Source organism: Trifolium pratense, linkage group LG2, assembly GCF_020283565.1.
Source record: "Trifolium pratense cultivar HEN17-A07 linkage group LG2, ARS_RC_1.1, whole genome shotgun sequence".
Lineage (NCBI taxonomy): Eukaryota > Viridiplantae > Streptophyta > Magnoliopsida > Fabales > Fabaceae > Trifolium > Trifolium pratense.
Genome location: NC_060060.1, coordinates 59,469,099 through 59,613,277, shown reverse-complemented (window position 1 = coordinate 59,613,277; position 144,179 = coordinate 59,469,099). Strand labels below are relative to the sequence as shown.

At 35.3% G+C, this 144,179-nt stretch overlaps 12 protein-coding genes, 1 long non-coding RNA gene and 2 pseudogenes across 19 annotated transcripts in view; 4 read left to right on the top strand and 11 right to left on the bottom strand.

Moving 5' to 3' along the window:
* Positions 1–1,974, bottom strand: part of LOC123909220 (malignant T-cell-amplified sequence 1 homolog) — a 3,452-nt gene extending 1,478 nt beyond the window's left edge. The window contains exons 1-4 of the mRNA XM_045960015.1: positions 1,867–1,974; positions 1,442–1,523; positions 1,115–1,182; positions 913–1,010 (exon numbers count right to left, since the gene is read on the bottom strand). Of these exons, the coding sequence (XP_045815971.1) occupies positions 913–1,010; positions 1,115–1,182; positions 1,442–1,523; positions 1,867–1,877 (259 nt within the window). The 5' untranslated portion in view covers positions 1,878–1,974. The remainder of the gene's footprint in view (positions 1–912; positions 1,011–1,114; positions 1,183–1,441; positions 1,524–1,866) is intronic.
* A 2,365-nt stretch (positions 1,975–4,339) lies between these two features.
* Positions 4,340–7,098, top strand: LOC123905129. The gene is made up of 2 exons (XM_045954766.1): positions 4,340–5,582; positions 7,070–7,098. Exons 1-2 carry the CDS (start codon positions 4,340–4,342, stop codon positions 7,096–7,098), a joined length of 1,272 nt encoding a protein of 423 aa, XP_045810722.1.
* A 3,121-nt stretch (positions 7,099–10,219) lies between these two features.
* On the bottom strand, positions 10,220–13,506 carry LOC123909219. Its single transcript, XM_045960014.1, has 2 exons — positions 13,410–13,506; positions 10,220–11,447 (listed from the first exon to the last, which is right to left on the bottom strand). The coding sequence occupies exon 2, from the start codon at positions 11,440–11,442 to the stop codon at positions 10,405–10,407; it is 1,038 nt and encodes a 345-aa protein (XP_045815970.1). The 5' UTR covers positions 11,443–11,447; positions 13,410–13,506; the 3' UTR covers positions 10,220–10,404.
* Positions 13,507–19,654: 6,148 nt separating this feature from the next.
* LOC123909218 lies at positions 19,655–20,374 on the bottom strand. Its single transcript, XR_006809853.1, has 2 exons — positions 19,970–20,374; positions 19,655–19,878 (listed from the first exon to the last, which is right to left on the bottom strand). It is a non-coding gene; the product is annotated as an uncharacterized LOC123909218 (long non-coding RNA).
* A 9,677-nt stretch (positions 20,375–30,051) lies between these two features.
* Positions 30,052–43,530, top strand: LOC123909217 (MAG2-interacting protein 2). The gene is made up of 12 exons (XM_045960013.1): positions 30,052–30,432; positions 30,510–30,558; positions 30,660–30,833; positions 30,938–31,139; positions 31,346–31,521; positions 32,859–33,861; positions 35,627–36,591; positions 37,642–37,730; positions 37,965–38,324; positions 38,550–39,774; positions 39,992–40,257; positions 40,623–43,530. Exons 1-12 carry the CDS (start codon positions 30,352–30,354, stop codon positions 43,206–43,208), a joined length of 7,176 nt encoding a protein of 2,391 aa, XP_045815969.1. The 5' UTR covers positions 30,052–30,351; the 3' UTR covers positions 43,209–43,530.
* A 6,099-nt stretch (positions 43,531–49,629) lies between these two features.
* Positions 49,630–50,814, bottom strand: LOC123905128 (F-box protein SKIP23-like). Its single transcript, XM_045954765.1, has one exon. The coding sequence runs from the start codon at positions 50,812–50,814 to the stop codon at positions 49,630–49,632; it is 1,185 nt and encodes a 394-aa protein (XP_045810721.1).
* Positions 50,815–52,291: 1,477 nt separating this feature from the next.
* LOC123909216 lies at positions 52,292–56,918 on the bottom strand (annotated as a pseudogene).
* Positions 56,919–57,717: 799 nt separating this feature from the next.
* Positions 57,718–59,301, top strand: LOC123905127 (annotated as a pseudogene).
* A 495-nt stretch (positions 59,302–59,796) lies between these two features.
* On the bottom strand, positions 59,797–64,586 carry LOC123909215 (molybdate-anion transporter). The gene is made up of 8 exons (XM_045960011.1): positions 64,243–64,586; positions 63,390–63,534; positions 63,131–63,299; positions 62,054–62,324; positions 61,506–61,771; positions 61,189–61,404; positions 60,742–60,844; positions 59,797–60,269 (listed from the first exon to the last, which is right to left on the bottom strand). Exons 1-8 carry the CDS (start codon positions 64,391–64,393, stop codon positions 60,211–60,213), a joined length of 1,380 nt encoding a protein of 459 aa, XP_045815967.1. The 5' UTR covers positions 64,394–64,586; the 3' UTR covers positions 59,797–60,210.
* Positions 64,587–80,855: 16,269 nt separating this feature from the next.
* Positions 80,856–86,265, bottom strand: LOC123909213 (MYG1 exonuclease-like). 3 transcript variants are annotated; one of them, XM_045960007.1, is made up of 7 exons: positions 85,782–86,265; positions 85,566–85,664; positions 84,838–85,029; positions 84,571–84,690; positions 84,302–84,373; positions 83,805–84,035; positions 80,856–83,591 (listed from the first exon to the last, which is right to left on the bottom strand). In XM_045960007.1, exons 1-6 carry the CDS (start codon positions 86,130–86,132, stop codon positions 83,811–83,813), a joined length of 1,059 nt encoding a protein of 352 aa, XP_045815963.1. In that variant the 5' UTR covers positions 86,133–86,265; the 3' UTR covers positions 80,856–83,591; positions 83,805–83,810. The 3 variants fall into 3 exon arrangements, with proteins under 3 accessions (XP_045815963.1, XP_045815964.1, XP_045815965.1); XM_045960008.1 differs by having other exon boundaries at positions 80,856–81,582; XM_045960009.1 differs by lacking the exon at positions 84,302–84,373 and having other exon boundaries at positions 83,465–83,591; positions 85,782–86,210.
* Positions 81,199–83,561, top strand: LOC123909214 (rhodanese-like domain-containing protein 14, chloroplastic). The gene is made up of 6 exons (XM_045960010.1): positions 81,199–81,403; positions 81,503–81,549; positions 81,926–82,018; positions 82,147–82,285; positions 82,370–82,472; positions 83,276–83,561. The coding sequence occupies exons 1-6, from the start codon at positions 81,199–81,201 to the stop codon at positions 83,394–83,396; spliced, it is 708 nt and encodes a 235-aa protein (XP_045815966.1). The 3' UTR covers positions 83,397–83,561.
* A 1,917-nt stretch (positions 86,266–88,182) lies between the features above and the next one.
* Positions 88,183–92,773, bottom strand: LOC123909212 (cleavage and polyadenylation specificity factor subunit 3-I-like). Of its 4 annotated transcripts, none has more exons than XR_006809851.1 (4): positions 92,249–92,748; positions 91,263–91,779; positions 89,269–90,976; positions 88,183–88,519 (listed from the first exon to the last, which is right to left on the bottom strand). XR_006809851.1 is itself a non-coding variant. In XM_045960006.1 (4 exons), the coding sequence occupies exons 2-3, from the start codon at positions 91,695–91,697 to the stop codon at positions 89,342–89,344; spliced, it is 2,070 nt and encodes a 689-aa protein (XP_045815962.1). In that variant the 5' UTR covers positions 91,698–91,774; positions 92,249–92,773; the 3' UTR covers positions 88,183–88,519; positions 89,304–89,341. The 4 variants fall into 4 exon arrangements, 2 of the variants coding, with proteins under 2 accessions (XP_045815962.1, XP_045815960.1); XR_006809852.1 differs by having other exon boundaries at positions 91,263–91,774; XM_045960006.1 differs by having other exon boundaries at positions 89,304–90,976; positions 91,263–91,774; positions 92,249–92,773.
* Positions 92,774–93,878: 1,105 nt separating this feature from the next.
* On the bottom strand, positions 93,879–95,702 carry LOC123905126 (PKS-NRPS hybrid synthetase cheA-like). Its single transcript, XM_045954763.1, has 2 exons — positions 94,465–95,702; positions 93,879–94,359 (listed from the first exon to the last, which is right to left on the bottom strand). Exons 1-2 carry the CDS (start codon positions 95,700–95,702, stop codon positions 93,879–93,881), a joined length of 1,719 nt encoding a protein of 572 aa, XP_045810719.1.
* An 8,297-nt stretch (positions 95,703–103,999) lies between these two features.
* LOC123909211 (AAA-ATPase At2g46620-like) lies at positions 104,000–106,030 on the bottom strand. The gene has a single exon (XM_045960003.1). It carries the CDS (start codon positions 105,669–105,671, stop codon positions 104,205–104,207), a length of 1,467 nt encoding a protein of 488 aa, XP_045815959.1. The 5' UTR covers positions 105,672–106,030; the 3' UTR covers positions 104,000–104,204.
* Positions 106,031–115,803: 9,773 nt separating this feature from the next.
* On the bottom strand, positions 115,804–140,188 carry LOC123909209 (outer mitochondrial transmembrane helix translocase-like). Of its 2 annotated transcripts, XM_045960001.1 has the most exons (6): positions 139,933–140,173; positions 139,165–139,465; positions 116,914–117,072; positions 116,486–116,781; positions 116,000–116,159; positions 115,804–115,967 (listed from the first exon to the last, which is right to left on the bottom strand). In XM_045960001.1, exons 1-6 carry the CDS (start codon positions 140,101–140,103, stop codon positions 115,957–115,959), a joined length of 1,098 nt encoding a protein of 365 aa, XP_045815957.1. In that variant the 5' UTR covers positions 140,104–140,173; the 3' UTR covers positions 115,804–115,956. The 2 variants fall into 2 exon arrangements, with proteins under 2 accessions (XP_045815957.1, XP_045815958.1); XM_045960002.1 differs by having other exon boundaries at positions 115,804–116,159; positions 139,933–140,188.
* Positions 140,189–144,179: the final 3,991 nt, after the last annotated feature.

Sequence of the window (144,179 nt, the reverse complement as noted above, 5' to 3'; positions counted from 1 at the left end):
TAAGAATGAGGATCAGTGTGAATTGTAATTACCAAAGTGAAAAAAAGGAACCACTAAGACAATAACTACTGGTTCAAAAAAAAAAAAAGACAATAACTACAGTCTGTTCCCCACTTCCCCTTCCCTCCACGTCTTTCTCTATATATCAATGTTTTCTATACTGTGGGGTAAAAAATAATGCCAGCATAACACATGTAATATCTTGATTAAAAGGTTTGAGGAGTGCAAATAGGGGCAAGTAAATATCAGATTGTCAATAGATAAAGAATCATATGATCTTCATGTTCTCTATTGTTCATGATAACTAGCAAAACTATTAAATACAATTCCAAACATTCTATGAATCCTACCACTCACTCAATAAGAAAACAGAAATAGTTTAATATTTCATCATAAGTTGAAGACATGATCTGGATCTTAAACACTTCAACATATGGATAAAATGAGTCAATAAAAAATCACAGCAATGAAGATATTCCTAGCTTCTCACTGTAATAGAACATATCTTCCGTCACTATGCTAGCTTAGCTCAATTCAGTATATGTCATGACAATCATACCAATCAGAACTTTGCTGCTCCTTAACCTCACAGGTCACAGACATTTGCTATGAACGGTACAGTCAAAGAATTAGGATCCAACTAATTAACATTTTTATTTATGATCTACACAGTTTCTACACAAGTTCCTCACTCACCAAGCAACCATTGTTTTTCCCTATAATGTATTTCAACATCTTATTCAGAACTCACCATATGTGTTGAACACAGGTCAGCTGTATCCTATAAGTGGTTCATTTCCACATATGCATTACTCAAAAAAAGCGAAATATCCCTTATTCTTAAATTGTTCGCCCCCCCAGATGAAAGAATATTAAGAACAAGTTAAAAGTCACAAGAAAGATGAACTTTACATTGATGGAGAAGTCGCAAAGTTGGCATATACGGGCCATCACGAACATTAAAAAACAATGGCACATTGTTCACCACAACCAGATTGAGATGGTTCTGACTACAAGAACAAACGAAAAATCAAACAGTTAGCAGCCATAAATGTTACGATGCAGCAAAAAAAACCTCAAAGCAAGCAAACAAAATCACAATTCACAAACAAACCATTTAGCAACTATAAGAGGGGACTTCTTTGGAAGTATATCATCCAACACCGGTTCAAGTCCAGGGTACTGCAGTGGAATGAATTAGGTTAATAGTCACATAGATAATACAAATTCACGTGGATTAAAAACATATGCATATGATGCATTAGTAATAAATTTGTTTTGTATTAACCCTATGGTCCTGGGGAAGGGGGCCCAATAATCCAGAGTTGGCCGCCAGGTAAGTAAAGTCTGGGCAAAAATTGTTGCCACAAGGAATCGAACTTGGGGCCAATTAGTAATATTTAAGAACAACAAAAAGCCAACCACAAAAAAATGACATCACCTCTTCTGCAATACTTTGGCGTATTCTTCGTTGAACAGAAGCCTTCACTTGATTCTGTGCAGATACCTCTTCAGTTGAAAATCTGAAAAAAGGAAAAAACAAAAAAAAAAATTTACATGTGAATCTAAACATACGCATTGAAAAACATTAATTAAATAAACAATTATAGAATGAAGCAACAAGATCATAAAATAAAGCATAAAGCATACATAATATTTGAGCATATAATTATTGAGCAATTTGGGGCAAAAAAAGGTGTCATAAAAAATTGGGCATTGAATTAGGGTTTATGTTCCATTACCACCGGCAATGGTGCAATTGCTGATTGAAACTCCGAAAAAATAATAGGAAAATAATAAATAAATAAAATAAAAAATGATATAGAAGCAATGACATGAGAATCTGTGTTGAATGAGAGAGTGTACTTTTTGAACATCTTATGGTGCGTTGAGTTTGAAGAATGAAGGGGAAGAAGATTTTGGAGTGAAAGTGAATCTGTATTGTAGAGAGATGCAAAACGCAACAGTGCAACACTCGAGGGTGTTTCTGTATTTGAACCATTATGGGCTGGGCCTTAGCTTATTTCGATTTCTGGCCCAGGCCTATTATCATTGTCAATACATTAAGCATGGGTGAAATTCTCCCCTTACCCCCTTCTCGATACTTGCCCCCCTTTTTTTTGTGACAATTGTATCCTTTTGGATTCTATAATTTGGACATTTTTTTGGATTATAGAAGCCGAACAGAACACAACACACCGTCCCCGTGAGTTTAACTCAGTTTGTAAAGACATTGCATTTCTTAAGAGTGAAATTCTAACTACTAGGTTACTTAAAAAAAAACAAAAAAAAGTTTCAATATATCATACATGTGATTCGAACCCCTCGTCTTCTTTCTCACTTCTTGGTTTTTATTTTCAAGATCTCTCAAAAACTTCAGAATCCAAAACCTCGAACACTCAACTTACAATTCTCCATTTTTCACAAAACAACCTCTAATTCCCCTCATTTGTCAATTTCCAAACGAGAGGTGCTATATATCTCAATGGATATTCCTCGCGAATTTCACGAACCGCTCAATATGTGTTATTGGATTTTTATTTCTAAAACAATTTTGTTAAAATATTACTCCATCCATTCATAATAATTATTAGGTGAGAGTTATAAGGCTGAATTAGTGGCTGGAGATGGATATGATAGGGAGTGAATCTGGTTGAACATTTTAACTAGATAAAAAAATGTATACAAATAAAATAGAGAATAATATTTCTATTAAATTTTCTTGATCAAATATACATGTATGCATTATTATCATAAAGATGTCAAGTAATACATATACTTTGAAAGTGATGAAAATAATATTAATTAGAGAGCGCTATTGAAAAAAAAATATTATATTAGTCAAAAGTTGAAAGAATAATTTATTTTAAACAAAATAGTTTTACAAATTAGTCACTTATTATCAGATGGATGAAAAAAAAAATTAATTTTTTATTAAAAAAAGTAAATTGACTAATTATTTCATTTTGGCTTGTTAAAAGAAAAACCGTTTGGCGCCCCACTTCCCACAAAACCTACAAACCCAAAGAAGATACTGTTCTGGACTGGGCCAAGAGCTGGCCCAATCACTTATGCCCGACATTTGGGGCACAGCCCACTAAGGGGAGACTTCCCCGACACGTCAGCCAATGACGTGCCCTGCTCGACATAATGGGTAAGCAGCACGTTTAGCACGTGCTCATATACCCGCGCATGTTGATCCGTTCACCGTAGCTTAACAGCTAAGCAGCACGTTTAGCACGTGCTCCCTTATCCAGCCACAGCTGTCACGGAGCCTATCCCTTACCCGCGAATAGCGGAACGGCTCCAACCAAGATAGAGGCAAATAACGGCCTTCCCCTACGATACGGGGACTATCTTGGCAGTTGAATCTATTGGGCCGGTTATCCCGGCCCAATAGACCAACCTTTGGCCCAGCGCTGGGGGCACTATATAAGCTCTCCTATACAGGAGAGCCAGGTATTCAAAACCATTCTACACTTTCTTTCTCTCTCTTCTTTTGTATCTCTCTGTTCACTTTGCTGACTTAGGCATCGGAGCACCTGCAGGTACAAACCCCCCCTTCGGTGTGGACGCTCGCTCAACGGACCGGCCATCAATCTATTCTGATCACCAGGTACGATCAGTGGCGCCGTCTGTGGGAACTGAGTTCTCCCCCATTCTTTAAACCTTTCCTCAAAGAAACAAAGATAAAAAACCAAACCTCTCAAAAAACTTCATCATGGCCAGTTCTTCGCAGCCACTCAACACCGATACCGGCGACGATAACGTGCTCAACGTTCCATCCTCTCCGCCGCCGCAGCATAACACCGTGCTATCCCCGGTGCGTGACAATACCACCGCGTCTCACGGTCCAGAAACCGACTCCCGCGACGGACGGGAAACCTCACTCTCTTCCGATGAAGAAGACGTCGAGATCCTAACCGATCGTCAGATGGGCAAACGCCCGCAATTGAAACAAGAAACTCCGGCAAACAACGCCGAACAGCCCGCCGTCTTGGCCAACTCTGAAGTCGCAGCCTTGATCGCTGCCCTCAAACAAACAACGGAGGCCATGCAGGCTCAAAATCGTCGACTGGACGAGCAGAGCGAAAGAATCGCCGCGCTGGAGAAGAGCCGGCGTCGCAGAAAGACCAACTCTCCCCCGCGGAGACACCAGGCTACTCCTTCCCCTCCCCGTCCGGCGGCCGTCAAACATCGACGCCCCGACTTAGAGAGGGTCGAAGTTACTCCTCGGAAGAGGGATCGTACTCCTCCACATCGCGAGGGTAGGCTCTCCCCGGGCAAGAAAGGGAAGCACGAAGCCCCGCGCCGCCATTCACCTCAAGGGTTGACGAACATGACCAAGCATGGCGCGTCGGGCAGCTATCGTCCTCGCAAATCTCGCAGTCAAACGCCCATGCCCGGCGATAATTCTCCCCGGTCTTCCGAGGACCATTCTCCCAATGGGAGTGACGAGGGTGATCCCCGATGCCCCCTGTCCGCAGACATTCTGAGGAAGCGTGTTCCAAAGGGCTTCGAGAGACCTCCTACGCTCCCCGCGTACGATGGCTTGACCGACCCCGACGATCACATAGCCAATGTGAACGCTAACCTGGATTTCAGGAACATTAGCGGTGCCATTAGGTGCAGACTGTTCCCAACCACGCTGAGGAAGGGAGCAATGGCATGGTACCAAAGCCTGCCCCCTCAATCCATCCATTCATGGAGGGATCTGACTGAACAGTTTTCCAGACACTTCACTGCTTCCCGCAAACATCCAAAGACTGTGCACGCCTTGGAGGCCATATACCAAGCCGAGGATGAAACTCTCCGCAATTTCGTCGAGAGGTTCAATAAAGAGGCTGTGCAAGTCGAAACAACCGACGATATGAAAAAATACTTGCTGCAGAGGGGCCTTCGCCCGGGCAGCGATTTTGCTAAAGCTGTGGGCATAGAAAAACCACCCACCTGGGACGACCTCCTCCTAAAAGCTCAAAAGTACATCGACTACGAGGAGGTCCAGGCAGCTGATGTCGCTCGCCTTGCCCGACCTGGAAGCAGCCACCCTGCCCGCGAGTCCACCCACAGGAACGATGACAGGGGAAGCGACCGGGGACATGATAGAGGCGGCGATCGGGGCGGCGAGAGGGGCAGAGACAGAAGGAGGGGTGAAAGACGAGAGCCTCGTGGTCCTCCAAGCACATTCGCCACCTACACCCAACTCGTCAAATCACGGGGAGAGATATTCGCTGAGGTTCACATCTCTGAGTTCGACAGAGCAAATGTGAAACAACCAAAGCCAACCCCCCTAAAACCCGGCCAAGACAAAAATAGGTATTGCAGATACCACAAGAGTTATGGTCACAGGACCGACGACTGCATCCAACTGAAGGATGCTATTGAAATCATGATCAGAAACGGACAACTAAGACAGTTCGTGAAAAGAAACAATGACCCTCGACCCGAAACCGCGGAGACTCGCGCGGTCGAGGAGGTCCCTCCACAGCCAGCCGGGCAGAAAAACGCCAAGCAGATAGCTATGAGCGTATCCCGGCCAGAAGATTTGGCTATCCCCAGCGATTTTGAGGACACCTATACTGGTCCTACGCTTAGCACGGGGGACTACTTCACAGACTCACTCGTCATATCCGGCGGTCACATGGACAAGCACACCGTCGGATCAATAAAAAGAAAATTCGAGGATCTCATCAACACGTCCTCGAATATGAACGCAACGCTGGACAAGGCGAAGGGGCGATCAATGCCTTTAGCCTTCTATCGAGAAGAGCTGCCCGGTGGGACAGCCAATTACCAAATCCCCCTCCTCGTCCGGGCAGACATGGCCAACATGGACGTTCGTCGAGTCCTCATCGATCCGGGGAGCTCCTGCGACATCATGTACGCCAGTTTGTTCAGGACCTTACAGCTGGACGAGACACATCTCACCCCGTACTTGGGCTCAGACCTCACAGGATTCAATGGAGCAACTACTAAGCCTTGGGGTTATGTCGACCTGATCGTCACTTTTGGCTCCGAAGAGACTGCCAAGTCGATCAGGGTGAAATTCTTGGTCGTGGACTGCCCTTGCCTCTACCAGTGCATCATCGGCAGGACGGCCATAGCAGACCTGGTTGCTGTCCCTTCTACTGCCCACCTGAAGATGAAGTACTATACTCATAAGGGGCAGGTTGCTACTTTACACGGGGACATTGAAGCTGCAAGAAGATGCTTTGACGCAGCATCCAAAGGCAACAACTTCATTGGCAAAGCTCCTGAAGCAAAGAAGCCAAAGCCATCCCCGGAAGCACCACCAAAGCCATCCCCGGAAGCACCACCAAGTCTGCCCGGTCCAAGTGTGAGCTCTGTTGATCTTGACAGCCGCACCTCCAAGAAAGAGTATAAGGAGGAGAAAAAGCTGAGGAAGGAGGAGAAGGAGGACGACGAGGCGAGCAAAGAGCATTATCGCCCCATTCCAGATGGAGACTTCGAGATAGTCCAGTTTGGCGAAGATCCAGAAAAAGGAGTCAAGATTGGTACGGGGCTCCCCGAGTTGGCGAGGAAGCAGCTGAAAGCCTGCCTTAGAGAAAATGCTGACTTGTTCGCATGGCACGCTGCCGACATGCCCGGGCTGGATCCAAACATCGCTTGTCATCAACTTACTGTCGACCCACTTGCTAGTGCTGTAGTGCAACGTAGGCGTAGGCAGTCTCCCGAAAAAGCGGAGGCTGCTGAAAAAGCTGTAAAAGACCTCCTAGAGGCAAATTTTATTTCTGAAGCCAGATACACTACCTGGTTGTCAAACGTTGTACTAGTTAAAAAATCTAATGGAAAATGGCGCATGTGTGTTGACTATACCGATCTCAATAGGGCTTGCCCTAAAGATTCCTATCCTTTACCTTGCATTGATAAATTAGTCGATAATTCTTCTGGCTTTAAATTATTGTCTTTTATGGATGCATATTCAGGATACAACCAAATCCCAATGGCTGTGGCCGACAGGGGAAAAACAGCTTTCATGACCGAGTCGGGCAACTATTACTACAACGTAATGCCCTTCGGTCTAAAAAACGCTGGTGCTACATACCAGCGGATGATGAACAAAGTGTTCCGGGGTGAAATAGGCGACATGCTCGAAGTCTACATGGACGACATGATCGTAAAATCCCACGAGGAAATCGACCATACCGCCCACCTACGTAAGGTCTTCGAGCAGGCCAGAAAACACAACATGCGATTCAACCCAGAAAAATGCACCTTCGGGGTACGAGCAGGAAAGTTCCTCGGATTCTACCTAACAGAACGAGGAATCGAAGCCAACCCCGACAAGTGTCGTGCCTTTACGGAGCTCCCAACTCCGAGCAACAAAAAATCCATACAAACCCTGAACGGAATGCTGACCTCATTGTCTCGCTTCGTAGCAAAATCTGCTCAACACGCATTACCACTTTTCAAATTACTAAGGAAAGAAGCTGTGTTCGAATGGACGGACGAGTGCGAGCAGGCCCTCCAACATCTTAAAAAGGCCCTGTCCGAACCCCCAGTCCTCTCGCGCCCGGATGTCGAGGAAGTGCTATACATCTACCTCTCCGTCGCATCTGAGGCCGTCAGCGCAGCCCTTGTCCGCGAAACAACGGAAGGACAAAAACCAGTGTACTTCACGAGCAAGGCTCTACAGGGGCCCGAACTCAGATATACACAAATCGAAAAGGTGGCCCTCGCCTTGATCAACGCAGCAAGAAGACTACGTCACTACTTCCTAGCGCACACAATCATAGTACGAACCAACCAACCCATCAAATCATTGCTTGGTCGACCAGACATGGCGGGCAGGATGCTCAAATGGTCCCTCGAGCTTTCCGAATTCGACATTCGTTACGAAAGCAGGAAAGCACTAAAATCACAAGTCCTAGCAGACTTTGTGGCCGAAATGACGAGTCCAACCTCCTCGACAAGCGAGGCAGACAAATGGACAATATTCGTCGACGGAGCGTCAAGCTCCACGGGAGCAGGAGCAGGAATTATCCTGGAAAACGAAAATGGGATCATCATTGAAGTATCCCTAGCACTATCCTTCCCGACATCAAATAACCAAGCAGAATACGAAGCCTTCCTAGCAGGGCTACGGTTGGCCGAGGACATGGAGGCAAAAGAAATTAAAATCTTCACAGATTCACAACTTGTTGCCTCACAAGTATTAGGAGAATATCAAGCCAAAAATGATAACCTCTCCGAGTATTTAGCATTAGTGAAGGAAAGAATCACCAAGTTCCAGTCCGTGGAAGTGCAACACGTTCCACGCGAGCACAACAAACGGGCAGACATCCTGTCCAAACTGGCGAGCACAAAAAAGAAAGGCGGAAACAAATCCGTCATTCAGGAAGTACTCCCCCGACCAAGCATCGAGAAGGCGAGCAACGTCCTCGACATAAATGTCATTGGCGACCAAAACTGCTGGATGACCCCCGTATACAATTTCCTCGCGAATGGAACCCTCCCTGACGATCAGAAAGAGGCAGCAATAATTAGACGTCGAGCATGCGCTTATGTCGTCCTCGACGGAAAGTTATATAGAAGAGGATTCTCAATCCCACTCCTTAAATGTGTCGACGAGGAAACAGTCGACTACATCCTGCGCGAGGTACACGAGGGGATCAACGCCCAGCACCTGGGAGGAAGATCGCTGGCCAGAAAAGCCCTCCGAGCAGGATACTACTGGCCCACCATGCAGCAAGACGCAAAGGACCATGTGAAGAAATGCGACAAATGTCAACGACATGGGGACATGCACCTGGCTCCTCCCCACGAACTCAAATCTTTGTCGTCACCATGGCCCTTCGCTTGGTGGGGCATGGACATACTTGGCCCCTTCACAAAGGGACTTCACCAAAATAAATTTCTAATAGTCGCCGTGGACTACTTCACCAAATGGGTAGAGGCTGAACCTCTCTCCGACATAACGTCATTCAGGATACTCCGTTTCTTCAAACGCGACGTACTCTGCCGGTTTGGGATACCACAAGCCATCGTCACGGACAACGGGACACAATTCACGGACAAAGGATTCCAAGACTTCCTCGCTGCCCTGGGGACCAAGCAACATTTCACTTCCGTGGAACATCCCCAAACTAACGGGCAAGCCGAGGCCGCCAACAGAGTAATCCTGCGCGGCCTAAGACGAAGATTGGACCAGAACAAAAAGAAATGGGTCGAGGAGCTCGAAAGCGTCCTTTGGGCCTATCGAACAACACCACACTCCACAACCGGGGAGACTCCATTTAGAATGGTATATGGAACAGAAGCAGTCATCCCCGTGGAGGTGGGCGAGCCGTCTCGCCGAACCGAGCAACCGCTCGAAGAAGAAATGAACGACGAAGCTCTCCGTGAAGAGCTTGATCTCGTCGAAGAGATCCGCACGGGGGCATCCCTTCGGGAAGCCACCCTTAAACAAAAAATAGCTGCCCGACATGACGTCAAAGTCATCAAAAGAGAATTCGAAGTGGGCAGCCTCGTCTTAAGACGAAACGCTAAGGACTCCCAGGATGGTAAATTGGCGGCCAACTGGGAAGGACCATATCGCGTCATTGACAAAACAGAAAATGGCGCGTATTATCTCGAGGATCTTCGAGGAAAGAAACTTCCTCGACCTTGGAACGCCCAAAAACTAAAACAATATTACAGCTAAGTTATTGCCGAACTAAAATACATACTCTCAAAAGAGGCTGCTCGGATCCTCAAGCAACGAGCCCGACAGAAAGACAACGGAGAGCACGCGGGCACACGTGCTCGATCCAATTATTGAAAAGGAGATACTTTGGCTCAGGAAGGGCATAGCATCTCCCCGACAAGGATGACCTTTAAGACAAGCTCCTCGTCTTTCGTGCCAAGGCTTAACGCCCAGCTCGCGATGGGAAGTTCAAGCCGCGGGGACGGGCACAACAACGTGTCGGTCTCCGTATTAGCCTCAGAAAACAACTCTAGGCGCTTAGTTAGTTCCCTAAACTTTCTAAGTTAAATCCGAGGACGACCTCCTCGACGAAACGCGCTCGCAACAAAAAACTTGCAAATAAAGAAAAAGGTTTTGTCGCGCAGGCATTTAACAATGTCGAGCAAATACACAAACACCAAAACCAAAAATTTGTTAAGTTAAAAACGAGCAAGCATAAAGACATGCATATTACAAACAGGCATAACTTAGCAAAAACAAAGAGCAATAACATAAACATACACACGAGGAGAATAAAATTGACGAGCAGGATTAAAGAACGAGCATCAATGTTATAAATTACCGGGCATTAAAAACCCATTTGTCAAATATTACATAGTCGGGCACGCAGGCCCCCAAAAATAAATTGTCATGAAGCAAAAAAGACGAATAAAGTACAAGTCATTGGCGCGCAGGCCCAAATAAAACACCGGGGAGGATCAGGAGCTTTCATCATGACCCTCTGGGTTGCCCTCCGGTGCCCTCTCCTCCCCGACAACTTCCTCTTCGACTTCCTCATCCTCCTCGTCCTCATCATCAACCGCCTCTTCATCCAACTTTTCCTCCTCGAGCTCCATTTGTTTATACTCTTCAGGAATAACAATCTGCCCGTTCTCAACCCGTTTGAGCTTGTGAATGCCATCAGTAATCAAGCCATGCTCGGCATTCACAACCCTGAGTTGGGCGATCGCATTCTTCCACCCGTGCACCATACTCGCCAACATCAAGCCCCCTTGCCTTTTGATTTCCTTCACCAAGTCTCCTCGAGTTACAAACTTGAGAGTTTCCTCCTTCTCATCCTCAAGAGGGGCACACTTGGCTTGCAACATAGCCACTTCTTCCATCAGCTTACCCCTCTGCTCGGCACTGCTGACTTTCAGGTCCTCGAGCACCTTATTCGTCTTCTCCAGCTGCTCAGCGGTAAGTCGGGCCTCCTCCATATTCTTGAAATAATTTTCCTGCTTGCTCCTAAGGTCGAGCAGATCATTTTCCAACAGAGCAATCTCAGCCTCCAGCTTCCTGTTTTTAGCGGCCAGCTTCTCAGCCTCGAGAGTTGGTCCCCCTTCATTGAGCACCAAGGCTGTCTCCGCCAGACGGATGACAGCAGCAACATCCTCATTAAGCTGCTTCTGTCGGGCAGATGCAGAAGCGGCCAGTATAAAAGCCTTCTCTGAAGCGGGCACCTGGAGGGGATTCTTATCGAAGTATTTCTGGTCGCTCAAACATGCGGGGAGAACGAAGCCACCGTCCCCCTCTGACAAGTCGACGATAGGCGTCATCTGCTCCTCCCGCTGCCTCTTCGAACGACCACCCGGGGTCCCAGCTGAACTGCCTACCGGGGAAGATTGGGAGACGCTCCCCGAAGCACCCTGATCGCCCATCAAAATGGTTGGCTTGGCCCTCCTCGCCTTTTTCTTTGATTTCTCCCCCTTTTGCTCAGCAGCTATCCTCATCAGCTCGGAGGCAAGATCAGCCATTCTACCTGCAAAGTTAGAAACGTGGTCAGAAATACGGGGAGAAATTCAAAACATCAAAAGTGCTGAACAATAAAAAAGTAAAAAACGGGCAGGAATCAAAGTAGATACCCAGCAAAGTGTTCTCAGCTGCAACAGTCTTGCACGACAATAATAATCTGGTATTAACGAAACGAGGTTCGATCCTCGGTCTACCGTGCTTATCCAAAGCAACCTCCCCCAAACTAGTCACGACCTTACACGGCTTAAAGCCGTCCACATAGGCCTTAAGCTTCTCAAAGCCTGCCATTTCGGCCGAGGTAAGATCCTCGGCAGCAGTCAGATACTCGTCGGTCCGCAAATCGAAGTGCTCCGACGACCACGACAATGGGAATCGGAGAACCCACTCCATCACTTGTTCCCCTTCCTCGTCCAACCGAGGAGTCCCATCCTCGAGAAATACAGGCCTCTCCACGTGCAGAGAGTCCATAGCAAACTCTGTCGTTGGCTTCACCACATAATACCTCTCCTTGAAACCCCGAGCAGACTCGACAAACATCTTAAAAATTTTGCTCGACTGGTGCTTCAAGGAAATCCAACCCTGCCGGTCCCCGACTTTCTGCCGTTGGATTTGGAAGATGTAGAAAAATAAGGCAACAGTAGCTTCCACCTCCAGATACCGACAAAGGATCTCATACGCCCGGATGAACGCCAACGAGTTCGGATGAAGCTGGGAAGGAGCCACTTTTAGCCGGCCAAAAATCCCGGCTTCAAGATCGTTGAAGGGCAGCCGAAATCCCAGCTCCTTAAACGCCATCTCGTACATAGTGAAGCTACATCCAGTGTACGACGAACAAATCCGCTCCCCTTCCGCGGGTGCGTGAACCTCCCAGTTGACCGCACCAGCCTCCTCGACGATAGTAAAAAGCCGGGGATCCTGGGCAGTGATCGTTGAAGCAATGCCCCGAGGCTCGGGCGCAACCCAGGCCAGCACTGGATCCGTTATGGTATCGACCAGCTTATGTTTTGACGTTGCTTGGCTCCCCGTCATTTCCTCTGTATCTGACATTTTGAAAACCTGAAAAGCAGCGAAAAGACAGTGAATTCGACAATAATCAAATCCACCCTTTCACCGCAGATCAAGTGAAAGGGCGTAGGATAGGGCGAGGACGCTGTCCCCGACCATAAGCCCTTATCAAAATGGCAAACTAAAGCAAAACAGAGGAAGCGGGGAGAACTATTTAACAAAGCCTAAAAACGGGGAGAGGCTCCCCGACAAAGAGTTTTTTACAAACTCATGTATCTACCAAATTTCCCAGCGAAATAACGGGGAGAAGGTCCCCTAAAAACGGGGAGAGGCTCCCCGACAAAGAGTTTTCTTCAAATAGATATTCTCAACGACATAACGGGGAGAAGGTCCCCGACATTCATACAATTCGCAAAGACACTTAAATATTCGCGAAGGCAAAAACGGGGAGAAGCTCCCCGACATAAGGGTCAACTAACCTAGCTTTTTGCTACAATAAACGGGGAGAGGAAACAACATTCCCCTCCCCGACAAAAAACATAGAATTCCAGAAATCTATGAAATCTATGAATGTTGTTCATCATCTTCATGGTGTTCATCACCATTTTCCAGAAATTCATCACTATCTACCCCTGTTTCCCAGAAAACCCATCGCGGTTCATCAATACTCATCATTTTTCCAGAAAAACTTCATCACAACGAAGAAACGGAAAAGGGGAAAGCCTAAATCATGATACAAAATCATCGTTTAACAGTAATCCTACCACACAACTAAACACTAAATCACACTAAACTAAAAGGTTTAGAACCACCAAACATAGTGAAAAATGGGTCACAAAAAACCCAAAACAGAACATAAACCCAAAATAACCCAAAGATTGGCTCTAAATCTGAATGCACTCAAAGCAAAAACACAAATCAAAAGGCATAAATTTGGAAATCAAAACAGAGTAGAACACATTACCTGTTTGAAGGAAGACTTGAAGCACAAAAAAGTAGAAGCTTTGGTAAACTCTGAACCTTCGAAAAGCAAAAAGCAAGCAGCAACAAGTGCAGAGGAAACAAAGAGGCGAAGAAGGGAAAAGTTGCAAATGACCTTTCTTCCCCCTATTTATAGACTCTCCAAACCCTGCACCTGCATCACAAAAAGATACGCCCTTTCCATCCTCCACCGTTGATAAAATCCAACGGTCACGATCAAAAGCCATTAAGCGGCCCTGATTGAATCTCATGAGAAAACCAAAGGACGAATCGATCCAACGATCCACAAGCCTCCTCGTAAAACGAAGCAACAATCACATTTCCCCAAGTCATAATTGCACTTTTTAATAAAGGTGACACATGGCAGCAGCAGACGAAACGTCTGTCTTTTCATTTCCCATCAAACAGACGATACGATTCCCGAGGGACTTATCGTTATCCCCAGCGCAAATGTCTCCTCGACTCCGCGAGCAGGCGAAAATCACGGGCAGTTAAGGTAAACTTCATAAGCAAACGTGCCCGTAAAAACAGGCAGCATCAACAAGATGCAATTAACACAACACTTCCTCGACAAACCGTCGAGGAACGTAAAAGCAAATGACTTTCAAAGGCAAAATCCCTTTCCCGTAATTTCCTCCACGAACATCCTGGCACGCGTCACGAGCAAAGGGAAGCTTCCCCCTTTTTGATAACTCTCCTCGTCGTGCCAAGGAGGAATTTACGAGCAACATACAGTTGCGCTCCTCGCGCAAACAAGCAACAAGCATAATCAATGTATTATAAACTCCTCCTAGGATTGCCGGGGAAAACATCTCCTCGACATGCGGGCCTGAATCTTAAGTCATTACTCCTACGCCTAGGAGCAACGACTTGGGGGGCTCCTGTTCTGGACTGGGCCAAGAGCTGGCCCAATCACTTATGCCCGACATTTGGGGCACAGCCCACTAAGGGGAGACTTCCCCGACACGTCAGCCAATGACGTGCCCTGCTCGACATAATGGGTAAGCAGCACGTTTAGCACGTGCTCATATACCCGCGCATGTTGATCCGTTCACCGTAGCTTAACAGCTAAGCAGCACGTTTAGCACGTGCTCCCTTATCCAGCCACAGCTGTCACGGAGCCTATCCCTTACCCGCGAATAGCGGAACGGCTCCAACCAAGATAGAGGCAAATAACGGCCTTCCCCTACGATACGGGGACTATCTTGGCAGTTGAATCTATTGGGCCGGTTATCCCGGCCCAATAGACCAACCTTTGGCCCAGCGCTGGGGGCACTATATAAGCTCTCCTATACAGGAGAGCCAGGTATTCAAAACCATTCTACACTTTCTTTCTCTCTCTTCTTTTGTATCTCTCTGTTCACTTTGCTGACTTAGGCATCGGAGCACCTGCAGGTACAAACCCCCCCTTCGGTGTGGACGCTCGCTCAACGGACCGGCCATCAATCTATTCTGATCACCAGGTACGATCAGATACATTGGTGCCAAGTCTCGTTCACAATCTTGTCGTGATGATCCATTTCTCCAAATTAAGCATTACTCTTTCCAAACATTAAAGAAGAGATTAGTACACATTTCTTCTAATATTTCATTTTTATTGTTGCATTTTTTTATTTTGTCATGCACTAGTTTCGTTTGGATAAAGTACATTTTCGGGTTCCGTAATGCAAACACATTTGAAGTTATGGAGTTTCACATAATAAAAAGTTGGTGAAAAATAGAATTATCAAGTTCAGATTCTATGGTTTAGAACACAGTAACAGCTTTTATGGTCTACAATTCACTGAAACTTGTATAAGTTGATATTTTTTTTAGTATACTGTGATTCACTTTAGAAAAGAAATACAATTGTAATTTCAAAAATCTTAATTATTATTAGGCTTAAATGCAGTTTTACTTCCTATTTTAAAAAAATCGGAATTTTGCCCCCCTATTTTAAAATCCGGAATTTTACGCTCCCAATTTTATTTTTTTTGGATTTTGCCCCCCAAAATTCTACACAAAATCTGCTTGCGAGTTTCAACTTCAAAGCTTCGAACAGAACTCAATTTGGATCAATAATTCACCAAACTGATACCGAAATGACCGTAATCGAGTTAGATTTCCACATAATCAAACCCCACTAATTTTTCAGTTGCAGAGACAAATTAATTATCGTTTTAGTGAAGGTATGTCCCCCAAAATTCTGCACAAAATCTGCTTTCGAATCTCAACTTCAAAACTTCTCACATAACTCAATTTGGATCAATAATTCATCAAACGGATATCGAAATGACTGTAATCGAGTTAGTTTTCCACATAATCAAACCTCACTAAATTTGGAGTTATAGACAAAGATTAATTACCATTTTAGTGAAGGTATGCCCAATTACTAATTCTGCAGAAATCTAATTATGACCTTCAAATTCAACATCGTCTACCGAACGCATCGTAACTCCAAATTCGACGAAATTGAAATGCCAACAAGGTTAATTTCATTAGCTTTCCAGACATGTAAATACTATTCAAAAATGAGCTACAGAGTGAGAGACATGACGAAAATACCTGCAGTAGTTTCATACGATAATTAATTTGGACAGACCTTCATTAAAACGGTAATTAATCTCTCTCTGTAACTTCAAATTTAGTGGAGTTTGATTCTGTGAAAAACTAACTCGAATGCGGTCATTTAGGTACCAGTTTGGTGAATTATTGATTCAAATTGAGTTCTCTGCGAAGCTTTGAACTTGAGGCTCAGAAACAGATTTTGTGCAGAATTTTGATGGGGAAAAATCCAAAAAATTATAAAATAGGGGGGGTAAAATTCCGAATTTTAAAATGGGGAGGTAAAATTCCGGATTTTTTAAAACAGGGGGATAAAACTGTATTTAAGCCTTATTATTATAAAAAAAAATGTTGCTCACAAGAAATGAAGAAACCAAACTAGTTTTATTTCATTTCCATAAAAGTTTGGATCTTCCTGAATAGAAACTGTCCAAACAATACCAACAATGAAATGCTGTGAGATTTGGTTTCCCTTAGTCATAAAATCGATCTTACTTTAAAATATGAAGAAAAAAATTTAGAGGAAAGAATGACTGCAATGAAAATGTCGTATATATAACACGATAAAAAGAAAAAACACTTCACAAAATTAATTAAATCAAAATAAATTTCCAACCTAGTAAGCTATCGTTTTTGAAGAACTAAATTCACACCATTGTTATGTGACTTATGTGTACGATTACTAACCTAGTAATTTTAAATTGTTCAAGCTGTTGCTGAAACAGTGAATATTCAGCTGGAAAAATCATCCTTAAATTTGATGACATAAAGAATCAACATTTGGTGATTGACTGAATATAAAAAAATTGGACGTAAGTAACGTAGAAACATCACAGAATACTATAGGAACTCATCTCAAGTTATTTTATCCAATTAAAACATGCATGTAAATCACAAAGATATGACTTTTTAGATTTTTTATAACAATCATAGCGGTGATACTATAGCTGACTATAGATTGATTTGTTTGATGGGGACAAAGAGTACAATTCATGATCTAATTTGGTTTTAAACAAATTGAATTGAAAATAAAATAATGCTAGGGACATAGAAAATATTTACTACTAGATATGTGTCACAGCTAATAAATTTCTAACATGAGTATATACAGTGTTACAAAAGAAATTATGTTTTTAACATATGATATGAGTCAACATCAAAAGTTGTAATACGGCTAACTGAGTTAGTTTTCCTATTTAAATTATGTTTTGGAAGCGGGTGGCCCTGGTAATTTAGAATTCGGTCACGAGGTTAAAAAGGTCTTGCTAAAAATTGTTTTCACAAAAAATTGAACTCGAGTTCTTTCGAACAATTCGTCATAAGGAAACTCATAAATCACTTGAGTCAAATATCTCGATTCACATAATTTAAGATTTTAATATATATATATCATTTAAATAAAAGTATAATTGTGAAGCTTAGAAGTGGGATTTGCATGAATCACGGGATATAGAGCTAAAATGGATTGAGTAGGGAAAAGTGAAAACTACAGGTTTTAATTATATTGTATTAGGAAAAGATTGCAGGGGTCATAATTCATATCATTCTGTCAAACTTCGTACACTTGATATTAATTATCAAATAAACATTGCAACCATTCTAAATTTCTAAGAGTTGCCAACAACTTTTTGATTTGGAGTGTTAATTGGTACAATAGATATTAATAGGTAATGAAGACAACGTAAACTCGTCTAAAATAGTCTAAATTAAATGAAATCGAAAAAACAAAAACCCAAGTTGTTTGCAAGTAATCATTCTTGGATCAATGTAATGTGATAACTAAAGGTGGTTGACTTCTTGTGTGTAACAAAGTCTTCATACAATGATGGTTGAACGACATGTTCCATATAAAAAGTGTGAATATTAGAAGTCTCATTCAATGACAAAATAGACTTTGAGCAAATAATAATAAGTGAGAAAATCTATGAAAAGAGCAATTTAAAAAAAGAGCGGTATGTTATGTGGAACAGATTGTTGATGTGTTCGCGAAGAGATTCGAAGACCAGCTATTGATGAGGGCAGAAGCTATAGGAGTCTTGAAAGCATTCAAATGGATGCAAAATTCACATAATGCAGCAAGCCATATTGAAACAGACAGTTTGCATGTGGCGCAAGCTCTTTTTAACAATGTCAAAAATAATTTAGAGTTTGGTGCTGTCATTGAATTGCGTAGAAGTTTATTAAATTTAAATAAGAATTATAGAGTCAAATATGTTAGACGACAAGCTAATCGAGTGGCTCATGACTTAGCTCAGACAACTCGAAGGGTGGTTTTGGATATTTTTTTAGAATTCTGTGCGAAGTTTTGAAGTTGTGACTCGAAAGCAGATTTTGTGCAGAATATTTGGGGGACATACCTTCACTAAAACGGTAATTAATCTCTCTTTGTAACTCCAAATTTAGTGGGGTTTGATTCTGTGGAAAGATAACTCGATTACGGTCATTTCGATATCCGTTTGGTGAATTATTGATTCAAATTGAGTTGTGTGCGAAACTTTGAAATTGTGACTCGAAAGCAGAATTTTAGGGCGGCAAAATCCAAAATATTATAAAACAGGGGGGTAAAAGTCCGCGTTTTAAAACAGAGGGGGTAAAATTCCGATTTAATCAAAATAGGGGGCAAAATTGCATTTAAGCCTATTTTATTTTATTTTTGTGATTTTTCGCACCCCCTCTAAATTAGCAAACGGCCGTTGTTTATTTTATTTTTTATATCACCGCAACCCCCCCACCCCACCCCTCAAAAACACTGCTTATAATGCGAACTCAGTTTCCTACTAAGTGCGAACGCAGTTTGCTTTATAAATAGTGAACCTTATAAAAATTTGGTCATCGTCCAAGATCATATGCTATTGATTGGCCACTGGAGCGGTCGTGACATAGTAACTAATCTCTCTCTGACACACATACACACCGTATAATTCTATAAATTAAAACCTCTTTCTTTTTTTTTTCATTTTGTAATCACTCGATTCGCTTGTACAATATTTTATTCAAAATATTTTCTTAGGAGTGAAGAAAAGATTCACACTTTAACTTGCGAATACGAGAGGTAAGGGAAGGGTGAATGATGTTAGAATTAGAGATAAGGAAAAGAAAAAGACGGTTAGAGTTTCAATATAATATCATTGCATTACTTAACATACAAAAAGTTACCAGAGAATATATATAAAACCTAATGGACTCTAAACTAAAAGACCCAATAACACGGCCTATTATTTTATTATCTAACAAATGGAACAATTTTTTATTTTTTTTTATATTTTCCGGTTAGATAGTGAACAATCCTTTCCCAATTTTATTTATTTTACACACTCGCTACCTAACATGCAAAGAGGATAAAATTAGAAGTTGAGAATGCGCGAGAAACTCAAGGACGCTAGAAAAATTACTCAAAGTTAGTGTTATCTTTTATTGGAACTATGGAAAACCAACTTAACAGTCAAAGAGGAACCAACAAATACCAGTGACCTACGGTAGTACGGTGAGTTGATATCTCAAAGTATATCAACATTCAGAGAAATATTTATATGGCACAATTCTAAACAAAATATATTGTTAACACTTGCACAAATACAAATAATTCAAAGAAAAAAGAATTAAATGATGTTAAATTATGTGATTAAATTATTTTATATATCTTTTAGCTTTTTAATCTATGAGTATCTAAATATTAAGACATTCTGACAATGGAGGACACTCCTCTTGTATTATTATGATTAGGTATAACAATTAACAACAAGATTTTGAATTAAAAAGAGACACCACCACAAGGGGGACAAATTAATTAGTCTCTATATATACATTTTGATACAAAAAAGGAGAGACACTGATTAATCTTGTCACTGCTTGTCTATATATCCTAGCCTTCTCCAAATTCAATTTATGATGCTGCTTTCTCCTTGAATCTGAGGATAGCATACAAGCTACAGTTATAATAAGAGCAGCAAAATTAACAGATTAATTAAAGATGAATAGAGTAATATCAGAAAAATTTACCAATTAAGGGATGGTTGAACTTGTATATACTATATAGATCAAGAACAGAACATGTGTGTATACATATAATATACTCCTATATATGTGTGCAGTGAAGTGTACTCGAGTGATATTGATTCGGCTCGTCTTATAATTAAGCAAATGTGTTTCATTCATTAATTAATAAGATGAACAGAAACAATATCACTCATGTCTACTTCTGCAGAAATATTCATCCATAATATTGCTGATCATATACATAAAAAAACTAAAAGCACGCCAAAAAGGTATGCAATGAAGCAAACAAGAGTGACATTAATTCGGCTCATCTGAATTTAATTGAAGATAGATGAGCCGGATCAATATCACGCCATGTTCACTTTTGCAGAAGCCATTTATTATTTATTTTAGGCTAAGCATGCAAGCTTTTCTAGTTGGTTTTGTGGAATGAATGGTAATCGATCCCTCCTATAAATAGGACTCACCAAAGCACTGTTATAGTTTTTTTTTTTTTTTTGTTGACAAAAAACACTGTTATAGTTATATATCTATATTATTATATTTCAGGATATAAATATCAACGTATCTAGTTATGACCTACCCAATTAAGAATGTGATGTGAGATAACATAATGTTTAATTAGCATCTATCTAGAACATTTATCTTGATTAAGATTCACCAATTAAGTCCACTATTAATCCATTGATTCCGCATAATGGAGGAGGAGGGCTAATTCTTAATTTAGTTATAGCACGTGAAACTACTGTGGATGTCATGTCATCTACAAGTCAAAATATATATAATTATCAGAGGTGTGTTATATAAACACAAAAAAAATGGACAAAAATACAACACATCTTTTCTTCACTCACAACACGGATATCGAGGCGTGCAACAAATATTAAAAAAAGCAAAAAGTGTAATTTTGTTGTATTTTTGTTCAAAATTTGTGTTTAAATAACATTTTTCAAATTCCCACCTATGTCCTAGTTTGCTTAGATTTGCATAAGATATGATGAATATTCACAAAATAAATTAGATCTGTAATGTAATACTCCTTCTGTATTTATTATAAAAAGATTTTTGTTAAAATGTGTTTTCAGTACATATGTTAAAAATCTAAAAGTGGAAAACTTACATTGAAATAAGTAATATTTTCATTTGTAAAAAATTGAAATACGATTTTTAATATTGATATTTCCATATTAAACTCTTTAACATGTATTCTTAGCACATATTTTAGCTTTTTCGTTATAAGAAATAGCTGACTTTTAGATTTATTAAAATTATTGATATATCTGAACTATACCATAAATTAAATATACCAATCATTAAAAAATAAACCTTTTCTTCAATTCTTTTATAAGATGTGTTTCGTGGGGGTTAATTAGGGAAATCACACTATGATAAGTGGTGGTACACCATGGATTAGTATTTGAAAATCATTTAAAACTTCGAGAATGACTTATGTCATCTTTTGACTATAGACCTAATCACAAGTGATGTGTTTGGCTCATCAGATCGAAAATAATTTTGGCAATTTTGGTGTTGGCCGGACAAAAATAAGTAAAATAGCAAACAATTATTTAACCCCAAAATTGAAACTTAAGTGTCATTGAAATGCAATCTTAGATGAAATTTATTTACCACTTAAACTCAATTATTTAATTGATATAATTTATTTTTAAATGTTCAATTGAAATTACTTTTCATATAGTATATGGGTTGAAAGAAGAAGAGAATTTAGTCCATGAAAAAGAGAAGGAAATTTTAGAATGATTTCAACTTTTATAATGGTTGGAATCGATCTCAACACTTTAGAGTTGACTTTTATATCATAAGGTTCCAAACATTACTGTGCTCAAAATTGGGGCATAATGGTTGGTTGCAACTTGAAAGAAAATACTAGTACATCCAAACTTCAAATATTGTAAAGGCGCAAGTTTGGCTAAATGGAGGATACATTAAATGGAGGAAATTTGGACTTGGTGAACTGTACTTCGGTTCATTCTCCTTTCTCAATGATCGGAGTTTTTTTTTGTGCTTTTTGAGTTGGGTCTTCGCAACGATGCTTAAATTTTAGCCCTCATGGTAAAGTGTTTTACTTTTCAAGTGATCATACTTCGATTGGTATTGTATTGTAGACTGAGGTTCGAACTCTGACATTCTCACTTATTCAATTTAAAAAGTAAAATATTACTCATTAGACTACTTTAAAAAAAATTACACCGTCATAATTCACAATTTTTACTTAAAATTAGTTACAATTAATATTTTCAGTTGTCATATTTTTACTCTTTAAAATATACATATACAAGTGTACGAGGAGAGAGAAAATAATAAGTAGTAGGGGTGACGAATTGGGTCGGACCTGTCGAACCGACCCGTTAAACTCTTTTTTTTTTTTTCTCGAGTTGTACTAAGATTTTAGGCTCAGTGTCTTAAATTGTGTTCTGGACCGGGCATACGAGACCGTACTTCCAAACCTCGCGAGCAAACATAACCGAGAAGGCATTGATACGAGGACGCGTGACACTTGCTCGACATTCCAACGGTCACATTCCTACGCCTCTTGTAACGTACATTCTACTAGAATGATGAGCATTAACTGCTCATCAAGGCTTTCCAGACGTTTTTCGGCAGCCACTTGATGACCATTAATGCCATCAAGGGTCTTGGCCCAGCGTTGGGGGCAGTGGCGGAACCAGGAATTTTTTTCCGGGTGGGCCGTTAATTTTTTTTCCCGTAAGTTTAACTCAGTTGACAGAGACATCACATTATATATGTAGGAGTCAGAGTTCGAACTCCGGACACTCCACTTATTCACATTTAAGGTGAATATTTTAGCCATTAGGCTACTTGACAAAAAAAAATGAAAATAATTGTGTTTTATTTTTTTGGTAAAAATAAAAATTATGAATATGAAAAAAAACATTAATTTCAAAATTATGTCTTTGCATCAATGGTCTAAGACAATCATTTTACCATCAAGGTCTAAGACAATCATTTTACCATCAAGGATGTGTATTAAAAATGATTTTAGAAATATATAAAAAAAGAAAACAATCAAAAGGCATGGTTATAGAACCCATGACCTTCAGCTATTGAAGACAAACACGCCTCCTCATCTTCACAACCGCTGGGCTATCACTTCACTTTTGTAACTATTTGCCTTAGTAAATATATATATGATATGATTATAAATATGTAATTTTAAAATATACCAAGGGTATTTGAGTAATTTCCTAATTTTTGGGGGAGGGCCGCGGCCCACCTCAGCCCTTCCCTAGATCCGCCGCTGGTTGGGGGCCGTGATCCCTTCTCACTCACAATGTACGTATCATTTTAGCACAGAAAATCATACTCCACACTTAAACTGACTTGAGCATCGGAGAGCCTGTAGGTACACAACCACCCTCCGCTTCAACAGGGGTAATCGAGAACACAACGCCAATGAGATCGCACATTCTGGTCAAGACACAATCAAATTGGCACCGGGCGGGTCAGATTGTCCCTGAACATTTTGAAAATGGAGGAAAAGATTAAACTTGACGAATGAATCCAATCGGATTTTTTTCTCTTTACTTGTCTTACTTCTTTTTTCAATCTAATTTATTTTGAGACATATTTTGATGCTTGAATTTATTTTTTGAGACTTGTTTAATGTCTTTTTTTTTGCTGGGGTTAAATTGGCATGGGTCAGATTGGCTGTTGATATTTTAAAAATGGAGAAAAAGATAAAACTTTACGGATGAATCCAGTCAGTTTTTTTTTCTCTTTACTTGTCTTGCTTCTTTTTCCAATCTAATTTATTTTGAGACCTATTTGATGGTTGAATTTATTTTTTGAGACTTGTTTAATGTTGTTGAATTTTTATTTTGAGACTTCTTTTTGTTGTAGGACAACGTTGATATTACTATGAGATGTCGCGAATTGAAAGCACATTAACTAGTAATATGTTATGGAAAACAATTTGATTCCACGTTAAATTATTAATCATTATTTATTAGATGATTTGAATTTGTTAATTTTCTTAGTTATTTTATGCGTTGTTGAAAAATATTTCTTGTTTAAAATCGATTGTGAGATAACCAAAATATATGTGCATAAACTATAGACAATCATTACCTTACAACTCGATTTAGCAGGATTGAGTTAAGCCAACTTTTGATTTTAAAGACATAATTCCATAAAAACACATTATAATGCATAAGGGAATATTATATCAATATTATTTAAGAAAACGTGAACGTGGAAGGCATTAGTCTCTCACAATGACTCAAGGTAGAATTTAAATTTTTGTTGCGAAAATTGCTTAGACTTTGTGTGGACACCTCAAATAATAATATTACCTCATATATAGAGAGAATCTATAGAATATAGAAATTAAGGGGGAAAATAGCAACAATTTATAGATTAATCATATGTTCCTCAACACCACTTCCGACTAAAAAATACAATATCAAATTGAGCAGTTCAATTCTTTTCCTCCGGTCATTTTATTTTTAACTACTTTCTCATACATTGCATTATTGAAAAGATAGAGGAAGAGGGGAAGTGTCTATAAAAATTCTATGAGAATAACCTTATTTTATATATATATATATATATGATGTAAGTGTAACTAACATGGTTAATTGGGATAATTAATTATTTTTTGTCAAGAATCTAAATCCCTTTTTTTTTATAAGCAAAAATTGAATTATAAGGAGTATAAAGGGCACTCAACCCTTACAATTCAAACGAAAACCATTAGATGCTATCAATGCAAACTAACGGATCGTTACACCAATCAGAAAATACAAAAGAAGTATTAACTCTCAACCGACCTATAAACCAAAACCAAGAAATAAAGATAATTTGATCTATCAAAGCATCCAAATTAAACACATCTCCTCGAAACACAATATTATTCCGAGTACGCCATATGCTCCAAGTAGTTGCTAACCAAATGACATGACGAGTTTTAGCAAGTCTCTTACTCTTCACCAAATCACCAAAAGATATGAAGTGCTTCCACCCTTCCTCAAAGGGGATGAAATTCACAGCCATCCACTTATAAATTTCCTTCCAAACTTGAATTGAGACAGAGCAATTAAAAAATAAATGATCTATGTCTTCTTCTTCTCTAAAGCAAAACACGCAACAAAACTCACGTGGATTATTGATAATTCCTTTTCTTACCAAAGCCATACGGGTCGGAAGTCGTGCTAATAGCAATCTCCATCCAAATATGTTCACTTTAGACGGTACATCATTCATCCATAAATCTTGCCGCGCATCCGCCATATTACTATTAATAGTCAAAAATGAATCACGGTTTTGCAAGAAACTAAATCCCTTTGATACATATAATTTAATAAATGTTCATTAAGATTAAAAAAATCTTAGTTATTTATCTTTCTGGAGAAAAAATGGTGGTGGCTAAATTCCCACTGGTGGTTGGTTAAAAGAGGTTTTGTAATATTCTAAATGTTGTGGTTCATAATATATGTCTATTGTTTTCTCAAATCGTCCTAAGCTTGGACAGTTGATTAAAGGCACAACACCACAACAAGTAGAGAATGGAATTTTGACAAGTATGATAAGTTTTTTTTTTTTTGTTTTTTTTTATATTTTATAAGTGACAAATATGATAAGTGATAATAACCCTCTTTCAACCTTTTACCGTTTCTAGTATGTTTGGTATAGATTCCAATAAAAGCAAACATGAAATAAAATTATCCAATGCACTTTTTATCAAAGTAATGTGTTTGATTTGGTCGACATTTCTTTTGATATTCTTAAACAAAACAAGAAAGTATGTAATAAATTAACTTTTCCAAAAATCAACTAAGCGGATTTGAATGGTTAATGAGACTCGATTAAAAACGAATTATTTAGAAGATTTCGAGTTCTAATACTAACTAAAATAATATTAGTTAAATTTTATTTGCCGTCCAAGGTGAGGGAGCTGTTAAGTCCCTCACCGGTGGATCACTAATATTTTATCATTGGATATAATCAATGGCTTAGATCTATTAAAATTAAAAAAGAGAACATGAACTATTGTTCACACACAATCCAACCATAACCATAAATCATCATCTTCCAAAATTGATTCTTCAATCTATCTCCAGAGAACCCAATAAAACCGAGACATTCATCTTCAACCACAAACCCAATTTCTAGTGAACTAGAAAATTCCCAGAAATCCCAAAAATGGGTTATTATATATGTTAGTAAAAACTAAAAAGATGGTGATTTTTTGAACTTAACAGAAAAAAAATATAGGGTTTTCAAATAGAAATCGAAGACTAAAAAATAAGAGAAACAAGAAGGATTATGGGAGGTGTGAGAGAAGGACGAATGAATTTTGTTTTGTTTTCCTTAATTTATGGGAGATGCCGATGTCTGCGAGAGAGAAAACAATGAGAAAATTTTTAAAAAAGTAATTTGCTTAAACCATCACAATTTCAGAATGTTTTGTTGAGATGATTTATTAGAAAAGAAGTTTCTGGGTTCGTGGAATTGTTGTCGAATATATATGAGTTTGTGGTTGTTAGTTTTAAGATTAAATAAAATAACGAGTTTAATTGTATGTGAATAATTATACATGTTCTTTGATTAATATTAATAAATTTAAGTCATTGATTAAATCTAACGGTATAAGTTTACTGGTCCATCGGTGAGGGACTTAATAACTCCCTCACCTTAGACGTCACCCTTATAGATAAGTCAAAATTTAGATTACCAAAGTCTCTTTCTTAGATAACCGTAGACAAAACCAATTTATATATATATATATATATATATATATATATATATATATATATATATATATATATATTAAAAAATTGTAATGTTCGAGTGTTTGCCAATGAGATTATGGGCCTGTTTGTTTGAGATTTAAAAAAAATGATTTTTTTTGAAAAAAATTATTTTCAAAAAAATAGATTTTCTTGAAGAAAATCTAAAGTTATTTGTCGTTTGTTTACAATCATAAAAATCTATTTTTTTAAGATGCTGAAGGATGATGAATGATAAAAAAATGGATTTTGATAAAAGCTGTTGAAAATAGATTCACATTTTGATGAAAAAAATGATTTTTTTACTAAAATGATTTTTGAAAAAAATCTGAAACAAACACAAGTAAGATAATTTTTTTTTTTTGAAAAAATAGATTTTTTTTACTCGAGAATGGATTTAACTTGAAATGGTACTTAGGGTGCGTTTGATTGGTAAAACAACAAGAACTGGACAGAACAGTACAAGACAAAACAAGATAATACAGGACAAAACAAAATTGTACCAGAGAGATATAAGACGATAATATTTTTATATTCGAAAATATAATGGGTATTTTCATATTTTTTATAGTTGTATTGTGGACAAAAAGTTGTCCTGTGGTTCTGTGAGGGACAAAAAATCTTGTTTTTGTCCAGTCACTTGCTGCATAATTTGTCCAGTCCCATAACTAGTTTCAAATCAAACATGATACAATAAAAGCTGTCCTGTCAAGTCCCCTATTTTTTAGCGGATCAGAGTTTTTAGCTCAATGTAATTCTCAAATTTATCTTTCTACCTTTTCTTATATGGAAAATTTGTTCAAACATAAAAACTTCATGTTTGGTTCACTTTAACTAAAATTCATTATTTTATAAACTTTATTTATTCAAAATCAATTTTTTGTATATATACTAAATTGAGTCTAGGTATCCTTCATTGAGGATACTATCCATTTACTCCATTTAGCACATGGATGAACGACATGTGGCAAAAAATGATCTAAGGATTGAGATTAAATATTATTAAAAAATTATTTCACTGTCTCTTTCTTTTTTTCTCTTATTACCACGTGAGTATACAATAGTTTCCTCTTGCCTATGTTCTCATAGCTATCGTCGTCTCCCACCAGCGTCGGCCGTTGATGACAGTCAATTGTATGATGTTTTTAGTAGTAAATTAGTATAGTTTTTATAGTAAATAAAGACCAAAAACAAGGAAATATCAGGAAAAATGAAGACACAAGGACCAGAAGCAAGAAAAATGGAAAAAGCAACAAAAAAAAGGCAAAAATGGAATAAAGAAAGCGCACCATCGTACCCACGATGAACTTGGGCGTGTCGCGATGAGAAGAAGGATAAAATTGAAGAAAATCTGCTGAAAATCTTTACAATCGTGGCACGATGGCTTGTCATCGTGGCACGATGATGACTTGAAAAATAAGCAGAAAATCTCGAGTAAATCTTCCATCGTACCATGATAGGATCCATCGTGACCACGATGAGGCAAAAATACACGCCATCGTGGCCACGATAGGTGCGATGGAGGCGCAGAAAAAGTCAAAACCCAGCTGTAAAACTATAAATAGAGCCTTCCTCCTTCACAATTATTCATTCCAAAATATTCCAACATATTCAAGAGTTAGAAGAACTCTAAGAAGGAGACAAGGAGGCCAAGGAACTCCAAGGCCAATAAGGTTCTTTTTCTTTCTGTCTTTGTAATTTATTTTTCCTAGGTTAGGTGGAGTCCAAAAACTCGCTTACGAATGCTTGGTTGTAATATTTATAATATTTATGAATTTTAGTTATTTCCATTCAAACTATTTTTGTCTGGTTTTAGTTATTTTAATATTGATCATATTAGAATAAAATCCAAAGACCTAGTGGATATCGCATAGGAAACGAAGCTAGTAATCCCGAACGAAGGATAACATATTAAGGCCTACAGGAGACCATTAAATTCAGTATCTGCCGTGTTAGTATAGGATTGGAACGAGCGTTAATTTCTACCTTGTAGAGTTTGCCTGTAAGTAGGTCACTAGTTTTAGGAACACGTGACAACTTATAATTTAGGGGCCCCCAGGGCGATGAGACCAAAGTTTAAACGAGAAAGTGGAGTTTTGGACCATGGTGTCTAAATAAAGCATGGGTAGCCTTTAACTAGGCTCTGTAAAAGCTTGTAATAGAAATAGGAACAGATATTGCATCAAACCTATTTTCAAGAGTCTAAATCCTTAAAGAGTGAAATAATTAAGCCACCAAACAGGAGTAAGGGAGGGATCCAACCACACTTAACCACCATGTGTGGTCTCACACACACACCTTTTACTTTTCAGTCATTTAATTTCCGCATTTACTTTCCGCATTTACTAAAGTATCCGCAAAGATACCTTCTTAAATACACAAAGCGAAGGCAACTATCTATATTCCTAAGCGAAACTAGTAACCTTGGCACAATCCCTGTGGAGAACGATAAACTTACTACTTTATTACTTGGTAGCGATTCTGTGCACTTGCAGAACCACCGTTAGCCGCCCATCACTGACACTCTGTTCGTCCCTGAATCGACCCTCTTCCTCTCATAGCTGCCGTCACCCTCGCTGCCAAAAAATCAGAGTTGGGCGCTGGAAATACTTCATTGAACAAAAATTACTGTTTTGAAAAGTATTAATACCATGACCAAGAACAGTAGTGGCGGTGATGGGGTGGTTTGTGATGGTGGCTGCGTTGGTCTTTGTTTCTTGGGTAGTGACGGCGGCGGCGAGACAGAGAGGTTCTTTCATGACACTTTGAGAGAAGAGAGAAGAAGATTTGGGGCGCTGGATTCTGGACGGAGATGGACGGCGGTGGTGAATAGAGGAAAAGGAAAGAGTTACGACGCAAAGAAAAGAAAGAGGGATATGTATTTTAATTTTTATTAAATAAACTATACTTTGACTCGTGCGATGCACGGATTTTTTATTATGTCGTATATATAAAATTCAAATTAGTAAAAGTAAAATTTACAAACAAACATTTAACACAATCACTTAATATAATATGAAAAATAATATTATTTTCAATATATAAATAACATAGTGTTATTATAATATTTTTTCTCATACATACATTAATAATGTTTTATTTTTGAAAGGTCATACATTAATAATAATGTTGTTACCTAAAGAATGCAATAACTAAGTGTTCCAAACAAAGTATTCCTCTCACAAAAAAATAGTTATTTATATTTTTCAATTAAAAAAAGAAAAAGAAAATTATTTTTAAATAAAAATAACTTCCTCATATATCTGGCACAGTAAAAACTGTGTATATGAAACTGTACATAAGTTTGTTTGGTCCTTTCTTCTTTTCTTTTTCTTCGGAAATTCGTGCTTTTTTCTTCATCGAAATTTCGTGCAAAAGCCAGTGACTGGAGTCTGGAGGATATACGACCAGACACCGACCTTTTGTTGAACCCTTACGACTCACTTCCATCGGCATTGCCGTCGGCAACGGTGGTTGTGGTACGGTACGGAGAGGTTTCGATCTCCTTTCAGCCATTAGATTAATTCAAAGGCTGAGATTAGCGTAGAATAGACAGCAGGAAACAACACACAGGAGAGGTTGGAGAAGATACACACGCAGAGTAACGGTTCTCACATGGAGGTTCCGCTCTACGAAACGCGACGTCACGCTTCCAATTATCCTCCTCAACACCAATTTCAACAACAACAACACCAGGTCAGGTTTTCTTCAATTTCCTCTTTCAATTTTCATTCCCTCAATTCCCTTGTTCATCAATTCATCGTTGATTTCAGACAAATGAAGATTCCAAGGGAAGTTTGCTTTCTATGCTCTCAGTTCGAGGTAGGTTTTACAAATTCGGTTCTGGTATTTCACTCATTTCGATTAACCGTTTATTTGGATTTGGATTTGGATCCAATTCATCTATTGTTCATGCTGTGAAGGTGTGAGTCAACTCAAGGAGAAATGGACTCAATATAATGAACCAAAGAGACTCAGAAAATTAGTGTCGCTTTTTGTTTCACCTACGGCTAAATACGTTGCAGTTGCCGCTGGAAATCGAATTACGATTTTGAGTAAAGAGGATGATTATCAGCAATCATATGCAATTTTCAACAGTAAGTTCTTATTTCGAATGCTTACATTTGATTTGATACTGTATTTATTTAGAATTTAGAAAGTGAAAATAGACGCCATTTCTGAAGTTGAATTGGTTTGTTAGGTTCTGATTTGGGTACATTTAGTGTGGGAGCTTGGTCTGAAGATGATGAAATTCTTGGAGTTGCCGATGATTCTGATACTCTATATTTTATCAAATTCAACGGTGAAGTTGTGGCAGAAATTACAAAGAAGGATTTGAAAATATCTTCGCCAATTGTTGGTTTATACTCTGATAATGACTCTGATATGCACGAGTCTTACTCGTAAGTAATTTTCCTTTCTCTGCCTCTTATGTTTTTAGTATGCTATATCGAATATGTGAGACGTGATTAGTTTGTTAGTGATCTTGAAAATATGTCATTGCTGTCATAATTTGGTAAACTTACTTGCACATCTTAAAATATTGTTAGAAACTACTTAAACCGAAAGATAGTATACATTTGAAGTTTGACATTTGTTTGAGGTGTAGGTTCACTGTCATTACATCAGATGGTTCACTTCAACAAATTGAGATCAGTTATGGACAAGGTCTCGCCACCTTTCCTAAGTACATTTGTAATCACAGGAGTCATCTCCGCAACAATGTTTTCTGCTTTGACCACCACCATGAACTTAACCTTTTTGTGGCTGTTCACACGAAGTCTGGTATGTATGTTTTTGGGTTATTTTCTCAATTATTTGCTAAGTTATACAAGTGTTGGTTCTGAATTTAAGACGTACATAGTGTTTGCATGGCGCTTAACTAGCTCATTATTTTTATTTGAAATATACAAGACAATAGAATCCATAACTATAGTATTTGTATATATATTTGAATTCCATTCCTTAACTATATAGTTAATATAATAATGAATTCGATAAAAAAAGAAATTCGGAATTGTTAAGTAAATTAAGAGTTATATACAAAATTCAAAATGAGTGTTATTACTATTACTGATCACTAAAAATATCTACCAAAAATGAGAGGGAGTGAAAACATTTCATTTTATAATAAATCATTTATACCTGTTATTTCACAAAAAGAAAAAAGAAGAAAACCCCGGATCAGTTGAATTTCAAGTATTCAATTTCATTAGTAAGATACGAAGACTACTAGATTGGTGCTGAAAGGAATTCTCCTTTTCTAAATGATAAAAGGTTAGGAATTGTTTGACTTTTGAATATTGTTTCCATTGATGCCAGAAGCCAAGGGCTTGTTTACTTAGAGAAAACACTTCCTGTTTTCACTTGCAATTACAAAATTGTAACTTTATATTCAAATTGCTTTCTGTTTTCAAATATTTGTACTTGAACACTGAAAACAAAAAAAAAGTTGTTTTCGTTGTTTCCTTTACAAATATTTGAAAACAGGAAATCAATTGAAAATAAGGTTATAGTCTTGTACATAAAAGTGACAGCAGGAAATGTTTTCTCAGAGTAAACAGACCCTAACCTTTCACCTGATCAGTTTGACAGTTCAGTCAATAAATTTTAATAAGGGACAGAAAGGAAAAGAAAAAAGAAGGCATCATAATAAATATTGTAGAAAACAAAATAAAGTTCTTGTACCATCAGGAACCTTTAGGATGAATTGCTTTAAGCTGACTGCTGATCTCCATGCACTGTTTGAAGTTTCATTAACACTTTTATGATTATATAATTTCTTTTGGTGGACTTTTGTGTAAGCCATGATAGTGTTTCGATTGGTCATATTCACTGATTTCATGTCTTATATAAACGATGGAAATCTTTATTTTTATTTTGATCACTGACAAGGAGTAATTCATTACTGAACTAGTATTATGTGATCACAATTCAAATTTCAAATTCACCTTATCCTTTTCTTTTGTACCTCTTCTATTATTCTCTAATCGTTGTGCTTCTTTAATCAAATAACTTATTCTTAGAACATGAAGAATAGACTGTAGAGTTCACAAGACATTTATCTACTAAATATTGTTTGTCCAAGTTCTTTGCTAACCAGTTTTGTATAAATCTTCTAGGATCTTGCCATCTTTCTCTTTGGCATAAAAATTCAAGCACAGAACTGGAGCAGGTATTCTCTTTGCAGTTTGAGGGATTGTATTTAAAACCAAAAGGTTATAGAGGTCAGCTAATATATCCAAAGTTGCTAATCTCGCCACAAGCTACATTCATTGCTACTCTGGATTTGACAGGATGCTTGCATATTTTTAAGCTGGATAAAGAAGGCTTTACACTCTCACAGTTTGTATTGGGAGAGAGGGATGATTCATCAATGTCTGATAATTTATCGAGTGGGGGTAGTAAATCTTTTGTGGGTTTTATGGATTTTATTTGGTGGTGTGACAATATCATTGCCATTGTAGATAGGAATGGTGTGGTTATGTTGATAGACATTCTAAATGGTTCAAAGGTTCAGGAAGAGGATCCTGCGTATTTTTTCCCTGCTCTGGGAAGAGCACAGAAATGTAGGGGCTATCTTTTTCTTTTAGCAAGTTTATCATCCAAAGAAATATCCAGTACTTCTGATGTTGGATTGTCAGAGGAGTTACATCAGACAGAGTGGATTGTTGAAGATAAGCTTAAACAATTTCACCTTTCTAGGTTGCTCTGGTTCCTTGTTTCATTTTCTGAGAAATCTGTCCTTGAAATGTATAGTATACTGATTAGGAAGAGAAATTATCAAGCTGCTCTGGACTTTGCTGATAGTCATGGATTGGATAAGGATGAAGTTCTGAAGTCACAATGGTTGAATTCTAGTCAAGGAGTAAATGAAATTAATATATTTTTGGCAAATATTAAGGATACAAATTTTGTACTTTCTGAATGTGTTCACAGAGTTGGGCCAACAGAAGATGCCGTGAAAGCTTTGCTGGCTTATGGTCTACGCATCACGGACCATCATAGATTCTCAGAAGTAGATGATGATGATTCTAGTAAAGTATGGGATGTTCGCTTGGCCAGACTTCAAATTTTTCAATTTAGGGACAGGCTGGAAACATTTCTTGGAATAAACATGGGCAGGTATCCTGAGAATTCTAGATATCAATTTCGATAGCATAAACTACATGTTTTCTATGCTTTTGCTGTGATATTTAAATTTGTTATAATTGTTAGAAATAATATAAAACCATCGATGTAGCTCTATCCTAATAGCTTAAGCTTTTGGGATAATCGGTTATTTGACATGGTATCAGAGTCTCTATGACTAAGTGGTCTAGAGTTCGATCCCCACTCCCCTCACTTTCTAATTAAAAAAATGGAATTTAAGCATATGGTAGGTGGGCCTATGCATTATCCACGCTTCAAACCCAAGTGGGCTCTTGCGTGAGGGGGGGGCGTGTTAGAAATAATATAAAACCATCAATGTGGCTCTATCCTAATAGCTTAAGCTCTTAGGATAATCGGTTATTTGACAATAATATATTTTTCTTTTAAAAAGGATTCATCGGTACGTCAAAGAGAAGAAATTACAACGAGTTGGAGAATAAGAAATCCTTTTAGACAAAAATAAAAATACAAAACTACAATGAAAAATAAAGAGAACATCATTTAAGCAAAGTTTCCCAATACGCCAATATATTTGTTGGGAAACCCTTCTAAAAACTTCAGTACATAGATGGAAGCCATGAACTCAATCTTGTCCCAGTTCCTACACAGTAAAAACATACTTAAACATACTCCCTCCATCCCAAAATATAAGCAAAAATTGGTCAACAAAAGTGAATGTATTTGGTCTAAATTTTGAACCAAATACATCAAGTTTCTTTGACTCATTTTTGCTTATTATATTTTGGGACGGAGGGAGTACTCAATTGTCAAAAAAAAAAAAAAATACTATATGAGAGATATCATCCAACCATATGCATCATATTTTTTTTGAAGAAGCTAAATTAGCCCACCCAAATTGGCACCAGAGAGAATCCAACCTGAGCCATATGCATCATATTGTTGAGCATGGATTGCAAATCACTACTAAACTGTTCCCTCTTTACTTCTATCATAATCATCGAAGATAATCACAATTGGTCCAAGAACATGCAACACATTTAGCTTTGACCAAAAAATTGAAAGTAGAGTTCAAGTGAGACACAAAAGCTTCAATGTAAGACGAGATTAGGAACCAATTTAAAACTAGCACCACATAACTCCCAGATCAGGGTAAATAGCTCACATGGTACTTAAAGTAGGTTTTGTATCACTTCATTTTGACTTGATTCTTTTGGTTCCTCACTTTTCTGACTCTTATTGGTTTTAGTATCACGGTGACTTTTGTAATGATTTCATTATAATATGCATTATTGATTTTTGAAATCTCTCATGTTGTCACCAGCAAGATAAGTAGCATTTATTAGATAAGTTTATTTCAAGACCTCCGTCCATAATTTGAGTATTGAACAAGTGGTCAAGCAGGTCGAATACACCATCATCTATTCACTCATTCTGTTTTTACTACATGTAGAGACATACACAAGAAAATCTTCGGTCCTTTAACTGCATTAAATGTTGACATATTTTATGTATTTTTGAATCTTAATGATAAAATATTCTTGAAAGTTGATAGTTGTGATTGTAACGATTGAAATTGGCAATTTTGTCAAAAAATTTTTTTGGGTGTAGCATAGCTTTTGAGCAAGGCTTACAGGCATACACATATTCTCCTAAATGGCTACAAATGACATATTCTCCTAAATGGCTACAAATGATATGATTTTGAAAATTCACAATTGCTCAATAATTCTGATAGTTTTTTCACTGACTTAGAGTTCACTGACACAGTTTTCTGCAGGTTTTCTGTGCAGGAATACAGCAAATTCCGTATCATGCCTATTAATGAAGCTGCTGTAGCACTTGCAGAAAGTGGAAAAATTGGTGCATTGAACCTGCTTTTCAAGCGTCATCCATATTCTTTGTCTCCCTTTGTTTTGGAAGTTTTAGCCTCCATCCCAGAAACAGTTCCTGTCCAAATGTATGGGCAGCTTCTTCCTGGGAGATCTTTTCCTTCTGGTGTTTCTGTGAGGCAAGATGATTGGGTTGAATGCAAGAAGATGCTGAACTTTATCAATACATCAGTTAAAAACCATGACATTCAAATCCAAGTCAAAACTGAGCCTCTAGTTAAGCATTTTCTTGGACTTTTTTGGCCATCAATTGATGAGCTGTCAAAATGGTATATGGATAGAGCTAGAGCTATGGATGATTTTAGTGGGCAGCTGGATAACTGCCTTAGTCTACTTGAGTTTGCTCTTCGCAAAGGCATATCTGAGTTGCAGCAGTTCCAACAGGATGTCTTATACCTGCATCAAGTTATTTACTCTGATGACAATGATAGCGAAACAGGGTTCAATATGAGTCTTGTCATGTGGGGAGATTTACCAGACTATGAAAAATTTAAATTTATGCTTAAGGGAGTCAAGGAGGAAAATGTAACCGAAAGATTACACAACAGAGCCATTCCATTTATGCGCGAAAAGTTTCACAGGGTGTCCTTAGTTGGAGATGTCATCCATTCTACAAATCAAAATATAGAGGAATCATTTCTAGTGAGATGGTTAAAGGAAATGGCTTTGCAGAATAAATTGGACATGTGCTTGGTGGTAATTGAAGAAGGGTGCAGAAACTTCCAAAGCAATGTCTATTTTGAAACTGAGGTTGAAGCTGTTGATTGTGCTTTGCAATGCATATATTTGTGCACAGTTACAGATAGGTGGAGCATCATGGCAGCCATATTATCTAAGCTTCCTCAAATGCATGGTGAGTTTGGCTTCATGTTTATTCTAACATCTTAACAGCAACACGATGATGTAATTTCAGTCATTTCTTGTGGGTGGTTTATACTTTATTGCGCTTATTAACATTCCAGGGCTTCACTACATAGTTGAAAAAGAAACATCACAGGGGAAAAACTATAAGCTGAGGTTTGAGAAAACATTAAAATTTAAAAGGGCATCATCATTCATAACCTTGGAGGAATTTCAGGAACAAACAAAAAAAATTCTCAAGGTGGGAGGTCTGCGGGTGATTTCTCAAAGCTTAGTTCTACCCTGGAATTTTCTTCGATGAAGTGTAGTTTTGTCAACAGATGCATTCAGATCAGTGGCTGCATTTATATGTAGCTATTTGTCATATTTGGTTGGGGATATTGTCTACACAATATATTTGCATCAACAAACTTAGTTAGCAATGCGATTTGATCTATAAGTAATAGGAATTTGGAATCTTTAACACCCCCTGGTCTTATAAAGGATTAAAATTTAGGAGTTTGTGGTATAAAGTATTCCAGTTTTGAAGAATTCATCAGACAAGTGATTAATATATTCAATATATTGTAAACCCATTAAGCGAACATTGTTGACCACGTGTTTATAAAGATGTTTCTTAACTAGTACATCCTTTGTACTTGTTTGCAAACACCTTCATTTCAGATTCTCGTAGTTTTTTTACTCGTTATTATTCTTACATAACAACCTTGGTCAAAATGTTACTTCAGCTTATGGCCACTGGGAAAATTCTAATTGATCACTTCCTCACATCCAACCTTCCCATTCTACCCTTTTATATCAACTGAAAAAGTGTCTTCTAGTGAATCTAGCTTTCAATGCGAAACCTTCATATATACCTGTGTAACTGTGTTGTTGAGCTGGAGTGTGCGTAATTTGAATCCCAATTGCCAAAGCTTACCAAAGATCGATGCTGCTTGTTTATGTTGCATGCATTGTTGAGTAAATTCTTGAGGTTATTGTTGATTCAGTCGCGTTTTCTATCAATCTGTTTGAGTACACTAAAATATGTATTATTGGGCAGATGGTGCAGTTCAAGCTGAGAGCCTTGAGAGAAGACTTAGAGTTGCTGAAGGTCATATTGAAGCAGGGAGACTTTTGGAATTTTACCAGGTTGGTAGTTTCCTCTCCGTGACAATCAAACTTGTATGTCTTTTTCTGTTTCTAAAAACAATGGTGGAAATGAAAGTAACCGTACTTACAATGTGCGTCACCAACCATAGTGCCATTACTATTTTTGTTTTACATTGTTTTCGTCCTCTGCTATTTAGCAATATGTTTCTGAAATTTCTGTTATTGCTTTTTAGCCAGGCTATGTTTACTAAGTTAGCCTTTTGTTCTATATAGGTCCCAAAGCCATTAAACTTTTTCCTAGGGGCTCAATCAGATGAAAAGGGCGTGAAACAGATTATTCGCCTTATTCTTTCTAAATTTATTCGCCGTCAGCCTGGCCGATCAGATAGTGAATGGGCCAGCATGTGGCGTGATATGCAGTACTTAAGGGAAAAGACATTTCCTTTTCTGGACCTGGAATATATTTTGATTGAATTTTGCAGAGGACTGCTTAAAGCTGGGAAGTTTTCTCTCGCACGTAATTACTTGAAGGGCACAAGTTCTGTTTCTTTGGCATCAGAGAAGGCAGAAAACCTTGTCATTCAAGCAGCTAGGGAGTACTTTTTCTCAGCTTCAAGTCTTTCTTGTTCTGAGGTAAGATTGGGTGTATCAGCTTACTAAATACAGCATCTAATATTTGATTTTTTTTTTCCGTGGCAAATGCATCCTTCTTCATCTTAACAGACATTAATTCCCAATTTACCTCATACTGCCGTTTTCCAATTATATCGAAGTTGGGTTTAAGCTGCTCTGTTTATGCTAACCTTAACGAATCTCAACCACATGAATGATTAATTATGTTGCTATGTTTGGCTCCAGATCTGGAAAGCTAAAGAATGTCTTAATCTATATCCAAGTAGTGGAAATGTGAAGGCAGAGGCAGATATTATTGACGCACTTACAGTTAAGCTTCCAAACCTTGGGGTGAATGTTCTGCCAATGCAATTCAGGCAAATAAAAGATCCTATGGAAATCGTAAAAATGGCAATCACAAATCAAACTGGAGCATATTTTCATGTTGATGAACTTATTGAGGTTGCCAGACTTCTTGGTTTGAGGTCTGTTGATGACGTCTCAGCTGTTGAAGAAGCTATTGCTAGAGAAGCTGCAGTTTCTGGTGATTTACAATTGGCATTTGATCTTTGTCTTGTTTTGGCAAGAAAAGGACATGGTAACATATGGGATTTATGTGCTGCCATTGCAAGAGGTCCCGCCCTTGAAAATATGGACGTGGATTCTCGAAAGCAGCTATTAGGGTTTGCCTTGAGCCACTGTGATGAGGAATCCATTGGGGAGCTTCTCCATGCATGGAAAGACCTGGATATACAAGGCCAGTGTGAAACATTAATCGTGTCAACCGGGACAAATCCTTCAAATTTTTCAGTGCAGGGCTCAACTGTAGAATCACTTCAAAATCAAAATTTTCAAAACATACTAGATAGAAACATGCATTTTCAAGAGTTTGATGGCAACAACACTGACAATCAGGATGTTCATCTTGAGAAAATTAAAGAAATGCTTTCCGTTGTTGCTAAAACCTTGGCTGTGGGAAATCTAACTGACTGGGCATCAGGCTTGATTGAAAATGGTAAAGTTCTGTCTTTTGCTGCTTTACAACTCCCTTGGTTGATTGGATTGAGTAGGAAAAGACATCTTAATGAAAAGTTGAGTACTGGAAAGCAGTATTTAAATATCAGAGCACAGGCTGTTGTGACCATTTTGTCCTGGTTGGCTAGAAATGGATTTGCCCCAAGAGACAACCTGATCGCCTCTCTAGCAAGATCCGTGATGGAACCTCCAGTCACTGAAGAGGAAGATATAATGGGGTGCTCCTATCTTCTGAATCTTGTGGATGCTTTTAATGGGGTAGAAATTATAGAAGAACAGCTCAAAATAAGAAAAGACTACCAAGAAATTTGTAGTATTATGAATGTTGGGATGTCATACAGCTTGCTACACAACTCTGGAGCGGGTACTGACCCTGTTCAGCGAAAGGAGCTACTGAAGAGGAGGTTCAAGGAAAAACATACATCACCCAGCTCTGGTACTTTCTTCTTGTACATTTATTAAGCAATTGATTCCTAGGTTGCATATTTTTCCCTTGTGTATGCTGTGTCTATTTGAAATGTTATTTGTTTATCATGCTTGTATTGATTGTGGGTTTGATCATACCGACTAATACATTGTTATTTGTTTATTATGCTTGTATTGATTGTGGGTTTGATCATACCGACTAAGACATTGTTTGATTTTTTCCCCAGATGATTTAGATAAACTTGGCAAGGCACAGTCTTCATTTTGGAGAGAGTGGAAACTGAAGTTAGAAGAGCAAAAGAGACTCACGGAACATTCCAGAGCGCTACAGAAAATAATTCCTGGGGTTGAAACAGAGCGCTTTTTGTCCAGGGACTCCATCTACATTGAGAATGTTGTTATCTCTCTCGTTGAGTCTGTAAAGTTGGAAAAAAGACACATTTTGAAGGACATTTTACGATTGGCTGATACTTATGACTTGAAAAGTACCGAGGTATGAGCATTTGCATGAACTTGTTTGAAACATAAAGCAAAATGTTTTTATTTAGATGAAACCATTTATCTTTTAGTTCCTTGGCTCATTGACAATGTTATCAAAGTTCTGTACTTGGCCTTTCTAGTCTCTCACTTGAATTTTCAGTGTCATGTAGCATTATTTTTTGTATGAAATAATTATAGATATGTATTTTGTCAATGTTTCAATAAATGAGATTTCACATGAAGCGGTATTGAGTTGTAGTTGTACAAGTTATTTTCAGGTCCATGTTTAACTGCTTGTACCTTTAAGTCAACAAATTTATTCGGGTAAAATGCTTACATATTGATAAGACGTCATTACTTCTTTCTTTTTTTGTGCAGGTCCTATTGCATTTCCTAAGCGTTGTCCTTGTTTCTGATGTTTGGACGAATGATGATATTACAGCTGAAGTTGCAGGTTATAAAGGAGAAATTATTGGTAATGGTAAAACCATTGAAACCATCACAACAAAGGTTTATCCTGTAATCAATGGGTGCAATAAACTTCGCCTTGCATATGTGTATGGTCTGTTGTCAGAGTGCTACTTGCAGCTTGAAAATACCAAAGATTTATCACCAATAGCACAGCCTGATCATGCAAATGCCAATATAAGGTTTGCTCATTATTACAAAGTCGTTGAGCAAGAATGCAAAAATGTTTCCTTTATCAATAACCTGAACTTCAAAAATATAGCTGGGTTGCGTGGTTTGAACTTTGATTGCTTTAGTGATGAAGTCTACGCATGTATTGAGGAAAGTAGCTTGTCTGCATTGTCAAAAATGATACAGGCGTTTGTCAATATTTATGGCGATTCATTACCTGAGGGTTTCATGTCATGGCAGGATGTCTACAAGCATTTCATCCTGAGTTCGCTGAGTGCTTTGGAGACTAAAGCTACAACTGATTCTAGTAGTAGAACTCCTGAATACCTTCAAGGCTTTTTAAGTAAGCTAGAGCAGAGCTATGATTCATGCCGAAAGTATATTAGATTTTTGAGCCAGTCTGATGCTTTGGCGATCATGAAGCAGTACCTCACTGTAATTTTGCCTCTCCATAGTTCATATGGATTCATACCTGACAATTCAACTTGGCAAGAGTGCCTTATTGTTCTTTTGAACTTTTGGATGAGATTGACAGATGATATGAAGGAAATTTCATTGGAGGAAAATTCAGGAGAAACTATTAGCTTCAACCCACAATGTTTAATGAGTTGTCTAAAAGTATTTATGAAATTGGTGATGGAGGATATCATCTCCCCTAGTCAGGGATGGGACAGCATATATGGCTATGTCAACTGTGGCTTAAGTGGTGATTGCTCTGTAGAAATTTATAATTTCTCCAGAGCTATGGTTTTTTCTGGTTGTGGGTTTGGTTCCATCTCAGAGGTATTTTCTGTTGCTTCATTGGAAACTGGACTAGCTTCTGATTGTGGCACAGGTTCCCAGGATCTTCCTCATTTCTATTTAGATATTCTAGAAGCTGTTCTGCAAGAATTGGTCAATGGATCCCACGAGAGCCAGAACTTGTATCATATATTGTCATCTTTAAGCAAGCTAGAAGGTGACTTAAAAGTTTTGCAATGTGTTAGACATGCAATTTGGGGGAAAATGGTCCAGTTCTCTGACAATTTACAGTTGCCAAGTTCCATTAGAGTTTATGTGCTAGAGCTTATGCAATTTATCTCAGGCAAGAGTATTAAGGGTTTCTCTACAGAAATACTTGCCAATCTCCAACCATGGGAAGAATGGGATGAATTGCTTTATGCTAGTAGAAAGAGTGAGACTGGTGTTGACAAGCAGTCATCAGATCACAAAGATTCTTCTAGTAGGTTTACAAATACTTTGGTTGCCCTTAAATCTTCTCAGCTTGTGACATCAATCTCTCCTAGCATAGAAATTACCCCTGATGACCTATTGAATGTAGATACGGCTGTTTCTTGCTTTTTGAGGTTGTGTGGAGAAGCTATTGAAGAACACCACTTTGATGCGTTGGTTTCTATATTGGAAGAGTGGGAGGGACTTTTCACCATGGGGAAAGACAGAGAAATCACTACTGAAGCATCTGATGGAGGAAATGACTGGAACAATGATGATTGGGACGAAGGATGGGAAAGTCTGGAGGAAGTAGACAAGCCTGTGAAAGAAAAGATCGAGGACTCTCTTTCTGTTCACCCTTTACATGTGTGTTGGGCAGAGATTTTAAGAAAACTCATAAGCCTGTCGAGGTTTAGTGATGTGCTGAGACTGATTGATCAATCATCATCAAAACCTAATGGTATCTTACTTGATGAAGTTGATGCCAAGAGCTTAAATGAGATAGCATTGAGCATGGATTGCTTTCTGGCTTTGAAGATGGCACTCATGTTGCCGTACAAAACATTACAGTTGCAGTGCCTGGGGGCTTTTGACGATAGCGCAAGACAGGGTATCCCTCCAACAAGGAGCAAGGATTGCGAGTTATTAATTCTAATTTTATCTTCTGGGATTCTCACTTCTATCGCGTCCGATTCTACCTACGGTACTACTTTCTCTTATCTCTGCTATATTGTTGGAAACTTATCCAACCAATGTCAACAAGCTCTGATATCAGGTAGAGGAATTACCAATAATGAGGATCATGAGAATCAGTTTATCAGAAATATCCTTTTCCCTAACTTCATTTCGGAACTTGTGAAGGCTGATCAACATGTTCTAGCTGGATTTATTGTCACAAAATTTATGCACACTAGTGAGTCGCTCAGTCTCATTAACATCGCCGCTGCAAGTCTTAATAGGTATCTGGAAAGGAAGCTCCACTTGCTACAGGCCAATGAGTTTCATGTTGAGATGGAATGTAAAACACTGAGGAATACTGTTAGCAGGTTGAAAGGCAGATTGAGTAATTTGATTCAATCTACATTGCCATTGCTTTCGGCTAGTGTAAGTTAATAGAAATTTCAATAAGATCAGTTGCCCCTTTAGGTGAACCCTTATATTGTTTTAGGGTTGCATTTGTATCAAGTTAGGATGCAAGAGTTTTGTCAATTACTATTTGCATGGATACTTTAGTTTTCAAAAGAAAAGCTACTATATTCAGATTTTAATTCATACATGTATAGGTGTTAAAAAATGTATTTTACCATGTATTTCTGCATTTTTTTTCTTCCACATTTGCTTCCAAGTTGGCTTTACGGCCTGTGTGTACTACGAAGAACGGTAGAAAATTAAATTTATCTTTTATTTTTGAAATAAATTTTGGAAGCTATCGAAATGCATGTCCAACAAAACTAATTTAAATAAAAAAACTGTACATATCAATGCAATGACGAATTTTATAGGGTTTATTTTGTGGTCGGAATAAAAGAGACATAATAAAATAAATAAAGTATCATATTATTTCTCAATGAAGTGTATGATGAAATGAAATATGATAAGTTAATACGAGACATATTTTTCTTTATAACTAGTTTAATGAGTCGTACATTCGCACGGATCCATTAATTTTATTCGATATTTGAGTTTGTCATTATATTAATGTTGAAAATTTATTTAAAATTAAATATTTAAAAATTTGTTATATAATATTGTTAAAATACTAGTTAAAATACCTGTGCATTCGCACGTGTCTATTGACTTTTATTTGATATTTAAGTTTGTCATTACATTAAGGTAAAAACTTATTTAGAATAAAATATTTAAAAAATTCTTATATAATATTGTTAAAATATAAATGAAATTATTGTGTTGTGTTATTGTTGAGGCAAAATCCATTTTAGTGTTTTAATGACAACAAACCTTATGGAATAAATGTTAAGTTTTATGAATGGTGATCTACTGATGTTTGCACTCGAGTTTTTGTTGAAATATAGATATTATCAAGTGGACGAGCTAGAGGCTACTAACGTCAACGAGTGCATTTATATACTCAAACAATGAAAGAATTGGAGTATCATCAGATAATTACAACAGTAGTATCACAAGCTTCAAGAAGATTTTTAAAGACTGTTGTTTTGAATCATAAAAAGATTCATCGAAGGATCAAGCAAGAAAGTGAGTTTCATGGATAATTGTCTTCCTCATCACTCAAGGATCACAACAAGTATTGAATAAATCAAGGAAGAATTTGAGGATCATAGTTGAAGAATCAGGATGGAAAAACCTGCATCACAAGCTACTCAAAAATATATTGATTTTATGTGACAAGGGTTACAATGAGTTTTTGAGTTATATGCTTTGAGGATTTACTACTACAATTAATATTAATGGGAATGATGCATTCATTGAGGATCTTCATAACCTACTCAAAGTATCATTTTACCAAAGCTTCTCAAGATGACAACATTTGAGAATGATGGTCATGAGTTTTTCAAAGGAGCTTATGCACAAGGAATAAATGTTTTAATCATTCTCAATGATGAGTACTCCATGTCTCCACTAAAGAATCTTAAAGATCATCAATGAGCAAGCAACCATGTGTGCAAAACATCAAAGAGGAATTGAGGGAAGTTTTGCAGCAGCAAGATTTCAAGTTAATTGATCAAGATCGCGTGTCTCACTCCTTGAAGAAAATCTTGAATGCTGGTTCAAGAATGCTCTGAGAACATTCTACAGTTCATGCTTCATTTTCTCCAAGAACGAGCTTCATAGCAAAAGTACTTATTTCTTTAAGTCAACTATGTTCAAGACAAAGAAACACTTTTATCTTGGTTTTAAATCACAAGATCACAACAGTTTATGATCAATTAAGGCAAGGAATATTTGGGAGAAAAGTGACTTTCCCCTTTGGCCATAGTTAATGATCAAACATGTGCAACATGATAAATTCTCAAGGCAAGATCTCATCAGGTGTCTCAAGTGTGTTTAGACAAAGTTTACATAGACCAATGAGAATGGGACAACACATCTTCAACTCATAGTTGTCATGTACTTTCAATTTCATTATTAAATGAACATTCTCCAAAGAGATTAATTTTTAATCAAGAATGAAAGTACTTGGAAAGGACATCATGAACAGTTCCAAGAAGGACAATACAGCTGCTTCCTCTACATATTACAGCTGGTTTCTGTCATGCATCAAATCTACTTCAAAAGAACAAAGTCATATATTACTCAGTCTGGAGAACGATGCTGAGAATGATTGTCCTTTACATTTGAAGATGCAAACTCATCTACAGCTGGCCAAAACGTGTTTAAATGATTTGTAACGGCTATACTTGGTGGAAAAGCAATGGACAACTATCTACAACTCATTGCAAGCTGTCATTATGGCTCTTTTGTTTGAAAATATGAAGAACAGCAGAGAGAACGTTCTGAGAAAGAACAGGCAGAACTTATCTACTCAACAATTCAGCATGAGCTGTCTATTTTGAAGCAACTAGCCGTTGGAAAACTTCCTTTGGGACCAAGGAACTGAAGACTCAAGGTTCAACTATAAAAGGAAGGCTTTGGCAACATTGAAGAGTAAGAGTTGAAGCTACAAATCATCAATCACTTGTTTTTGTCTACAAGTCATGAAACTCTTCTTTTATCACTCACACTCAAGATCTACATTCTCATCATACTTCTGAGTTTAGAGTGTTTTTATTTGCTTCTCAAACTAACCTTTGAGTTTCTAAAAGCAAATAACTCAAGAGACCATTTTTCAACATAACCCATTTTTAAGTGGTTACATCTTTGACTCTTTATTTAAATCTCTCTCACTCCAAACATTGTAATCTCAATACTAGGATCAGTATATCATTTGAGTGAACTGAGAGTTTTTTCCATTGTAACAAGCTTCTCAATTGTTTGAGTTTTTGTAAAAGCTTGAAGATCCAAACCATCATCATTTGTAAAAGATTGGCTCAAGTCAATACGTAACTATTGATTGAGTGACACCTTATAAAGTCTGGAGGACTTAGGTAGATCAAGCGAGTGAAGCTTGGAAGATTATGATCTTGGACTAGATCAAGGAAGAAGTGTAATTTGAGATCGGTAGTATCTCATAGTGGATAATCTCACAGGAGCGTGAGGACTGGAGTAGCCCATACTATTAGGGGGTGAACCAGGATAATTGTTTGTGTGTTGTTTCTCTTCCTTATTCTCTTTTATTTACTGTAAACACACATCACACAAAGCACTTCATTATATTTGAATTCTTACGCAGTAGAGAACGTTCTCGGAACAATCTATTTTATAGTAAAGAACGTTCTCAGACCAAGCTGTTCTATAATTCACTAACATTTATCCAAGTATACATTTGAGATCAATTTTGTAGAATGCAGGATTAATTTTAAAAAAAGGGTCACAATTCAAACCCCCCCTTTCTTGTGACTATTTCTTCCACTTCAGTTATTTGGTTTAACACTTATTAAATGAATAAATTATCAACCACAAATAATGGTCCCATATATATTTCTTAATAAAAAAATTAGAAATTTGATTAGTAAATTTGATAGTAATTAACTTTATTATATTTTCTTATAATAACTTTATTATTATATTACTAAAAAAAATCTATATTATTATATGTTTTATAATATCTTTATTATAGTATTATTAAAAATTAGTAGTAGTAAATTTAGTGGTAATATTGTTTTTCTTATGAGAAATATTGTTTAAGTTTCTTTTTATTTTTTTTGGAAAAATATATTTTATGTTTCTATTTTTATCTTCCTATTTTTATGCATATTCATCTTAATTTTTCTATATTTTTTTATTCCTATTTTAAAGCATAAATATATTGTCTTATCTTGTTCCTATCTTTAATCTATTTTATTCCTATTTTTAAGCATTTTTTATTGTATTTATCTTATATTCTTTCTATATTTTTTTTTGTATTTATCTTATATTCTTTCAAAATATATTTTTTTAGTGAAATTACAATGAAGGATATAAAACTTGCAACGTGGTTAAAAGTAATAAGGATAAATTAGTAACTTTGGTAGTAATCGATTTTAATATATTAGTAATAATAATAGATAAGTGGAATTATCGTGTTAATTATTTATTGTAAACTTATTTATTCAATTTTGTTGTTTCGGTGACAAATAATAGTCCCGTGTATATTTTTAATCAAAAAATAAATTTTATTAGGAATATTTTGGATAATTTAGTAAGTTTGATACTAACTAACTTTATTATATTATTATTAATGGCTATTAGCAAACTTTGTAGGAATATTGTTTATGTTTCGTTTATAAAAAAAATTATGTTTTTTTTTTTATGAAAAATATTGTTTATATATTTTTTTCATATTTTTATATTTCTATATTCCTGTTTTTATGGGGTTTGTTTTTATTGTTCTGTTTTGTTCATATCTATAATCTTTTTGTACATATTTTTAAGCATATCATCTTTCTATATATTTTTTTAATTTATTTTTTGCCAAAAAAAATCTTTATATTTTTTAAATTTTTTTTAGTGAAATTACAATGAAGGATATAAAACTTGCAACGTGATTAAAAGTAATAAGGATAAATTAGTAACTTTGTTGGTAATCAATTTTAATATATCATATCATAATAGATAATACGAAATGTTTTTTAGTTATTAAAAGTATATTCCTAAATATAACCGAGTTAGTTAAAAATACGCAAGATAAAATAAAAAATAATCTCTTCACCAAAAAAAAAAATAAATAAATAAATAAATAATTTGCTTGCATGTTCTTGCGGCTGTGTAAGCTCAGTATATTCTAGCTTTTGAGAAAAGTTATGAATATTTTCTTTCGAATATTGGCATGAATTAGATGACTAGTTTTTAATATTTTTTTTTTAAGAAAAACATATTTTGTAATAAAGTTTCGTTTTAAGTTCATATACATGTACAAGTTCATATACAAAAATTGGCATAGAGGTAATACCCTATCACTATGTGTTTTTCTTACCGTGTTTTATTGATATATGTTTTAAATTAGGCCTTGTTTGTACAATTTGGAGGATACGCACAGTAACATATATCTATATAATTGAAAAAAGTGGAACACCAGTGTACACAGAGCAAGCAGCGGGTAACAATTTGGTACCAATACGTAAGGAAAAAAGTGACACACATATATAAATGAAAATAGTCAGAGAAAACATACGGGTACACAGAGCAAGCAGCGGCAATGGTGAGCAAGTAGCGGCAATGATAAGCAAACGGTGGCAGACAAGAAGTATAGGTATTACAGACAACAAAGACCTAATAATAAAAATTGTAATAAGGATAATATTGGAATTTTAAAATATATTGAGGATAATTTTGTCAGTTTAATAAACTTTGAAAAAACTTCTCTCTCCTCACCTCCAAATCCCCCCGATTTGGGGGGAAGCAAAAATTGAGTTTAGGAGGGATTCTGCTTACCTCCCCTCCCCTCCTATCCCCTCCTAAAAATTGAACCAAACACGAAAAAATTAAAATATTACCTCCCCTCCCATCCCCTCCCCTCCAAAACCCCCGAACCAAACAGACCCTAATGCTTGTAAACTGTAATGCATTGAATATTAACGTGTAACAACTATAGGTTGATCGAGTGTTGTTAATGATAATTGTCTTTTGAAAAATCTTTTGAGCAATGATATAATTGAGGTTAATCTTATTATATAATCAACCAAAGTTGACTCCAAATTCAAAACAAAAAATTGTAAAAATTCAGAGAGGAAGGAGAGAGAAGTAGAGAATTTGAAAAGGATGATGACTCTGACAACCTAGATGATTACATTGTTTTATTCTGAATTTGTTTGAGGCATATTATATTGTATCTTTCTTTTGAGTCTTGTTTACATTAGACTAGATTCATGTTTATTTTGAGATTCGTGGATTGATGATTATTTATGCCAAACTAGATTGCAGTTATATAAGAAAGATCAAATTTTGTTCTATTTTTTCTTTTGTTGATTTTATATTGGTGAATGTGATATTTATATAGCAACCAATCGTTAGTTGGTTCAGTCGTGATTGACGCTAAATTTGGTAGGAAAAATCACGTTTCAATCTTCCACAAGTGCGATCGGGAAAGGACTCGAACCACATGATGCTAGAACTGACCCCGAACCAGATTAGACAGTTCGGTAGACCGGATACCGGTGGTTAAAACAAAATATTTTACTTGAGTTTGACCAAAAAATCACACAAAATAAAAAGTGAGAATCAATAATCGGTTAAAATTTACTAACTAGCTAGATCAACTGTTTATATATAATGTATCAAACATGAACAATCCTAGGAATTGAAACAAAATACCAAGTCTTCTAGGAAATAAAATACTGTTGACAATCAGTCACTGAAATAAATTTGTAACATAAATAGTAAAAGGAAAGACATAAGTTTATTTAATCAACGAACGGAAACTAAGCACAAGAATGCAATATAAGTAAAAAAAAAAAACTTTTGAAAGCAAGTTAACATACTACATTTGATGATCCAGATCCAGTTTGGGGGTGGAACATAATTTGACGATCCAATCCGGAGGTGGCCAGAACAAGTTGATATAGTGTGGATAATCAGACAAAGGTGAAAGACGACCATTATCCAACTGAAAAACACACATTCCACAATGCATCTTGTCAAAAGAGAGGAAGGCTTCATCAATGAAGATGACACAATTCCCTCCTTTAGGGATAGAAGCAGAAAACGAACATCTATTCCCTAAGAACAACACTCTATCCCCTAAATTCGTCACCTTGACCCATCTCTTCTCCTTCTCATCCAGCCTAAACACATTAAGCCTTAAACCATCTTCTTCACCGGCCGCCGGGAAACCAAAACAATGTCGGTCATATATGTCCACTAGGAACAACTCATCACCCTCCTCACTCTCTACCAGGAATTTCATCTCCCCTCCTCCATCATCAATATACTCAGCCACCAACTGCTCACTATAGTCTGGTGGTGGTCCAAACGCAAATGTTCGACCAATTTTATTGACTGCACAAAACCTCTTTTTAAACACACACATGTCATGAAAGAACGTTGGCATACAAGGGATCTTTGTCCAAACCTCTTTGCGGCAATGGAATAGTACCGGATGGCCTTTATCGTTCAATATGCCGAGAGCAAGAGGTTTTTTCCCATGGCATGTTACAGCAACAACCGTTTGTCCAGAATCAAAAGGCATTATTCGACGTCCAAACATCATGCGTATATACTGTTTATATTGGGACGGAGCATCATCTCTGCTGGGAGTGTTAAAGAAGAAGTGGTTTCCCAAGTGGACAGTGGATAGTTTGTTGAAGTCAAGTACGTAAGGAAAACTATAAGAGTCTCTCGAGTCACGTGGTAGGAGTGGGTGGAAGAGTTGTGTTTCTCCATGTGAGTTTTTGGAAATTCTTATCAACCAAGGTTGGAGAGTTTCTTGGTCTTGTTTTTGTGGTGGTGGTGGTTTGATAAGGAGGATGATGTGTTTAGAGAGTGTACATGAGGGAGATTGTAATTGTAACTTATAAAAAGGTAATGAGATCGAGATGGAAGAGTTGCGCCAGTTGGAACAAACTGATCGAAAGCGAATGAGATCGAGATCGTTGTCGATTCGTTGTGATATCAGATTGACAAGTTCTGTAGGTAGTTCAGACCACTTTGCCTCCGCCATGGCCATGGATTGGATGCTGCTCTTCTTTTCTCTCGTTCTTTATTTGCGTATTGTAAAATAGCATAGCATGAAAGAAAGAACCCTAAAAAGAAAGTGCATTACGTATCCCATTTAAAAAGTATATCAATAAATAAGGAATGATTCGGATTCAAAACTACGATCATTAAAAATAGGAATATATTGTTGAGTTGTACAAACAAAAAAAAAAAATTAAAAATTTTCAAGTTTGGTATCTTACGTTACTTACGTTACTGATCTCAACATAAGTTTGTTATCTGCGTTAAATTTTGAGATAATTTTGTTTGACTTTTCGTTAAATTTTGAGTTAATTTCGTCTAAAATCTGTTAGCCCACGCGGACGATTTAAATAGAAATTTAAGTAAAAGGACTAACTTGAAATTTTTTAAATATAAGAGACTAAATTAAAACCTAAAATAAATTTAAGGCACCGTATGCAAATATTCTTAAAAAAAATATGCAATTAGAAAATAATGATCTTTTTTGTTGACAATTTTAGAAAATAATGATTAAAATTCCATGATTATAGAAAAAGATGTAGCTTCCGAAAATAGAGGTAACAAAGTTATATAATAGAGGTTCCTTCAAAGTTATATAATAGAGGTAACAAAATTTAATCATTATTATTGTAAAAAAAAAACTTTAATCATTATTTTAGTCCAAAAAAAAAAATCATTATGAGGTGGAGTGTGTAACTCAATGATTTGAGTTAAGGCGGTGACGGAAGTTAAAGAGTAAAGGTTCATGGTTTAAATTTTGAAGGTGAAAAATACTAACCCTAACAGCTAATTAATAACTTTGGCCATTTCAAAAAAAAAAAAATCATATTATTGTTAAACATTTACTATGAGAAGGAAGCTCTAAATTCATATTCATATTAATTAGCGAATATCTGTAAGCCTTCTTATTAGATAATTAACCTTTGGGGAGAAATTCAACTATTATCAATTTTGAAGAAGTCAATGATCTCTAAAATATATGCCAGTGTAACAATTTCGAATTTTCAAATAAGATAAAAATTAAAATTGTTTTAAAATCTCAAGAGGAGATAATCATTTAACACTTTGCAATATACTATCATGTATTCATGTCTTTTCCTATGAACAACAACTTCAGTAACAAAATTGAGCAAAAATAATCGATGGAAGCCTAAAATGGTGGTTAACTTAAGCCAAAAGTAACCATGACAGAGACAGACCAGTGGCAGATCATTTTTTTTTCTTTCAAAGCAAATACATATCCAAAATGGATTTGTGAAACTGTTTGAGAGAGCTTATGAAAAAAAGTTAATGACATGTCCACAGATTGTTTTTTGCTTATTTCAATAAGCTCTCCATGATAGCTTATGAAAAACAATTTAACTTTATTTCATCTTTTGTTAATAGCTTATACATAAGCAATTATATGATAAGTGGTTAATTAAGTTGTTTATCCAAACACAACCTTATAAGGAAAGGGCAAGAGAGATTACGAAGAGATTGCCTAGTTCAAAACAAAAATTGTTAACCTTTTAACTGTCTTCATTAGAGGCATATAACATTATCCAAGAGCAAAACTCAATTGCATAATCTAAGCATGTCTTTGATGCATTGGCTGGCAATGTTAAAGGGTTCATGAGAATATGGTATTAGTATTTTATCAAAATCAATGATCTCTACTTGATACTGAGTTTTGATTGACAATTGGGAATTGAGTTCACTTTTTGACTGCTATGACTATGAGAAAGCTTCAAATGAATGGATTTGTGATATAAATAACAAATCTATGGAAGCTATATAGTCATAAATACAAATTTAGAGAAGAAAATGTTTGTTTGCTTGTCTGCTGGAATGACAGACCACTATTTTCTGTATCAGCCCGGAGCTTTAGAAGATGAATGAATGTTCATATACTTGGAATATATGAAAGTAACCTTGCATTGTTACAAGTATACCGGTACAGAATAATAACAGCCACAAGAAATTTGTGTAATTCATGGTCCAAACTATGAATAGAAAAACACTAAATATCACTTTGAGAACAAAGTGGCATAACATTCAACTTTTTAAAATAATTTTGATCACTTCTTTCTAACAATAAAAAAGTAAAACTGAAAATCACAACTAAAAAGGTCATGATCCTAACCTTATAGACGGTCGGCGCAAGTTATTCTCCTATCTCTTTTCTATAGACTTATGTTTTGGGCTAGGCGCGGAATAAAATTAAAAAGGGATACAAACTCACAAGAGTAGTGGGGCCTACAATTGGACCATGCTTGAGCTTTGTGGCAGTGGAACAAACAGCCACATCTTTCTGGTTGTGAGTGAGAGCAGTGGTCGCGCCATTCATTTAGTATAAATGAGAATGGATGGCCACAAGAGCATGGTTTCAGGTCATATGCACCTGGCTACAATAACATCTCATCTCAGCATCCAATCAGGAAATTGTCACATAAGGAATGTGACTAATTGTATGCCAACGCTCCCCTCGCTCCTTTTGGTACTGCTGCATAATTAATGGACAATCATGAATGGACAAAGTAGAAAGAGAGCTGGGTAGACCCTCCTCTGGCAAACTCTCAAGATAAGGGCAGCCTTCAATATATAGAGATTCAAGTGAAGTGAGGCGGAGAAGACCCTTGTAGTTTATTATTCTTAGGTTGGAACAATTTGTCAACTCAAGAGAGTTAATAGTTGATGGCAGCAGACTCTCCTCTGGAAAGGACTCAAAGATTTCAAAATCATCACTAACCTTGAATTGTTTCAGAGAATTGATTTGGAACAAACCTCCTCTCTTGAAGCCATCAATTTGGGGCATCTTTCTATTCTGAGGTTGCGTAGATTGGAAGGCAACTTCCTCCCAAAAAACGATTCCAGCCATGGACAATCGTACAACACGAGAGAAACAAGATTGGTGAACAAGTGTAGTGCAAAAGGCAAGGAAGAAGAGTGCCAACCTATTATAGTTAGAGTGTGAAGAGAATTACAGCCATTGAAATCCAGAGAGGACAATTCTAGATTTGGACCAAAGAAGTCTTCAACTTCCAACTCTTCAAGAAAGGCACTATTATATAGAATTTTCTCTAGGGTGGATTCAATGACCCGAGTTCCACAAAGGATGACCCTTTTCAAGCGGGATGGCAATTCATTTATCAAAATGCCATCACATCTCTTTAGTTCTAGCTCACTGATATTAGTAACCTTAGGAACTGAAGCTTCTAACTCTTCGCAATCAATAATCTCCAATTTTTGCAAAGAAGGAAGGTTTTGAGGCAGGGCACTTTTCAACTTAGGACAATGTTTAATACAAAGCTCTTGGAGCAAAGGGAAACCTTCAAGACATAACCATTCCTTCCATTCAGACATGTGCTCAAATCGCAAAGTTTCAAGTGATCTAAATGGAACATTTGATGAATTATAGCCGTAAAACTCTGTACCAATGATCTCTATTCCATCACAGCCTGAAATGGAAAGCTTCTTGAGTGAGGTGAACTGCCCAAGTGGTGGCAACTGGGAACGGAGTTTACATCCCAATAATTCAAGAGATACTAAATTGGGTAAATGATGATCCCCGAGCCAATATGGAAAGCTACTACCTCTGTAGTCTTTGATGGTTAGCCTCCTGAGAAAAATATTTGGTTGAAGAGCCTCCAAGATAATTCTAGATTTTGAGCCATCCATTTCTTTCTGTTCATCGTATGACATACTTAATTCTTTTAAATTTTTCATATCTTTCAAATTTGCTGCCAATGCATCTGCTGGAACAATGACATTTTCCAACCCTGAAATTTGAAGCTTTCCTTTAAGTTTGTTGAGTTTCCCCAACTGCTTAATATCAGATCCACACTGCTCTCCCACAACAAAATTAGTCAGTATCTGAAGATTTTTTAACCCTCCTATCTTCATTGGCATCTTCTTTATACGAGTTCCTTCCAAAATAAGACGACGTAAATTGATGAGTTTGCAAAAATCTGAAGGGAGCTCAGTCAGTTTAAAACAATCTTGCAATAAGAGTGTCTGCAAATTATACAGCATACAAATGGAATTAGGTAAGCTTGCAATCTCAGTGTAAGAAAGGTCTAGATAGCGCAGAAGCTTTAAATTTCCTATCTCATCAGCTAGCTCTAAGAGATTGCAACTAGAGAAAGACAACGTGCGCAAATATTTTAGTCTTGAAAACAATTTTTGCTGCACATTGGTGCTTATCTTAAATCGTTGGTCACCATAGCCCTGTACTTCTACCATCAAACTATGTAGTCCCTTAATTTTACTAATCTGTTCTAGTTTTCTATCACCATCTTTCAAATCAAGGCAGCACCAACTGCGACATGCCGCTATAGGGATCTCTTGCCCATTATCACCCTCTATTCGTAACCAGGAATCTCCTGTTGCCCATTTGGCTAAATCATTGACAAGATCATGCATGGTGAAGTAGTGCTTACCAGTCCATAATGGCATAATTACTGATTGTTGGAAAAACAATATTGACACTAGATGATCGAAGAATTCATTACCCAACTCTTCTTCGCTTTGGTATCTTTCCCAACTCTGAAGCAAACCTTCTGACATCCAAAGCTTGATTAATTCACCCTTTTCAAACTCATAGCCCTTGGGAAATACAGAACAATAAGCAAAACAACGCTTCAGATTGGAAGGTAGGTTAAACTGTTAAAGTAACTCGATCTCAGTATGGAGTAAATGTGGTTGTCAACCTCAGGTAAATGCCACAAATCAGTGTACAATATCTTATCCCATTCAGGTTCAGATGATTTTGTTTGCAAGATACTCCCCAATGTTTTCAGAGCTAAAGGTAACCCCCCCACACATTTTTACTATTTTCTTGCCTATCAGTTCAAGGTTTGGATATTCAAACACATTCCTACCTCGAAAAGCATATTTCACAAATAAACTCCAACTGGCATTCTCCTCCAATTGCTTTAAATGAAGTAACCGTGTAGACCGCATCACTGATGCCACTTCCATATTGCGTGTTGTCACGATCATCTTACATCCTGAAGATCCACTAAAACGAAGTATGAAATTGTCCCATGTATGCCTATCTTTGTTCCAAACATCATCTAGAACAAGCAAATATCTCTTGCCGGCTAGCCTCTGTTGCAATTCACGTTGGAGTATATAGTTTTCACAATCTACTGCTGAAGAATCAATTGACTCCAGGATTGATCGGGTGAGACGAGTAAGATCAAAAGATTCTGAAACACGAACCCAAACTTTAAAATCAAATTGCTCCATAATCCTGTGGTCATTAAAAACAAGTTGAGCAAGGGTTGTCTTACCCATCCCCATCAGACCCACTATACTGATTATCGGTACCTTGTCGTCAAAGTAGCTGTTTGCAAGTAAAAAATTGATTATTTTCTCTTTCTCATGCTCTCTACCATATATGACAGGATTCATCTGCCAAAATTCCAGTTGTGAATTTGAATTCCCTCGACAATTGCTGACTGATTCTAATTTCATAACTATCTCCCAATCTATTCTCTTGCTCAGCTAGAACATTTAGCCTCTTGATCAATACTTTAATCCTAGATTCAAATCGATTAACAGTTGCTGAAATAAAGCGTCCTATCTTGCCTTTTCGTTGTGCCTCAATTGCAATTACATCCAATACCTGCTCTACTTTGTATGACACAAGTTTGAGATCACTAAGCCAATTCTTCACGTCTAAGTTTTGGTACTGCTTTGTCTCTGCATCATCTAGAACTTCATTGATAGAATTCAGTGTGACTTGAAGTTTGTTCACTAGCTCTTCATCGAAGTAGTCTATGAAAACTGTTGAAGCTAATCTTTGTTGAATCACTTGAAACACAGACCAAAGAGATGCTCCACCACCAACAAACTCTGTCATAATGTTAATTGAATTAAATACAAACAAGCAAAAGGATCTCAAATCTCAGCGGGTCACAACTTTGCAAGATCTTTGGTAGTTTGGTGAACTATGGCTAAATGAGTCAACGAGTCAATGAACAACCCTATTTTGGTTTTCTTTTTTTGAAAAATACAACAACCAATATCTCTTCATGAAGGCCTATGCTTAGCTAGAGAGTATGGTGTGAGACACTTGGAGGTTGAATTAGATTTTAAAGGAGTGGTGTGTAGTTTACAAAAGGAAAATTAAGCGGTGCCGCTAGTTGGAGTCTAATTAATAAGATCAAAGAAATGTTAAATTACTCGTGAAATGTTAAGATTATTCATGTATGTCGAGAAGCAAATCAGTGTGCCGGTATATTAGCAAATATAGGTTGTATGTCTCCTAAGGACTCGATAGTTTATGAACATTCTTCTCCGAAGTTGTTGATTCAGGTTCTTGCCGATGATTGTAGGGGTGTATGAGTATCTTTCTCCGTTTAATCACCCTCTAATTTTCTTTTAGTTGGGTTTAGGCCCCTTTTATTACAAAAAAAAAAATAACATAAACACTCCCTTTTTTTATAAGCAAATATTAGTTGTTTGTATTACAATCTTATGTTAGTTTAACCAGCTGAGCTACCCTCTAATTTTATATGGATCTTTCTAACTACTCCGTCAGGTCATACAAGAAGAAGTTTACTTTTGTATGTAGTTTTATCTGTTTTCACCATCAGTTTAATCTGATTTGGAGGTCAGTTCTGGCATCAAGTGATTTTAGCCTCTTTCGATCGCAGTCGTGGGAAATTGAACTGTGGTCCTTCCTACCAAATTCAGTGTCAATCACCACTAAACCAACTAACGATTGGTAGATGTTTCGATGTATCTAAAAAGTAAATTTCTTCTTGTATAAAGAAAAATAAAATAAAAGTTGTGCATTAAAAACACCAAAATTTAGACTTTTGTTGTATTGACTATTCTATTTCTAAGAAAAAAAATTCTAAATTTATTGCATTATTGTTTGCCACGTGTCAAGTTGTTATGAATGGAAATGAAGATTGCCAAAAGGATCCAAACTCATGAGAAACAGTTGTTTGCTGAATCAACCGAAAGTGTAAGATACAAGATAGATAGTGTTATAATAATAGAAACAGAACCATTGAACAGAATCCAGATGTATTTGGTCTATATTATAACCAGATACATCAATTATTTAATAAATCTAAAGAGCAACTTGTTTCCAATAAAAATGACCGGAGTGGGTAACTTTGGATTAGGCATCATGAGGAAAATATGTTGAGTAATGAGTTTTAATGTTTCTAGGAAAAAGGTTGTTTAGGTCTAACAATAATAATAGCAAGGTACCTAGTTGTACCAAGTTGAAAACATTTAGATAAAGATCCAAGTTGACAAATTGTTTTACAGTTTGTAAGAAGTGGAAGCTCATGGCCTCAGAAAATGCTCTATGGTCAAACCTTTTTAAGGAGAGATGGGGAGGAGACCATGCTGCTTTTTATGCTCCTATTGGTTCAAAATCATGGAAAGAAGTCTATGAGGCACAAGATCGTTGCGACCGTGTTGGATTGTAAGTTGTTTAATTTACTCTGCTGAGAGTATGGCATGCACATGCACACAAATAGTAACATTCATATTTCATCTTATATTAAATGCCATGATGACAGATGATTGAATGAGCTTTTTCTTTATCCTTTCCTATCCCTTGCATCTTTTGGAAATAGATTCCCTGCAGTAATCGCGTAACGTGGTTAGAGATCTCGACCATCTGATCTCAAATCAATACCTGAAATTGATTACTATAGGGAATAAGAGTTCGCGCTTTTTCTTGACTCTTGAGCTGACATAAACATAGTTGCTAATTACTGCACAGCTACATCATTGATGTTGGTTTCCTGTTACCTTGATCTTGATTTAGCTCTAGCATGAACCATAGTTATTCAACATAAATTATTGTCTCAAAACTGTGTTGACATTAGTAAATATAGTATAGAGTTCAATTTGCAGTCATACAATAAAAGATCTAGTTCGTGGCAACAATTATTGAACTTTGATACAAAGGGAATGACTTTTCTTTATTCCTCACAAAATAGGGGTTTGAAGATTATTAGGGAAGGAAGTGACTACTATCTTGTTCACCAAGGCGAGGTTCAAGAAAAAATACGCGACAAGTCCCTGTCCACAACAGTCGTAATTTTAGTTCAGAAAGGGACTTCACTGGAGAAAGTTCTGTAGCTGAAGAGAAATCGTCTCGAGGAATTTTGGACAAAATCCTTTTTTTCATTGGGGATTTAGAAGCTGCATCTGTTGATGCCAAACGCAGCCGTGTGATATAATGATCTCTACAATTCAATCCAATAATGAAGTTCACTGTGTAACTCCTTTGTATGTAAGCATTATTTTGTGTATATACTCATCTAATAAATATGTATTTGTAGTGTAAAATCTTTTTACACAAATGTTCAGTTAGATCTTACTACAATGTATAATAAAAACATGGTATTAGTGAATATCATGATTAATTTGTATAATCAGGTATCTTGCAGCAGTTTAAGTTGTATTTTCAGACGATGATCTCACAATTGACAAGTAGTGTTTATGCTGTCATAAATAAGTTATAAACCAATGTGCTCTGTAATCTAATTACTAGGGTGGACACTTCACTATGTAATCTAAAATCTAATTACATATCTCCCAGGTTAAAATATCTCATTGTGGCTTTCCACCAAAAAAAAATCCCGTTATATGCATTGTTTTTTACTCTATTATTATAATAATATGAAAATGAAGAAAAAAATAATAGTGCAACACTTTATGTGTATTCTGTAAAATAATGAAATCATTTTGAAGTTAAAATCCACTGCTGGGATTAAAGAGGTTAGGTTGTACTACGAGAGTTTTCTTGTCACCAATAAATTTGGAACACATGTTAAACATTTATTTTGATTGAAAACTTGTATAAAATCAGTTATCAAAGTTAAGCTTAAATAATAAATGTTTAAAAAGCATCCATTAAAGTCATTTATTATTTGTTTGTGGGGGAATAACCCCTTTCATTACCACTATTTGTTTACATTCATGGAAGGAGCTATCATGTTTGATATGAGGGTGAATAAATGAAGATTTAGAGGGTTCATTAATTAAATGTTGAGTGGTTTCATTACACAATTAAAGACAATGAAATTAGGGTACATATACTATTCCCTACGGGACAAACTTAGATCCCGCCCCAAAAAGAATGACAAAAGAACTACCAAAATGGAGATGGAGATTTCTCCTCAAGTAATAATAGCCAGTAGAAATCTAACATACTATAGTATTGATATTGATATTGATATTCAAAAACACTAAAAGAAATTGCTCCACTCATCCTTTTAGCTTGAACCCCTTTCCTTTGGTTGTTGGTGGTGGGCATCAGATTTACCTTCAAACTCAAATTGCGTAGTACACAGTTTAGACAGAAACTGTATTATGTAAGGCTGAAGCAGCAGCATTCAGTGCCTCCCCAAAACTTAATAACCAATTACAGATTCAATGGCTCTGACTCGGTGTCCCTTTCCTTCAATTGCCAATCTTCTGCTTCTGTTTTCAAACAAACAAACAAAATCTCAGCACCAAGAACTTTTTTTTTCATGAAAATTGGAAATATTGTTTGTAAAGAAAATTTCTTTGGTTTGAGTAACTAGTGATCATATCACTCATATTGCCATGTAATGATATGTCAGATAAGATAGACAGGACAGGCCTTAACAGCAAAGAAACAACCCTTGGACTTCAAGGCAAAACAAACATATGCCCAATTAACCAAACTGAGCAATCAGCTAGCTTGAAACATGTTTGTCCCTGAGAAATATCAGAGATCTACCAAAAAAAGCTTGAGGCAGGATACATAACAGGTAGGGCATGCACACAAGTAGCCAACGGTGTACCAGCAATTTCTCAGATAAAACAGTTATAACTTAAAACTGTATCTTCGTCGCAGTCTAAATAAGTTTTGATCCCATTGCGGTAAAATTTCAAACATAAGCAACAAATCAAAGTGTGAGGGTCTTACTTGGCTTATCTGCAATCACCAGCAGTCGCCTTTGTAAGATACTAGCCATGAAGAGGAAAATTGAGCACATACCAAACATAACAGTGATAGGGAATGCATCAACCTGCACATAGAAAATAAATAATTAGTCTAAACAATTACAGTGAGAGATAGAGAGAAGGAGGGGAAGATAAAGAGATCCTATAATATCTTTTGCTTTTGGGGTTGGGTGGAAAGGATTGACATATATTTCCAAGAAAGGGGTTGTAGGTGTAGAATTCAACAGGATAACTGGTCCAACCAGACATTGCATTTAGGAAAGGATTTATAAATCCAGGTTCAAATTAGTGCAATATAAAAGTGGGTTAAATTGTTGAACTTCAGCAAGATGTGGAATCTAAATAAACAAAAATGAAACATTTTTTAAGATCGAGCATTATATCTAAAACTGTAGATGGTGCAACATACATTGTACAGCACAACACACACAAAAATGTTCAGAGGAATGCGGAAAAAGTTCATGATGGTGCTCCTGGCTTCCTCAGGAATGTATTGGGATCTCATCTTCATAATGGATGGCCAGAATATGCCAACACAACCTTCAAAAGTACAGAAGCCAAGAAGCTGAATGCACCCAGCGAATGAGAGACCACCACCTGTTGCTTTGGTAGGAACTGCAAAAAACTGTTTCACGGTAACAAAGTCAAAATATTGCAGAATAGTGTGAGATGTAAATTACAGTACTAAGGGGTGTGGAGGGAGAGTATATTGGAAGAATAGCATACGGTGGTAATAATGGGAAGCATCAGAGAAGCAGAAGAAACTGCAAAAACAATCTGCATGTAGCTCTCTACACGGAATGATGAACGAGCCATCAACTTAGATGCGAGTGAGCTTCCCAACATTGAAGATAACATGAATGTTGCAAAAATAAAACCATGGGGAATCTCTTCATCATTTGGGCTCAATGCAGGAGTCCATAGGAACACAAAGGTATACATTGAACCTTCAAAGAGAGACTGTATGGCACCAAGCAATGCTATTTTTTCATCTGAAACAAAATGAATATAATATAATAAATTAATTAACATTGGAACTAGGAAATGAACAAAAATACAACACAAGATGAATAAAATAATGATAACAAAATAAGGAAAAGCAAAAATGAATGAGTCCATTTTACTATACATCACTCCCAGGATGGAATCGAACAATGACCAGCCCACTCCTTTTTCCGATTAATGTCACGCATTAAGAGTTTCAAATTTCAAATTCATTGTACTGAACCACTGTATAAACAATGAGAAAACACTATCTAAGATAAGAAATATACCAGAAGCAATGGCCACAGCAGCACCCCTGAATTGGGCTACCAAGCTCTTGTTTTCAGAAGCATCCCCGAAATTTTCTGTCCATGTAGATAATATGACGATCATACCAATAGTAAGAAAACCCGCAGCAGCATCAAAGGGAGCCACTGGTCCAAGAGCCAATGTATCAACAAGGACATTTCCAAACAGCCCAGAAAAAATGGCAACAAGACCATTTCCAAGAAATATAGCCTTCGAGAATGTTAATGATAGCCATTGCTGATCAAAGCCTCTCTGATAGATTCATGTGAAAAAAATTGAGATTCATAAATACAAAATGCAAAATTAAGGAATCAAAGACAAAGGAAAATAACATGGTATAACCCTTTATCACGGATTTTAAGGGTAAAATATGTATTTTGATGAGCAAAAATCACTTCACTGGCCACTTACACTAGGAGGATATTGTAAAATGCATGCTTATCTTGTTTAGAGGGACATGGTAAATTAATAAACCACCCCATAAATCAACATCTTTTGGAACAACCTAGTTTGCAGGAACAAGATGATTCAGAAAACATGAGTTCTAGAAGTATACAAGTAAGAATATAAAGCAGACCTAACAACTAGAGGACCCTATATTGGATATGAAAACCTAAAACAAGCAATGAAGATATCAAATTTCCGATGCCGTCAAACTGTATTGCTTCTACCTTAATTTCCAAAATTCGTAGTTGTAACTTGTAAGATCTATCAAGTAGCTAGCTCTGTTTAGAATGACATATTAAGTATTATATACAATATTAGCACAATTTGAAATTTTGTTCAATAACAATCAAGCTAATAGTATTATTTAGAGGATATATACAACCTAATCTTCTCCATGTGGCCCTTATAATAACTATTATCAAGACATTTACAGCCTCCATACACAGAAAAATCTTATTAGCATATTTACATGTCAGTTAACACCTGCAAATTATAAGGCACTTCTTCTTGTGCGTATAAAGTCAACATATCCAGTGGAAAATTTGAAACTAAATTTTGATAATAACTTAATAAACAGCAGACAACTTTAAAAACAAATAAACTTTCCTCACCTTGAAATGCTCAGCAACAAGCCACGATTCAAATGCTGAAAATAGAAGTGAAGTAGCAATGCCTCCCAAGATACGACCCAACATCAAAACTCTGTACTGAGGAGAATGTTTGGTGATGCAGCTCGCAATGTAGGTTATGCAGTAAGTCACACAAGCCCTCTTCCGGCCCCTGATTTCATAGTAAAAAGCATGAGACACTGAAAAATACTACGACATATGTATGGCAAGAAAACAATTAGAAACCAAAAAAGCATCTCACTGTTTGTCAGCAAGAGATCCGACAATTGTTCCGAATAACATGGACGACCCAAATCCAGCAATGAAGAGTTGTCCAATATCCCCTTTTCCATATCCATATGTAGTGTAAAGGTAGTACACATATGGACCTTGCAACCAATCACCAGCTATAACCATAGAAACATAAACGTATTAGATCGCCGAAAACTAGCATCTCTACTAACAATCAACAACAACAACAACAATGCCATCTAAAAACTTCAGATTAGAAGTTACCAAAAGTTACTAAAAGTAAAATCAGATAAATACTTCAGTTAGTGTAAAATTAAATCAAATCAACTCCTTTAAAAGGATAATAACTAAACCAAATAAAACTTTTAATTTAAGCGCGATCTCGGTCTCATTCATCCAACATTATTATAATCTGAAAGCAACACTTGAATTAAACCGACAATTGAATTAAAAAAAATGAAAAAAGTAAGCATAGTAAAAGATAAAGAATATTATGATAAATAAGCAAAGTGTAGTATACGCAACCATTTTGAAACCAAAAAGCAAAGAGTAAAAATCAGAATTTCCACATCACTGCTATCACAATCAACAAGAAACCAAAGCTAACAAGATGATAAAAGAAGAATCAATGTCGATTCAGATTTCGAAATTACGCTAAGATCCATTTGAATTACTTCATTTTCACACCAAATCCATTTCACAAACAAACGACACATGAGATATATAAATAAATAAATAAATAAAAACAAAAAATAGCTTTGTAATTTATTTATTTTAGAAACAATCATGATGAACAAATGAATGCATTGGAATTAAGAAATTTGAAAACAGATCGAGATCTAAAAGAGAAAAGACAGATCTACCCATCATGAGAGAATAAACGAGAATATAATTGTTCTTAAAGGAATTGAAAGCGGTAGAAGTGTTGATTCGATCTTTGTTATTCTTGCCAAGCTCAAGAACAGCAACAACAGCGGCTAATGCACCGAAAACGATGTAGAAGAATAACTCCATTATCGCGATCTAAGTTTTTGTTTAGAGAGAAAATGCAAATAGAAAAGAAAAGAAAAAATTTGAAGAGAGTGTGTAAGAGAATAGAGATACCACGACGAGTGAGTGGTGTGAGAGATGAGAGAGAGAGAACGGTGAAGAACAAGTTTATATAGTGGTTTTTGTAAATGGTGTTGTAATCACCTGTGACGAGTGTTGTGTAAAACTGGATTTTAACGGTTGTCCGTTGTTTAACTCTTGATTTTTTATCAGCTTAATTAATCTGCTTAATTATATTATTATTTGGAAAATGCGAAATGCCAAACATGGATAATCTTCTTTTGTGTGTGTATTTTGCAGTATTTTTTTTTTAATATTTTTTTTTATTTTTTTGGTAAGGGAATAATTTTATGTTTGTTGTACTGCAATATTTTTAGAAAAATTACTTTTTTTAAAAAGAAAATAATAATTATTATTATCTCTTTTCAGGAGTTTTTTTTTTTTTTTTTGGTATCAAAAGTTTCTTTTCAGGAGTTTTGATATTATGTTTTTTTATTGTCAAGTTTATATTATGTTTGTTATTCTTATGATCTTCAACAAATGTACCCATTACACGGTTGAAATAATTTTTTATTTTTTTAAGTTTGAATAGAATAGTTATCGATCATATTTTACTTATAATCGAATTTTAAATTACTAGATGATATTATTTTTAAAAATCATAAGGATAGGGCAACATTTTTTATTTTGTTGGTAAAAAGAATACTTTATATCACAATCATATTACATGGTGTTGTTGATCTAGTGGTATTGGTTTGGGACTTTAGAATGTATTTTTTCTTAAGGTCTCGGGTTTGATTCTCTCTGGTGTTAATTTGGATTGACTAATTTAATTTCTTAAAAAAAAATTACATGGTGTTGTTAAGATAATGATTAAGAATTTATTAGAGTAAAAAATTTATTGTGTTTTCTTTTTAATTATAAAAATTTAAGTATTGTTCATAAATGTCATACATTAATTAAGTATATAAGTTTTTTCCTATAGACAAATATAAAAGGTTTTTCTTATGTTTACCCAAAGAAATATAGAAGTTTTCTTTTTAAAATTTAAAGCAAAGAAAATATAGAAGTTTTATTTTTAAAGTAAAGAAAAATAGAAGTTATACAAGCTCTTCCTCGTCGTCAAATTACTTCTATCTTTCAGGTGCAAAGAGTCTTAAGCAGCAAACATGAGTGAACAATTCGTCTTCATTCTATAGCTACTTAGTACCTCTGATCCTTCTCCTTTGAGAACTACCACTCGAGACGACTCCGGCCGTTGCGGTCAAATTTTATTTGAAAGTGTTAGAGTAAGCCCTAAAAGTCAGTCTATTTTGATAGAATCTTCTTTTATATCATGACTTTGATTTATATATTTAATATATATAATAAGGCATTTCTTTATTATGTTTGTTTTAAACGAATAAAGTCCCTACAATAGCTAGTCTATTTAATGGAACATTAAGTGTGGCTTAATAGTGAGACTCCATTAAACATAAGGACACTATTCTTAAAGTATTCATAGTCAAGTTTTAATGTGAATTGCGATAATATTGAAACACATAGACTATTATGTATTAAGACTGATGAACACATCTCACGGGTCATGAATATAGAGATATTAAGTCTATACATAGGTATAAATATTAAGAGTAATATTTATACTGGATAGACCCACCATGAGAATACTACATATTATTTATGAAAAGTGTCATAAAATATTCTCAAAGTGATAATGGTGTATACCACCCTTAGACCTGAACCAACTGTGATCCCTAGATGTGGAGTCAAGTACTTTATTGTTATTCAAACGTTATCTGTAAAAGGATAATTATAAAGTTGGTTAATAGGTACTTCACGAATCATGCTGAGGGACATGAGTGACCTAGATGGGATTTGTCCCTCCTATATAATGAGAGTAATATCTATAGGCCTCTTGATGGAATATGACTGATAAAATGTGTGGCCACGCCGAACTAAGTCAATATGAGATATTGAGCTTATTCGTTGCTCAGTATGTCTCGGGATCAAGAAATAAGATATTGAATCATACAAGGGTGACACGATCTATGCCTTGTGTTCAATATAGATATAAAGGGCAAATGAGTAATTATACACGAGTTCGTTATCATAGAAAGGTTTCGTTAGATCACATGACATTCTCGTCACTTGGGTGACAACGGCGTATTGCTAGATGCTAATCGTTGTTTATAATATTAAATATATGATTTGATATTATTACCAATGTTACGAGAATCTACAGGGTCACACACATAGAACATATATATGAGAGAGAAATAGATAAGTTAAATTTATTTATAAGATAAATAAATAAGATTTGTTTATAAAATAATAAATGAAGATTTATTATTAATTAGATAACTACTAAATAATTATAAGGGATAATTACGAAGTAAATAAATATGATTTATTTACAATATGATAAGTGAGACTTATTAGTAGTTAGATAATAACAGAATAATTATAAAAGATAATTATGCACGTTTTAAGTGAGATGAAAATTAGGATAAGGACGAACAAGTATGACTTGTTGATCACACAAGAGACTCTATAAATAGAACTCTTGTGTAGAGGAAAAAGTAACCGAATTTAGAATTCATAATCCTAATTTTCTAAACCCTATCTCTTTCTCTAAAGCCTTCGGTTAAGTTTCAGCTAGCACCGAGATTGAAGGAACTATTTGTGTGGACTGAGTAGAGGCATCGCTAGGTTGCTTCACATAAACTTGTGTTGTTTGATTTGTGATTAATGATTTAATCAAGATTCGTTCATCGGGATTATTCCGCTAAGAGGATTAAAATTTTGAAAAACCCCTCTTAAATCCCAACAGAAAGTCGCTCAAGCAATTTCTTTAAAGAAAAGCAAGACAAGATAAGGCTCGAAAGCTACGAAAAAAGTCGAGCTGCTCTTCTGTGGTGAACCATAAAAAAGCCCTTGTGCTTTGTATTTGGAGAATCTTGTGAAATGTGGTATTATTAATGTATATAATGATATTCATCTACATTTGTTTTGCTGACAAGAAGTATTCATTCCATTTTTTTTCTTCATCGTTTACTAGTTTTTAAGGAAAACCGGCTTTGCTTAAATTTGATCGAGACACAAATAAAAATGTGATCAATAGGTTCACAAATCTTAGCTCAACTGTCAGAAATGTCGAAATTGTTGGTGTTGGATGTTAGGACCAGGGTTCGAACCCCGATCACTGTACTTTGTGTGTGAGTTTTCAATGGCTTTGCTATTTTGTCTATCAACAAAAAAAATGTGATCAATAGATGTTTTACTCATACTGTAAAATTATGTTTTTTTAAATGAAAAATTAGTTGAATTTTCTGTAGATAGACAAACTTTAACAAATGGTTATTAGCTAGGTCACTCTTTTGTCCACAGATAAAAATAAATAAAAAATGCTAATGAGTATTGTCTTTGAGCATTCCATTTAAAAAAATTACTATTCAAAAAGTTAAACATTTTAATTTTCAGTGCATTGACTTCATATATTTTCATTAAAAAATTATATAAACATATTATCTAATATGCTTAAAGAGTGTCTTGAGAATACTCGTCACTAAGACCCAAAAAGAATTAATTTAGGGTTTAAATTATGCCCTCAAACTCTTTGATGTTAACTTTAACCATATGTCAATGTTTGATTTAGTAGTCAGAGATTTGGGTAGTATGCACGCGGTCATAGGTTCGATCATCATTGTCAACATTATAAATAAAAAAAATCATAACCATATGTCCAACTTTATTAATTAAATCGTTTAAAAACATAATTAATAAAAGGATCATGCTAAAAATGTACTCCCTCCGTCCCATATTATAAGAAGAAAAAAAGTTTTTACACTTATTAAGAAAAGTTGAATATGATAATTTGAAATATAACTTTTTGTGTTTTTCTTGAAATAAGTTTCATTGGAAGATGTAAAAAAAAAATTTATTCGTTATTGATTATGAGGAAAAGAAGAGAGAGAGTAAATTAAATGCAATTTACATTAAATTTCATGAGAATAAGTAAAAGTAAATCTTGAAAATGATAAAAGTGAATTCTTTTTGCTTATAATTTGGGACCAAAAAAAGTGATTTTTTTTGCTTATAATATGGGATCGAGGGAGTACCTACGAGGCACTTGTTAAACATATTAAAAAAGAAATTTTATTTTGGAACTTGTACGTTCAATATTTTAAAAGTGTAATTTTTTTTTATATGCTTAATGTTCTTGTGAACATTCAAAGGGGGTTATATTATTAAATATATAAGAATAATGTTACATATGTTATCAGAGAATGGACTGATAAAAAATATATCGATCCCTTTACAATAAAAATGTGTAGCTATTTATAGGCTGCATATTTCTTCTCCTCCAAGTTTGATCTCCTAGAACTTCGGCCACCACCGTCTTCTCCGGCGAACCAGCGTAAGAATAGGGTTGATTATTCTTTCCTTCGTCCCTAAGCTATGGAGATTATGGGGGTGATGATTTCTTCCACGTGAAGTTAAGCAGTTGACCATTTGAGAGAAGAAAATATTTTGGGCATGATTCATCATTCAAAACTAGTTGGCGCCATGTTGCTTCATCTCGCCACGTCAAGTAGTTTTGCCATCTCGCCTACTGGGACTTCATGAATCATTTTGATTGGACTTTGTTACTTTTGGACTTATTGGGCCTAATTGATTTGTCCCTTAGCCCATTGCCCGGTCCACTTAACAAGTGCTTTGAGGGCACTGTTTAGCATGACCATATTTTTTTATTATTAATATACAATTAAATATATTAATAATTAAAGTTCTACATTGACAAATGTGAAATAATCGACTGTGTCATTTATTCTAGAACGGGTTGTAAATAACAAAGAGAAAAACACTTAAATAGTCATAAGTAATTTGGTCACATTCACATAAATATACATATTATTTGATTATTTAAAAAATACACATTATTTAATTATTGTCTTTCTATCTTTTTATTCACATAAATATACATATTATTTGATTATTTAAAAAATACACATTATTTAATTATTGTCTTTCTATCTTTTTATCAGACATGTGTGTCTAATCAAATAGTAGTATATACTTCCTCCATCCCAAAATATAAGCAAAAGTGAGTTAAAGAAGCTTGATGTATTTAGTTAAAAATTTCGATCAAATACATTCACTTTTGTTGACAAACTTTTACTTATATTTTGGAATGAAAGCAGTATTTCTTTATAAAAAAGAAGTGAGTACTCGTTTTAATCCCTCACAAATTTTTTTACGGATTAATTCAATCGTCGACAAAAATAAAACTCAAATTTCTTCACAGGAAAAAACTAATCTCCATTTATTATAATGAAATGACTAGTTTATCTCTAATATAAAAATCTCAAAAGACTAATTTGATCGAAGGTGCAATTAAAAAAGTGTTAGACGCGTGAATTAGTGAGGGGTGAGGGGTGACGTTGCTAATACGACGACGCGGTTTACTGTTGACATGATAATTATCGTCCCTTAACTGAGATTTGATTACACATGGCACCGTGCTAAACGTCCGATTAGTATTAGTATTGAATTGAAGAGGTGTAAGGTGTCGGTGGTAATTGGGTGTGGCGCGGCAGAAAAATGTCTCGGATCTAAGTAAATGGATAATGAGTTACTGTGAGGTAGACCCCTCCCTAGTCCCCACCTTCATTCACCCTTCCCAAAATTGAATTGGGATTCAATAAAGTCAAAACCTGTGTAAGTATATATTTAAATTAGATGGTTATTCTACCCCAAAAAAAAAAAAATTAGACGGTTAGGATTTTAATCTCTATTTTTATATTAAATAAAAAATTAAAAATATATTTTAAAATATAAACCGTTTGATTTTGATCAGATGGCTTAGAAATGATGACTGTAAGGTCGAAAGTTCAAAGATTGTGGCGATGGCGGCTCCGATCAACTAGACAAATTGAAAACCATCATCAAGATTAAAGAAACAAAGCCAATGTGGTGGAGTTTTTTAGAGAAGTACGGCCCGATCGAAGATGAAGAAGCAGGTTGTGAAGGTGGTAGAAGTGAAGTAGGGCAACAGACATTATGTACGGTATATTTTAATAAAGCTCATATTTAATTTTTTATGTGGAGATGACCTAATATTTTTGTAAGTTTTATTCTTTTAAAATAAAGACGATAGTCAATTTACCGAAATATTTATTATTGTTTTGGATTGGGCTTAAATCCCAACTCGATGTCGTGCTCAACTCAATTAAGCGTCGAGTTCGGCCTAATTATGAGTTGGTGCAAGACCAATGGACCACGTGTCCTTATTCAACGGTCATAGAAACATGCACTTATGTAACAACCGACATCATAATGTCAATCATAACTTTTTGTCCGTTATTCCGACAACCATCAACGTCGAGGCCACGAGTTTCGTCCTCATATTTGATGGTTTTGGCACAACGTTGGGAGTTATGTATATCTTCTCATACAAAAGGGACAAGTATCTCATTTCTTACCGTATTCAATTACTGATGGTGGCATAATGTCAAGGTGACATGTCTCACATCACATGATTGAGCAAAAGTATTTTCTTATTGGTGTTTTTTCTCAATGGTTGGAAAGAACAATGTCATAGTAGTTACAAATGCACTTCTTCCATGCATTCAATATCAAAAGTAAAAACTTTATCATGCTTTTCGTTGGATTTGCCCAATCCCACCATTTCTGTACCAAGGAAATACTAGTACATCCCCAAATGCTAAGGATCGTGTTTTGTACTACTACATATCGACTTCGTTAAGTGCTTTTTTTAATCGTAAAGTAGAAACACGAAAATTTTATTATAATCCTCCTCGCTTAAGTGAAGCACAATTCCACTATAGGTGGTTTTGACTTTTGAGTAGTCTTAAACTCTTGTGGAATATTTTCTGTACCAAGGAAGAAAGAAAAAAAAATTGTTCGACTGGTTCGTTAAATGCCAACTTAATTTCAAATTTTTCTAAATATCATGATTCCTGAATAGTACTACAATTAGGAGGAAATTAATGAAATTATTCTTTTGCGTTGAATGAAATTTATCGTTATAAAAAAAAGGGTTATGCTAACCGGTGCCCCCGGGGCACTGGTTAAGGAAACCAAAAAAAGAAATTTTTAAATTGAAAATAATACTTTTTAGACTTTCGAGGCGTTGACTGCACAAAGTTCAATGTCATATTACTATATTTGCTTCCTTAAACAGTGCCCCGGGGGCACTATTTAGCATTTTCCTAAAAAAAATAATATTATGCAAATATCTTTTCTAATTCAATATTAGCTTTTTTATATTAAGTATGCGTAGAAAAAAGGTTAAATAAAGCACGTGTATTAAATTCTCTCTAAGGTTCTAAGATTGGTATTTGGTCCCTTTTGGGGACAGCAATTTTTTAAGTTTGCTCCTCTTGGCTTGAAGATGGGCACTTCCCACCTAATATCATGGCTTAAATATGTTATTAGTCCATGCACTTGTATCATATTTTGGTATTGGTCCTTACACTTTATTTTGTTTGGTTTTGGTCCTTGCACTTTAAAAAAGATTTGCTTTAGGTCCCTATCGTTAGCCAACTTTTAAAAAAAAAACGTGAACAATAATCGAGTGCCATGTGGCCCAATCATTTCATGCCATGTGGCACTGTAAAAGGATTATTTTTTATATTCAATTAAATAAAATAATTAAATTGATTATGTTTATTACATTATATCGGGAAAGTACTTCATAGTATCGGAGAAGTATCAGAAATTAATATTATTATTATCTAATTTCTGTTACACTTCATAATATCGGAGTATCAGACGAGTATCGGTATCGAGTACGTATCGGACACGATACTTCACCATTTTTAGAGTATCGGGGCTTCACAGCATAAGACATATCTTTTTTTTTTACATAAAGCATGGCCCGCTAGTTATTATAATTATTATTTGAGAAAAAAAATATGCACTGACAGTGTAAAAATTTTACACTGTCAACCAATACTAATCATGTTTTTCGCCACATCACCCTACTAAACTCCACTTTCTTAATATGATGTGGAAGAATGATTCATTCTTATTGGTTGTCAGTGTAAAATTAATTTACACTGACAGTGCGTATTTTTTAAACTCTCATTTTTACATAAGTTTGCATAATAAACACAGACAGACGCAAAACACGCTCTAGTTGACCGTTAGTACTTAATAATAATAATATCTTATAAAAAAATAATAACAAGTGTAAGTGTAACAGTAAGATTAAAAAGGAAAGAAAAAAAAATTTGTTGTGTTTTATGTCTTTACTCTTCACCATCGCCCCTTTAATTATTTTATTTATTTGCATTTAAAAAATAACCCTTTTATTGTGCCACGTGGCATGAAATGATTTGGCCACATGGCACTCCATTACTTTTCACATTTTTTTAACAGTTGACTAACATTAGGGACCTAAAGCAAATCTTTTTTAAAGTGCAAGGACCAAAACCAAACAAAAAAAAATGCAGGGACTAATACTAAAATATGATACAAGTGCAGGGACTAATCACATATTTAAGCCTAATATCAATGATACAAATATTATTATCTTAGTGGTGAAAATTTACCGTCTCTTTGCAATGTCATCTACAAAGTTCTCTTAAAGGTTCTAGTTAACCGTCTCAAACGCATTCTTCCTACTTGTATTTCAGATTCACAAGCTGTTTTTGTACCGGAAAGAGATATTCTAAATAATGCATTAACGGTCTTTGAATTCCTTCATTATATGAAGTGTAAACGTCGTGGTAAAGAGGGACGACTTATTGCTTTAAAGCTAGATGTTAGTAAAGTTTCTTGGTCGTGTCAAATGGAGTTATTTACAAGCGATGATTCAAAAGATGGGATTTTCAGATACTTAGGTTAAGTGGATCATGCAATGTGTTACAACGGTCAGTGGTCAAACCATCAATTATCAAACATTCGTCATTGTTATTGTTTATAGTTGCAACAACGAAGAAAATTGTCAATCTCTTCTATTATATTGAAGGAAATGCAATGAGTTCATTTTACTTTAAAAAGTTTGAAGTTAGTATAATTTTATTTTAAAAAAAATGTTTACAATAGCTCTATATATCGTAGTGTTCTTGATTGGCCACAAGGCCTAGAAGTCACTTGAGATCCATCGCGCAAAGAACCAATATGTTATGGACTAGATTTTTAGGTTGGACCAAGCCCAACGTCACATGTAACAGCCCAATGCCTAATTTATTGGAAAATTGCTTTTTAGACCCCCTTATATTACTTCCAGGCCCCCCATGTTGACCATTTTGCCCTTATACTAATTTCGTCAATTGCAAACCGAACTTGCATAGCTTCGTATTCTACATACCGAAGGCATGTTACATAAGGCTAGCTTGTTAAACATGTTTCATGATTTCGGAACACAGCAGCAACCAATTGCAGCAGGTTGGAACAACAACAACCAATAGCAATGAGTTTCAGGAAGCAAATATATGAAGTTTCAATAAGAAAAATGAAATTTCAGGAAGCAATATGGAGTTTCAGGAAGCAAAATGAAGTAATAGTAATTTAATAACACATGAAAGTTTCATAAAGAAACAAAAATCAAGGGGTGTCAGTCACGATAGAAACTTCATGTCAAAGAAGATTAAAATGCAGGTTAATGAAAATCTTTTGCTGTGAAATTTCTGAACAAATTTGAAGAATTGAAGAAAGAAGAGTGATTTTCTTTGAAACCAAGATGGTGAAGAAATCATGAAAAACGATATGGAAAGCATCATAGATGAAATTATGCAAGATTGGAAAGTCCGAAATTATGCAATATACAGGGGAAAAGTGGGTTTCTGAATTTACGGTGCGAAATGTAACTTTCGAAGTCACTCTATGTCACACACAAACAATCAAGAAAAGAAAGAAGGAAGATTGTTACCAATTTTAGTTTGAAATGAAACGTTCACAGTGAACTGAACCACACAAACAAGAGTGTGTTTATGATGAAAATTAGAAACATAAACAAGATGAAAAACATACATTTAGATCTGACCATCGATGTCCCTTCTTCTTCCTGGTGTTTCGGTTCGTAATTACCGAATTAAAGCGATTTCGGTTTGTAATTACCAATATATTGTTGATCTCTGCAAGAACTGTGAGCTTCTTCAAGAGATTATTGTGATTGACTTGGTTTCATTGAGGAAGAGACAAAAACATCAGTTTGGACTTTGGAGTGCCTCAAGTAACATTTACTCTTTATATGAATTGCAGCAAGAACGCCTTCAATTAGAGTAAGGAGTCTGTTTACATATTTCTTGCAGCAACATAGCAGAAGCACATAACAGCAACAAAGTTCTCTTCTTCCCTTACTTGCAACTTTGTCGAACAATGAGTCAATAGCGATGGCAGCAACAACAATGACAACGATAATCCCAAAATGCCGCCAATAATCCCAAACCCCCAATCAATTTCTTTCGTATCATAATTACCGAACACCTTCATTTCGTTTCGTATTTACCGAATTCGTGTTGATTTGGGCAAAAATCAAGAAATGTTGTCGTTTCGGTAGTCACGAACCAAACTCTCTCTGTTTCGGTAATCACAAACCGAAATCGCTCTGATTCGATAATTGCGAACCGAAACACAAGGGACATCGATGGTCTTAGCATGGCAGAAAAATGAAACCAAAATTCAAGAAGAAGAAGAAGAAGAAGAAGAAGAAGAAGAAGAAGAAGAAGAAGAAGAAGAAGAAGAACAACAACAACAACAACAACAACAACAACAACAACAACAACAAGAAGATGAAGAACAACATACAGAAACAAAGACAATTTAACAGAACTTAAATTCCGAACCGAATCATATTTCACTTCTTCAATTCCCAATTCCAATTCATATTTCGAATTCATGGAAAACAAATCACAAATCAGGAACCGAATCAGAAAGATTGGTAGCTTCAGGAAACAAAATACTTGCAACTCTGTTTTTGTTTCGGGAAGTCAAAATGAAAGCGAGCAAAGCAAAATGAAAGGGAAAAGGTGGAGAAAAATTTATGCTATTTCGGTTCCTACGATACGAAAACTATTGAATTCGGTTTGTAGAATCCAAACTGAACTGGGACCTAAATGTAGGGGCATTTTTGGATTTTTGGGGGGTTTCGTAGCAAATAGGGGGGCCTAAAAAGCAATTTTCAATTTATTGGCCTATATATAGGAGTGTAAGCGGATTAGAAAAATCTAACTGAACCAACGATCTAAATCAATCCAAATCGAGAAAAAAAAATCAATTTTATGGTTCGGATTCAAAACCGAACAGAACCAATTAAAAACTGATGTGGTTTGGTTCGGTTCAGATTCAGTTTTTAAGAACCGATGAACCGAACAAATAGGTACATTATTAACCATATGTTTATTTATTTAGTTCAGCCCACTTCATGTTATTGTTTAAAAAAAAAAAAAGAGCCTCAACTTAGTTCAGCTCAAACCATGTTATTCTATCAAAGCCTAACTTAGAAATAGGGGTGGCAAAGTGGGCATGCCCGCCCCGTTTAAGCCCGCCCAAAAGTGGGCGGGGCGGGGCAACTTAGGTGTCCGGGTTCAACAACTCAAGCCCGCCCGTTTATTGGCGAATTGGCGGGTTGGCGGGCCGGCCCGCCAAATACTTTTTTTTTTTTTATAGTTTGAATTATAACTTCACAATTCTTACCTCCTAGTTGATGTTAAAAAAAATACTAGCAGATTGCGTTGAGAGAAGATTGTGAAGTTAAGCCGATTGAATTAGAACTTTACAATTCCTTAAAATTCTTACCTCTTATTTTTAAACTAACAGAAAATAAGGATAATTAAGAGTTGAGAGAAGATTGCAGCAGAGAATAGGGATAATTAAACTAACAAAAACATTAATTAAGTTAATAAGTAATTTCTTACAATTACCTTTAATTAAACTAACACTTACAATTACGCTTAATTAAACTAACAGAAACATCAACTAAGTTAATAAGTAATTCATTACAATATAAGATAAAATGATAAATACTAGCATAAAGGGAGCACGACGGCGGATGGAATGAATGAAACAAACAACCCTAATTTTGGAAGAAAAAGAAACGTGAAGTTTTATATGAGAGAAAAATATTACTGGATTGAGATTTGGGCTCCTCATTCCAAGCCCAATTTTTAGTAAAAGCAAAAAATATAAAAAATTTAAAAGCCGCGGGCTAACCCGCCCCGCCCCGCCCCGCCCCGCCCCGTTTTTTAAGCGGGTTAGGCGGGGGCGGGCCACTTTAAGGTAGCGAGCCGAAAACCTCAGCCCGGCCCGCCAAAAATGGCGGGTCAAACGGGTCGGCCCGACGGGCCCGGCCCGTTTTGCCACCCCTACTTAGAAACATATCAATATCACTCTGAGGCCTCAATCTCACATAGTCACGGCTGCAACACTCATATCTCATCGTTTGAAACATGTGTTTGGAAACCATTTTCTATTCTTTTATGTATGGTGTATGGTGATAATTGATTACATCAAATGTTATGCGTAACTGAAAAAAATTATAACATGGAATATATTAGATAAAAAAAGGCTAAATTGCAGTTTTGGCCCCCATGTTTCATAATTGTGCGATTTTGGCCCCCCACGTTTCACATGTGCGATTTTGGCCCCCCCACGTTTCATAATTGTGCGATTTTGGCCCCCCAGGTTTGCCCCCTTTTGCATTTCTTGGTCCCCGTTGACTATTTTGACCAAAAATTACTGACATGAAATATTTTTGACACGTGTCTTAATTGTATTGGCCAACCAAAATTTATTATTATTATTTTTAAAAATAATAAAAATTAAGAAAGGTCACATGACTTTTTTTTGGGGGGTTAATTATTATTTTTTTGGCAAAAAATGGAACCAAGATTTCATCTTCTTCTCCATCGGTAAAACAATCTCTTTGATCAATTTCTTCAGGTTATATCACAACTTTCCAAACAAAATTCGAAAAAGCTTTATGACTGCTCGCGAATTGCCTCATATCACTCATCGGCGGTGCGTTCTTCCGTTCACCGACAAACCCAGAATTACCATCCGATTTCCTTTCCATAAATTTGGGTTTGGATTGTGTGAAATACCCTCTGAAACTTTGATTTCTTGACCTCCGTTGTCAGCATATTTACGAGACAAGTGTTTGAAGCAGGAAAAGGAAAGTTGAAAGTTGTTGGTAGAGTTGGTATTGGGATTGATAATGTGTATCTACAAACTGTTACTGAATTTGAGAGACTCACTAGGAAACTGCTTCCTAATTCCTAATTGTATTAAATTATCATTGTGTATCTACCAATTATTCCTAATTTGGTGTTGGTAAAAATTACAAGTGTTAAAGACAATTAGGAAACGTGGAATGTTTATATATGCACTTTGTGCATTATTAGTATATGTAAATATTACATTTAGTATCAATGAAGAGACTCATTTAGTATCAAAACCAAATCTTGTATTCTTTAAACAATTAAGACACGTGTCAAAAATATTTCATGTTAGCAATTTTTGGTTAAAATAGTCAACGGGGACCAAGAAATGCAAAAAGGGGCAAACGTGGGGGCCAAAATCGCACATGTGAAACGTGGGGGGCCAAAATTGCACAATTATGAAACGTGGGGGGCCAAAATCGCACAATTATGAAATATGGGGGGGCCAAAATTGCAATTTAGCCTAAAAATAATAATAGAAGAGAATACATCAGAATAAAAAAGCGCTGCAAACCGATTAAAGTATCCGAACCAAACCGATTAGTTTGGTTCGTTTCATTTTTGAAAAACACCAAAAATCGAACCAATCGAGAGTTCATTGGTTCAGACATTTGATTCACCAAAACCAATCTAAAGCTTTCCACAATTACGCCCCTATATATATATATATACAACCCTTCACAACCTCAAAGGTACGTCTCACTTTAACCCCGTTGGCCATGGCCGATCGTCTCTAATACTCAGATTCTGACCACTAGCTCGGAGCATCATTCCACTGATCCACCACTATGAGTCATCTACCTCTCTTTTATCTCATCAAATAAACTTGAATTTTGCTACGAACACAACCCAACAAAAATTTTCCTCTTTGACGAGTAACCTCTATCGAGCCTCTCCATCAACGATAAACTATTTCTTACTATTATTTAAGATACACTATTTTAATCCTAAAAAATTTACACACTTTGATTTCATATTGACTTGAGCGTCAGAGTGCTTGCAGGTATCTCCCACCACCTACTTCAAATTTAATGGTTTGCTACTCGACGTCTGACCACTTCTTCTAATCACTTAATTAGATCACATAGTTTGTGAAGTGACTAATATCTAATGTTTTGAATGTTTGGTCTAAATAGTAAGATGTCCTAGACCTCTTAGGTAGTTAGGAATTCGATTCTTAACTTTTGCGTATGAAAAAATTTGATTGAGAGAAAAACTTGTACATATACTTCACATATTCTTTCACAGAGATTAGTCATTACTAACGACGCTAAAAACATTACATCTATATCTATATATATCATAGTAATCCAAAAGATGGAGGGATAGAGATCTCTTTGATTCTCACTGTCCTCATAACAAAAAATGCTTGGTAGGTAGGTGCAAGTATAAAGAAATGAATAAATGAATGAGATTGGATTATTAAAAAGAAATTGTCGGCAATCGTCCAATTAGTGCATTATGGATCTAGAATGAATGTGAATGGTGGTACTTTACTGCTTAGCCAGTCACAATCATGATTGTTGGCAGACATTGACATACTCATTTAACGATAATACTAGTACTACACTAACTCCTTTGTTTTCTTCCTAACTTCGTACTACGTACTACTATTGCTATTTGCTAGTAGTAGTATTTGACACTCACGTTTATGCACGACTATGCATTGACCCACAGACCCTGCAGGCTGCCCACTTTTCTTAATATACCATTCGTCGTGCCAAGTAGTACCTCTTCCTACCTAATTCCATATCAGGCAGCATAATTTAATGGATTCTTCATTGCTGTTAATTAACATATGGTATCTTTATGGGCTCAATGTGGGGATTGTAGCATCATTAATTCACAGAACTTCTGCTGACCCGCGATTCATCATGCAACTATTGTACCCATAGCAGTAATGAAAAATGCATAGTGATAATAAAAAAATAAAAAATAACAGAAACCTGTTCATCAGGAGTATGAAACTATGCAAATAAAAAGGTCAATACTAAAGCTGTATTTTCTGACTTTCTTTAATTATATCCTATTCTAGTCCCCACCTTTTGAAATTTTAAAGCAAGATTTTTTTGTCGTCTAATGACTAGAATTTTACTTTTAAAGTGAGTAAGTAGAGTGTTTAGGGTTCAAAACCTGATTCCAACAACTTGTATATACAATGCGACGTCTTTATCAACTAAGTTAAACTTACGGGAACAAACATGAATATTTCTATTGAAGGGTTCTATATCTTCAAAATAGATATTGACATGGAATGATCAAAATAGATGGCCGACTTCGAGCAGTGAACCATCAAAGTTGAAATTAGTGCAAATACTTTGACGCTCAAGTTAGTATAAGAAAGTGAAATGATAAATTTTTAGAATATGAATTGTATAGTTTTGTCCTTCTTATGAAGGTGTTTATATAGGGCCTAGAGAGAGTCGTTGATCATTGATGGAGTGACAGTTATGATTATGAATGGCACCCCCATCAAATGATGAGATATTTGGCCGTTGAGGCCTTGATTTGAAGAGTGGTGTTAGGGAATCTGAGGCATGTTGTTAGCCTTCTACAAGGGGAGGCATTGCATAGTGAATTTATTAGGTCTTTACTTTTTTGGATCATGTAGGGATGGCGTGCACGGACCTTGGTTATATGGTAATGAATAAATTGTATTTCATTGCTCTAAAATGGAGTCACTTTGGAAATCAATTTATGTTAGGTTTATTTATTCGCTCTTAAAAAATGTGGAACATGAAGACAAATTGCATTCATGTTCCCTAAACAAATCTTACACATTTTTTAAGAGAAGTGTGACATGATTTGTTTTAGACCAAATTGCCTTCATGTTGCAATTTTTTAAAACCTTTTTAAAATTATATTGCCTTCATGTGAAAAATTTCTCTAATTTTTAGAATGGAAAATACATTAGAGTACGTCATAAAAAAGACTTTTATGTATGAGTAAATACGAATAATAACTTTTATTACTATTACATTAAAATTTGTTTTGAAGAAATTTTTTAGAGAGATTAAAAACAAAATACGATATAATTATAGAGATAAAAAAAATTATTTAACCCATATAAATTCACAATACTCAACTTGAATTCAGTCCAAACCCAAAAAACAAAAAGTAGTATATCCTAATGTTATGTTTTTAAAAAAATCATAATATTTTAAGAGACGATAATTTAAAACAAAAATAAAGGAAAATGGCAAGTACTAGGATGCCTAATGCCTCAGATTATTATGTTCTCGATAAGTAGTATGCCTCATTTTGTGACAGAGCAAGGAAGGACAAATACATTAAAGGGCTTATGCCGAAAGACATAATATAATGATCTAAAAATATGTGTCAAGGTAAGGAAAGGAAAGAATAAAAAAGGACAAAAATGATGATAATGAGGATATCCAAATAGCAAGGGACTCCTAAAACATCGACCACAAATTCAGATTTTGTGCCCCAAATATCCACAAAGAACTCACTTGACAACGGTCACAAATAGTCTGATCCCAACTCCCAAGTACTTCCATTGAATTAATTAACTACTTGCACTTAAATATCTGATTTTTCTGTTGAAACTGAGAGCTTCAAAGCATGGCTTTTACATCAACTGCTCTACAATATTCATCCACATCATATTTACAATCCTGGGTACCTTCTTTAGAAGGTAAGCTTGATCATAATTCATGTTGTGTCAGAGTGAGATCATACAAACCCACTTCTCAAGGATTACACCAACAGAATTTTGCAAGAGGGTTAACAATCATGAGCGCGACAACAAAACCAGCGAAATCACCAGGTACTTGTTCTTATTTTGAGTTACTTTTACTGGATTAAATTGTCAAAGCACTTCAAAGATGTGATAGAACCTTAACTTCACTTTTTTTTGTGGTAATAGCTGAAGAAGAATGGAAGGTTAAGAGAGAATTACTGCTGCAAAAAAGGGTAAAGCTCCACCCCTGTGTCACACATACTATCCTGAATATACAAATATGCACACATGCATCTTTTTAGTATTTATGTTAGAGTGAGCACAGAAACTTCAAGATACTACAAAAGCTTGAAATGTCTGGCGAAGCATATGAAATTACATTCCATTACTAAGAACATAAATAACAAACAGCAATGATTTGACAAGGTAATGAGAAAGAGATAACGTGTGAGATAGATCATAGATAAAGGAAACAAGAACAATGAAACAGAGGAAACCAACTATGTAGTCAAACAAGTGTTATACACATCAAGTTTTTGTGTAAAATCTAAGGAAATATGATTTCAGGTTTATATCACACGGAAGTTTATATGTGATATATTATTGCAGGTAAAAAGTGTCGAACCAAAGGAAGCTCTGCGTCTTCAAAAAGAAAATAAATTTGTGATTCTTGATGTAAGGCCAGAAGCAGAGTTCAAGGAGGTTAGTGAACAAGTTTTAGAAACCTTGTTTTCCAACTCCAATGTGCCATTATATTCATGTTGGATTTTTTCTGTGCCTCTCATGTGCTTCTACTTTTGATTGATGGATTTGGCTAATTATGACTGCAGGCTCATCCCCCAGATGCAATTAATGTGCAAGTATACAGGCTTATAAAAGAGTGGACAGCCTGGGATATTGCCAGACGCGCTGCATTTGCATTTTTTGGTATTTTCTCTGGCACAGAAGAGAACCCCGAGTTTATCAAGTGTAAGATGGATTTGCCTCACCATGCATTTCTCGAATTCTTGCATTTCATGTTTCTCAAACTAAATATTTTATTCGTGATGACAGCTGTTGGGGAAAAATTAAATAAAGATTCAAAGATAATTGTAGCTTGCTCAGCAGGGGGAACAATGAAACCAACACAAAATCTGCCACAAGGTCAACAATCTAGGTATTAAATTATCTCTCTCCCTTTCATGTGCCTGCTTTCTTCTCTCTGTTTTTTCAATTTTGCTGGTATATGTTGTAAGAATATATAGTCCAAAACCGGTTGCAACAGTTTAGGATAGGACACCTAGGTATATTCTAGAAGGAAGTGGAGCCATGGGGGAGAGAATGGAAGTTAGCTAGTGACATGGAGCTAGATTCTAGAAGAGTTTGTTAGAGGAGAATATATCGTAAGTAGAGTAGGGAAGGGTCATTCAGGTTTACTGTTGAGTATTGATTAGGAGAATCATTTCTCTGGTTGGAGCTTAGGCTCTCCAGTTTATCTTTCATTTTCTGCTGTAATAAGAGTTTTCTGCTCAGTTTTCTTTCAATAATAGACATATACAATGATATAAGATTGCGAGTTCTTTCAGTTTATGAATCAGTATCAGTCCATTTTGCATACAAACTTTTCCAACTCAAACCTTTTGAATGTGTTCGCACATTGCATCCGAAATCAGATTCAGAGACATTTAAATTTTAGAGGACAAGACAAATGACATTCATATTATTGTAAGCCATCTATTCTAACCAAGTTGTTAATTATTTAAAGTAATAACAAGACAAATTAGTTATTCATCAGCTAAAATATACAATGGAACGTGACATTAACCACTTGGATTGCATGAATCTAAGATCCAAGAAAGTGATATAGCTGAAAGCTGTATGTAGCATACCACTTTTCATGTGATTATATAACACACGCACACACACATACTCAAATCATTGATCTGCTGCTCTAATGATCACATTTTTGTAATTCCACAGGTCTCTAATAGCAGCTTACTTGCTGGTCCTAAATGGTTACAACAATGTCTTCCATCTAGAAGGTGGGCTTTACAAGTGGTTTAAAGAGGATCTGCCAAGTGTTTCAGACTCAGAGGAGTGAATCTATTACTAACATTATGCATGCAAAGAAGTCTGGACCTAGTTTTGACCATAACGCGGATGCTGATAAATGCATACAAAGAACAGAACGGATGAATTGAAATGTAATCATTAAACTGGTGTAGAAATTTAGTATGAGAGAAAATGTCATGTTACCTTCTCTAAAGATTGCTTCCATAGCTTAACATAACAGGGCCTATTTATCAGCATCATGTTATCAATTATCAGCATTTTGCAAATCACTGATGCATGTGAACCATGTTATGGAACCACAAATGCATGCTGATTCATTTAAAAAGTTTAGCAATCAAGCATTTATGGTTCCATTGCCATTGATTCCTTATGTCCAAATTCCAATCCAAAAGTTGAAAAACCAAATGGACAGAAAAAAGGTATTTGTTTAACCTACCATTGCCTAAGCCTTTAAAGATGCTTTGGCCATCGCTAGAGCGCCTTCATAACTTCGATTTCCTCCAATAAAACCGCTCATGTGTACAAAAGTACAATCTGGGATTCCAGCAACCTCAGATAGCCTGTCATTTTCCAAACCCCTCCAAAGATTTGGTAGTGGTTTTCTGCTCTCAAATCTAGCAGGTGAAATTGCCACCGCCTGTAGTCTCCAATTCTCACTCCTATCATCCTACAAGTAGGAATCATATATTATTTAAATTTAAATCACAGATCAAATAGGATTTTTTTTCCTTTTTGCATATAAGCAAATAGTAATTTATAATTGAATAGGAACATAAAGAAATTTTTTGAAGTTTCAAGTGAATTTCGTTCTGATGAACCAGAAAATAAACCAGTGTGCACTGTGTAGGATTTTTTGGGCGAGGTTTGCTTACAATGATGCGTGCTTATATTCAATTTTAGATGGATTGATCAACTCAACAAAAATATATCTACCTGGTAAAGAACATATTTGATGGAAGGGTTGATTTTCATTTCGTCCTCGAGCTCATGTATGTGAAATTTCCACTGTGGAATAAGTGAGAAATAAAAAAAAAATACTTATAAGGATATACAAAAGTCAAAACCAATTACTAGTGTTATTTTCCTTAGCGAAGATAGTTATAAACCCCTTGATTGGTATGATGAAGAGTAAACTATCAATGTTAGAAAGTTACTAGTATTAAAAAATAGCGTCAGATTAATTAAATGGATTGTGTACTTACAGGACAAGCTCGATTTAGTTTTATGATCTCTCCACTAGAATCAATAGTTTCTCTTTCTGCAAGACACTCCATAATAATAGACCGTGCCGGCAACCATGATTTTGCATAATAATTCACATTCTGTAACGCAAGAGAAAATAAAAAGATTACTTCTTTTTTTTGTCAAAAACTAAAATGATTGTTCAGCAGGTAGTGAGAAACAAGTCTAAACAACTAAGCACATTCAACAGAAATCCAATATGCACATTCCAAACAAGTTTCACTCACCTCCACAAATTCACCACCAGCCAGAGCCATTGCCCGATGAAACGCTTCATTTTCTGCATCAGATGACTGATCAGAATCCCTCCAATCCAAATTCAATCGTTTTATTCTAGATGCTAGGCCTGTGTTGATTACATATTTTGGAGATTGATTCAAGTCATATTGACTCACTCCATTATCCACAGCATCAACTGCCTTAAAATAGAACAGTATTTTAACAAACAGAAGCATGTTACAGATAATTAAAATGTGAACGCACAGTAAAATTGAAATGATATTTTGCGAAATTTTGATAACAAATTCAACAGAAAATTAGATGGTTAACAGTTAACACAGTTCAAATATATGGTTAAAGCAGTTGACAATGAATATAGCAAGCTGTCACAACTCATTAATCATCAATTGAACACAATCAGCAATGATTTTCAAGTATATATTTGAACATAAACTGTGGCTAATGAATATCATGTATATTTGAACACCTGAAAATCATGTATATTTATTTTTGAACAAAACTTGGATGATACATATTTAAACAGTTGAAAATTGTGGTTAATCGTGTTCAATTGATGTTTAATCACTTGTAACACCTTATTATATTCATCAACCACAGACCTAATTAAACACATACTTTAACATTGTTAACCTAAACTAAACCATCTAATCTGTTGTCGAAATTCGATGTCAAAATTTTGTAACAAAATAACACAAGTCATAGTAAAATTAGCTACCTCTACAAAGTTTTTGTATATGGTTGGATACAACTGGTGTACATGAGGATGATCTTCATCAAGGCGAAGCACATTTGCAATTATCTCCAATCCAAAATGCTACATTATATAATTAATGAATGAATGATTAATGAATATTGAATAACTAATTCGGTTTCGATTAATATTAATAGTAAAGAAACGAAAACAGTGAGTGAATGAGAATGGAAGAAAAACCTTGTAGACAAGTCCAGCGCTACTGAGTTTAGTGACGAAACCGTAACCGAAAACTTGATCGAAATCCTTTTGATGATGATCGTAACGGTGTCGTATCGGGTCATATGTGCCTCCAACGTCGACTACGGCATCTAACGATTCGAGAAGGTTTGAGTCTCTCGTTCTAACGATGTCGGCGCCGGAGAAGTGTTTTGAAAGGCGAAGCATCAAGCAAGCGAGAGCTTCGTCGCAGTGGAAGGTTCCACTGTGAGTTCCCACGCGCTTTGCAGAAGACGTGGAGAAAGATGATGATAGAATGCCGCGAAATGACGTCATAAACGTTCTGTTCCACATTTTCGCAACTTTGACCATATTTTTTTTTTGAACTTCCTCTAGTGTGTCTCAGCCCTATGAACGGAGAACAAGATTCACGACGCCGTATGTTAGCTTTTTTTTTTTTGGAGAAAGATATAATTTGGGCTTTGGGGGTAAAACTATGTTCAAAGTGTGCTGGTATGTTAAAAGTACGCTAAACACAACAACGAGTAAAAAAATGCGAAAAGAGAAATTAAAATTGAATCGGGAAAATGAAAGAAGATGAAGAAGACTATATTTATCCACGGTTAAACCGTGGGCACCACTTTACCGGTAAACTTCTTAATCATTGTTCCGGTATGCAAATTTTCTCACCGGAAAACTTGTACAATGGATTCCGAAAATTTCCAGTTTAGCTACGGTTTAACCGTGGCTAAACTTCAAAACTCATTTTTTGAATTTTTCGGTTTGTAACTTTACTCAAATGTAGGGGTGAATTAAAATAATAAAAAGGGTATAATGGGAATATTGAATTGTTTGTAGGGGTAAAGAGTTAAATGTTGGGGTAGGAAAAAAAAAATTCTCTTTTGGATATAGAGGTTAACTTTTCCTAATTTGTATAATTTTTTTATTTATTTATACAATAGTGAGCATTACACAATTGGCAAGGACATTGCAAATTATTGCAGGGACCGGGTTCAAACCCTGGTACATCATTGCATCTACACATCGATTAGCTTCACGATAAATAGACACACCTTTATTTTCCAATGCAAAATCAAAAGTCTCTTAATTTGTTGAATTAACTACCAACCACACTACCCAAGTTTTTACTATTCAAAGTATGAAAAGCAATTTTTGGAATCACGTGAAGCTCAACCTTCTTATACCCACAGTCCCAAGCGAGATTCGAACATTCTAGAATACCCCCAAATTCCGCCACATACGTGGTACACCACCCTAAATGCTTTGAAAACCCACAACACCAATTGTCATCACTAGCTCGAATGACACCACCACAACCTACCACTAAGGTGCCCTTACTAACACCATACGTATTCAAAACTACCATTCATTAGCGGGTTTCTTTCAAGCAATCAATGTATGAGCTTTATTCATGTGTGACCTCAATGCCTCCATATAATGATAAACCATATGACATGCTTGCAACCAAGAATTGGAAGTGAGAAACTATTGAGTGAGAAGCTCTGCGCGACAACGACAATGTTGTGGCAGTGCCCTGTTCAATTTTCAAAAACTATAAATTGGGTTGACGATTACGGAATTTCAGAGAAACGTGATTTGGAACGTGAAGATAGAATAACAATTTGGATATTTGGGGGAGCAATTTAGAAACTGGGAAGATTTAGATATTTAGGGATTATGGTTCATGAGTCCATGATTCAAGAATTGAGTTTGTGTTAAGTGTTAACTGTTCAACATTGTGCAACCGCTTCAGAACAACATATCATAACCGATTTTATAAACCGGTTATGATCATACCCACTTTTATAGCCAGATTTTTAGTACAAAAATCCAGTTTTCAAAACTGGTTTTTCTTTTAAAATATCCAATTTTCAAGGACCAATAAAATGAAAGCTTTTGTATTTGTTTTAGCAATTGTCTGACATGCATGTTTCTTTCACCAAATAGGCTAACAGGTTAAGAAATATATATACACCAATGTTTCTAAATAGAAGCTTTGTGAAGAAATATTAGAGATAAGCCACTCTAGACTACAAGACTACCACAAGTTAAAGAAACTAATGTCATTTATGAGCAGGGGTGACAGTTCACACAAATACATGAGTTATGGTTACTGCTAATACTTGTGTGTTCAGAGCATTACATTTATAGTATTAGTTCTCTTCTTGATAAGGACTTAAGGGGAACCTGTTCTCCTATAGTCGTGGCTTAGTTTCTTGTATTTTACTTTCCTTTTAATATCAGGAAGAAAAAAAGCATTACATTTATACATTTATATACGGACCAATTCAATCAATTGTGTGCAAGTGTTGGATCCTACTTACAGAAGATGATACAGCTTCAGTTTCAGTTGAAACATCAAGGAAGCATCTTAAATAATAACAACAAAAACTAATATAGATTTTGCATCATCAACATGCATTCTTGTTATCATATTGTTTTGTCATGTAATGCTTCCCAGTACAACAAAGCCAACATTATCTTTTCTATGCATTCGATATCACCAAATGAAGCACATAGTAATATCTAACCAGACATTACAAAATATCTATTAGACTAATCAGATCAAACCAGTATTATAAAGTATAAACCATTACTATTACTAATAATCTGTCAAACACTCAAACCATTAGTTCAATATTACTAATCTGGCAAGACATTACAAAATAATGGACAAAGATATTGTTAACATCTCCCGTCAAGTTCTATCATCTCTCCCTCTTTCACTTTTCTCCCACCTGTAGGAAGAACAAAGCATGGACAAAGAAGTTACAGGCATATGAAATTCCATAAACTAAAAAAACTAATTCTACACATTATGACATATTCTATATCATGATAAAACTAGAGAGAGATTGACAAAAAGTTAACATCTATGGCACAAAATATTATCTAGTCAAGAGGTCAGTATGTGAAGGTTTACAATTAACTCAGATGGAATAAATAATTACAGAATCATTCTGTTCCAAAACAAAAATTTCTTAATTTCAGTCTCGAACATTCTATTCAAAACATACAGCTCTGAAGGGTCTTATTCACAATCCAGATATCACTCCCATAACACCATCTAGGGAATCAAATATATACTCTGGATATTTGTAAGAAAACTCCTCCATTTTATTTGCATTGCACGTTTTAGCAAATTATGAGTTGAAGACAGTTTTGGACTATGCAGTGATATACATATTTCAAGACTAAGTTACAATTTTAACACTTATAATAATAAATCACTTCACTTCAAACTCAATTTTAACTATTAGTTTTATAGAAGTTCATTCAAAATTATGTTTGACAAGCTGTCACCCAAAAGTATACCAAAACTAATTTGTGATAACAAAATATCCGTATCTACCAAAATTTAATTATCTGAATTGAAAGAAAATAAAAATGCTAAAAATGCAACAATACAAAGGACATCAGATGCTACAGCCAATAAAGTAAAAATGGAGCGGAAAATGTTGTGCCAAAGTTCATGTTATAGACTTACAGGCGAGTAACTACATGTTATGATGACTGTCGTACATGTTAGTGCAGTATGAGAGCTAGTATAGGGAGAAGAACTATGGCGCAGAGAGAGGAATCGGCTTCACGGAACTTTGAATACGCCGGAATGCCGTTCTCACTCTTTCTTTAAGGCCTTCATTTTCACTCTCAACTTCACCACTTTCTTTGTTGAGTTCTGCCACATTGCCATCAATGTTAATTATCAGCTTCCCATTTTCTCCAACCTTCACATTTCCAAACAGTGAATTGAGGAGGGCATGCATAACCTTCTCTGTCTTCTTCTCATTCTCTTCCTCAATCTTTACGGCATCAGTTTCAGCCATTACTTTTGGGAGATCGCGGCTGATATTTAAAACTAGAGCAACAACTGAATCCGATACCATGTCACTAATGGGGTCTGACGTCCAATGCAATGAGATATGCTTATCAGACTCATGCTTTACTGTTACACGGTCATGAACTACCAATGTTGGAACTCCAGATTCTTCATCGACTGACGCCTCCACGCTCTCATATATTTGTTTGAGTCTATGCTGTATGACACTAAAGGCGCCTGAATAAGGGATGGTAATTCTCTGTGTGACGTTTACCGTTGATAGCTGTGAGAAGACATGGAGATCATCTGGTGCCATTATTTGATATGTGAAGCCTTTTTTAACTAGCAAACCACTAACGGTTTCACCCACTAGCGGTGTTTTTTCAGCCAGCTTCCCAATGGATTTTGCCATTTTCTGTGAATTGAAATACATTTCGACAGATTGACAATTTTTTGGAGTAAGGATCTTAGTGTTACGGTCAGCAAACTGAGTCATGAGCTTCTGTTTGAGCCTTCCCATCTCATTAGCTGCCCCGTGAACAAGAATGATGTTGGGCGGATTGAGCTCTTCCAAGAATGCACTTGTTTGAGCAGAGTCAGCATGAGCAGAAAAGGAAATGTAGTGCACCTGCATGTTGAGAGGTGCAGAGAGTCCATTCATCAGAGTAACTTCCTTTGGTTCATTGAGGATAGTTTTAGCCAGTGTCCCCTCAACAACATACCCAGGTATAACACAAGAATTTTTCTTGTCAGAGCACCACATATCAAATAATTGCCGTGACAACCCACTCTGAAGTCCACCGGGGCTTGCCATCACAACAGACGGTCCTACATCTTTGAAAATATCAATGCTACTCAAAGCCGATATGTGCTTAAAGACAAATGGATTTGACTTTGCATTCTGAATCCTGTCATTCATCGAAAGAGTGTAAGTCTCATAAACAGTCAAACATTTTTTTGCAAGTGGAGAAGCATAATAGATGGGTATATTATGGAGTTCCGGATGATTTGCCCAATACTCATCAAGGATCAATAGTAGCTCTTGCGCACGACCCAGGGCATAGGCCGGAATCAACACACGCCCCCCTTGAGAAATGGTTGAATGAATAACATCAGTAAAGCGTTTTTCTCGGGTGTGCCGAGGCTGATGGTGTTGTACGCCATAGGTTGATTCTATAATGCATACATCAGGGGAGAACTGTGGGGTCTCTGCAGCTCGAAGATGTCGGTCTTCCTCACGTGAATAGTCTCCTGTATATAGCACTCGAACACCTGCAATGTCAACCATAAACATAGCAGCACCAAGGACATGTCCTGCAGTGTAACACCAGAATCTAATACCGTTCACTTCAACTGTTTGGTGGAAATCAATAACCTGCAGTCACCAATACTACTACTACTGTTAACATGAACATTCAAATTAAGATCCTAAAAACATACATACTCCAATACTATAACTATTGTTCCAAAAGAAAAATAAAACCCTAAAAAACCATTAACCTGCAGTCACCAATCACTGTTAACACACACATTGAAGTTTAGACTTTAGAGGCTAAAAAACATACACATTATCATAATGGCAAGTCTCATGAAAAAGAAAGAGAAAATAAATTGAATTATCATAAAGCAAAGCAAAGCACATGAAGAAATGAGAGAGCAACCTCAATTTTATCCATGGAGCGGTTAATATCTTGTTCATCGTAAAGCATATCATCGATGGAAACCTTGCTGACTTTAACATAATCAGATAAGAGGAGCTTGTAAATGGCCTTTGTTGCGTAGGTCATGAAAACTCGGCCTTTGAAAGTGGTTTTCTCAAGAAAATAAGGAAGTGATGCAGCATGATCCAAGTGGAAATGAGTTATGAGAAGGACGTCGACTGTTGAAGGATCGATTTCGTCAAAGTAAGGCAGCGCCGCCATGCCGGAATAGCCGGGGTGGATACCACAATCGAACAAAACGGTTTTGCCTTTATAGGTCATGTATACACAAGAACGACCAACTTCGTTACCAGCACCTAATGGTGTTACTATCAATTGATCTTCATCTTTGTTGCTGCTCGCACCATTCAATTCACGTTTCTTTACTGAACTCATTCTGAATCAAATCTTGATTCTCTCTTTCACTCACTGCACTACCAGATTGAGTTCAACAATTGAACTGTTCCTCGACTCTACTCTACAACAAACAAGTAACAACCATGAATTAAGACAGAGGGATATGCTCGCTAAGGTGAACCCTAATTTCAGTAAGCATGTAAACGTATATGGTGTCATCTATCCAGTGTTTTAAAAACCGGACCAGACCGGCCGGTCCGACCGGTTGAACCGGGAACCGGAGGGGCACCGGTCTGGTCCGGATGTTGGATCGGATACGCTATTGAACCGGACGGAACAGGTAAATATAAACTCCAATCATATCAAAATTGATTCATGTATGTATCGAGTTATTAAAGTATAAACTTCGAACATATCAAAACCCATTAAGACATACGATAATTTCCACACAATCCTAAAAATTCGAGCAAAAACCCTAATCAATAACGTGAAGGAGAAGCAGAACTAAAAAAAATGCATCGAATAAAATAATAGCAATAATTAACGGTTATGTGAAATTGGGGGAAAAATAACTGAAATGGAAACCCTACCTCCGTAATCAGTGAGTGAGAATTCAGAATCGAAGGAAAATCAGAAGAAGAAGCTGAGAGAGAGAGGGATGCGAAGTAGGGATTGCGAAGTAGGGATTGCGAAGTAGGGATTGTGAAATTGGGATTGAGATTTGGGTGATATATGATTGAAAAACCTATGAATTTTGCTGCGAACACAGAGTCGATTTGTTCTATCTCAAAAATGGAGTACTAATCAGTGTTTTAAACAGTGTATTTTTTGCATCTTGAACCCCTTGAAAAATTGGTTTTGCACCCTGGCCTAAGAGACTTGAGAGAAGAAAAGACAAAGGAGAAAAGAAATAAAGTTGCATTTGGAAACATATGGATTTCAGTCTCAGAGATGATGCAAGAAAAAACAATGAAAAAGTATGCGATGGTGAGCTGTGCAGAAGAAATTAAGAAAGAAGAAGAGAGTGGCGGCACTTTGTGTGTATGCGTGTAACACCAGTGTAGCATTATTTTAGGGTTTCCTATAACCCATTTGGGTATGGCCTTTTTAGAAAGAAAAAAATTTCTACCCCAACAATCTTCCATCTACCCCAACACAAATTTTTTAATGACAAAAATGCCCTTCTATATAAAGTAAAATCGTAAAAAAAAATTCATTTTTCACTCACATCTAAAAAAAAGTGTTCCGGTGTTGTGAAAGAGGAATTTGAGAGAGTAAGTATTTATAACAAACCGAATCTCTTTTTTCAAGTGTTCCGGTATGAATATTCATACCGGAACTCTTTTTTCAAGTGTTTCGGTATGAATATTCATACCGGAACACTTGAAAAAAAGTGTTCCGGTATTAAAATTTGTCATCTGTTTCGCTTGTTAATGTTTGCATACCGGAATACTCAAACCCAAGTGTTCGGTATGCATTTTTAAATTGTATTTGCATTTTTTTATTAATGAATGTTGTTTTTTTAATCAGTGGCGCGTATCAGAGGACGTGATGGTAGAATTAGGCGTTCCGAAGATCTCGGACATGAAGAGTTTCTACGGCGCCAGGCGGAGGAGGAGCTTGTGCCGGAGGTGCCACCTGTGGTGCAGCCTGTGGTGTGGCCTGGAGGACCGATTGATACTAGTCTTCTGACACGGTATCATGAGCACGTTGCTCGTCATGTATGGTTTGGCGAGGTAATCAATTTTTATTTATAGTTTTAGTTAAAGTTCAATGAAATGTATAGCAGTAGGATATATCTTATGATCAATGTTTGGAAAAGAATCTCAGGTCAAAAATTATGAAAAAATTCACTTAATGTTTTGGTAACACTCGTAACCTAGTATTATTTATAAATAGCTATTGCATTTGTTTTGTTCACTTACTTGCTGCCTTATTGCATTTGTTTTGTCTTGTTCACTTAATTACTACGCTATTCTCTGATTTCTGTCACCCATAATATGACCAAAAAAATTGTAATTGTAATAAACTTATTTACAATCCTTTGTCATATAATGTAGGAACGTCATGGACCAAGAATTGAATTAAATATAGCATCTCTCGGTGGCAAACTGGCCGAATGGGTTCCTAGTCAACATCCACGATATGTTGAAGGTTGGATGACTGCATCTGGGTTGAGTCCACTTGAGCGGACCAGTTTGAACAAGGTCGATCCGAATCTTATATCCGCGTTTGTTGAGAGATGGCACCCAGAGACATCGTCATTTCACATGCCCAAGCATTACTCATGTCCAACTCATATCCATCCTCTGTGTCATCCTCCAATGGTTCTTCCATAGTTAATTTCTTCCAGTGACCGTGAACTGAATCTAATGGTATCGGTACACCGCTGGTTGTATATCCACTCAATTCACAAGCACAAGGTAACTCACATGTTGACCTAAGTTTGCAACCACACAAGTTTTTATCTATTCCAACAATGTCAATTCTCTTCATCTTATCAGAAATTAGTGTCATAGCGGCCCTGGAGACAAAGTTTCTCAAATATTGAAAAAATGGACTGTTGTCTGTCTTCTCTGCATAGTAAAAACTCTTTTGAAAAGACTTCTTAATTTTGTCAACTTCTAGTCTTATGTTGTCATTCATGCCTTCCAAACACTTGCATAAGTCTCCTTTGCTGTGTTCCAACATTTGCTTCAGTCTCCAATGTGCAGATTCAACTCAAAATATCAAATTGCAAACAATAGTCAATTAAACGCCAAAAAAAGAAAAATATAATTACAATTTTAAAATAAAAAAATTATACCTATTAGTCGTTGTGTTTCCTAAATGCATCACTCGATTGGTCCATGCTTCAACAAATTGTTCTTTGTGAGGGGCCAACCATGTGTTATTGACATATTCGACAAAATTGCTTGAATTAACACATGCTTGCTGAAACGCATTCAACCGCTGCCGATACTCCACCTCATCCGGACTTTCAACAACATCTCTCCACAAATTTTTCACATTCTGTCGCATATCCTTAGGTATATACACGAAGCATCTCGCATTCACATTTTTGATTATGTGCCACGTACAAAGCATATTAGTAGTATGTGGAAATATATCTTTAATTGCATTCATCAAAGCAAACTCCCTATCAGTCAAAATTACTCTAGGAAATATATCTTGCTTAGTAATCAATTCCTTCAACTTACCTAACGCCCAATGATAATTGTCCGTCTTCTCAGATTCCATGTAAGCAAATCCAACAGCAAATGTCATGTTAGTTGACGTTATGCCAGCAATTTCAAGCAGTGGCTGTCTATATTTATTAGTTTTGTATGTGCTGTCCATAACCAAAACAATGGGAAACAAGTTCAACAACTTGATTGAATCTGGATGCGCCCAAAAAATATCACTCAAAACATCGGAGCCATCATCTTTTCTTCTATTCCAGCTGACATATTTTGCATCATCTAACAACTGCAGCAAGTGTTGCAGCTCTGTTCTGGAGCCTCTTTCCTGTATTTGCATCATATGTCTTTTCCTATATACAAGTGTGGCATCAACAACAGACTCTGGATTTTGATCTTTCAAATCTAAAACAATGTGTCTTGGTGCTACTTTACGCTTTGTCAAATCTTGAACACGTTTGTTTTCATCAGCGGTTAAACGTGCCTTGCGAGGATGACCATGATATTGGTCAGGTAGCCCGTGGTTGTGAACTCCATGAATAACCTGAACTTTCCATCCTGAACCATCTGTTGAAGGTGCAGCTTTAATTTTAAATGGACAGTTACATTTTTTCGATGCAGTTGTCGTGGAACTTTCTGAAGAGTCATACTTTCCACCTTTATCACAAACTAAAACCAACTTGTCATTTCTACCTCTTATTCCGTTCTTTTTATCTGACCGAGTAATGATAATACTGACTTTGTTGGCATCTCCAACATCTCGAGCCCATGTGAGAACAGCATCCGATGTAGCAATTTTTTGATCAGTTGTAAAAACATCTGTAGTATCTACTAATATTTGACTTGTATTGCCGATTTGAGCCATATCTGTTTAAAAAAAAATAAAGAAAAAATAAATAAATAAAACTGCTATGCTATACCGGAACACTTTTAATGTACCGGAACACTTTTTACAACTTTCAACACACCGGAACACGCATGTAATTACCGGAACACTTTTTTTTTGTATACCGGAACACTTTGTTGTATACCTGAACACTTTTTTGTATACCGGAATACTTTGAAAAGTGTTCCGGTATACAACAAAACACGTTTATATATACCGGAACGCTTTATTATATACCGGAACACCTTTTGTATACCGGAACACTTATAAAAGTGTTCCGGTATACACACAACCGTTTCTGGAAAATTGTAATACCGGAACGATTTTGAAAAGTGTTCCGGTAAAAAACTGGAAATTTAACAAATCGGAACACTTTGAAAAAGCGTTCCGATAAATTCGACAAACCTGAAGAAAAAAAAAATGTACCGGAACACTGGGTGATGGGTGTAAACAGTCTACCAAAAAAGTTACAAACTAACAAAGTGAAAAAATAATAAAATATATTTAAATTTGATAAGGGTATAATGGGAATATTAGAAAAAATGTTGGGGTAAATAGAAGATTGTTGGGGTAGAAAAAAAAAATTTCGCCTTTTTATTATATTTGGCCTGATTCTAAATTCTAACGGCCCATTTTCATTTTAAGTTGAGTTTATTAATTTAGTTATGTAAATTTAGGTGGCTTCTTTTCTTTTCTTTTTTCGTAAGCATGATTTTTTATTATTATTAATTTGACATGTGCTTATCAATCTCAAGGAACAATTTATAGAGCTTTGACATATAATAATCTCAAAGTTCTTTTACTAATTTTTTTTCCCATAAACAATATTATATATTCTTATTATTTTTTTGATAAATATTATTATCATTATTATTATATTCAATTTATAACTATTACTCTAAAATTAATAAGTACAACTCAGTTAATAGTAGCAGTGAGCCAGTGACGTTAATATTTAAGAGTCGTAGTTCGAATTCGAAATTACTATTTCTCCACACTTAAGTTATTTTTTTTAAGGAAGATTTTTTTCTTTATATATATAATAATGATAAAAATAATAAATTAGAAAATAAAATAATTAATTTATTAAAATTAAATAGTTTGCACCCCTTGAGCTCTATTGATCATAGTTCCCTGCGAGTTAATCTTTTACTACCAAACATAAAGTAGCTATTTTTAGGGAATGAATATTGATAATCATGAATGCATACTATTATTGTGTTCAATTTGTGTTTACCTTCTATAAACCTTTTTTTTTGTTACCTTCTACAAATCTATCTTTTTATATTTTATTTTATTTTATTCAAAGATCAGGTTATCCGATTCGATCGATTTAATAACTATATAGTTTTACTATAGAGACCGGTTCATTTCACCGGTTTAATCCGGTTTAATACGGTTTGTCATGCGGTTCGACCAGTGACCCAATGGTTCGACCAATGAACCAGTGACCCAGTACCCTCACCAGTTCAATGACCGGTTCGGTTTTTAAAACACTGCATCTATCTGTATATAAAAATCTTACATAGTTGTGGAATTGCATATCTAAACCCTAATCCACAAACCAATGAAAACCTTTCATTTAGCCACATCATCCACTTACATCCATTTAATGTGAGGTACTGATTATAATAATTATCAGGCTTAATTAGTAAAATGGTCCCTAAGACATTTTTGGTTTTACATTGGTCCCTTAAAGAAAAAAATGTCCGAATAGGTCTCTTAAAGACATATCCGCTAATCAGTTTGGTGTGAAACCAAAAATGTCTTAAAGGGACCATTTTACTAGTTAAGCCTAATTATTATTATTATTATTGTTTTGGGTTATTATTCATTTTAAATTTTTTTGTTCATTTTATTATTTTGTGTATTTTATTGTTTTGTTTTTCAAAAAAGTTAATGTTTTTGCTAATAATCTTTTGTCCAATCTTTGTAAATATAAGGAGTTGGTCGATTGTCAGTACTACTTTCTAATGTTAGTAAAAAAAATAGATAAAATAAAATTTACTAATGGTTGTTATGTCCTGTATGATTTTTATCATATTCGATAGTTGAGTATGAGTTACGTTGGTTTATCTTTGCTCTAATAAGTTTCAAATTAATATAAATATCAAATTCGATAATACAGTAGTTTTTTGGTAAGAGATAATGAAGTAGTTTATCCAACTCGGAATCCTCCAATGAGATTTATAATATAAATAAAAACTTATGTTTCAACATCGATTTTCCATGGTCAATTATATGTTGTCATTTCCATAGTTATTTTGAAGAATGAGTTAAAGATATTGCTAATCAATGTTAATGAAGAATATATCAAAGTAACTTCAAATGTGATGTATAAATAAGTTTTTTAAATGTATAAACATCTATATGAATAATTCCTAGATAGTTGTGTAACCACTAATCTAACCCTAATCCACGTCAGCCACATATATCCAATTAAATCACTCAATAATGCAACATCACTTATATTTACATCATTGTCATCTCTATACACTTTTTCATATGCCTACATTTATATACATATGACTTTTCATTATACACTCACTCAACTAATAATAATAGTTTTTACTAAAGTATACGCATTAATTAATCTTAGTATATTGAATTATAGTGTCCAATTAAGAATCAAATGCACAATGTATGATTATGACCACAAACCGTTTTCATAGTGACATGACAATTTATGGATTACCAACTTATTTTGATAGATGCAATATGATCCATTGTAGTCTTTTCGAAATGTATAAACACATCTTTAATATCTATCTTATATTTACATCACTTTTATTATTATTATTATTATTATTATTATTATTATTATTTTGTTATTGATGTTATTATTATAATTTCCATAATACTTATTGTTTCAATTTATACGAATGATTTTTCAACATTATAATATAAAATACCGCATAACCCCGTGCATCGCACGAGTGTGCAGTGGCGGAACTAGAAAAAATATCGTGGGTGGGCCGAAAAATAGTCAATCTATTTTCAAATTGAATTTTTTGCTCTTCTATTTTCACATGTTACTATTTTGGTACCAACAAACTATATTTTTACTCTAAAAATTGTGATTTTTGGCTATAAAGGTGATTTATTGTCTCCAACATTGAATCTAAAGATGAAATATCAAATTTGAGACCAAAATTCACAATTTTTTTCCATTAAAATTCGCTAATTTTACAGCAAAAAAGTAATAAAAAAATATTTAGATAGGACTAAAATTGCAACAAATGTGAAAATATGGGACTTTAAAAATTTAATATTAATTAAACATATTTTTTATGTCATTTCATATTTATATACGCTAGTTCAACTGCTAATTTTATCTATTATTATAAATTCAATTAATTATGAACTAACATTTACACTAATACTTGAACTAATATGTGTACCGAATTACTTATAATCATCAATAATATACTCTAAATTAATATTTATATTAATATTTGTACATATATATATACCGGGTGACTTAAAATCATTAATAATATATTTAAATTAATACCCTACATATAAAAAAAGTTATTTTTTGGGGGTGGGGGTGGGCCGCGGCCCACCTCAGCCCACCCCTAGGTCCGCTGCTGCGAGTGTGGGACTAGTTTTGTTACCAAAATAAAAGTGTGAAAAGTTAAAAACGAAAATTGAGCAACAATAGTGGGAGTCAAACCCACAACTTTTTGATCCAAAGTCAGACGCATTAATCCACTGCGCTATGTGGTCGCTATTGCAATACTCTTTTAAAATTATGAACAGACATGTTTCACTTCTTGCATTGAATAAAAAAATGAATCAAAATTAATTGGATATTACAACTAAAATGGTTTCAAACTCAATATAAACTCAATTCATGTAGTCATAATCAAACACGTGAAGAAGAGGAAGATTATCAATAAGCTTGACGTGTAAAAATAGAACTAACTAAAAAGTTTTAGATATAATTTAAAAAGTGCACCCTATACACGGATACACAACAAGTGTAAACATAAAAGAAAACTTAAATGACTAAAATTAAAGAAAGTTTTGACACCTAATAACATACTTAAAATTAAAAAAAGTGTAATTAAAATGAGAAACCAGCAGGGATAATACTTGAAATTAAGACATGTTCTTTTGATTGTACTCTTTCACAGGGCAAGGAAATATAATCATATAATGTAGACATATCGGGTCGATGCACATAGCATATACCACACATCTGTGTGATCTTTTAGATTCAGCCCGACATTTGACTCGGGAGAGCTTGTTAATTAGCTAGTTTATATTAAGGGTGATTAGAATCTCAATGACTTAAGTCCTTAGAATCTCAATAAACTTAAGAATTAGAAATCTGAAGAATAAAACCATGCAGGTAATGGTATAACTTTCAATGGACAAAAAGAGATGACAAAAAAACAACTATAAGATGAAAGTAAAGAGCAGATGGGAGCATAAAATCTGAAGCAAACTATTAGGGTTGCAGTAACCAAGTACCGATTCATCAAGTGAATTACAGAAAACACTAACAGAATTACAGCAGCGACAGAAACAAAAGTGTGTAACTTAGCTCAGATAATGAGTCAAAGACCAAGTAAAGATTCAACAACATAATCAAGCAATATAAATTAAAATTGAGAATAATTAAACCATCCTAAACAGTAATATAAATTATAAGCACATATGAGTCATCCCAAAAAACAAAAAAAAATATTACATTTAATTTATCTATTGTTAAAAAAATTAAACTTTTGAAAGAGATATTTCTATATGTATTAACTATGACCGCGAAAAAATTTTAAAACTTCAAATGATATATATGAGTTGAATAAAAAGTATGACCGGAAATTAGGATTATCTTACTCCTCCTAGATAATAAAAGCTTAAATGAACCTCCAATTCTCATATTATTAATTCACAATTTTGATCATTTACTTTTAAGCATCTATTTGATATAAAAAAAAAATCTCAAAAATAGATAGTCGATAAATTGGCTTATAACAAATGATTTTATAATAAGTTGATGGATTAAATTATAGTATTTGATAAAATTATCGGTCGAATTAACTAATAAACATGAAATGACATAATAGTAGTTTGTAATAAAAAGCATCGATTAGGATAATAAAGGCTTGTAACACTCAAACCCAATATTTAAATAAATCTAACTATAGAAAATTCTTTTTCAAATTACGCAGCGGATAATAAAATTAAAATGACTCTAAGTCAGAGATAAAATATAAAATAGTAGTTTAAGTTATTACATTGTTCATTAAAAACTCTGCTAATAAAATTAATTAATAATCACCACTTATACAAAACCATTTTATAAAAGATACACCTTTAATTTAAGAGGAGTGCTAGCAACACACTCTTTAACAAACACACTCTAACACACTCTTTTCTATTGGTTAAAATTTATATGAGTCCTATAAAAGTTATATAGATTCACATTTTTTTATGGGACTCATGTGAATTTCAACCAATAAAAGAGAGTGTGTTGGAGTGTGTTTGTTAAGAGAGTGTGTTGCTAGCATTATTCTTAATTTAAATAGAACAACAACAAATAAAGACTCTATGAACCATTCCCCATGTCACAATCAGAGCGGAGCTTTCACCAACAACTCGACCACACGACAAACATACAACCTGAGAACTTGAACCCCCAACGGTTCAACATATACACAAAACAGAGGGTTAGATAATGCAACCGTAAAGTGACTGAATATAAAGTATACTAGACACTGAATAAATAACAACAATTGCATATATACAACTCATACACACATAAACATGTATCAGTCATATTCAGACAAAATCAAACATGTTCATTTGATAGTTAATTAGCTTATTACAAACAATCATCACTTATCAATAATTAACATAACATCAACTCAACATTATTCGGAAAACATAGACCAAATAATTAATCCTCAACAAGAGCAATAATCACATCATCATCATTTAGATTAACTCTATCGGGTCGATGCATATAGCATATACCACACATCTGTGTGATCTTTTAGATTCAGCCCGACATTTGACTCGGGAGAGCTTGTTAATTAGCTAGTTTATATTAAGGGTGATTAGAATCTCAATGACTTAAGTCCTTAGAATCTCAATAAACATAAGAATTAGAAATCTGAAGAATAAAACCATGCAGTTATAACTTTCAATGGACAAACAGAGATGACAAAAAACAACTATAAGATGAAAGTAAAGAGCAGATGAGAGCATAAAATCTGAAGCAAACTATTAGGGTTGCAGTAACCAAGTACAAATTCATCAAGTGAATTACAGAAAACACTAACAGAATTACAGCAGCGACAGAAACAAAAGTGTGTAACTTAGCTTAGATAATGAGTCAAAGACCAAGTAAAAATTCAATAACATAATCAAGCAATATAAATTAAAATTGAGAATAATTAAACCATCTTAAACCAGTAATAGAAATTATAAGCACAATTGAGCCATCCCAAACTAGTGATTGAAATCAAACACGATACCCACAAGTGGCAATAATTACATTTTAAACACTGAAGCATGAAAACGTAGCCACTATCTATAAACACGCAATTTTCAACCTTTTAACACTAAAAAAGTGAAATTAGTAACCTATTGAGAAATGTGAAAGATGAATATACCTGAAGGTGTAAACAAAATCTGAAAAGTGAATGGCAAAAAATACCCACAATCTGAGGTGCGAAGTCGATCTCAGTGAAGTGTGAACTGAGCTGAAGTGTAAATCCAGTCGCAAGCTGAATACCAGATTGATTTCTCTTTCTCAATTCTCAATGGAAATCGCAAAGCTGAGAGGAGAGGAAATCAGAGAGTGAATTGAATTTAGGGATTTACAGTGGGTGGATTAGGGTTTTAGATATTTTTTTTACCAACAGTAGTGCTATATGGCACACTGTCTATTCGACGAAAATACATTACACGACCGCCGCTGATTACGAGTTTTCTTAAATTAAAATTTAAAGGTGTGTAAGAAAAAAAATTGTTTTTCAGCAATTTTAATTGCTCAAATATTTTCGGTCACAATTTTTTGTCCATACTTTTACATTAACTCTTTGTGCATTTTCATAATTTTAAATGGATTTTTGTATCGTTTATAATATTATAAAAATATCTTTCACAAAAAATTAGAAATTTTTAATATAAAATAAATTATTTTTAAATTTTTAAGTCCAAAAAACAAAAAAAAAATTACATTTAATTTATCTATTGTTAAAAAAATTAAACTTTTGAAAGAGAGATTTCTATATGTACTAACTATGACTGCGAAAAAATTTTAAACCTTCAAATGATATATATGAGTTGAATAAAAAGAATGACCGGAAATCTGAAGGTGTAAACAAAAAAAGAATGAATATACCTGAAGGTGTAAACAAAATCTGAAAAGTGAAAGGCAAAAAATACCCACAATCTGAGGTGCGAAGTCGATCTCAGTGAAGTGTGAACTGAGCTGAAGTGTAAATCCAGTCGCAAGCTGAATACCAGATTGATTTCTCTTTCTCAATTCTCAATGGAAATCGTAAAGCTGAGAGGAGAGGAAATCAGAGGGTGAATTGAATTTAGGGATTTACAGTGGGTGGATTAGGGTTTTAGATATTTTTTTACCAACAGTAGTGCTATATGGCACACTGTCTATTCGACGAAAATACATTACACGACCGCCGCTGGTTACGAGTTTTCTTAAATTAAAAATTAAAGTTGTGTAAGAAAAAAAAATTGTTTTTCAGCAATTTTAACTGCTCAAATATTTTCGGTCACAATTTATCAAAGTAAGAAAAAATATTATCTTCTAAATATTAATACAACTTATCAAAGTATACTAGCAGAACCACCGTTGAGAGTTTGAATACTCTCATTCCATCTATTCAAGAAAGACCCTCTTAACACAAAGTCATTGATTTGTGTTTAATTAACCATGGTAAAATTGAACTGATATTTGTGCTCTTAAAATCTAACTATAAGTATTTTTTTTGATAGTTAGACGAAATGAAAAAGTCATTATAAACTTATACACATAAGTGAGGAAGTCGGTATTTGAATTTCAATTATGTGTCCGAAATCTGATTATGACATCTGACCCAACAATTTCGATATTTTTAGCAATTAAGTTAAGTTAGAACTTGTTAACAATCTAAATGCAAGTCTTACTACTTAATTATATCAAAACGAATGTTGACTCAAATGAAACTAATGAAATAGAGTTTTGACCCTAAAATGGAATTCAAAGAATAACACGAGTTGTTGTTGAATATGGATAGTTATCAAAACTCAAAAAATCAAACAAACAATATGAATTCTAGTTCAATCTACCTAACAACAACCTACTCATTATTTTTTCTGTGTAGTACTACATACAACAATGTAATCGTAAATTATCAACAAAAAAAAAATTCTGCAATAATTGTCAGTAGCAGCTAGCAAATAACTGGAAACAACTTTACATTTTTCTTTTAAAAAATAAAATATTCCAATCAGATCCATTTACCCGACCCGACTTTCAATTCGTGGAGCTTCAATCGGACCCGAATGAACCGACTCATCTTTCTCCTTCCTCCTACTTCCCAACCGCAAAAGCCCATACAGTTTCCGAAATTCCCTCACCGTATGAACACTCTCTCTACATATCACAGCATTCGCATCATTAACCTCTTCGGAGCCCCGACCCGATCCACTATGACTCAATCTCTGACCCTGACCATTAGATTGAACCTGCATAGCGGTTATAACGGTTTTCAAAGCCCGGCTCGGTGAATTCCGGTTCGATATCATAATTTCACCAACCTCAGCCGGACTGAGCCGTGCACCGGTCTGAAAAACCTCTTCAACCTGTGGAAAAAGCTTGTGTTCCTTTAACCCTAGATAACTATTCGCAAGAATCTTAAAAGTGGAGAAATCACATAAGGGAAAGTGTATGTGAACATCAACTCTTCCAGGTCTTAACACCGCTTGATCAACTTCATCTTTAGTACCATTCATCGTGAAAACCATCACGCGTTCTTCACCACAACAAGACATGATTCCATCCATGAAATTCAACACACTTGATAAGTTTACAGCCGTTGATTTTCCTGCTAATAAACGATCGAGATCTTCGATTAAGATCATTGACTTTGGCGTCGTTTGCATCAATAATGTTTTCCAATCTGAACCGTCCGTTATTTTCGAAACGTCGATATCGTACACGTCATAGCAAAGAAACTTCGCCATCGCTGCTACAAAGCTTGATTTTCCGGTACCGGAAGCACCGTAGAGAAGGTAACTTCTCTTCCAAACACGACCTAATCGGTTATAGTATTGCTTTGATTTCAGAAACTGATCCAGATCTGTTTTCACCTTGTTTTTCAGTTCTACATCCATCGCAACCGTTTCAAAGCTCGCCGGATGAGTAAACGGAACCGATCGCCATCTATACGTCTCGCCGGAGCCAGAATTCATGAACAATTTTATATCCTTCTTCCTCCGCTGTTCAATTTCATCCGCTACTGATAAAATGTGCTGAAAATACTGTTGGAAAACCCTACGCTTATCTTTCTTCTTCATTCTAAGCACTAGCGCTGAAGCAGAGTCGCCAGCGACAGTATTATTCTTCCAAGAAAGCTTAGCACCTAAGAAAGCATCATGAACGATTTGATTAGCATCAAGATGAATGAAAATATCAGAAGGATTCGGACCGGAAAATAGGTTTGTGAAATCAGAGTCTTGAACGGAAGGAAGTGAATCGAGGTAGGTTAGAATTTTCCGGTAAAGTTGATTTTCTCGGAAATTATGATCATAGAGAGGAATTTTGAACGATTGATGAAGATGGAAGAGATTTTCAAACGAAAGCCACCAATGTTTTAAGATGTGTAGTGCAGAAGTTTTACGAAAGAAACGAAGGATTAAGAAAGAGAAAAGAAAGATGAAGAAAATTGAAGAGATAGTCATTGAGGTAACCCAAATCCAAATCATAATTTAGTTTGAGAGAATGAATGAATGAATTAATATAAAGAATTTATTTAGGGTTAGATTGAAGAATAAAATTGTTCGTGCATGCGTTTGGATTTGGGAATGTAAAAATGAATGTTGTTGATGACAAATGTGATGCACTTTGTATATATCGGTATAGTATACACTTTGAACAGGTCATCGATTGCATAAGGTCAGTGCCGGCAAATTTAATATTATTGATTAATTAAATTTAATAGTACATGTGTTCTTCTTTGTTGTGTTTGATTTGATTTGATTTTCAATATTTTTGACTCTTCGGAAACCTACGGCCTCCTACGATGTATTTTCCATTATTGTTAAAAAAATAAATAATAAGGATGACGAATATTCTATTTTTTGTTGGGTTTTTATTTTATTTTTTAAATTGTTTTATTGAATGATGTTGAGTTCTTATGTAGGTTCCTTACATTAAATTATTTCATATAGTGGGAAGTTTGTTAAAATAAAAGATACTCTCCTTTAGGTAAGTTGTCTTAAATCAACCATACTTAATGCATTTTTTTAGTAATATTTAGCATTATGCCAACAATCTATATCATGGGTTTGCTTAATGATTTATGGATGTTAAAGTTGAGTATAGAAAAGTATTCGTTGGAAGAGGTTATTTTTTTAAATGAATTTCAGTTACTATAAGAGGGATTAATCTTTATGGGTGTGTTTGATTCGTAAAATAAAAAAATTTGGACAAAACAGTACAAGATAAAACTGTACCGAGGAGATATAGGACGATAATATTTTTATATTCGAAAATAAAATGAGTATTTTTCGTATTTTTTATAGTTGTACTGTGGACAAAAAATTGTCCCGTGGTTCAGCGAGGGACAAAAAAATCTTGTTTTTGTCAGGTCCCTTACTACCTAATTTGTCCAGACTCATAATCAATTTCAAATCAAACAGGGTACAACAAAAATTGTCATGTTCAGTTCCCTATTTCTTTTAGTTACACTTCTTATTACATTTACCACTAAGCCATATGAATTAATTTGTTATATTTTTGGAACCAACATATAATCAATATGAGTTAAATGACCAATTGTAACCACAAAACTCCACTTTATTTGTTACTTCTTCCACGATTTTTTTCTTTTTATCTAAAAATCCAATTTTTTGCATGTAACCCAATTTCAAATACCTCACTTTTACAAATTCAATTTTTTAGTAAATAAAAATCAATTATTAACTGGGTATCGATATATCCTATACATATTTATTAACTGGGCATCGACCATCTGCCACGATTTTGTTAATATAGGTAGATTACACTTTGTTTTTCTTTTTACCTACAAATCCAATTTTTTGTATGTAACCCAAATTAAATTACATCACTTTATTTTTATTTATTTTTTAATCTAAATTACCTCTTCTCCCACATTTTTTTTTTCTTTTTATCTACAAATCCATTTTTTTAATTACCTAAAAAAATAAAATATTAATGCTATATTTGTCTACACATTTTTTTTAATCTTACTTAAAACAAAATAGTTGTCCTTTTATTTTATGTTTTCGTTTTTTTATTTTCTGAAAAGTTTTATATGGAAAATTTTCATCAATAAGCCAGCAATACTAATTACCTAAAAAAAATATTAATGTTATATTTGTCCGTTTATTTTATATTTGTCTACACATATTTTTATGAATTTTTTTTATATATTTTTTTAACAAAATTTATATTATACTAATATGGATATCTGAGGTATTTTTGTGATGGTTTTACCATTATTCTTTTTCTATTTATTTTTTACCAAATATTATATCCTTTGTGATTTTTTGTTTTATCTTTTGAATTACTTTCCAATAAATTATTATTTCATGTTATCAAGTGAGGAGCGGCAATGCCGCGACTCCCGTGCAGACTCACAGGTGTTGAGCTAGTTTAATGAATAAAAATAATAGATGGAGTAATTATGTAACAATATCAACGACAATTAGTTGTTTTATTATTACATCTATATCTTAGCTAGTACTTATGCTGAAATGTGCTATAAAATAACTTCTTGTGGGGATATCAAAGAATCAAAGGACATCTTTTCTCAACATAATAAATTTATGGTTTACTATTTAGGTTTTTTATTCCTTTTAATTTTTTCTATTATTATAAGTTTCATTATCACTCCATATAATCAAGAGGTACAATAAAGAACAATATACTCAATTCATTTTATACATCCCTTATATAATATACCCTGGTGCAATGAAGAACATAGCCCATTAGCAATAACATAAGGGTTATGCTAAACAGTGCCCCTGGGGCACTAGTTAAACATACTAAAAAAAGAAACAAATGATAAAGTTAATGATGAGAGAGAATAACTTTTCACATCATTAAAACATTGAATGCACAATTTACGAGATAAAACTTCTATATTTATATCCTTAACTAGTGCCCCGGGGGCACTGTTTAGCATTTTCCATAACATAAAAGGTTTAAAGTGAAGCCTAAAATAATCATAAGAGGTCAATCTAAAATTTAATCTTTAACACACATTAAATATTATTTTTTTTATATAAAACATTAGCGTGCACATGCATCACATGATAACTATGACATCCCAACTATGTTGGCACCCTATAATCACCACCTATCATTTGCAGCACCCTAATAAATTTATTAAAAAGAAAGAAAAAAGAGACAAACTTGGGGGGACTAGACCAAAACCCAAGGAAACAAAAATACAAGGAACCTGCCACTACCTCATTAAAAACCTTTCCTAGAAAACCCCAAGGGATAAAACCAAGGATAAGGGAAAAAGAGTGCAATGGATTAAAAAAGACGGAAGACCCATTAAATTACTAATATAATATCCTTGAACACTAGGTGGAACATTATCCCACCAATAAAAACCATCAACATTGATGCCTAAAGCAGTCATTTTATCTGCATAACAGTTCCCTTCTCAATAAATGTGAGTCACTCGCATGATTTTAGTCAACTCCAAGCAATTGAACCATCTATTACGGAGCTTCCAAGGGACAATGAAGGATGACTTAAAAGCTAAATTAACCAATTGTGAATCGGATTCAAGGCAAAGATAATTCCACCCTTTTGAATGAGCGATCTCAATAGCATTCATAACACCTATAAGCTTAGCATGGAGGGCGTAAGAATTTCGAATATTAATAGAAAAACCTCCAAGAAAAGTAGCAGTATAGTCTCTAAAAAGACCCCCACAAGAAGCAATACCGGGGTTACCCAGCGCTGAACCATCTGTGTTGCATTTAACCCAATTATAAAGCGGAGGATGCCACCATACTTCTTTGATGACAGATGCATTGGGATGATGAACATTGACATTAAAAACTTTCAAAATGACGAATTCCTGCATAGAAATGAAAGAAGCTTTTTTAGATAAATTGCCAGATAGATAAAGAAACATTGGAGATAATTGTGTTGACTGCAAATCTCCAATGGATAGATTTTCCCTCAAACCTGTGTTGATTCCTGCACCACCATATAATATTAAAAATATTAATAACTGCAGCAATAACAACAATTTTACATTGAGAGTTCCAATTTTTGTTACAAATATCAAAAATAGAACTAACAGTACTCGTGTCAATTTGCAAAGAAATAACAGAGGCAAACCAATGCCAAATAGCCTTAGAAAAAGAACAATCACAAAAAATATAATGTATGGTTTCAGCATCCTTCCCACAAAGATCGCATTTTGAGACAATATAACAGCCTCTATGACAGAGAAGATCATCCGTAGGTAATCTATTATGCATAATTCTCCACATCAAACAAGATTTAGAAGGAGGAATATCCTCACACCAAATAATTTTAGCCCAAGGAATATGTTGTCCTATAGGCCTGTGAAACAAGTAAGCATCTTTAAAAGAAAGGACCCCACTAACAGAATGAATCCATCTCAACTCATCATTAGCTTTAGTAATGAGAATAGTGACAGAATTGCACCAAATTTGGATAGATCGAAGTAATAGAATGAGGAATAAGCCAATGGTCATTAACAATAAAGTGAGCCGCCTTAGCCTGTAAAAGAGCATGAGAATGTCGAGGAATATTCAAAAGGTCCACCAAAGGGTCACCCACCCATGAATCTGTCCAGAAATTAATCTGATCACCCTTACCAAGTTGCCAACAAGTATTATTAGTAACATTAGATATATGATGCTTGATACCACATTAAATAACGCACATTAAATATAATTGTTTCTAATATTAAATAGTTTCAAACTTTTTTTTCTTTTGACAAAATAGTATCAAACTTTTGGCATGTACACTCTAAGGTTGTTAATAATATAATGGCTTATATAGTATGTGAGTGAGTGGGTGTCACAAAACATAATAATATTATTTTTTTTTATAAAAAAAATAACCTAAGCTCAAACATAAAAAAATACCCTTATTGATTTTTTTAAAAAAGCTAAAATGAGATATATATTAATAAAACAGTCTCCCCAGTACAAGGAGTACCGGGATCGACTACAAATGTTTACAAAGAATCAAGAAAAAACCATAAACAAATCATACAAGGCCGAAATAAAGTAACAGATTAGACCACCAGCTATGGTAGTTAGAGACTAAAGTCACGCTCGTCATCTTCAACCACCTATATGAAAACAACTTGATTTTATCCAACAATTGGTGAGGAGTACATGTTGAGTCGCTGAATAGTCTATGATTTCTCTCCGTCCAAATAACTCAAACACAGGCAAGGCAAATAAGCTGCAAAAAAGATCGTCGTGCTCGAAAACCACCTGCCGAAGAAGTAGACTGGACAAAATGGTCACACAAAGAAATGTAGTCCCTTATTGACTTTTTAAGATGATATTTGCATTGTTTTTTAAATACAACTCAATTTATAGCTATATATATATATATATATATATGCAACAAACTGAGTACGAATTCTAAATTTTTCACTTTTTTATATTTAAAGTGCGAGTTTAACCATTAGTTTTTTTTTTATAAAAAAAAAAACAGATTAATTGGAGTTATTTAATTCACTAAAGATCCACATATAAATTAATTCATTTTTTTCATACTAACTTAATTCATTTTAAATACAAATGTTATTATTATTTTTTTGGTAGAAATATTATTATCATTTTGTTTATGAGTTATGACAAAGTCAAGAAGATAACAAACTTGCATTAATAGAAGGAAGTCTTCTGTTCCTTTCGCGATGATGAAGTGATACTTATAACTTATAAGCTTATGAGTGCTTAATTAATTTTTATTATACTCAAAAAGGAGGTTAAGCCAATCCATATGATCAACTTCTCCAAAACATGTAGATATTTTCTATCACTAATTAATCTCCATTAATAAATATATTACTATTAAATTTTAACAATTGCCCGCATGTTATTATTTGATTGGAGAAGATAATTAAAAGAACAACTTAATCCAAATATCGTTCATTCGTTTTGTAGAAAAGTTGCTAGTCAATGATTGATTTGCCATCAATTATTGAAACAAAAAAAAAATTATGATTTTATAATATCATTAATATTCATCAACTCGTTTTGTAAATAAAAAATAAAAAATTCATCAACTCGTGCATGACAAAAAACCATAATTCCAATTCCTTATTCAACAAAAACATCAAGAATTAAATATAGTCCTACATTTACACACACGGTGTATCCATCCAATGACAAATGGAAAATTCTTATTAAAGAGTAAAAGAACACGGAGTCAAATACTACTTGAGAGAAAAATATCATTCTCATTTGATTTTGAAGGTTGTCTAGTAGCTCTCTAATTTTGAACTCTTTATAAATTATTTCAAGTTCAAATATCAACTGTCTGCGCCTATGATGACTTGGGGAAGAAAAAAAAACACGATGACATAGTCAATGACATTGATATTTTATTATAGTCAATGTTAAATAATATTACGGCAAGAATAAAATGAAAATAAGGGTACGTAGTAGAGATCAGACGTTTAAATGGGTGCAAGCAAACATAATTAAAGATAGACTTTTTTAAAAATCAAGAAGCATAAAGATAAAGATAGACCAAAATTAAGTATGAAAGTGTTCCCAAGAAAATAGGGTAAGAACACCAATGATGGAGATATAAATATAAATATCACTTGAAAACAATTTAATCAAAGTAAAAAAAAATGAAACTCTTATTATTACATCTTTTTAAGTCATCTCTCAATCCAATGTGAAACTCTTAACACATCACTTCATGCTCAATACTATTGAGTTTGGTATGTCAAGTGTGGATACAAATTATGGGTGGTCCAATAGTCAACAAAAATCTAATCACAGGTTGACCAATGGATCTTGAGAGACTCTCGTAGTTTTAGGTTGAGTCTAACTCAATTTTACAAAATCAACTTATATAAGTTATAAATTATTTCTCCTTATAAAGTCATCACTTATTCAATGTAAAACTCTTAACAATTGATCCAATTGAAAAATAAATTGAGGAAGCATAATTAATTCAGAACAATCGTAAGATGACATATTTATATACTTCATCCGTCCCAAAATATAAATAAAAATGAGTCAAAGAAACTTGATGTATTTGGTTAAAGATTTGGACTAAATACATTCACTTTTGTTGACTAACTTTTACTTATATTTAGGGACGAATGAAGTATATAATAACACTAATAAAAGAGGAGGGGTCCGTTGACTACAAGAGTAACTCAAAAGAGTTACTCCAAATCCTTACCTTCCATTTCATTTTAATCTAATAGTTTCTAATTAGTTATAATTTATTTCACATGATCACTTTTTTTCTTCATATCTCACATGATCATTATTTCCGTTTCTTATTCTCTTGTCGTCACCAAGAAGAAATTAGGGTTCTCTTAAAACAAATCCCTCAAATTATTGTTTACATTGCCAGATACACTTATCACAGAGCACCTCACCTCTTCATGAATCGATGTTAGTGAGTATAACAAACAGGGTTAAATTTGTTTTTGGTTTCTATAGTTTTCCAGAATTTTCATTTTAGTCTCTGGAGATTTTTTTCACACTTTTTAGTCCCTGAAGTTTTTTCCGTCGATGTTTTTAGTTCTGCTTTTCATTCAACTCGTGCATACTTCCACATTTTTGAATTTTTTATTTATTTATATTTATAATATTATAAGAACATCTCCGGTAAATTTGAAACTTACATTAAGAAAGATGAACCACTCTACAACAATGAATTGGGCGAGCACATATTTTTGAAAGGAGATAGAGGCAGAACACCAATTGCTACCAGAGATTTTACGGCAAGGGAATGAGAAGGAAATAATGATCATATGAGACAAAGGAAAATAGTGATCATATAAGATAAATTTATAATTAATCATGACTATTAGATTAAAATGAAATAGAAGGCGAAAATTTAAAATAATTCTTTTGAAGCCAACAGATTCCTCTCTTAAAAAAAATTACGTCATTACACTAAAATATTAAATTAAATGTTAGTTTTTGATGGAGTAATTTGATCAAAAGACTATTTTTTTTCATTGGTCATGAAGCATGATGTGATCACTATACATTTTTCTATATTGCACTAAATAAACTCGCTTACCTTTCGCGGCAACGGGTTGACACTTTGACAAATGAAAACCGCTGCAACTACCCAAACTGGATTTATTAATTATTCATTTTTTTCCTATTTTACGATAAGAGAAAATGGCAACTATTATTATAAAAAAATAGCAACTACTAAAACTAGATTTATTAATTTGGAGAGCATGTAGTTCATTGTATGGAGCTTTCAGACTTTTAATATAGGCATGACTTTGTTAGAGATGTTCTTTGTGACATTTTTAAGCGCACAGATGTATCTGTGAAGAAAGTGGTATCTGTGAACTTTTTGACTGACCCATAAGAGGGGAAATTAGACCCACAGATGTTCTAGTGTATGGTTGGACAGGAGGAAAACATGCTTGTGTGGACTTAGCTGGGGTTTTTCCACTTGTGGGATTGAGGTCAGTGAATTTATTTGTGGGACAAGCGGCTCTTAAAGCTGCTTTAAGCAAAGTGGCCAAACATAAGAAAACGTGTTATGACAATCAACATGCTTTTATACTATTCGCGTTTGACACTTTTGGCTTCCTAGCACCAGATGCTGCTGATCTTTTAAAATGAGCTCAAAAGATCATGCATAATAATATTGTCCCCCTTAGGTCTATGAATCTAGTTTTCAAAAGAATTGGTTTTGTCATTTAAAAAGGATTAGCAGCGCCCGTTTGCCTTTCACTCATGTTTTATGATTTATCATAAGAAGAAGTTACATAAGAATAAAAGAGTCGTTCTCACGAGCTTAGCTCAGTTGGTAAGAGACACCGCATTTTATATACAGGGGAGGCTACCTGACAAAAAAAGTCATTAAAAGTTAAAAGGAATGATTTATTAAGCATAGTGAAAGAAAAATAATAATTATCTATGAAACCACAAAATATAGATACTTTTTACTTATGTTTGAGAATGACTAGAGGAATAAGTAATGGTTCGTAGAACTCAATAGTGATATTTAAATAAAGGGTCATGCTAAACAGTGTCCCCGGGGCACTTGTTAAGCATACCTAAAAAGGAAATAAAAAATAAAATTTATATTAAAAAGACAACTTTTTGTACTTTTGAGGCATTGAATGCACGTATTTCGAGACAGAATTTTTATTTTAACATGCTTAACCAATGCCCGGGGCACTGTTTAGCATTTTCCTTAAATAAATTGTATTTTTCTCTTACTTGAAAAACCATTTTCTTATATTAAAAATGCATAGAAGGATAAAGCCAGTAATGTTAGCCTTAGTTTGCTTTCATGAAATTATTATCACTAGTTTACACTAAAAAACATATAAAAGGGTCAACATCTTCCTAAGATATTTTATTTTCTAAATAAATAAAAATTTATGACGTAATTTATTAATGGATATTCTAGTGGAACACAATCATTTCCTAATTGGGCCATATGATATACGAGGAGAAGGAGGAGTATGTCATTAACAAAAGTGACAATTTCCATGTTAAGATCAATAATAGCTTAAGTTAGGATAGAGTCACTATCATAAGCTTTGTAACCTGAAAAATTAACACATAGGATAAAACAATTGTAGCCATAAGAAGATCAAAAAATCCTCATTCACTAGATTTCAGTGTTGGTTAAAGAATGCAGTTTTATCACGCCACATTCAGTACCATATTATTTTTCATTTGTGTTCAAATAATTCAAGATTTTCGACGACGGTGGCGATATTTCCAGACTGAATAAGCCAATTCTAATTCATTAACCTTAAAATTGTCCAAAGAAATATGTTACATCTTGACAATGCTCTATCATTCATGCAATACAAATGCATCATTTTGTTAAAGAAAAATACTAAGTGTACATTTTTTACTCCAACGTTAAAAGTGGTCAAATAATGATGAACAAACTTAGGAATATATGCTTCCTAAGTGGTGGTCCTGCTGCATTTACTGTAGAAATATGCTTTGAAGGTGGAAAGTTTCAAATTTGTGGTCCTTAATCATAATGTATAAATGTGGTTGGGAAGAGGTAGCAACTTTCAAATGTTGAAGTTAATCATCACATATGCTTGTGGACCAGAAAGACAACAAACACACATGTATGAATTACTAACCCACGTTGTATAAAGTATAACCATGTTGAACCAACTCCAAAGCAAGTTACTTGCCTCAAGGTTTCAATCATTGATGGATGTTGACAAATTAATAACTTCATAGTCTTGGTGATTATTAGTAACTTAATCTGTTAAAGGTGTACTACTATAATATAGCAAATGCAGATGAACTTTTGGTTATGTTAGTATTAATAGGACCAAAATTAAGTGTTCTTTTTAGAGTTGATTTCAGATTTTAGTATCTTTTTATCTTTCACAAAAGCTTGAACATAACAAACTAGAACGCGGCTGCGCGATTCATTTCAGCCATACCTTTGACCTGATGGAAATTTATCTTAATTCCAACATTTGCATATTAGGATGCATTATAGTTATACAATGTCATAGAATGTCATGAAACAGACAATATTGACTACAATTATATGGCATTTGACAGCATCATATCGTGATACAAATATTAAAAGTACGATGGAGCGACAAAAGTATCTTTGCATTAACCAACTGTGTTCATAAATAAACTTTGACAAATATAAAATATTATGTTATACAAGGATTGATGCATCAAATTCTGAACAAAAAAGCAAAACCAACATTTGCGCGACCACGATGGATGGATATTATTACATATTTGAGAACTAGTAGTTTACCAAAGGAAGTAACTGCTGTTGCAATCTGGACTAAGATAAATGACGGTAGAAGAATCGTCTAAAGAAACTCAATATTTTGTAAACCAAAAACAAAACAAAAACAAACAAAAAAAGAAACTCAAAATTTTAAGGATCCAGGGGTTCATCCTACTGTATTCATTTGCAGCAACAGTTGTCTTCCGTGAAGTTGAAAGGGCCTTCTTCAAATCTAATTGCGACAAAGGTCTAGGTTCCTGAAATGTGAAAAATAAATAAAACAGTCAGTAATTTTCATCTTATGAAATGTAAAAAACAATAAGAGGACTATACAATTAACAAGACTTGATATATGAAATCACATCCACATCGTCACAAATTTCTTTCATTGACCAGAGACATTTTTCAAGCATGCAAATATTAGTTTCAAATAAAACAGACATACACAACATTGATTTGAATCTGATATTTAATTCAAATACAGTCTAGCCAAGTCAATCATAAACAGCATATTATCCATTACTAGGAAAATTAAAAAATTAAAGCAGATACAAAAGTAGAAGAAAATGACAAATATACTAACACAGGTTTGTTTCCCTTTCTTCTCATCATCCAGTAGTTCTCTAATAGGAAAATACGCAGCCTTCTTGCAAAGATCAAATAAATCTGAACCAGTGTAACCCTTACATAACCCAGCTATATAACCGAAGTCTATTTTATCTTTAACCCTCTCCCCCTTTAAGATAACCTTCAATATCTCAGCCCTCTCTCTTTGGTTTGGATATCCAATTTCAAAAGCATGAGGAAACCGCCTGAGTATTGCTTCATCAAGTTCTGCAGGACGATTAGTTGCTGCAAGCACCATAACCTGAGCATTCTCTACACAGACAAAAAAATAAAATATATTGTAGTCTGTAGTAACAATAACTATACCTTACCATCAAAATTGTCACTTGTTTTGAAAATTTAAACAACAAACGAAAATTACATGACAACTAATTTAAATCTTACTGTTGGTGGTGAATCCGTCCCATAGAGCCATGAACTCCGTTTTCATGCTTAACATAGCCTCGTCATCTGATGTACGTCGTTTACCCAAAAAACTGTCTACTTCATCAATGAATATGATGGCAGGCTGAAGCTTATCAGCCAAGCTAAATACGGCAGCCACTGCAGAACAGCAAAATATTAGCAATATACCAAAACAAAGAATAGCACTTGAATGAAGAACATAAAACAAATTGATCAAAAAGAAACAGATACAAATTTATGTTGTATAATCAATCGGGGTTTGATTAATGAAGCGTAATTAGGTATGCCAGGTTAGCCTCGTTAACTGTTATAATAAAGAATGTGCGTGGCTGAACAGCTTCAACCTTCAAGCCTTCAAACAAGTAACTACATATTTGCTAAACCGTAGTTATTAGAGATCCTATGGAGGGGTGACAATCACTAAGCATATACACTCCTCAAGAAGGATTAGGCAAGGATGAAAAAATTGGCCAGCAAGAGCATATAATCTAAGGAAGCCCTTTTACTCATCTAAAACAGGAAATGTTTGTCATATTTTTCTGGTGATTTTCCTTGATAAAAAAAATAAGCTGATTTTTTCAATATAAGGCAACTATCCATCTGAGAACAACAGATTGTCATTCGATGAACAGATGGCCTTGTCCACCAAACAAGCTGAGATATTGGTTTAAAAGAATGAGAACGACTGCATTTCACAGTATAAATACATTGATTTAAAACAACATTGACACTCCACAATATAAATTACATGCACAGAAAACAAACATATGGGGAATACATTTGGAATTGGAAGCTAAAAAACAAGTCCAATGATCAGTCACATTGTATACCTGCATATTCTTTCACAAGACATCCTGGTTGTATGAAAAACCCACCATGGTAGGGTCTAGGGGAAGGATGTAGGCAGCCGTTTAATACTACTATTCCTATGAACTATTATTTTCTACATAGACGATTCAAGAAAATTTTAGTTTCATCCTATTAATACCGCTGTTAAGAATATTGGCTAATATTTTCTATTAGTGGTTGTGGCCAAATGTCAAATGTAACATCGTGATGGAAAAATGTCAAGATAGGGTGATCACGCTTAGATGAAGTACGCTGCAATGGCCGAACATTTTTGGGTCACGGGTACTGCAGTCAAAGTTCCGCGGTCAGTACAGTAGAACTACTATGCATGGCAGCCAAGGAAACCCAAATTATGCAATGACCCGTCATTCTTCCAACTTCACTTGAGCCAACAGACGCCAGCAGTTAGCAGTCATGTGGCTACAAGCAACGTACATTAAAATTGTGTTTCAACTCGTAAAATCAATCTGACAATCTTCAACACTGAACAATCTTGATCCCAAACAGAATCGAAACTGGGTGGGATCGTATGAAATTGCTTGGATCGATTTGCTAGCTTGTCAAATTGCTTGGGTATCCTATCTTTCACGATTTCACTGGAGAAATAAGAAACTGAGTTACACGGGTTGGATTTCCTCTACTTGGTTACATAAGACAATTTTGTGGGTTAAAAAGTGAAAGCCCAAACAGGATGTCAAGCTTAAATCTACCGGTTAACTGTTCTGGCCTCCTTTAATTGAGTTTGTCAGCTGTTTTTCTCTCTAGCATATTTGAGTTTCTGCCTGTGCGAGTTGTTTGTGGATCTCTCTCTGCTCTTTGTTCGTGTATCTTTTTCCCCCCGGGCTACGACAGAAAAGTATATCTCACAGTAAAGGTTGGATTTCAATGAAGAACAACAAGTGGAGCCTAGAAGTGGTGGGTTTAAATATGTTGGTTCTGTTTCTCCACTCCAGACCTAGTGAGCCAAACCCAAATTGATTAGTTACAATATTAATGAAAAAGAGCAGACGGGAAGTTCTTCTTTAACCTTTGTTTACGACACAGTGGGCAGAACCCAAGCAAATGGAATTGAAGGAAAATATATGCAGCCATTCTATTATTATTCCTACAGCAACTTAGATCATACATCATAGGTTCAGGACAGAATATGTTCCAACTTTTACATTGCACCCCGGCTAGGTTGATTTTGAAGGGGGTGGTATTCTTTATGTTGGGTTTTTGTATGTTGGCTACATTTTGAAAAAATATATTTTAGCCAAGTGTTGAGACATATGTGCTGACCCCAAGTGTTGTGACAAATGTTGGTACACTTTGGAACAACACCTGTGTGTGTATCTGTGCGCGCCAGCTAGCGGGTTTTAATTTCTACTCAATCTTTTGAAGATTTGATTGAAGAATTGTTTCAAGGTTTCTTACAGAGGAAGGCGCACGTGTTTAATGTGTTTCAGGAGGCAGCCGAAACCCTAGTTATATTTTCTAAAGGAATTATATTTTTGGAAAATATATTTTTGTGTTTCAAAAATAGAACTATTATTTTCAAAAATATATCACTGTTGCCGCAATTCAAGAAGCCCTAATTTTGTCTTGAAGCCCAAGTCGTTCTACTACTATAAATACGAAGGCAAGCATATGGTTTCAAGCATCTAAAATCGTGTCTTACAAAGCGTGTGTTTTAGGGATTTTAGAGTGTTAATTGTGAGCCTTTCTTGTGTCTCATTGATGCAAGCTTAGGACCTGAGTTTATTGAGTTGTAAGTGTGAACTTCTCCTAAGCTTTGAAGTACGAAGATTGTTCTATTGTGTTGTGTAGTTTGCTCGCAAGCTTTTAAGCAAGAGTGAATCCTAGTTTCTTAGGAGTGTGTCTCCACCGTTTGTAATCGTTGAATTGAATAACAACGCTGTCTGTGTTGTTAAGGTGGGAATTGGGACGGGGTCTCATATCTAGGAGTTCCTAGGTAGAAGTGTCATTGGGTAGTGATTAAGTGAGAAGTTGTAAACGGGTGAGTTTAGCTTCGAAGTAATACTGCTGATAGTGGACTTCATTCCTGGATTGGTATCCCCCAGAGTAGGCTTTAGGCTGAACTGGGTTAACAACTCTTGTGTGTTATTTACTTTACTGTTTTTATTGTTTTATGTTAAGTGCTCTGTTTATAGACAAGTGTTGGCGCACCGGTAACAACATCTGTCTACAACAGACAAGTGTTGATACACCTTGATCAACACCTGTTCACTGTGTGCCAGAAATTTCAATTGGCATCAGAGCAGGCACCCTGTTCTGAATTTTAGGGTGAGCTCCAGGGAAACTTTTTCTGGCAAGGATGGACAAAGAAGGAGGGTTTGTTACCAGACCACCTCTTCTGGTTGGTGCTTCAAACTATGACTATTGGAAGTCCCGCATGATGGCTTTCCTAAAACAAATTGATAGCAAGACATGGAAGGCAGTTCTGAGAGGGTGGACTCCACCTGTGAAGATGGACAAAGATGGTAAACCAACTCTTGAGTTGAAATCTGCTGAAGAATGGTCCAAAGAAGAGGATGAGCTTGCTCTTGCAAACTCAAAAGCATTATATGCACTATATAATGGTGTTGACAAGCACATATTCAGACTCATCAAAAAGTGTGTCTCTGCTAAGGAAGCTTGGACAATTTTTGAGACTGTTCATGAAGGTACCTCTAAAGTGAAGCTGTCAAAGCTACAACTCCTAACCACTAAGTTTGAGAATCTAAGAATGAATGATGATGAAACTATTCAGGATTTTCACATGACCATACTTGATTATGATAATCAATTTGATGCCTTGGGTGAAAAGATACCTGAAGAAAAGCTGGTAAGGAAAATGCTTAGGTCTTTACCTAAGAAGTTTGACATGAAAGTCACAGCTATAGAAGAAGCAAAGGATATCACAGATATGAAGCTGGATGAACTGGTTGGTTCATTACAAACCTATGAGGTAGCTACAAATGAAAAAACGGATAAGAAAAACAAAAACATTGCTTTTGTCTCAAATGCTGAGGAAGAAGATCAACAGAGTGACACAGAGTCTGAAAATAGCATCTCTGATGCAATGGTTCTTTTGGGAAAACAATTTAATAAGGTGCTAAAGAGAATGGACAAACGCTCAAAGACAGGTGCAGCTGACACTGGTCGCAACACTTACAGGAATTTCAGAAAACCTGTAACAGATGAGAAATCAGCTCCAAATAAAGGTGTTCAATGCCATGAATGTGAGGGGTATGGTCACATTAGAAGTGAATGTGGAACCTTCCTGAAGAAACAGAAGAAGGGGTTAACTGTAACTTGGTCAGATGAAGATTCTGAAGGAGAAGCTGATACTGCAAAGGCTATACATGCATTGACAAGTGTATGTACATCTGACACTGAATCATGTGAGGAAGAACTGACCTTTGATGAACTTGCTGAATCATATAAAAAACTGTGTCTGAAGAGTGAAGAAGTCTGCAGAGTCTCTGAAGAGCAAAAAGAAACAATTACTAAGTTGCAAACTGAGAGAACTGCCAATCTGTCAAGAATATCTGAATTTAGTGCTAAATGTGAAGAAAGTTTAAAGATCATTGAGGAACAGAAGGCAATTATCATCAACTTAGAAGCAGACAAGGTCAAACAACTGACTGAGATAGCCCATCTGAATGAAGAGGTAACTGAATTAAACTCTCATCTTGAGAATTTAAAGAAGCATGTTCTTAGGCTATTCAAAGGAAGTGATCTAGATGAAATCTTAGAAACATTGCCTACTCCTAGTAGAGACAAAACAGACATTGGGTATGAATATAAAAATGTTAATAGGATTATGGATTACAACAAAGAAGGGAAATATATGCCTGAGATAAGTAAACAACCTTCTCCAAAAATGCATGACAGGATGTCGCCACACCTGACTCCTAGACAGCAGAGACAAGTGTTACCACATGTGGCACCACATCAACAAAGATGGCAGAGACCTAGATTTATACCTAGACACAGAAGCAGGTACCACTCATGGAGATGTCATCACTGTGGAAGAAAGGGGCACATAAGGCCCTACTGCTACAAATTGTATGGGTATCCAAGTGAAATTCCTCAAGAGTCTGATCCATCCATTACTAAAACAAGGATGGAATGGAAGCAAAAGGATGATACAACCAATATCAAGGAGTATACAGCTGAAAGCAGTGGGAAAAGTTTGATTGCCCATACGTCTCTCAGAGCCTCATCAAAAGAAGATTGGTACTTTGATAGTGGTTGTTCCAGACACATGACTGGTGTTGAAAAGTATTTAAAGGAGGTAAAATCCTATGCCACAAGTTTTGTGACATTTGGAGATGGAGCAAAGGGGGAAATTAAAGGTATTGGAAGACTGATTGACCATGGTCTGCCAAAACTTGAAAATGTTCTCCTTGTAAAAGGGCTAACTGCCAATCTAATCAGTATAAGCCAACTATGTGATCAAGGCATGAAAGTCAACTTTACAAAAAATGAATGTCTTGTCAGCAATAATGGAGGAGACATCCTTATGAGGGGTGTTAGATCAAAGGACAACTGCTACTTATGGATCCCTCTTGAAGAAGCTAATGTATCTACATGTCTCTTAACTAAAAATGAAGAGGTTAAACTGTGGCATAAAAAATTAGGACACCTTAACCTGAAGAGCATGAAGAGAGTCATATCTGAAGAAGCTATCAGAGGACTACCAAGTTTACAGATACAGGAAGGCAACATCTGTGGTGAATGTCAGATTGGGAAGCAAACCAAAGTGTCGCACCAGAAGTTGCAACACTTGTCCACTTCTAGAGTTCTTGAGTTACTACATATGGATCTGATGGGCCCATACAAGTTGAGAGTCTTGGAGGTAAGAAATATGTTCTTGTTGTTGTTGATGACTTCTCTAGATATACTTGGGTCAATTTCATTAGGGAAAAATCTGAGACTTTTGAAGAATTCAAAAATCTTTGCTTACAACTTCAAAAAGAGAAAGATTGTGGTATTGTAAGAATCAGAAGTGACCATGGTAAGGAGTTTGAAAACTCTAAATTTACTGATTTTTGTGCTGCTGAAGGAATAACTCATGAATTTTCTTCACCAATTACACCTCAACAAAATGAGGTGGTTGAAAGAAAGAACAGAACCTTACAAGATTCTGCTAGAGTGATGTTGCATGCCAAAAATGTTCCTTACAAGTTCTGGGCTGAAGCCATGAATACAGCATGTTACATTCACAATTGAGTAACATTAAGAAAAGGTACTGCTACAACACTGTATGAACTATGGAACAATAGGAAACCTACTGTGAAATATTTCCATGTGTTTGGGTCAAAATGTTACATTTTGGCAGATAGAGAACCTAGGAGAAAATTAGATCCCAAAAGTGACGAGGGGATATTTTTGGGTTACTCAACCAACAACAGAGCCTACAGAGTCTTTAACTCCAGAACAAGAACTATGATGGAATCAATCAATGTTGTTGTTGATGATAGTGATACAACAAGTGCAGATCCAGCTGAAGAGACAGATGTCATCACACCTGTCCCTGCACTAGATGATGATCAAACTGAACCTGAACCTGATCAACATTCTGAATCTACTACAGAGGCTCCTAGACCAAACAAAGGACCATCTACTAGAACACAGAAGAATCATCCCCTGGAACTTGTCATTGGAAACCTAAATCAAGGAATTGCAACAAGAAGATCAAAAGAAGCAATCTCTAACTCATGCTTCATATCCAAGATTGAACCAAAGAATGTCAAAGAAGATTTGACTGATGAATACTGGATCAATGCTATGCAGGAGGAACTAACTCAGTTTAAAAGAAGTGAGGTATGGGATCTAGTACCTAGACCAGATGGTATAAATGTTATTGGTACAAAGTGGGTCTACAAGAACAAAACTGATGAGAATGGTGATATTACTAGAAACAAAGCCAGACTTGTGGCACAAGGATACACCCAGATAGAAGGAGTAGATTTTGATGAGACTTTTGCTCCAGTTGCTCGCTTGGAGTCCATAAGATTGCTCTTAGCTGTGGCATGCATCTTAAAATTCAAGTTATATCTGTTGGTGTTTTGATTGGCTACATTTTGCAAAAGCCAACCAGCCAGATGCTGGACTGAGATGCTGTAGCATTATAGTACAGCATACTGTTGCTCTGTTTTCGTGCAGAATTTTTATTTCAAATTTGAGTCAAGATTTGCTTCAATTATATATTCAAGCACGTGCGCCTGGGCAAAACGAGCCTTGCTCAGCAAGTTTTTATTGAAGTCGGCTGAAGGAACATTATTTAAAACAAAAATATAATTATATTATATTTTTTTGTTTTTTTTGTTTGGTACAACATGAATTATATTTCTGGAAATAATTTAGGGTTGGGCCGCAATTCCTACAGCTGTGTTTGTCTGAAGACCTAACTTGGACATCAAGACAATTGAAGACTATAAATATGTGAAGCCTCAAGCCTTTACAACTCGTGTATTCTAAACCTTGTCTTTCATAAAGCGTGCGTTTTTAAGGTTTAGGTTGTGTGTCTTTTGTGAGCCTTTCTTGTATCGTTTTTGATGCAAGTTTAGGACTGGGTTTGTGTTGTTTATTGTAAGCTGCTCCTAAGCTTTTAAGCACGGAGTTAGTTTGTGTGATTCACTCATAAGCTTTTAAGCAAGAGTGTGGTCTAGTTTCTAGGAGAGTGTCTCCATCCTTACAAATATTATTGACAGCAACATAGTACGTGTTGTTAGAGGGAATTTGGGACGGGGTCTCATTATCTAAGAGGTTCTTAGGTAGGATTGCACGGGTAGTGTCTAGGTGATAAGTCAAGTACCGGGTGTTGGTCGAGGGCTTTGAACTAGAGCTATTATAGTGGATTCATTCCTGGATTGGTATCCCCCAGAGTAGGTGACGTTGCACTGAACTGGGTTAACAATTACCTGTCTTATTTATTGTTCTGCAATTTATTTATTTATTTACTATGTTCTGCGACTATCTTGCTGCAACGTGTGCTATAGCATCTTGTGCAGCATTGTGTTCACTGCGTGCCAGATTTCAATTGGTATCAGAGCAGGCACCCTTTCTGGTTATAGGGTGAGCTCCAGGGAAAATGTCTGGCAACATTGAAAAGGAAGGAGGGCTTGTAAGAAGACCACCGCTTCTAGTTGGTGTCTCCAACTATGATTATTGGAAATCACGCATGATTGCTTTCCTAAAATCTATGGATAGCAAAACTTGGAAGGCTGTTCTGAAAGGATGGGACCCCCCTGTGGTCATGGACAAGGATGGAAAGCCAACACTTGAACTAAAAGCTGAGGAGGACTGGTCTAAAGAAGAGGATGAGCTTGCTTTGGGAAACTCAAAAGCATTATATGCATTATACAATGGGGTAGACAAACACATCTTCAAACTAATCAAAAAATGTGTCTCAACAAAGGAAGCTTGGAAGATTCTTGAAACTGTTCATGAAGGTACTCCTCAGGTAAAAATGTCTAAATTACAGATTCTTACTACTCAGTTTGAAAATTTACGTATGAAGGAGGAGGAAACAATTCAAGATTTTCATATGACTATTCTAGACTATGATAATCAATTTGATGCCTTGGGGGAGAAAATTCCCGAAGAAAAGTTAGTAAGAAAAATGCTTAGATCACTTCCAAAGAAATTTGATATGAAAGTCACAGCTATGGAAGAAGCCAAAAACATATCTCAGATGAAGCTGGATGAACTGGTTGGATCACTCCAAACTTATGAAAGTGTTGCAAATGGAAGAAGTGAAAAGAAAAATAAGAGCATTGCCTTCTCATCTAAAAATAATGAAGAAGAACTGGAGGATGAAGAAGAATCTAATGAGAGTATCTCTGAGGCCATGGTGTTATTGGGAAAACAATTCAACAAAGTTCTTAAACGAATGGATAAGAGACCCAGATCAAATTTCAAAAACAATGCTCCAGGCACTATGCGCAGCAATGAAAATCAAGGAAAACCAAAAGGTGATGAAAAATCAAACTTAAACAGAAACATTCGATGTCATGAATGTGAAGGATATGGTCACATCAGACCTGAGTGTCCAACATATCAGAAGAGAGCAAAGAAAGGGCTAACTGTCAGTTGGTCTGAGGATGATGACTCAGAAGATGATACAGCATCTGTAACTGCTAAACATATCTCAGTCTTAACAGGTATTGTTACATCTGATACAGAATCTAATGATGGAGAGGTAACCTATGAAGAGCTTGCTGCATCCTACAAGGAACTTTGTCTTAAGAGTGAAGAAATCTGCAGGGTTATTGAGAAACAAAAGGTAACCATCAATGAGTTAAAAGCAGAAAAATCTGAGAATATCTCAAAAATGGAGGAACTTCAAAAGAAGGTAAATTATCTATCCTCTGATCTTGAAATCTGCAGGGTTATTGAGAAACAAAAGGTAACCATCAATGAGTTAAAAGCAGAAAAATTTGAGAATATCTCAAAGATGGAGGAACTTCAAAAGAAGGTAAATTACCTATCCTCTGATCTTGAAGAAGCTAAGGAAGTCATTGAAAAATTAAATACTGACATTTGGCGGCTGAGAAAATTCTCTGACATGTTGTATAAAGATGATGAGCATCTTGACAAACTTCATAAGGCTGATGGACAACTGGAGGAAATCTTAGAGAAAAATGTTCGAAAGCCTAGGAATATTGGGCTTAGCTATGAGAATGTCAACAAATTCAAAAAATACAGTCCTGACCTCATGTACATGGATCCTAGAGAAACTCAAAAGCAAAGGATGCCTTATCAGAAGCCGCAGCATCATCAGCAGCATCCCATGTCAAGAAATAGAAGAAAGCACCATGCTTGGAGATGTCATTACTGTGGTAGAAAAGGGCACATAAGGCCTTACTGCTACAAACTATATGGGTACCCTAACAGACGTCCTCAGCACAAACCTGTTTCCACAACTGCCCCTACTCAACAAGAATGGAAACCTAAAGGTGAAAATGAGAAGAAAAGTGATACAACTCAACCTGAAGAAGAGATTACTGCTATGATTGCTCACACATCACTTAGAGCTTCATCAAGGGAAGACTGGTACTTCGATAGTGGCTGTTCAAGACACATGACCGGAATAAGTAAATTTCTTGTCGGTATAAAGTCTTATTCAACCAGCTTTGTTACCTTTGGTGATGGTGCAAAAGGAGAAATTGTTGGGATAGGGGAGCTCAGAAGTAATAGCTTGCCTAAAATAAACAATGTGTTGTTAGTAAGAGGATTGACTGCAAATTTGATAAGTATTAGTCAACTATGTGACCAAGGAATGAAAGTAAACTTCACCAAGTCTGAATGTTTGGTTACAAATAACGAAGGTGAGATTTTGATGAAAGGTGTCAGATCAAAAGACAACTGCTATCTATGGGTTCCTCAAGAAGAAGCAAATATGTCAACATGCTTAATCACTAAAGAAGATGAAGTAAAACTGTGGCACCAAAAGCTTGGTCATCTTAACCTAAGAAGCATGAAGAAAGCAATATCTAAAGAAGCCATCAGAGGACTACCAAACCTCAAAATTGAAGAAGGTAGCATATGTGGAGACTGTCAAATTGGAAAACAAACCAAGATGCCTCATCCAAAGCTGCAGCATCTTACCACCACCAGAGTTCTTGAACTTCTACACATGGACTTGATGGGTCCTATGCAAACTGAAAGCTTAGGAGGAAAAAGGTACGCATATGTTGTTGTTGATGACTTTTCTAGATACACCTGGATAAATTTTATTAGAAAGAAATCAGAAACCTTTGATGTATTCAAAGATCTATGTATTCAACTTCAAAGGGAGAAAAACAATGTTGTATTAAGGATCAGGAGTGATCATGGTAAGGAGTTTGAAAACTCCAGGTTCTCTGCTTTTGTGCCTCTGAAGGCATCATACATGAATTCTCATCTCCCATTACACCACAACAAAATGGTGTAGTAGAAAGGAAAAATAGAACTATACAAGAGTCAGCAAGGGTAATGTTACATGCAAAGAAGCTTTCACATGGTTTTTGGGCAGAAGCTATGAATACTGCCTGCTATATTAATAATCGTGTCACCCTGAGATCTGGAACAACAACTACTCTGTACGAATTATGGAAGGAGAGGAAACCTACTGTTAAGCACTTTCATGTGTTTGGTAGTAAATGCTACATCTTGTCTGATAGAGAACCAAGAACCAAAATGGACCCTAAAAGTGATGAGGGCATATTCTTGGGATACTCAATAAATAGTAGAGCCTACAGAGTATATAATAATAGAACCAAAACCATGATGGAGTCTATAAATGTGGTAATAGATGACACTTCAAGTGAAACTGCTGAAGATGATGCAGAAGATGCTACAGCATCTATAACAGGTGGTGTAAATTGTGAAACTACTAATGAATCAAAGAATGATACAGAGGTTACTGCATCTGAACAAATCTCTGCTACTCCAAAGAAAGGACCTTCTACTCGTACTCAAAAGAATCATCCTACAGACCTGATTATTGGTAATCCCAATCAAGGAATTACTACTAGAAGGACACTTGACTTAGTTTCTAATGCTTGTTTTGTGTCTAAATTTGAGCCAAAAAATGTGAAGGAAGCTCTGACTGATGAGTTCTGGATAAATGCTATGCAAGAAGAGCTAAATCAGCTCAAGAGGAATGAAGTTTGGGACTTGGTTCCTAGACCTGAAAATGCAAATGTAATAGGTACCAAATGGGTCTACAAGAACAAGTCTGATGAAAGTGGAACTGTGACCAGAAACAAGGCAAGGCTGGTTGCACAAGGATACTCACAGATTGAAGGGATAGATTTTGATGAGACTTTTGCTCCGGTTGCTCGTCTTGAATCCATTAGATTACTTCTAGGAGTGGCATGCATTCTAAAATTCAAGTTATTCCAAATGGATGTGAAAAGTGCCTTCCTCAATGGATACTTAAATGAAGAAGTGTATGTGGAACAACCAAAGGGGTTTGTTGATCCAAGCTTTCCAAATCATGTTTACAAATTAAAGAAAGCTCTTTATGGATTAAAACAAGCACCTCGAGCATGGTATGAAAGATTGACTGAGTTCCTTATTAGTCAAGGCTACAGGAAAGGAGGAAATGACAAGACTCTATTTGTGAAAGAAGATCAAGGCAAATTTCTATTAGCACAAATCTATGTTGATGACATTGTCTTTGGAGGAATGTCTAGTGAGATGGTACAACATTTCGTGCAGCAAATGCAGTCTGAGTTTGAGATGAGTCTTGTAGGTGAACTAACCTACTTTCTTGGGCTCCAAGTAAAGCAGATGGAAGATACTATTTTTATCTCCCAAAGCAAGTATGCAAGAAATATAGTGAAAAAGTTTGGTATGGAAAGTGCTGCTCATAAAAGAACACCTGCAGCAACCCATTTAAAGCTTACCAAAGATGAAAAGGGAGTTGATGTAGATCAAAGTCTTTATAGAAGCATGATAGGAAGCTTATTATACCTTACAGCCAGCAGGCCTGATATTACTTTTGCTGTAGGAGTTTGTGCTAGGTACCAAGCTGAGCCAAAGATGAGTCATCTTGCTCAAGTGAAAAGAATTTTGAAGTATGTGAATGGTACATGTGATTATGGGATCTTGTATACTCATGGTGAGAACTCTATGCTAGTAGGGTATTGTGATGCTGATTGGGCAGGTTGTGCAGATGATAGAAAAAGCACCTCAGGAGCTTGTTTCTTTTTAGGCAACAATCTTATATCTTGGTTCAGCAAGAAACAGAACTGTGTATCTTTATCTACAGCTGAAGCTGAGTACATAGCTGCTGGTAGTAGCTGCTCCCAGCTATTATGGATGAAACAAATGTTGTTGGAGTACAATGTGGTACAAGATGCTATAGCATTGTACTGTGACAATCTTAGTGCCATCAATATTTCAAAGAATCCTATTCAACATAGCAGGACGAAGCATATTGATATTACGCACCATTTTATTAGAGATCTAGTTGAAGAAGGTATTGTAACTCTTGAGCATATTTCAACTGAAGAACAACTGGCTGATATATTTACTAAGGCACGCAAATCAAGGGAAGTAATCAAAAACTTCCATAACTTCTTTTTCCACGCGCTACAACCTCTTTATTCTCTCTATCACACTATCTCTCTCCATTCTCTCTTTTCAACAACCTCTCAACTTCTTCCATTAATCACCATCACCAAAAACCTCCATCAAAATCCAACAAACATCATGTTGAGTTCTCAAACTTCTTCTCCTGCAAAGAACGACGACACCACACCTTCATATAACTCTCTTCCTCAACAAATCACCATCGCCTATCCACTTTCAACGGTGTTTCCTGATGATATAGTGAAGACGAAGAAGACCACACCGAAGAAAAGCTCTAAACGAAGTCAATCGACTTCTCGTGTGCCGTCTGAATCGAAGAAAGGGGGTAAGCGTTCTAAATCTAAATCTACTCTTAAAGCGGTTCATACAATGCGTGAATTGTATCTTGACAATCCTCCTACTGCAAATGTTGATGTTAATATTGAAGCATCTGATTCTAGTAAGAAGAATTTAAGTTTGGAATTGGATTTAACTGAAACCCTAGGATTAGAAAAACCTAGGTCTGCTGAGAAATTGGGGGAAACCTCCTTGGAAAACCCTGATGTTGTTGTTGATGATATTGGCGCTAACTCTAAGGCCAATCTTGTGTCTGAGATGACAGTTGATGAGAATGCAGGTTCTGGAATAGATGCTGCAAATGATGCTACAGCATCTGAAGCACATGTTGATATTAGTACCTCTGTAGTCCCTGATTCACCAAACTCTCCTGTGGTTCCTGTTAATGAAAAAGGTACTGAAACCACCATCCCTGATGATGTCATTACTCAGGATAAGGGTAAAACTGCAAGTATGCCTGATACAAGTGAGGCAAATGTAATTGATGTTGAAAGCCTCCAATTCAAGAGTACTCCTAGGGCTGGTATATCTAGGAGGCTGAGAAGTAATACAGGAAAGGATATAGCCACTCCTTCTGAAGCCACCAAAACTAAAATTGGGCCTAAGAAACAGTGGAGCAAGGTCACTATACCCTCTGGAAGCAAGAAGAAGATTGTGAAGAGAAAAACTATCTCCTCTAGTGACTCTGACTATGAGGAAGATCAAGATGCTGAAGCATCTCCTGCAGCATCTCCTCTGAAATCTGCCAAGAGAAAGAGAATGGCTCCTAATGTCCCATCTGTACCAATTGACAATGTCTCCTTCCACTGTGTTGAGAATGTTGACAGGTGGAAATTTGTGGTGAAGAGAAGAATAGCCATTGAAAGGAACCTTAATGAGGAATTCTTGAAATGTGAAGATATTATGAATCTAATTGAGCAAGCAGGGCTAATGAAAACTGTGTCTGAACTGGGAAAATGCTATGAAAAACTGACAAGAGAATTCTTGGTGAACATCCCATCTGACTGTGATGACCCCTTAAGTCCTGAGTACTTAAAGGTATATGTGAGGGGAAAATGTGTTGATTTCTCACCAGCCATCATCAATCAACATCTGGGAAGATGTGATGTTCCTGCACCTGAATTGAAGATATCTATGAATGAGGTATGCAAGACTATAACTGGTGACAAAGTAAGAATGTGGCCAAGAGCTGGAAAACTATCTGCTGCAAAATTAACTACCAAATATGCTCTGCTGAACAAAATTGGTGCAGCCAACTGGGTCCCCACTACACACTCCAACAGTGTAGCTACAGGTTTGGCCAAATTTATCTATGCCGTAGGTACCAGTACTGACTTTGATTATGGCACTCATATTTTTAATGCAACAATTCTCCATGGCTCTTCCACTGCTGTAAAAATGCCAATAGCCTTTCCCACTTTGATCTGTGGTATTATCTTGTCTCAACATCCTGACATCTGCACTAACTCTGATGTGCCTGTCTCTAGACCCTCAGCCTTAACCATGGATTTTAGATTATTGGAAGGAAAACATGCTGCAGACATTGCTGTAGCATCTTTGAAGACACCAGCTGTAGGTATGACCAAGAGACAGATGATTGCTAATCTCAGGGAGGTTAGTAATATGCTAGGTGAGAAGAAGGAGCTGGTAGATGGTGTAATCCAAGCCTTGGAGCTTGAGCAGTCACAGGCAAATGAGGATGGAGTTGGTCCTTCCCATGGCGCTTCCCATGATGATGATCTTGCAAGTGGTGACACTGTAGAAGAGGAGATGGCCTCTGATGAAAGTCCCTCAATATGATCTGTTTCTGTAACCTTTTCTTATTTGGATGTTATTTTTGAAGGCTTAGGCCTCATGGTTTGTAAATTGTACTATGTGATTCTCTATGATCTGACATCCTGTGAACTTGTGCTACTTGGTATTCTATGGTTCTTTGTTTTGCTCATATTCTATGGAACTGACTTTATTTGTCAGAATTTATGGCTAAAAAGGGGGAGTAAAATAATGTTCTGTGTGTGTGCATGATGTGATGAAAAATGCTATAGCATCTGGTATAGCATGTTGGTTTATATGCATGTTTTGAGGGGGAGTGAAGTTTTATGCATATATTGAGGGGGAGTAGGTAGAATTTATTTTTCTACTACTTTTAATATGCATGCTTATAAAGGAATTTATTTTTCCTATTCTCTGTGGTGTTGCTTAAATTTCAAGGAGTTTATTTCTCCGATCTTGAATCCACTATGTGAGAGTTTATTTCTCTCTATCTGTACTTTGAGGCTAAGATGTGTTATGTTCCGCTGTTGCATGCCTCTGATGCTTACGTGCTAACTATCTTTTCATCTGATGAATTCCTTTACTTTCTTTCCTAGTTGTGTGCGTATGTTGACTCGAAGGAAAGTTTAAAAAGCTTAGCATCGTTCTACTTTCTTTCCTAGTTGTGTGCTTATGTTGACTCGAAGAAAAGTTTAGACTGTATCTCTCTATGCACTGGCCTAAGGTTGTTTTAGCCAAAATTTGCCAAAGGGGGAGATTGTTGGTGTTTTGATTGGCTACATTTTGCAAAAGCCAACCAGCCAGATGCTGGACTGAGATGCTGTAGCATTATAGTACAGCATACTGTTGCTCTGTTTTCGTGCAGAATTTTTATTTCAAATCTGAGTCAAGATTTGCTTCAATTATATATTCAAGCACGTGCGCCTGGGCAAAACGAGCCTTGCTCAGCAAGTTTTTATTGAAGTCGGCTGAAGGAACATTATTTAAAACAAAAATATAATTATATTATATTTTTGCGTTAACATGAATTATATTTCTGGAAATAATTTAGGGTTGGGCCGCAATTCCTACAGCTGTGTTTGTCTGAAGACCTAACTTGGACATCAAGACAATTGAAGACTATAAATATGTGAAGCCTCAAGCCTTTACAACTCGTGTATTCTAAACCTTGTCTTTCATAAAGCTTGCGTTTTTAAGGTTTAGGTTGTGTGTCTTTTGTGAGCCTTTCTTGTATCGTTTTTGATGCAAGTTTAGGACTGGGTTTGTGTTGTTTATTGTAAGCTGCTCCTAAGCTTTTAAGCACGGAGTTAGTTTGTGTGATTCACTCATAAGCTTTTAAGCAAGAGTGTGGTCTAGTTTCTAGGAGAGTGTCTCCATCCTTACAAATATTATTGACAGCAACATAGTACGTGTTGTTAGAGGGAATTTGGGACGGGGTCTCATTATCTAAGAGGTTCTTAGGTAGGATTGCACGGGTAGTGTCTAGGTGATAAGTCAAGTACCGGGTGTTGGTCGAGGGCTTTGAACTAGAGCTATTATAGTGGATTCATTCCTGGATTGGTATCCCCCAGAGTAGGTGACGTTGCACTGAACTGGGTTAACAATTACCTGTCTTATTTATTGTTCTGCAATTTATTTATTTACTTACTGTGTTCTGCGACTGTCTTGCTGCAACGTGTGCTATAGCAACGTGTGCTATAGCATCTTGTGCAGCATTGTGTTCACTGCGTGCCAGATTTCAATATCAAATGGATGTAAAGAGTGCATTCCTAAATGGTTATCTAAATGAAGAGGTATATGTTGAACAACCAAAAGGGTTTGTAGATCCAAGTTTTCCTAACCATGTCTACAAACTAAAGAAAGCTCTCTATGGATTGAAACAAGCCCCTAGAGCATGGTATGAAAGATTGACTGAATTCCTCGTCAGCCATGGATACAAGAAAGGTGGCAATGATAAAACCCTGTTTGTAAGAGAGGAGAAAGGGAAGCTAATGATAGCTCAGATATATGTGGATGATATTGTATTTGGTGGAATGTCGCGACAAATGGTGGAACATTTTGTGCATCAAATGCAATCTGAATTTGAAATGAGTCTTGTAGGTGAACTAACTTATTTTTTAGGTCTTCAAGTCAAACAAATGGAAGACGCCATATTTATCTCTCAGGAAAAATATGCAAGAAACATTGTGAAGAACACCTGCACCTACACATTTGAAGCTTACCAAAGATGAGAAAGGGATTGATGTGGATCAAAGTCTCTACAGAAGTATGATTGGAAGCTTGCTATATCTTACAGCTAGCAGACCTGATATCATGTTTGCAGTAGGTGTTTGTGCTAGATATCAATCTGAACCCAAGATGAGTCATCTGACTCAAGTAAAGAGAATCTTCAAATATGTCAATGGAACATGTGGATATGGAATTTTATACTCTCATGGTAATGATTCTACCTTAGTTGGCTATTGTGATGCAGATTGGGCAGGAAGTGCTGATGATAGAAAAAGCACATCTGGTGCATGTTTCGTTTTGGGAAGCAATCTAGTATCTTGGTTTAGTAAGAAGCAGAATAGTGTGTCTCTATCCACAGCTGAGGCAGAATATATAGCAGCTGGTAGTAGCTGCTCTCAATTGTTATGGATGAGACAAATGTTGAAGGAGTATAGTGTTGAGCAAGATGTCATGACACTTTACTGTGATAATCTGAGTGCTATAAATATTTCTAAAAATCCTATTCAGCATAGTAGGACCAAACACATTGATATACGACATCATTTTATAAGAGAACTTGTGGAAGAAAAAATTGTTACACTTGAACACATTACATCTGAAGAACAGTTGGCAGATATTTTTACAAAGGCTTTAGATGCGAATCAATTTGAAAAATTGAGAGGCAAACTTGGAATTTGCCTTTTTGAAGACAAATAGCAGTTACAGCATGTAATGCGTGTAACTACCTCTCATCCGCCTCTTCACTTAAAGTTACACGCTAATCAAGGGAGTTTTTTTTTCAACTTCCCATAACCTCTATCAACCGCAATCATTTCTTTTCTTCCACTATCTCTCTCACGCTCAAATTCTCTCCAACTTCCTCATCAACATTGTTCTAACCTTTATTTTTCTCAGAAAAGTTTACTCAAAAAATCATGTTTGACTCTGCAAAATCCTCACCAACCAAGAATAATGATGTTCCATCGCTACAACAAATGGTGATCGATGCTATTCCTCTCAGCACCATACCTCCTACAAGTCCAACGATGAGGAGAAAATCAACTGCAAAGAAGGATAAATCATCACGAACAAGTACAAATCCTTCTTCTCCTGCTACAATTAAAGATTCAAAGCGTAAAAGCAAGAAAGGGAAAGGTGAATCGAGTAAGTCTTTTACAATGTCCGAGCTTCACATTGATCCACTTCCATCAAGTGGTATTGCAACGCCTGTCGCTAATCCTGCAGTTGAGAGTGTTATTGCATCTGGTAAGACTTCTGTTAATATAGGTATCAATATACCAAAATCTGTTAAAACCCTAGGCGTAGAGAACCCTGCTATATCTGGAAATTTGGGGAAAAGTGTTCCTAACTCCCCTATTGTTGCTGATGCTAATATTGGTGCTTCTACTGAGACCAATAATGATGTTGCTGATGAGTCTCTCAAGAAAACTGGTCCTGAGACTCATGTTGCGCCAAGTGTTGCAACACATGGCGCTGCGCCAAATGTTGTGTCAGATGTTACTACATCTTTGGCACAGGAAAATATTGTGGACTATTCTGAGTCTGATGAGAGTCCCCAACCTAAGGGTGCTGATAAAGAAACTGCTTTTGATAAGGTTGTTAATGAAAATCCTGAAGTTATAATTGTCAATGAAACAACTGTTAGTGATAAGTCTGTTCCTACAAACTCTGAGGCTAGTGTGGCTAGGAGGACTAGAAGTAGGGCTGGTAAAGGTGTAGAGACTGCTAACACACCTGTCCAAACACTCAAACCATCTAGGGCTGGAAAAAGTACTGGTAGAAAGCCCCTATATGGACCTCCAAAACCTGTGAGTAAGGTGGTTCCTAGAACTGAGGAAAAGGAAAAAGCTAGGAAAAGGAAAGCTCCACAAACCAGTGACTCTGACTTTGAGCCAGAGACAGATGTTGCTGCATCTGGCAGCACATCTAGAAAGAGTATAGGAAGAAAGAAAGTTCCTCAATCTGTTCCCTATGCTCCCTTGGATAATGTTTCATTCCATCTGGAAAATGGGTCTGCTAGATAGAAGTTTGTATATCACAGGAGGTTGGCCTTGGAAATGAACCTAAAAGATGATATCCTTCAATGCCAAAGTGTTGTTGAAGCTATTGAGTATGCATGTTTAATGAAGACTGTCTGTGGTTTGGACAAGTGCTATGACAGGCTTGTCAAAGAGTTTTTGATTAATGTGGCTGACAATTGTAATGATCCAACAAGTCCTGAATATAGGCAAGTTTTTGTTCGTGGGAAGTGTGTAAAATTCTCACCAACTGTGATTAACCAACATCTGCAAAGAAGTTCTGATGAGGTGGCTGCTCTAAAAGTCACAGACAATGAGGTCTGCAAGGTCCTCACAGGTGGCAGGATAAAGGTATGGCCAAGCAAGGCTAAGTTGGCTGCAACTTCTCTCTCTCCATTTTATGCTGTTTTGAATAGGATTGCTGCACACAATTGGGTGCCAACAACCCACTCAGGTGATGTGGCCAGAGGATTGAGAAAGTTCATTTATGCTGTGGGTACAAAGGCAAAATTTGATTATGGGTCCTATTTCTTTCAAGAAACCTTAAGCCATGCCTGACCTATGCTGTTGAGAAACCAGTAGCCCTTCCCACTCTGTTATGCAATATCATCCTTGAGCAACACCCAGATATTCTGAGAAGCACTGATGTTCCTTGTAAAAGGAAAGGGGTGTTGGTTATTGAGCAGAGGCTGCTTGAAGGGACAAATGTTGCAGCAGGTGTTGGCACATTTGTCCAGGCTGGTGTACTTTCAAGGAAGCAGATGATTGCTGATCTGACTGAGGCCAGCAGAGCACTTGAGGCAAGAAAATTGAAAATTGATCGTGTGATAGAGGCCCTCAAGGCTGAGGAAGCTGCTGAGAATGTTGAGGGTGAGCCTGATGGACAAGAAGGTGAGGAAACTAGTGGCTCTGGAACAACACAAGTTGTGTTTATTATGTACTACTTTCTTTCCTAGTTGTGTGATCATGTTGACTCGAAGGAAAGGTAATATTGTATCTCTCTATATACTGGTCTAATATTGTTTTAGCCAAAATTTGCCAAAGGGGGAGATTGTTGGGTTTTGGTATGTTGGCTACATTTTGCAAAAACAGATTTTAGCCAAGTGTTGAGACATATGTGCTGACCCCAAGTGTTGTGACAAATGTTGGTACACTTTGGAACAACACCTGTCTGTGTATCTGTGCGCGCCAGCTAGCGGGTTTTAATTTCTACTCAATCTTTTGAAGATTTGATTGAAGAATTGTTTCAAGGTTTCTTACAGAGGAAGGCGCACGTGTTTAATGTGTTTCAGGAGACAGCCGAAACCCTAGTTATATTTTCTAAAGGAATTATATTTTTGGAAAATATATTTTTGTGTTTTAAAAATAGAACTATTATTTTCAAAAATATATCACTGCTGCCGCAATTCAAGAAGCCCTAATTTTGTCGTGAAGCCCAAGTCGTTCTACTACTATAAATACGAAGGCAAGCATATGGTTTCAAGCATCTAAAATCGTGTCTTACAAAGCGTGTGTTTTAGGGATTTTAGAGTGTTAATTGTGAGTCTTTCTTGTGTCTCATTGATGCAAGCTTAGGACCTGAGTTTATTGAGTTGTAAGTGTGAACTTCTCCTAAGCTTTGAAGTACGGAGATTGTTCTATTGTGTTGTGTAGTTTGCTCGCAAGCTTTTAAGCAAGAGTGAATCCTAGTTTCTTAGGAGTGTGTCTCCACCGTTTGTAATCGTTGAATTGAATAACAACGCTGTCTGTGTTGTTAAGGTGGGAATTGGGACGGGGTCTCATATCTAGGAGTTCCTAGGTAGAAGTGTCATTGGGTAGTGATTAAGTGATAAGTTGTAAACGGGTGAGTTTAGCTTCGAAGTAATACTGCTGATAGTGGACTTCATTCCTGGATTGGTATCCCCCAGAGTAGGCTTTAGGCTGAACTGGGTTAACAACTCTTGTGTGTTATTTACTATACTGTTTTTATTGTTTTATGTTAAGTGCTCTGTTTATAGACAAGTGTTGGCGCACCGCTAACAACATCTGTCTACAACAGACAAGTGTTGATACACCTTGATCAACACCTGTCCACTTTGTGCCAGGAATTTCACTTTAGAACAACAATATTTCTTATTGTTAGGTTTATTGGTTATTTAAAGAGGTGGACATGCATATGTGTTTCTATGTTCCAACTTTTATATTGCACCCCGGCTAGGTTGATTTTGAGGGGGATGGTATTCTTTAGAACAACAGTATATCTTATTTTAGTCAAAAAAAAAAAAAGTATTTCTAATTGTTAGGTTTATTGGTTATTTAAAGAGGTGGACATGCATAAATAGGAGGCAAGGGGAGAGGGACATGATTAAGTTTTGTAAACATTGAGTGAATAGAGAAATGACTTGGTTGTTGTTCGGAACCCAATAATTGAATTCCAAAGAGATACAACAATTTTATTAAGAAATAGGATAGAATCTCTCCTCAAGAATTTCCTCTTCACAGTAGAGACTAATACTCTATTCACAATTACGATAATCAAAGATGCTCAGCACCCTTTGTACTTATACAAATAGCCCTAATATAATTTTTTTTGAAAACTTGGTATCCGGTCTTAGGATCGACTAATTCAAGGGGACCAATCTCACCGCCCACTTGCGGGGGCCCCATTTAAAGCCAGAGTTTTTTTTTGCTCTGTATGGACTTAGCCCACCGAAATTAGCACCAGTGGGAATCGAACCTGAGACCTTGAGAGGAGCATACTCCAAGGGCCCAAGCCAACACCACTCGACCAACCCCAAGTGGGTTAATAGCCCTAATATAATAACAAGTAACAACCTCAACTAATTAATTAGTTAACTACTATTTATTTACTGAACTAAGAAAATCATAACATCCATTATCCATACAAACAAAAATTGAATTTATCATCAAAATATGCTACAAGATAGTTTTAAGGATATCACACACTTACCGAGCTTTTGGGCATCCCCGAACCATTTGCTCATGAGGTTGGATATCTTGACATTAATGAATACTGCTCCAGACTCCTTGGCAATAGCTTTTGCAAGTGTAGTTTTTCCAGTGCCAGGAGGTCCATACAACAAGACCCCCTTTTGTGGTCCAAGGAGCTTACCATGCGAAAACAAGTCGGGCCGCTTAAGGGGTAAAATAACAAGCTCAAACAAAGCTTGTTTAATAGTTTCAAGTCCCCCAATGGAGTCAAATTCCACATTAATGTTGTCAGGATTTATAACATCACATGCTATCACATCCTACACACAATGAAGTTAAAGGGCACATATCAAACATCAAAATAAAAGATAACCGTTAACTAGGAAGACAAATAAGCTAACTTATAGCTTATAAGCTAAAAGCTTTGTTTGGTAACAATTTTTAAAAAAGAGCTTATAGCTTATTTTCCAAATGCTATTTCAAGTAGCTTATGAGCTTATAGCTTATAGCTTATCATTTTTTCTTCCAATTTTACCCCTATCATCTTACTTGAAAAAAAAAATCAAATATTAATTAAACATATCTTTTTTCATGTCATTTCATACGCAAATTCAATTAGCTAGCTTATTTGCTATAGGCTAAAAGCTAGCTTATAAGCTACCGGCTATAAGTTCATCTAGCTTTATTTTTTTACCAAACAGAGCCTAGGTCTAATTTTTTTTACAGAAATCTACAAAAATTTTGCAACTGATTGTAGAGACAACAACAGTTGAGAAATTGGTACTACCTCGTAAGAATTGGTTTGAACGAGGGGACGACCTAGACGCTTTGCAATATCTTTCTTCTGCTCATGAGCCTTCTTCGATGTTTCACGGTTCGGGTCAAGATATTGGAGCCCCGTTGTCAATACATAGTAACCCACCACTGCCTTAACCGCGTACACAACCAAAAAATGCATCGCTTTTCCACCAACTTTGATCCCTTCTACCAAATTTCATAGTGGTTGGTTTAGATAAAATGCCACATATAATATCGTTAAAGTGTACCTATTTCTTTAAGAAGCAGTACCTAATAGGTAATTAATAGGTACTCCAATTGGAGCAAAACAGAAATGAGTACCTAATAGGTATTGATTCTAAAATAACTTATATGATTTTTGTGAGACCCGTTTATAATAATGTAGAGTTATTGGTGAAATGTGTTATTGGTGGGGCCAATTTAGAATTTTTTAAGAAGTGTTGGGTTGGAGGGGTTGAGTGCTTATTAAGTATTATTATTAAAAAATTATAAAGAGTGATGTGTATATGTGAAGTCCACTTAAGTACTAAAAAATGAGGAGCTCCATTGTGAATGCTATAAGTAAAATATAATAACTACCCACTAACCATATACTTTTATGTCATTGTATACTTACACTGACCATACAGTTTTATCACGCCACATTCAGTACCATATTATTTTTCATTTGTGTTCAAATAATTCAAGATTTTCGACGATGGCGGCGATATTTCCAGACTGAATAAGCCAATTCTAATTCATTAACCTTAAATTTATCCAAAGAAATATGTTACATCTTGACAATGATCTATCATTCATGCAATACAAATGCATCATTTTGTTAAAGAAAAATACTAAGTGTACATTTTTTACTCCAACGTTAAAAGTGGTCAAATAATGATGAACAAACTTAAGAATATATGCTTCCTAAGTGGTGGTCCTGCTGTATTTACTGTATAAATATGCTTTGAAGGTGGAAAGTTTCAAATTTGTGGTCCTTAATCATAACTAGTATCCGGACCCGTGCCAAGCACGGGTAAAATGAGACTACAAAAATAATATTTTAATATTAAAATTTTCAAAATTCTCAAATAAAAAGAATGGAAATTTATAAACATAAAAAAAAAATCCCGTATTAGTAAAAAAATAAAACATAGAATATCGTATTAATATATAAATATAAATCCCGTATAAATCTCAATGTAAAAATATAGACTCGTGTGTAAACTTTAAAAAAAAAAAAAAACAAAAAAAGTTAAATTCGATAGTAAAATAAATATGAAACAAAAATACCCTAAAGAAATTATCATAATATATCTTATATTAGTTAATTTTCTCATCAATATCCTCCGAATAAAATAAATATAGAACCTAGTATATATTATAAATAAAAAATATGTCTCTGTATTAATATATGAACAAACATACGGTTCCTATAATAATATTTTTTTTTGGTATTCGTTTATAAAAAATATATACTTTTTGGTATTTACCATCTTGTTCTTAGGGGAAGAGTTCTCTGATAATTAATAGTTCGACCGCCATGTGCATATATATCCCCAAATAATACATGTGCAAAATTCTCACAAAAATAAGAAAATAGATCATATATAAATAACAAAATAAAAAGAACATAGGCCACATAATAATAATACAAAAAATAGGTCTATGTATTAATATATGAGTAAAAGTATAAAATCCCGTATAAATGTCTTAAAATAAAAGTATATAACCACGATAAAAAAATATAACAAATAAAATAGATAAACAAAAATAGGAAAATTAATAAAAAAAATAGGAGAATGTCTTAAAATCCCGTATAAATGTCTTCAAATAATTGTACTATTTTCCTCCTTCTTTTTTTTGAACAATTCTCTTCCTCCTCTTTATTATTGGTCTTCTCTTCTTTTTTTTTTGGTACAAATTATTGGTCTTCTCTAAATAAATAAAAAACTAATACATAAAATAATCTTAACCTAATAAAATAAATTTAATCCACTCTAAGAAAAGAATATCATTGATCCCGTCAAGTTCTATCGCAACCAACTTGGTATTAATTCATTCCTTTCATAGTCTTTCTATACATCTGCAAATAAAATATAATAAATGATTAAATCCAATATAAAACATTGCTTTGGATATTTTTACGGTACAATAAATATAATAAAATTAATGTTTGCAATAAAAAGAATATTACTTAATGATGTGAATTTTCTGTACAACTATTAATAGAATGTTGCATCGCCTATTTCATTATAGAATGTTTTTAATAACATCCAATTTGCATATTATTAGTATTAATGGTACAACTATAAATCATCAACTTTCTATGTAGAATTTGAATTTTTGGTTTCTCATGTGAATTATGTGAATTAATTGTCAAAGCCATATGAGAAGAGAAGCCTTTTGGACATGGCATGTGTACAAAATTCCTTGAAAAAAAGGACTCAAATCACGGGTAAAAACGTGTTTGTAAATTCTTTTTCCCATGAAACTTATTTCAAGCAAGTAAAACACAAAAATTCATATTTTAAATTATTCTATTTTACTTTTCTTAATAAATATGAATTTTTTTATTTATTTATAATATAAGACGGAGGAAAATTTCAATACTACTATGAATTCTTTTCCTCAAATTTAACTTCCCGTTTATCCACTACTTTTTTTTTACTGATTATATATAGTACTTTTTTACTAAATCTCTTTTTTAAATACTTTTTCTTTCGTCATTGTAGTATTTTCTTACCAAATATATTTTTTTTAACCAATCCTTACCAAATATTTTGAGAAAGGATTAATACTCAAATTATAGCATTTAAAGCATTTAATTATATTAAAAAATATTATATTTTTTCTCTCAAATATATTTGGCTTATTAGTAATTTTTTGTAAAAAATTGTAAAAAAAAAGATATATTATTAGTAAAGATCAATAAATTGCAGCGTTTTACATTGAATGAGATTGATATTGCTTACGTGAATTTATTGTCAAAATCATATGAGAAGAGGATCACTATCGAAATGTAATGTGTACAAAAGTCTTTGAAAAACAGCTATCAAATAATATATCAATCGATTCCAATAGCAATTGACGTTGCAATTAGAAATAAATGACCATTGCTTATTGTGAAATTTGAATCAAAATGTATAATGATAAAATAAATGATCATTGCTCTGTTTCCTTTTATTTTTTTGAAGCATAATAATGATAGAAAGATCAACTTTGTTATTAATTTGATTATGATAATAATGTCAAAATAATGCTAGAAGATGATTGATGAGTGTGTCATGTGTACATTAAACCCTAAAAAAAAGTCCAAATAATATAATATATCTTATATTAGTTAATTTTCACATCAATATCCTCCGAATAACATAAATATAGAACCTAGTATATATTATAAATAAAAAATATGTCTCTGTATTAACATATGAACAAACATACGGTTCCTATAATAATTTTTTTTTTTGGTATTCGTTTACCAAAAATATATACTTTTTGGTATTTACCATCTTGTTCTTATGGGAAGAATTATCTGATAATTAATAGTTCGACCGCCGTGTGCATATATATATCCCCAAATAATACATGTGCAAAATTCTCACATAAATAAAAAAAAAGATCATATATAAATAACAAAATAAAAAGAACACATGCCACATAAAAATACAAAAAAATAAGTCTATGTATTAATATATGAGTAAAAGTATAAAATCCCGTATAAATGTCTTAAAATAAAAGTATAAAACCACGATAAAAAATATAAAAAATAAAATAGATAAAAAAAATATAGGAAAATTAATAAAAAAAATAGGAGAATGTCTTAAAATCCCGTATAAATGTCTTAAAATAATTGTACTATTTCCCTCCTTTTTTTTTTTGAACAATTCTCTTCCTCCTCTTTATTATTGGTCTTCTCTTTTTTTTTGGGTATAAATTATTGGTCTTCTCTAAATAAATAAAAAATTAATACAGAAAATAATCTTAACCTAATCAAATAAATTTAATCCACTCTAAGAAAAGAATATAATTGATCCCGTCAAGTTATTTCGCAACCAACTTGGTATTAATTCATTCCTTTCATAGTCTTTCTATACATCTGCAAATAAAATATAATAAATGATTAAATCCAATATAAAACATTGCTTTGGATATTTTTACGGTACAATAAATATAATAAAATTAATGTTTGCAATAAAAAGAATATTCCTTAACGATATGAATTTTCTGTACAACTATTAATGAATGTTGCATCGC

Excerpts from the sequence above, each read along its gene's own strand:
- LOC123905129 (XM_045954766.1), top strand. The coding sequence starts at position 4,340 with ATGACCAAGCATGGCGCGTCGGGCAGCTATCGTCCTCGCAAATCTCGC. Across the intron at positions 5,583-7,069 it reads TTTTGAGGACACCTATACTG|CGGATGATGAACAAAGTGTT; the intron begins GTCCTACGCTTA and ends GCTACATACCAG.
- LOC123909219 (XM_045960014.1), bottom strand. The coding sequence starts at position 11,442 with ATGGCTGATCTTGCCTCCGAGCTGATGAGGATAGCTGCTGAGCAAAAG.
- LOC123909217 (XM_045960013.1), top strand. The coding sequence starts at position 30,352 with ATGGAGGTTCCGCTCTACGAAACGCGACGTCACGCTTCCAATTATCCT. Across the intron at positions 30,433-30,509 it reads TTCAACAACAACAACACCAG|ACAAATGAAGATTCCAAGGG; the intron begins GTCAGGTTTTCT and ends CGTTGATTTCAG. Across the intron at positions 30,559-30,659 it reads TTCTATGCTCTCAGTTCGAG|GTGTGAGTCAACTCAAGGAG; the intron begins GTAGGTTTTACA and ends CATGCTGTGAAG.
- LOC123905128 (XM_045954765.1), bottom strand. The coding sequence starts at position 50,814 with ATGGCCATGGCGGAGGCAAAGTGGTCTGAACTACCTACAGAACTTGTC.
- LOC123909215 (XM_045960011.1), bottom strand. The coding sequence starts at position 64,393 with ATGGAGTTATTCTTCTACATCGTTTTCGGTGCATTAGCCGCTGTTGTT. Across the intron at positions 63,535-64,242 it reads CGTTTATTCTCTCATGATGG|CTGGTGATTGGTTGCAAGGT; the intron begins GTAGATCTGTCT and ends CTATGGTTATAG. Across the intron at positions 62,325-63,130 it reads TTGTTGCTGAGCATTTCAAG|AGAGGCTTTGATCAGCAATG; the intron begins GTGAGGAAAGTT and ends TGAATCTATCAG.
- LOC123909214 (XM_045960010.1), top strand. The coding sequence starts at position 81,199 with ATGGCTTTTACATCAACTGCTCTACAATATTCATCCACATCATATTTA. Across the intron at positions 82,019-82,146 it reads CAGAAGCAGAGTTCAAGGAG|GCTCATCCCCCAGATGCAAT; the intron begins GTTAGTGAACAA and ends TTATGACTGCAG. Across the intron at positions 82,286-82,369 it reads GAACCCCGAGTTTATCAAGT|CTGTTGGGGAAAAATTAAAT; the intron begins GTAAGATGGATT and ends TCGTGATGACAG.
- LOC123909213 (XM_045960007.1), bottom strand. The coding sequence starts at position 86,132 with ATGGTCAAAGTTGCGAAAATGTGGAACAGAACGTTTATGACGTCATTT. Across the intron at positions 85,030-85,565 it reads TATACAAAAACTTTGTAGAG|GCAGTTGATGCTGTGGATAA; the intron begins GTAGCTAATTTT and ends TTCTATTTTAAG. Across the intron at positions 84,691-84,837 it reads CTGGTGGTGAATTTGTGGAG|AATGTGAATTATTATGCAAA; the intron begins GTGAGTGAAACT and ends CTTGCGTTACAG.
- LOC123909212 (XM_045960006.1), bottom strand. The coding sequence starts at position 91,697 with ATGAGTTCAGTAAAGAAACGTGAATTGAATGGTGCGAGCAGCAACAAA. Across the intron at positions 90,977-91,262 it reads GCTCCATGGATAAAATTGAG|GTTATTGATTTCCACCAAAC; the intron begins GTTGCTCTCTCA and ends TGGTGACTGCAG.
- LOC123905126 (XM_045954763.1), bottom strand. The coding sequence starts at position 95,702 with ATGGCTCAAATCGGCAATACAAGTCAAATATTAGTAGATACTACAGAT. Across the intron at positions 94,360-94,464 it reads GGAAACACAACGACTAATAG|ACTGAAGCAAATGTTGGAAC; the intron begins GTATAATTTTTT and ends TGCACATTGGAG.
- LOC123909211 (XM_045960003.1), bottom strand. The coding sequence starts at position 105,671 with ATGATTTGGATTTGGGTTACCTCAATGACTATCTCTTCAATTTTCTTC.
- LOC123909209 (XM_045960001.1), bottom strand. The coding sequence starts at position 140,103 with ATGCATTTTTTGGTTGTGTACGCGGTTAAGGCAGTGGTGGGTTACTAT. Across the intron at positions 139,466-139,932 it reads TTCAAACCAATTCTTACGAG|GATGTGATAGCATGTGATGT; the intron begins GTAGTACCAATT and ends CATTGTGTGTAG. Across the intron at positions 117,073-139,164 it reads CGGGGATGCCCAAAAGCTCG|TGGCTGCCGTATTTAGCTTG; the intron begins GTAAGTGTGTGA and ends GCTGTTCTGCAG.